Source organism: Dendrobates tinctorius, unplaced genomic scaffold, assembly GCF_039654945.1.
Source record: "Dendrobates tinctorius isolate UK_male_01 unplaced genomic scaffold, ASM3965494v1 ptg000103l, whole genome shotgun sequence".
NCBI lineage: Eukaryota > Metazoa > Chordata > Amphibia > Anura > Dendrobatidae > Dendrobates > Dendrobates tinctorius.
The window spans coordinates 12,794,504-12,938,682 of record NW_027361771.1 but is presented as its reverse complement, the minus strand read 5'-3'; the positions used below and the strand labels follow the sequence as shown (position 1 = coordinate 12,938,682).

The 144,179-nt window shown below is 42.6% G+C and overlaps 1 protein-coding gene across 1 annotated transcript; it reads left to right on the top strand.

The window, feature by feature from the left end:
* Positions 1 to 29,671: 29,671 nt before the first annotated feature.
* Positions 29,672 to 141,427, top strand: CARD14 (caspase recruitment domain family member 14). Its single transcript, XM_073588093.1, has 22 exons — positions 29,672 to 29,914; positions 40,714 to 40,903; positions 41,073 to 41,304; positions 45,240 to 45,377; positions 52,408 to 52,733; positions 60,871 to 61,023; positions 71,017 to 71,130; positions 77,012 to 77,137; positions 77,349 to 77,501; positions 78,681 to 78,815; positions 83,279 to 83,376; positions 89,462 to 89,541; positions 94,542 to 94,605; positions 98,842 to 99,028; positions 101,838 to 101,964; positions 107,128 to 107,365; positions 127,228 to 127,291; positions 131,282 to 131,372; positions 136,314 to 136,481; positions 137,722 to 137,843; positions 137,939 to 138,054; positions 139,656 to 141,427. Exons 3-22 carry the CDS (start codon positions 41,094 to 41,096, stop codon positions 139,861 to 139,863), a joined length of 2,919 nt encoding a protein of 972 aa, XP_073444194.1. The 5' UTR covers positions 29,672 to 29,914; positions 40,714 to 40,903; positions 41,073 to 41,093; the 3' UTR covers positions 139,864 to 141,427.
* The last annotated feature ends 2,752 nt before the right edge of the window (positions 141,428 to 144,179 follow it).

The following is a 144,179-nucleotide window of genomic DNA, read 5'->3' as shown; positions in this document are numbered from 1 at the left end:
CTTGAGGGAGAATTCCCTGTATGTCAAAGGATCGAAATGCCTTTTTGGAGTACAGAGGATTTCATTTTTGGGATTTATTTTGTCTCCGTCAACTATTGAAATGGACCCGGCCAAGGTACAGGCCATTTATGATTGGGTTCAGCCCACTTCTTTGAAGGCCCTCCAGAAGTTTTTGGGTTTTGCTAATTTTTATCGGAAATTTATAGCAACATTTTCTAGTATTGCCAAGCCATTGACTGATCTGACTAAGAAGGGTGCTGATGTGTTGAATTGGTCTCCGGAGGCTGTTGCTTCCTTTCAGGAGCTGAAGCGAAGATTTACCTCCGCCCCGGTTTTGCGGCAACCTGATGTCTCACTCCCGTTCCAGGTAGAGGTGGATGCTTCTGAGATTGGTGCAGGAGCTGTTTTGTCCCAAAAGGATCCTGTAACATCTAAAATGAATCCCTGTGCTTTCTTTTCCCGAAAGTTCTCTCCATCTGAACGTAACTATGATGTGGGGAATCGGGAACTGTTGGCCATGAAATGGGCATTTGAGGAGGGGAGACATTGGTTGGAGGGAGCTAAACATCAAGTTGTGGTCCTCACTGACCACAAGAATTTGATTTACCTAGAATCGGCTAAACGCTTGAACCCTAGACAGGCTAGGTGGGCCTTGTTTTTTACACGTTTTGATTTTGTGGTCTCTTTTCTTCCTGGAACTAAGAATGTCAAGGCAGACGCCTTCTCTAGGAGCTTCTTTGCTGATTCTCCTGTGGTGACCAAGCCTGCTACCATCTTAGGCGAAGGGGTAGTTCTTTCTGCCATCTCGCCCGATTTGAGACTAGCTCTGCAAGAGTTCCAGGAGGACAAACCTGAGCGTTGTCCCAGTGGAAAGTTGTATGTTCCTGACCAGTGGAAGAAGAGAGTGATTTCTGAAGTTCATTGCTCTGCATTGGCTGGTCATCCAGGTATTTTTGGTACTAGAGATCTGGTGAGTCGCTCTTTTTGGTGGCCCACCTTGTCTCATGATGTCAGGAATTTTGTGCAGTCCTGTGGGACTTGCTCCCGGTCTAAATCTTGTTCTCGCTCTAGTGGGTTGTTGATGCCTTTGCCGGTCCCCAGTTTAAGATTGGTGATATGGTGTGGTTATCATCAAAAAATATTGCTATGAAGGTGGCTTCTCCTAAGTTTAAGCCTAGATTTATTGGACCTTACAAGATTTTGGAGATTATTAATCCGGTCTCTTTTCGTTTGGCTCTTCCTGTCACATTTAAAATCCATAATGTGTTCCATAAGTCCTTGTTGAAGAGGTTTGTTGAACCAGTTGTTCCTGGGGTGGCACCTCTGGACCCTGTATTGGTTGACGGTAACATGGAATATGAGGTAGAGAAAATACTGGATTCCCGTCTGGCTAGACAGAGACTCCAGTATTTGGTTAAGTGGAAGGGTTATGGTCAGGAGGATAATTCCTGGGTCTCTGCCTCTGATATTCATGCCAAAAGATTGGTGCGTGCCTTTCATCGGGCTCACCCTGATCGCCCTGGTGGCGTGGTTGAGGGTTCGGTGACCCCTCCTCAAGGGGGAGGTACTGTTGTGAGTTCATTTTCCCCTTCGTCACTGAGGTCTGGTGAACTCCCTATTCTGGTAAAGGAAGGTAATGAGCCTGATTATCAGGCACCTGAGCCTAATCATGATGACTGGCTGAGTGGAGTCACGGACTGGATATAAGGCTGCCGACGCCCTTCTGCCCTGCGGGTGATTTCTCTGTGGACTTCTAGGAGACCAGTCTGATTCCTGCTCCTCTAAAGCTAAGTTTTCTGCTTTGCCTTTTAGCATTTGTGTTTTGCTTTTGTTTGCCTTGCTTTTCTGGATTCTGCCATTCCCTTCTGGGGTGAGCTAAATCTCATTTTGCCGGTTGCTCTGTCTTCAGAATATTCCTGAGTACTGACATAGTCTTTTTGAAGCCTAGCGTCTTCAGGGCCTTTTTCACTGTCAGTCTGTTGGCTCTTATTTTCATAGGGTTTTTCACGGATTGCAGACAGCAGCCTTCCTGTCCTTTCCTATCTAGTTAGCTTGGGCCCCGTCTTTGCTCAGTCTATCTTTCTGTCTGTGTTGTGTTCTTTCTTCTTGCTTCACCGTCATTATATGTGGGGGGCTGCCTTTTGCTTTGGGGTCTGCTCTGGGGCAGTTTAGTTTTCCCTTTCTGTCTTTAGGCTATTTAGTCCTCCGGCTGTGATCGAGGGGTCTAGGGCATCGTAGGAACCCCCCACGGCTACTGCTAGTTGTGTTGATAGGTTCAGGGGTCTGCAAGCCGATAGCTGCCAACCTCTCTGGTTTTCTGGACTTAGCTAGCATTTCTGTTTTTGCCTCCTACGGTGACTCTATCATAACAGAATACATAATGGGGATATCAACCCCATAGGTAACTCATAATAAGAAACCATTGCACTGATCATCAATTTGATATTATATATACATAATAGACAGATATCAAAAATGTCTTAAATAGCATATTACAAACAGGAAGCAATATATTATAATACATACAAAATAAACAAAATATATCCAGAATATCACTAGATGGCATATTGCAAGAAAGGGGGGGGAGGGGAAGCATATTATAATAAATATAGAGCAGACAAGACATCAAAACATTGTTAGATGACATCTTAGAAAAAAGACACATTATTTTGAAGATACAACTATGACCCCTATGCAGCACACATATTTCACCTGTAATTAAACAGATAAGGCCTGCGTGCTAAGACAGAGTGGTACTAACAACTCATAATATAAAAGAGACTGATAGAAATACGCAAACCCCATCAGCCCCATAGGTTCCTACTAGAGGGACCATTACGAAAGGCAAGTCCTTCACATAGGTTGAGAGGATAGTATAAATGGTCTCTAAATATACATGTCTTCTGTATGATCCGTATTCCAAGAACATCCATAAGAACATTCAGAGATCTTCCACCCCAAGGAAAACAGAGGCAAGAAAATCACACCCAACAGGTCCAATAAGCGTGAGACATATATCTAAAAATAAAGAAACAATACAAGTTAAAAAATTAAAAACAATAACAGCTCTGCAGCACAAATGTCCACCGCAACATTGCCCCACAGAGGGAAAAGATGTCACAAAAATGGAACATACGACAAGTTTTCATTCAACCCATGTGGGTAAACCGTATTAAGGGCCCAAATCCACCGGGTCTCTTTCTGGGCAAGGCGTTGAGAAGTTCACACCCCTTTTTCATGTTTTATAATGATGGATCCGTATTTGTCCATTATTCTAACAGCATATGTACACGGATATTCATTTATACGATGCTGTTTTATACAGTTGCTGTAATATTATAGCAATATAGTAACATAGTTAGTAAGGCCGAAAAAATACATTTTTCCATCCAGTTCAGCCTATAAAATTCTGTAAGAATAAATCCCCAGATCTACATCCTTCTAAAGAACCTAACAATAACTGTAAGATACAATATTGTTACGCTCCAGGAAGACATCCAGGCCTCTCTTGAACCCTTCGACTGAGTTCGCCATCACCACCTCCTCAGGCAAGTAATTCCAGATTCTCACTGCCCTAACTGTAAAGAATCCTCTTCTATGTTGGTGGAAAAACCTTTTCTCCTCCAGACGCAGAGAATGCCCCCTTGTGACCGTCACCTTCCTTGGTATAAACAGATCCTCGGAGAGATATTTGTAGAGTCCCCTTATATACTTATACATGGTTATTAGATCGCCCCTCAGTCGTCTTTTTTCTAGACTAAATAATCCTAATTTTGCTAATCTCTTTGGGTATTGTAGTTCCCCCATCCCCTTTATTAATTTTGCTGCCCTCCTTTGTACCCGCTCTAGTTCCATTATATCCTTCCTGAGCACCGGTGCCCAAAACTGTACACAGTACTCCATGTGCGGTCTAACCAGAGATTTGTACAGAGGCAGTATAATGCTCTCATCACGTGTATCCAGACCTCTTTTAATGCACCCCATTATCCTGTTTGCCTTGGCAGCCGCTGCCTGGCACTGGCTGCTCCAGGTAAGTTTATCATTAACTAGGATCCCCAAGTCCTTCTCCAGGTCAGATTTACCCAGTGGTTTACCGTTCAGTGTGTAATGGTGATATTGATTCCTTCTTCCCATGTGAATAACCTTACATTTATCATTGTTAAACCACATCTGCCACCTTTCGGCCCAAGTTCCCAACTTATCCAGATCCATCTGTAGCAGAATACTATCTTCTCTTGTATTGACTGCTTTACATAGTTTTGTATCATCTGCAAATATCAATATTATACTGTGTAAACTTTCAACCAGATCCTAATTAAATATGTTGAAGAGAATAGGTCCCAACACCGACCCCTGTGGTACCCCACTGGCCACAGCGACCCAGTTAGAGAATATACCATTTATAACCACCCTCTGCTTTCTATCACTAAGCCAATTACTTACCGTATTTTTCGGACCATAAGACGCACTTTTTTCCCCAAAAATTTTTGGGGAAAGTGAGGGGGGCGTCTTATGGTCGCAATGCACGGTACCTGGTGCGCTGGTGGCAGCGGGCGAGGCTCTGCGGTGCGGTGGTGGCAGCGGGCGGCGCTCTGCGGTGCGGTGGTGGCAGCGGGCTGTGCTCCGGTGCAGGGGCGGCTGCTCCGCCGGCATTTCTTCGCAGCCCGGAGGCCCCCCGCACACCCCTTGCTGGGCGCCGCCATGTTGCGGTGGCCTCCGGGAGCATGGACGCCGGCAAGATGGCCGCTGGTCCGGGGACGGCGCATGCGCAGCTTCAGACCTCGTGCCGAGATCTCGGGAGACGAGATCTCGTTGCCGAGATTTGAATCTCGCCCCCCGATATCTCGGCACGAGATCTGAAGCTGCACATGTGCCGTCCCCGGACCGGCGGCCATCTTGCCAGCGTCCATGCTCCCGGAGGCCACCGCAACATGGCGGTGCACAGCAAGGGGTGTGCGGGGGGGCCTCCGGGCTGCGAAGAAACGCCGGCGGAGCCGCCACCCCTGCACCGGAGCACAGCCCGCTGCCACCACCGCAGAGCCCACCTGTCCCTGCCACAGCTGCCCCTACCCACCTGCCCCTGCCACACCTGCCCCTGCCACACCTGCCCCAGCACAGCAGCCCCTGCCACAGCAGCCCCTGCCACAGCTGCCCCTGCACAGCCTACCAGCCCCAGCCCCAGTGCAGCTGCTCCAGCACAGAGCTGCCGCCACCGCACGAGCCTGGACCACTGAATGACCCCTGTGACTACTTCTCCACCTGTGCCGGATCCCTTCCCAGGTAAGCGGAATTCGGACTGTAAGACGGACCCCCATTTGACACATTATTATTTTTTTCCCTATTTTCCTTCTGAAAATAGGGGTGCGTCTTATGGTCCGGTGCATCTTATAGTCCGAAAAATACGGTACCCATTTACACACATTTTCCCCTAGACCCAGCATTCTCATTTTGTGTGTCACTGTATCAAACGCTTTGGAAAAATCAAGATATACCACGTCAAATGACTCGCCTTGGTCCAGTCTATAGCTTACCTCTTCATAACAGTTGATTAGATTGGTTTGACAGGAGTGATTCCTCATAAACCCATGCATGCTGATATGGCGTTAAACAGTTATTCTCATTGAGATAATCCAGAACAACATCCCTCAGAAACCCTTCAAATATTTTACCAACATTAGAGGTTAGACTTACTGGCCTATAATTTCCAGGTTCACTTTTAGAGCCCTTTTTGAATATTGGTACCACATTTGCTATGCGCCAGTCCTGTGGAACAGACCCCGTCGCTATAGAGTCTCTAAATATAAGAAATAATGGTTTGTCTATTACATTACTTAGTTCTCTTAGTACTCGTGGGTGTATGCCATCCGGACCCGGAGATTTATCTATTTTAATCTTATTTAGCCGGATTTGCACCTCTTCTTGGGTTAGAATGGTGACCCTTAATATAGGCTTTTCCTGTGTGTAACTGCACTCCTGCTGCAAGGTACCAGTTTGCCAATATATCACTGCTGTTCCTATGCGTGTAACCACACTTTTTTTTGCAACATACCAGTTTCCCTATACATCTTTGCTGTTCCTGTATGTAACTGCAGTCCTCCTGCACGATATTAGTTTGCATCTATCTCTGCTATTCCTGTGTGTATAAATGCACCCCTGCTGCAAGACACAAGTTTGCCTACAGTGTTTGCCAATTATTATGTAATTTTATGATGACTAATTTTATTATTGAACAACTACTATTATTTTGGAATATTTAAGGATGTGAAAAGGTATGTTTTGTCTTTTTTGGGAAAATATCTATTAGTGTATAATTATAGGGAAATTAGTAGTGTGCAGAATTATAATGCAACTACAAGTGCTTCTCACTAAATTAGAATATCATCAAAAAGTTAATTTATTTCAGTTCTTCAATACAAAAAGTGAAACTCATATATTATATAGAGTCATTACAGAGTGATCTATTCCAAGGGTTTATTTCTGTTAATGTTGATGATTATGGCTTACAGCCAATGAAAACCCAAAAATCATTATCTCAGTAAGCTAAAAATACTTTATAACACCAGCTTAAAAAATTATTTTAAAATCTGAACTGTTGGCCTATGGAAATGTATGTTTAGTAAATGCACTCAGTACTTGGTTGGGGTTCCTTTTGCATCAATTACTGCATAAATGCGGCATGGCATGGAGGCATTCAGTTTGTGGCACTGCTGAGGTGTTATGGAAGCCCAGGTTGCTTTGATAGCAGCCTTCAGCTCATCTGCATTGTTGGGTCTGGTGTCTATCATCTTCCTCTTTACAATACCCCATAGATTCTCTATGGAATTAACACTAGGACTACTGGACTCGTGACCCCGCCTAGAACTACTGAAAGGAGTCATTTTGACTCCTTGCTTGTTTTCGTTTATTTTTAGAGTTTCATTTGTGGTTATTTATTAATAATTATATTTTTTGTAATGTATTATTATTGTGAGATCCAACAGTAATGCTTTTGATTGTTTTTTTTCTGCTTTTCTTATTTTTCTACAGAAAATAACAATAATTATAATAGACGTTTTTCAAACATTTTTTTTTATTCAAGTGCACACATATAAACAACAACTGAAGAACAAAAAGCAGAGAAAATGTAGGTGAAGGAGCATAAAAATGAAAATATGGCGCAGAATTCACCTTCTAAACATTTGGTGTTTCGCATTTTAGGCATTGCCTTTGATTTATGGCAGTACATTGCCCACACAAAGACTTACCACAAGTCTTACAATTGCCGACAGATCTATTTTTCTTGCACTTTTCTTTGATCTGGCAAAATTTTGTTTGAACCATCACTTCTGAGCATGTAGAAACTTGGGACGTGGAACCCTTTTCCCTATCTGTGACATAAGGACCACTCAACTCTCTCACAAGCGTTTGCAAAAATGCCTTGCGTGACATTTTTTGGTACAGGTACAGAGCGGAGTTTCATACCTGAAGCTCCGCTCCGAACCCCGGGCTGGAACCGCTGTCTGGGACGGAGCCGTGCTCGCGCGTAAGCAAGCGCTGCTCTGTCCCTGACAGCGGCTCCAGCCCGGGGTTCGGAGCGGAGCTTCAGGCATGAGCGGGCAGGTACGGCCTGTATTGCGGCAAGAATATCCAGATGGCTATTCAGCCAGAATTCTGCTAGTGTGCACAGGCCCTAACTCAGTGTGTGGAAGAACAAATAAATACACATAACTACTTACCTTCTGGATTTGTTCCTTCTGAGTCTTCAGATTCACTTGATATGTTCTGAGGAATGAAATCTTCATCACTGTCAGAATCAAATACATGTTCCTGCAATTCGGATTCGGATTCATCCTCCGGTATGGATTGCAAAGTAGCCAGAATATCCTGAGGCTTTATCAAACGTCTTCTCTCCATATTCCTCACAAATTCCATAATTCTATATAGTTCCCTGCTGAAAAATAGAAATGAAATGAAAACTAAAAGAAATAATAACTGTTCTGCCACCTTCAAAAGTAGGTGGGCTGAATCAGTTGACAGACAGCTAAACTATTTCATAACAATTCATACCTGTATGAGTCTTCAGAGCTCCTATGTCTGCGTCTGTTCTCTTTGTCTCTTCAGCTGAACTGAAAGTAAAGTTACTATCCAGAATACTCTCTCCTGCTAGGAGACAGTTTTAGCCCTTTTACATTTAGCGATGCACCAGCGATCCAACCAGCGATCCGACCCGGTCAGGATCACTGGTGCATCGCTAAATGATCGCTAGTGAGCTTTCATACAGAAAGATCTCACAGCGATGCAGCAGCGACGCAGCGCACGATACTCACCTTTCACACACAGCGATCCTGACGTCCTCCCGCCCGCCTCCACGCGTCGCTGGACGTCACAGCAGGAAGCCCAGCAGGAAGCAGACGACGAGAAATGGAGCCGGACATTCTCGCGCGATCAGCGATGAGCAGCGGGGGAGCCGGTCGCTGGTAAGTATCACACATAGCAATATCACTAGCAATATCGCTATAACGTCACAAAACCAGTGACGTTTTAGCGATATTGCTAGCGATATTGCTTAGTGTAAAACCCCCTTTAGAAAAACACCACCCTTCATTAGCATAAGATAAGAGCCTAGAGTAAACAAGCTATTTTGTTCAGCATTACACAGTAATACAAGCAGGTAAAACACAAGGAAAATGTGAAAAGTTGACATGTAAATTGAACTACATCTATATGAACATCAGGGTTTCCAAATGAAATGCAACAAAATTTACTTTCATCTGAAAACAACACCTTGGAACACTGAGCAACAGTCCAGTTCTTTTTCTCCTTGGCCCAGGTAAGACACTTCTAGCGTTGTCTATTAGTCATGAGTGTCTTGACACAAGGAATGCAACACTTGTAGTCCATGTCCTGGATACGTCTGTGTGTGGTGGCTCTTGAAGCAATGACTCCAGCAGCAGTTTACTATTGTAAATCTTCCCCAAATTTTTGAATGGCCTTTTCTTAACAATCCTTTCAAGGCTGCGGATATCCCGGTTGCTTGTGCACCTTTTTCTACCACACTTTTTCTTTCACTCAACTTGCCATTAATATGCATGGATACAGCACTCTGTGAACAGTCATCTTCTTTAGTAATGATCTTTTGTGGCTTACCCTCCTTGTGGAGTGTGTCAGTGACTGCCTTCTGGACAACTGTCAAGTCAGCAGTCTTCCCCATGATTGTGGAGCATTCTGAAACAGACTAAGGGACCTTTTTAAATGCTTAGGAATCCTTTTAATGTGTTTATATTAATTATTCTAATTTACTGAGATAATGACTTTTGGGTTTTCATTGGCTGTAAGCCATAATCATCAACATTAACAGAAATAAACACTTGAAATAGATCACTCTGTTTGTAATGACTCTATATAATATATCAGTTTCACTTTTTGTATTGAATAACTGAAATAAATTAACTTTTTGATGATATTTAGTGATGAGTGAGCATGCTCGTCACTACTCAGTGCTTGTCCGAGCATCGCAGTGCTCGCGATGCTCGGAGCTCACCAAGTATTTCTGGGATTGCTTGGCGAGGAGCTCGGGTCCCCACCCTGCATGTTTAGTGCTCTTTAGAGCGCCAATGAACATGCAGGGATTGTCTGCCACACACTGTAATGCCACAGCCATGTTGGTTGTGGCAGTCCAGTGATTGGCTGGCAGCACAGCGTCATCAGGTCTATATCAGACCTGGCGCCGCCCTGCTCGCTACAGTCAGCTCCAGAATCACTAAGTGTAGGGAGAGTTGCTGCTGAGCTAGGGAGAGATTTGTTTGGTTCGTAGTTAGTGTGGGGACACCACATATATTACACATATTCATCTCAACTAACAGTCTTTCTGAGGATTAATAGCTGCATAGATATCAGTGCTAATCAGGTAGGCAGTGTATGTGGAGACTGCAGTGCATATAGCAATAGGGTCTGTCTGCTGCTGCCTAACACAGATATTTATAGACTTGGCCCCAGGTATCAGGGGCCAGGAATAATAATTTTTTTATCTTAATCCTGATTATTTGGTTTAAAAGCAATCCAGAGAACACCGCTTTTCTGCTCCATTTGCTTGTTGGCACTGCTGAATACATAAGCAACACTAAAGAAAAATGCTTTCAAAAAATGGCTATTAAGTGAATAAATTTTATTGTTAACAATTGATAAAAAAGAACCACAAAGGTTCATAAAAACATAAAATAATTAATGGGGGTAAACATGATACAGAGAGAAGATGGTGGGTATGGCAAAAAATGGCAAAACATATATTGCATACATAAGGGGGTATAATATTATAACAAAGTGCAAGAGCCCATGCAATATCACATAACATGTATACCTGTGCAAATAAATGCCACTGGGATACAATAAGTCTGCTCAGACAATGGACAAAAACGGAATCCAGCATGGTATGAAGATTATGAGATTAATAAAGGTAAGTAGTGTAAATATACAAATAATAAAGTGCAATGGTTTCAGGGAAGTATCATGATCAGAGCAGATGCAACAACATGAAATAACAAAACATAAATGATTAAACCCACATTGTGTATGCCATAATAATAATTACCTGATAAAAGCCGCAAGCCAGGGACCCACCACACCGGATGTGCGTTTCGCTATGAAAAGCTTCGTGTAGGGGTCACTGCAGAATACAGCCACATCCTTTCCATATGACAGCAGTAACAAAACAGCTATTTTAAACTGGAGTTTTGTCCTCCGCATGGATCACATATCAGTGCAGTCAAAATTGTGCCATTTCAGGCCTCAATTTAAATTTTGTTGCAGTGTCTTAGGCAAGCTATTGACACCAGTTTACCAGATATTTTAAAGTGGGGTTTTCCCTCATACGGACCACATATAAGATCGCTCCAAATTCGGCTATTTGTTTTGAGCGTTGAAAATATTCTACTCCATTTAAAATGGGCAAGGCGCATGGCAAGGGATGGGAAAGTTGACGTGATGGTGCATGCAGAGGCCGAGGCTGTGGGCAAACTGAAATTGTGCCACAACAAACACCCACATCTTCTCGTCCGACCTTCTTGTCTCAATTACTAGGGGACCTCAACAGCACACCACTATTGAACCCAGAGCAGTGTCAAAAGGTTGTTGGTTGGATTGCAGATAATGCTTCCAGTCACTTTGCCATCACCACCACCCAGTCTTCCTCACGGTCAAGTCTGAGTAGCCATGAGTCTGGACTGCATATTCCTCACCCTGGTCCACCTTCCTCCCACCATGCCGAGTGCCCTGAGACAACTGATCCCACACTTGGACACTCCGAAGACCTGTTCACTTTTCCATTTATAGATTCAGGTGTTGTAAATTCGCTTTCTGGCCTACCTCTGGTTACTACTGAAGGTAGTGGAGCTGGTCAAATTGACAGAGGGGTTGCGAGTTCTCTTTCTGGGCTCCCTCTGGTGGTTACTGGAGGTAATGGAGCTGATCTGATTAACAGAGGCTTGCCACCTGATAATGAGGATGACGATTGGAGATCTGGGGTTTCTGACTGGGATTTAAGACAGCCGACTCCCTCTATCCCTGCTGGTGATTTTCTTCCTGCCTCCTGAGGTCTTAGTTTCCAGCTCAGTCCCTGCATGTTCAGCTAAGTGTTCATTTGCTATTCTGTTTACATTTGATCTGGTTTTGTCTATTTCAGTTTTGTGTGGGTCAGCCAGCTCCGGCTGGGGCTGTGCTGAATCACCATCCATATGTTACCGCTTGTGCCAGTTTGTTTTTGTCCCTTATTAGATTGGCCTCTTTTTGCTCTGCTTTCAGAATATACCAGAGTGCTGATATAGTGGGTGAAGTCGTGTGACTTCAGTATTTTTTGCATCAGACGTGTTGGACTGTTTTGCAGGGTTTTTTGCATGATTGCAGACAGTGTCTTTCCTTTCCTGTCTTGTCTAGTCAGTGTGGGCTCCATCGTTTGCTCAGTCTATTTTCCTATCTGCATTTGTGTTTTCATCTTGTCTCACCGACAATATATGCTTGGGGGCTATCTATTCCTTTGGGGTCTGCTCTGGGGCAGTTTAGATTTCCCCTTTCTTGCTTTAGGCTCAGTTAGCTCTCCGGCTGTGCCGAGGTGTCTAGGATCATCGTAGGCACGCTCCATGGCTACTGCTGGTTGTGTGGATAGGATCAGGGGTCTGCAATCCGTTGTTTACCAACCTCTCTGGTCTTCTGTGGCTTAGCTTGGGCTTGCTCTCCTCCTCGGTGACCCAATCATAACAGAATCACCAGTCAAACCGCAGACTCTAGGGTACTCAAAAGAAGGAAAGAATTGTAAAAAAAAAAAAGTGTCAGAATTTTTTTTTATATGTTTTTTTCCTCTTTTTCTCTGGCGCCGTAGGAGGACTTTTTCTTTAATGGAGATTAAGCAATTGTCCGATCGGGTTAAGCAGCTCGCTGCTGAAGTGCGGGGAATTTCTGCCTTTCTCGCGCAATCATCTGCTGTTGAACCAAAAATTCCTACTCCTGATGTGTTTTCTGGGGATCGGTCTAAATTTTTGAATTTTAAGAATAATTGTAAACTATTTCTTGCCTTGAAGCCTAACTCATCGGGGAGCTCTGTGCAGCAGGTTAAAATTGTCATCTCCCTGCTGCGCGGTGATCCTCAGGATTGGGCTTTTTCTCTGACACCTGGAGATCCTATTCTGACTAATGTGGATGCATTTTTTCAAGCCTTGGGGTTGTTGTATGATGAACCTAATGCTATTGATCAAGCTGAGAAAACCTTATTGGCATTGAACCAAGGTCAGGATTCTGCAGAGTTATATTGTCAAAAATTCCGAAAGTGGGTGGTCCTTACTAAATGGAATGCCGATGCCCTAGCAGCTCTCTTTCGGAAGGGTTTGGCAGAAACCATAAAAGATGGTATGGTGGGATTTCCTGTTCTATCTCATTGGCCATTCAAGTTGATCGGCGTTTACGTGAATGCAAAACTACACGAGAGGCGTTGTCGCCTTTTGAACGAACGTCTGAACCCATGCAATGTGATAGAGTTTTGCCTAAGGCGCAACGTCAGGAGTTTAGAAGGCGTAATAAGCTGTGTTTTTTCTGTGAAGACACCTCTCATACTATTTCTGCCTGCCCAAAACGAGAAAAACGTTTTGCTCACACATTTGCCGTGAGCAGTGTACAGCCTAAGTTCCTTTTGGCAATTACTCTGATCTGCTCCTTGTCTACATTTTCCGCTAAGGCTTTTGTAGATTCAGAGCAGCTTTGAATCTGATGGATTTAGACTTTGCTAAACATTGTGGTTTTCCCATGATACCCCTGCGGACTCCTATCCCTTAGAGGGGTATTGATGCTACTCCTTTGGCGGAGAATAAACCCCAGTTTTGGACCCAGGTGATAATGCGGGTTGCCCTGGACCACCAAAAAAAATTGTGAATTTTTGGTGTTACACAATTTGCATGATACTATTGTTCTGGGTTTTCCCTGGTTGCAAACTCATAATCCTGTTTTGGATTGGAAATCTGTGTCTGTGGTGAGTCTTTGCCTCCTCAAAGGAGTTATGACTGTGCAACTGAGTTAATGCCGGGTGTAAATTTCCTAAGGGTTGGCTTTTCAACTTATCGGTACCCGAACATGATGCTATGTGATCTTATATCAAGGAGTCGTTGGAGAAGGGTCATATTAGACCATCCTCTTCACCTTTAGGTGCTGTTTTTTTTGTGGCCAAGAAAGATGGTTCATTAAGGCCTTGTATTGACTATTGTTCCCTTAACAAAATCACTGTTTAAATATCAGTACCCGTTACCCCTGATTTCTGATTTATTTTCCAGTGTTAAAAGTGCCTGTTGGTTTAGCAAGCTTGACCTCAGGGGGCGTATAATCTTATTCGCATCAAGCACGGGGATGAATGGAAGACGGCGTTTAATACTCCGGAGGGACATTTTGAGTACCTGGTGATGGCTTTTGGGCTCAATAATGCCCCTTCTGTCTTCCAATCTTTTATGAACGATATTTTCCGGGACTTTGTGGATAAGATTTTGATCATTTATCTGGATGATATTTTGATCTTTTCCAGTGACTGGGATTCTCATGTGGAACATGTCCGGACTGTGTTCCGGATTTTGAGGGAAAATTCCCTGTATGTTAAGGGATCGAAGTGCCTCTTTGGTGTACAGAGGATTTCATTTTTGGGATTCATTTTGTCCCTGTCGGCTATTGAAATGGACCCGGCCAAGGTACAGGCCATTTATGATTGGGTTCAGCCCACTTCTTTGAAGGCTCTCCAGAAGTTTTTGGGTTTTGCTAATTTCTACCGTAAATTTATAAGTAATTTTTCTGGTATTGTCAAATCACTGACTGATCTGACCAAAAAGGGCGCTGATGTGGTGAATTGGTCTCCAGAGGCAGTCTCGGCACTTAAGCGGAGATTCACTTCTGTTCCGGTTCTAAGGCAACCTGATGTCTCACTCCCATTTCAGGTGGAGGTAGATGCTTCTGAGATTGGTGCAGGAGCAGTTTTGTCCCAAAAAGATCCGGTGACTTCTAAAATGAATCCCTGTGCCTTCCTTTCTCGAAAATTCTCCCCATCTGAATGTAACTATGACGTGGGGAATCGGTGGCCATGAAATGGTCATTTGAAGAGTGGAGACATTGGTTGGAGGGAGCTAGACATCAAGTTGTGGTCCTCACCGACCACAAGAATTTGATTTATCTTGAATCAGCCAAACGCTTGAATCCTAGACAGGCTAGGTGGACCTTGTTTTTCACGCGTTTTAATTTTGTGGTCTCTTTTCTTCCGGGCACTAAGAATATTAAGGCGGACGCCCATTCTAGGAGTTTCTTTGCGGATTCTCTTATTGTGACCGAGCCTACTACCATTCTAAATGAGGGTGTAGTTCTTTCCGCCATCTTACCCGATTTGAGACGTGCCCTGAAGGAATTTCAGGAGGACAAACCTGAACGTTGCCCTATGGGAAAATTGTATGTCCCTGATCAGTGGAGGAAGAGAGTAATGTCTGAAATTCATTGCTCCACATTGGCTGGTCATCCAGGTATTTTTGGTACCAAAGATTTGGTGAGTCAGTCTTTTTGGTGGCCTGCCTTATCTCGTGATGTCAGGAATTTTGTGCAGTCCTGTGGGACTTGCTCTCAGTCCAAACCCCTTTCGTTCTAGTGGGTTGTTGATTCCCCTGCCGGTGCCCAGGAGGCCATGGACCCATATCTCAATGGATTTTATTTACGATCTTCCTGTCTCTCAGGGAATGACTGTTATCTGGGTGATTTGTGATAGATTTTCTAAGATGATCCATTTTGTACCACTCCCAAAGTTGCCATCTTCTTCTGAGTTGGTGCCCTTGTTTTTACAACAGGTGGTTCGGTTGCACAGGATTCCTGAGAACATTGTGTCGGAAAGAGGAGTCCAGTTTGTTTCCAGATTTTGGAGAGCTTTTTGTTCCAAACTGGGAATTCAGTTATCTTTCTCCTCTGCATTTCATCCTCAGACCAATGAGCAGACTGAGAGAACAAACCAGACTTTGGAGTCCTATTTGAGATGTTTTATATCTGCTGATCAGGATGACTGGGTCTCATTTTTGCCCTTGGCCGAATTCGCGCTAAACAATAGAGCTAGTTCTGCCACTTTGATGTTGCCCTTTTTCTGTAACTTTGGGTTTCATCCTCTATTTTCATAGGGCAGGTGGAATCTTCGACCTACCCAAGTGTGGACACTGTAGTAGAGAGAATGCAGCAGATTTGGGACCAAGTGGTGGATAAGTTGTCCCTCTCTCAGGAAAAAGCCTAACGGTTTTCCAACCGGCATAGGACCATTGGTCCCCGGTTTAAAGTGGGTGATATGGTTTGGTTGTCGTCAAAGAATATTCCTATGAAGGTTACGTCTCCAAAGTTCAAGTCAAGATTCATTGGACCTTATAAGATTTTGGAGATCCTTAATCCTGTTTCTTTTCGATTGGCTCTTCCAGTTACGTTTAAGATCCATAAAGTGTTTCATAAATCTCTGTTGAAGAGGTTTGTGGAGCCAGTAGTTCTTATGGCGGCGCCTCCTGACCATGTATTGGTTAAAGTCAATGTGGAATATGAGGTAGAGAAAATATTGGATTCTCGTTTGGCTAGACGGAGACTCCAGTACTTGGTCAAATGGAAGGGTTATGGCCAGGAGGATAATTCTTGGGTCTCTGCTTCTGACATTCATGCTGATAGATTGGTTCTTGCTTTTCACTGGGCCCATCCTGATCGGCCTGGTGGTGTGGATGAGGGTTCGGTGACCCCTCCTCAAGAGGGGGGTACTGTTGTGAATTCGCTTTCTGGCCTACCTCTGGTTACTACTGAAGGTAGTGGAGCTGGTCAAATTGACAGAGGGGTTGCGAGTTCTCTTTCTGGGCTCCCTCTGGTGGTTACTGGAGGTAATGGAGCTGATCTGATTAACAGAGGCTTGCCACCTGATAATGAGGATGACGATTGGAGATCTGGGGTTTCTGACTGGGATTTAAGACAGCCGACTCCCTCTATCCCTGCTGGTGATTTTCTTCCTGCCTCCTGAGGTCTTAGTTTCCAGCTCAGTCCCTGCATGTTCAGCTAAGTGTTCATTTGCTATTCTGTTTACATTTGATCTGGTTTTGTCTATTTCAGTTTTGTGTGGGTCAGCCAGCTCCGGCTGGGGCTGTGCTGAATCACCATCCATATGTTACTGCTTGTGCCAGTTTGTTTTTGTCCCTTATTAGATCGGCCTCTTTTTGCTCTGCTTTCAGAATATACCAGAGTGCTGATATAGTGGGTGAAGTCGTGCGACTTCAGTATTTTTTGCATCAGACGTGTTGGACTTTTTTTTTTGCATGATTGCAGACAGTGTCTTTCCTTTCCTGTCCTGTCTAGTCAGTGTGGGCCCCATCATTTGCTCAGTCTATTTTCCTATCTGGGTTGTGTTTTCATGTTGTCTCACCGACAATATGTTAGGGACGGCGGAACGAACTAAATATAAAATAACGTAAACTGCATTCGCTGCCCGGGGTCCACCGTGCAGAAGGTGTTAACACTACTGCTAGCTGATGGCGGACGTACAATATGGCAGTATAACGCACGCGGGTTGAACGTCACCCAGGTGCGCTGAGCGATCTCTGTTTTACTCACAGAGATGCCTTAGGTGCAAAACACAAAAGGGCTGAGCCTGTTAGCGTCACAGGTCTCAGAGAAGTGCACGCACAGTATATGGTCACAGGAGCTGGGCCCTAGGTAGAGGGTCGGCGTCCGTCTAGACCTACCATGCATGTGGCGTCGCAACTGCGGACGCCAAAAGGAGCTGCAGACTGCAATGCGGTGACAGACACTGCCACTAGTCGACAATGCCCAAGAGGGGGCGCACTGTCGGACGCTAGTACTGTGTAGATGCTTACTGTGGCTATGGCTTGCCACTGGCTGGCGCTGACTCTAAAGCTAAGTCCCTATACACACTTGTAATATCAGAGGGAGGGGATCTTAATGAGTCATTCGCAGGTTCATGCATCCATCATCATTCACACAGTAGCAACTAGAGACTATACTAGCGCATGGCTGAGCGGCCATGTGAACCTTTTATAGCCAGGACCTTCTGGAAGCTTCCAGATCCCTGAGATGGACCAATCAGATCTGGAGAAGGACCTGGACATGTGGCTCCGATCTCCAATGGGAGATCGTCACGTGAGCATGCTCAGTAGAGCTACGGAAGGACTTAGTCTCTGGAGTGATTTGCTGCTGAGCAGCCTGCATTACCATTGCTGACCCAAAGGTGGCAGCAATAGCCAACCCCACAGAGCAGGTCTGGGCAGAGCATCTGGGGAGCCGAGATTGCTGAGCAATGTCCTCTACGGTCGAAAGATAATGGGAGACCGCAAAATATGAGGCTCTGGATTCCTGCTGAACCGCTGCAGGAACCAGACGCCTAACATAATATATGTTTGGGGGCTATCTATTCCTTTGGGGTCTGCTCTGGGGCAGTTTAGATTTCCCCTTTCTTGCTTTAGGCTTAGTTAGCTCTCTGGCTGTGCTGAGGCATCTAGGATCATCATAGGCACGCTCCATGGCTACTGCTAGTTGTGTGGATAGGATCAGGGGTCTGCAATCCGCTTAGTTACCAACCTCTCTGGTTTTCTTTGGCTTAGATTGGGCTTGCTCTCCTCCTCGGTGACCCAATCATAACATTCAGGCCTCTCACCCGGTCCACTTGAAGCGGGGCAAGAGGAGATCACAGCCACGGTCACACGAAGGCAACGATGGGAAAGTGTCACAAGAGGTAGACGATGATGAGACACAATTGCCAGAAAGTCAGGAGGAGGACCAGGGTACGTAAGTGGAGGACAAGGTGGTGGATGATATTTTAACTGACCCAAGCTAGCAGGAGGACTTGCAAAGTGAGGACAGCAGCACACAGGGGAGGGAGGCACAGCACCCCAACAGGCAGGAAGAAGCAGTGTGGTGGCCACAGACAGAAGGCGGGCAACCGTTGCCCGTAACACCAACAGGACGGAAGTTGCCAGTGCAACTGTTAGGTCTTCCCAAGTCTGGTTGTTTTTTAAAGAATCTCCCGATAACCCCAAAAAGGCCATTTGCACCACATGCCAGGCCAGCATCAGCAGAATGATCAGGCACATGGCAGCAAAGCACCCAACTTTGTGGGCCGAACCCCAAGGTCCAGGACCAGTGTCTGCAGGTGATACCACTGCTTCTTCCACTATTGTGCATGCAAGCCATTCCCCTGTCCATGGTGCATGCGAACAAGCCTCCCACCCAGTACCTGTCACTGCACCCACTCAACTAGCACCATCAGCAACTACGCCCACGTCCTTATCCCAACGCATCATTCAGTTGTCCATACCCCAGTCCTTGGAACGACGCAACTGCAAATACTCAGCCAACACTCACAGGCCACACTACTAAATTCACACATTTCTTGACTGCTTGTGCTAGAAATGTTGCCTTTTAGGCTCGTGGAGACGGAAGCTTTCCGCAACCTGATGGTGGCATCCGTCCCTCGGTATTTGGTCCCCAGCCGCCACTATTTCTCCCACAGTGCCATCCCCACATTACACAAGCATGTGTCTGACATTAGCCGTGCCCTCAACAATGCAGTTACTGGGAAAGTCCACCTAACCATGGACTCGTGGACAAGTGCTTGTGGGCAGGTACGGTACATCTCGCTGATGGCAGACTTGGTTAACATAGTGGAAGCCAAGACCCAGTCGGACCTTGGGATGGAATACGTCCTCCCGACACTGAGGATTGCGGGCCCTATGTCAATCAGGGTTGCCCCCACAGTCTACAGCTCCTGCACCTCCTTCTCCTCCTCTTTAGCCTCCATCTCCGAAGTGACCACATCAGTCACAAGCTGGAAGCACTGCAGCACTGCCTCAGCCAAGCGGCAACAAGCTGTGCTGAAGCTAATTTGCTTAAGTGACAAACCGCACAATGCTGAAGAGTTGTGGACAGCTTTGAAAGAGCAGGCAGATCTGTGGCTGACAATGCTGAACCTACAGCCAGGTATGGTCGTGTGTGACAATGGCCGGAACCTGGTGGCGGCTCTGAGGCGAGGCAAGCTCATACACGTACCATGCCTGGCCGACGTGGTTAACCTCGTGGTTCAGCAGTTTCTCAAAAACCTACCCAGAGCTGCTAGATCTGCTTGTCAAAGTACGCCGCCTGTGTGCCCATTTTATAAAGTTAGCTACAGCTTCCGCCGCCCTTGCCGTGCTTCAGCAGCATTTGCAGCTTCTGGCTCACCGACTGTTGTGTAATGTCCACACGCGTTGGAACTCTACACTGCAGGTTTTAGAAAGGATTTGTGAGCAGAAAGGGGCAATTGTTGACTACCAGCATCAACAAGGCCATAGGTATTCAGTTCAGACTCCACACATAAGACCTCAGGAGTGGACATGTATGTCAGACATATGTACCATCCTTCAAAACTTTGAGGACTCCACCAAGATGGTGAGCGGCGATGACGCCATAATTATTGTCACCATCCCGCTTCTCTGTGTTCTAAAACGTTCTCTGCTCAGAATCAAAGAGGATGCATTGGAGCATGATGAGATGGAGCAAGGAACCATTCAGGGTGATTACACACAGCCCAGCCTCATCTCATCCCAATGTGGATTGGGTGACAATGAGGAAGAAGAGGAGGAGGAAAATCAGGATCTACTTTCATGCGCTGTAGCCGGTACTACAAGAACTACTGTCATACCATTTGTTCAGCGCGGATAGTCTGAGGACAGGGTGGAGGAGGAGGAAAGCATGATTAGTCGTCCTCTTGGTGAGGACATGGAAGTCTTGCCTGTTAGCAATCTGGCAAGCATGGCTGAGTTTATGTTATGCTGCCTTTCCCGTAACCCACTCATTCTCAAAATTTTGGGTGACAGTCATTACTGGTTGGTGACACTTCTAGACCCACACTACAAGGAGAACTTTGTATCACTTATTCCAGGAGCAGACAGGTCTACTAAAATGGGGCAGTGCCAAAGGGCCCCTGTTACGGAATTATTACAAAATATTCCCATCTGAAAATGCTGGCGGCAGAGGTCACAGTTCGCTGGACAACCAAGGAGACACAACTCCAATCCAGAAGAGGCAGGGGAACATTGGCAAAGTTCTGGGAGAGTTTTCTTAGACCCTTCCATCGCACTGGCACTGAGGCGCGGGGTACTCTCACAAGGAGTGCAAAGTTTTGGAAGATGCTGTGGGAGTACCTTGCTAACCATATCAACGTCCTCCGTGATTCCTCTGTGCCGTGTAATTATTGGGTATCCAAGCTGGACACGTGGCATGAACTGTCTCTCTACACCTTGGAAGTCCTAAACCATCTCAGACAGATCTCTGTCCAGCCTCGGTTTGAAGACTTCCATTGAAGTAGAACTCACCACCTCTCATGACAGCCTGTTCCACTCATTGCTCATGTTAAAATCGCATTGCAATCGGATGTAAATCGGATGCTAGGCTAGGTGTGAAAAATGATATTGTAGTTGCATGACACCCGTCCATTTTTTCAGTCGTGATATTAAACTTTCTTTCACACGTATGGGTATGAGCCTTAAATCACAGCATGCTGTGATTTTTTTTCTCTGTACGATTTCAGCTGAGAAAAAAAATTGCAGATGAGCTGTAACCCATTGAATAACATTGGTCAGAGTGCTATCTGATTTTTATAAGGATTGCACTCGTCCGTTTTTCTCGCAAATGAGTATGAGCCCTAAGATATACTGATGCACACAGGTCGCAGGCATAAGTAATTTGATTATTGAGACAGTAAGCAAGATTGTTATACCATTTATAGACTAAGTAACCCTCTAGCCCAGGTTCTCATGGGAAATTCCACCAAACTCTACCTTCCCAGGAGTATGTCATGACAACATTTATTTCTCACCCCTTAGCATACTCCCCATAACACATGGTTTCTAAAAATATTGCATATGAGATAAGAAAATATTAGACAAAATATTGGACAAAATATGAAAAATATTAACCCTTCTATATTAGTGTGGAGGTATTAGCTGCTTCTTGTATAATTACCTGTATTATTTAATATTTAATGAAACACAATAAAATAGATTAGCATTTGCAAAAGTGAAATGCTGTCACATCATAATGAGCACCAGGGCTGCCACTAGGAATTTCGGGGCTCCATACTGGTAAAATTTTCGGGGCCCCCTTGAGACTCCGCCCAGGCTCCACCCCAGCTCCGTCTCCACCCCTCAAACTGTCCAAAGTCCCACCGCTCTCTCTTAGAAAAACTCCACTTCTCACCAATCACACATTAACAGTTCCCGTCACCAGATCATACATATAGCCGGCAGCTTTTGTTTTGGCCAAAAGATTTTTTAAGCCGCCACCATAACAGTGTAGACTCTTTTGGCCGAGCTCTACTCTACTGTAACCTATTAAATATTTGTTAAAATATGTGATACAATTTAGGTTTTTTTCTATTTTTCAATTTTTAAAATGACCAATGATATCACATACAAGGGAAAAATACCACCACACCATGTCCAGACCACATAGTGACCTATAATACCACACACAAGGAACAAATACCGCCAGACCATGACCAGACCACATATTACCACCACAGTGACCGAATAATATCACATACAAGGAGCACCGCACCATGACCAGACCACATATTACCACCACAGTGACTGAATACTACAATACTGATCAGTAATAAAAAAAAACACGATACTATCACCATAAGTGCCATTATACACAGGAGATCTGTACTTAGTATGCAGTGTCTGTGTACAGGTAATACAGTGATCAATGACATTATACACAAGGCCTCTATACAGTGCATAGTGTCGGTGTATAGGTGACACACTAACTCACCAGTGACATCTCTAGGTGAAGTCCATCTTTGCTTTTCATCTTTCATCCAGCACAGACTGCCATCACGTCTTCCAGCCAGGGCTCGTCTCTGCAGGAAATAACACAGTTACCTAGAGCTCCGCTTGCAGAACATATTACTTAATTCTCCCAACTTCTATATTACATCCCATGAAGAAAAAAAGGCTACATAGTGTCACTCTACACAGTAACAGGACCGCCCTCCCCCCATTTAAAACAGTATACTCAAAAAATAAAATAAATACATCACTGCAGTAATAATATCCCTTAAACCCTGTGGAAATAATATCCCCCATCCTAGCCCCCGTGTGTCTCATTCCTGGCTTCAGCCATCAGTTCTCCCATCCCGCCATCATAAGTATCCATTCTGCCCCATATGATCTCCCCATCCTGCCCCATCTGTCTCCACCGTATCCATCCTGCCCCATGATCCTGCACGATCTGTCTCCAATCCTGCCCCATCTGTCTCCAATCCTGCCCCCAGTGTCTCCAGTCATGCCCCCATGTCTTTGATCCTGCCCCCTGTGTCTCCAATCATGCCCCATATCTCCAATCATGCCCCGTATCTCATTCTGCCCCTTCCTGTGTCTCACTGTCACATTCTGCCCCCGTGCCTCACATTCTGCCCCCTCCTGTGTCTCACTGTCACATTCTGCCACCGTGTCCATTCAGCCCCCTCCTGTGTCTCACTGTCACATTCTGCCCCTATCGTGTCCAGCATTCTGCCCCATCGTGTCCAGCATTCTGCCCCCATCGTCTCCAGCAATCTGCCCCCATCGTCTCCAGCAATCTGCCCCATCGTGCCCAGCAATCTGCCCCATTGTGTCCAGCATTCTGCCCCCATCGTGTCCAGCAATCTGCCCCATCGTGCCCAGCATTCTGCCCCATCGTGCCCAGCATTCTGCCCCCATCATGACCAGCAATCTGTCCCATCGTGTCCAGCAATCTGCCCCATCGTGCCCAGCATTCTGCCACTATCATGACCAGCAATCTGCCCCATCGTGTCAAGCAATCTGCCCCATCGTTCCCAGCATTCTGCCGCATCATGAACAGCATTCTTCCCCCATCATGTCCAGCAATCTGCCCCATCATGCCCAGCATTCTGCCCCATCGTGCCCAGCATTCTGCCCCATCATCGCCAGCATTCTGCCCCCATCAGGACCAGCAATCTGCCCCATCGTGTCCAGCAATCTGCCCCATCGTGCCCAGTATTCTGCCCCTATCATGACCAGCAATCTGCCCCATCGTGTCAAGCAATCTGAACCATCGTGCCCAGCATTCTGCCCCCATCATGACCAGCAATCTGCCCATCGTGTCCAGCAATCTGCCCCAGTGTTCATCATTCTGCCCCATGTCCAGCAATCTGCCCCAGGTTTCAGCATTCTGCCCCCATGTCTCAGTCTCCCCAGGGCCCCCCCGGATTGCCGCTCTTAAAAATAAAAAAAAAATAGAAAAAAGTTCTCCTTACCTGGCCGCGGTCGAGCGGCGGGCGACGCTCGTGCTCCCTCCACACCGCAGCGCGTCCCAGCCGGCGACTGACAGTGACGTCAGACGCCGGCGAGGTGCGTGCTGCGGCTGACGTCAGCTGCCAGCCTCCTATTGGCTGGCGGCTGTTAACTACTGACGTGCGGGCAGGCGGGTCTGCATTGTCAATAGCATTTAGCTGCGGCAGCGCCGAGGGCCCGGTTTACCTACCGGTAGGGGCCCGGTGACCAGAGGAAACCGGGCCCGATGCGGGCCTCCTCTGCCCACCAGGCCCATGGCAGCCCTGATGAGCACTGCATGTTCCAACACAGCATCACTGTGAACACAAGTGGAAATGTCTGTGCCATCAAACATATAGTGAGATATTTATACATTTGGCATTTATCCTAAATTATTATTTTTTTCCTAGTCATTTTGCAATACTGGTGTAACTGCATTTATTGCAGTCTCCGTGCCTAAGGCAGCACGGGTGATAAATATAGCCTTGTTGACTCATATAATAGGAAACTCCTTCATGACTCTAAATATAGCAATTTCCTTGTACAATGGCTTCAGAAAGTATTAACCCCCTTGGCATTTTTCATGTTTTGCTAAATCACAACCTATATTTTCACAGGTTTTTATAGAGTTTGCATCAGTTCATGTAAAGAACATGCCTACAACTGTGAACAGTTGTTTTTCTTTTTATCGTGAAGCAAACAACAAATAGGGCAAAATAACTGATAGGACCCGTCAGAGAAGTGTCACCTTGCCATGGCTGATGAGCGCACATGAATTGGCCAATTTTTGCGCTTAGAACCTTCGCTTTTCTTGTAAGGGCATCTTGCTGAGGGACAATGCAGTTGGAAGCTGTTATTTCCATTGACACTATACAGTATGTCTTGGCATTCACAGAGTGCTGCTGTGATTTTTTATACATAATTTGCAGTATTAACACTTTTGGATAGATAGATAGATAGATAGATAGATAGATATGGGATAGATAGATAGATAGATAGATAGATAGATAGATAGATAGATAGATAGATAGATAGATAGATAGATAGATATGGGATAGATATATATGGGATAGATAGATAGACAAATGGATAGATAGATTATAGATAGATATGGGATAAATAGATAGATAGATAGATAGATAGATAGATAGATAGATAGATAGATAGATAGATAGATAGATAGAAAAAATGGAAACAGCACAGTACTTAGCTTCGGGTGCACGGCCCCTGGCAGAAAGTCCTATTTTCAGCTACAATTTCAATATTCATTCCAAAAAAAGGCAGCACTCCATAGTAACTTTTTTCAAAGTGGTAGGTGAGTTTTATTCAGCCCACATATCAAGGCAACGTTTCAGCTCAACTGAGCCTTTCTCAAGCAGTGGGTGTTACAAAAAAGTGTCTTTTTATAGACCATATAACAATCTCTCAATTGTTAGGCTGTGTGCCCACGTTGCGTTTTTTAAGAGTTTCCGCAGCGCTTTTAGACGCGCGTTTCTGCTGCGGAAACGCTTAAGAAAAGCATCTAATGTAATAGAATGGAATCCGCACATGTTGTGCTAATGGTGCGTTTTTTTCCGTTGCGAAAACGCTAAGCAGAAAAAAACGCAGCATGTTCATTAATTTTGCGGAAACGCATGCGTTTCCTCATACATTCAATTGTATTGCAAAAATGCATAGGAAAACGCTTAACAAAAGCGCTTCATAAAACGCATGCGTTTTCCTGGGAAGAGGGTGTGCGTTTCCCCTCAGGAATATTCTGCATGAAAAACGCTACGTGGGCACATAGCCTCAATCATTTTACAATACAAGATATTACAATTCAGTGCATACAATTTCTTTCATTATAGTCAATAGGCTCTATATGTGCAACAGTGCAAAAAGTGCTTTGTGCTCAATACAATCTTTATACTTTGCATTAAACTTCATCTTATTAGTGTTTTTGTGATTGCACATTTAGTCACACAGTATTACAGTGTCTGATAATCCCTTTGGTTTACATACCTCCACATGGAGGATGCCATGAACATTGAAAACACTGTATCTGGCGTTCCTGTAGCTCAACTGAGCATGTGCAATCAGTCATCAGCTCTGTCATGTGCAGCCAGCCCATAGAAAAGCATGTGTGGCATTTCCTCTCTCTGCATCACCTCAAAGACGCCATATTGTGTGTGGCAGAAGGTCATATAACACTAGAGTTGAGCTAATAGAACCGCACATGTTCGAATTTCGAACATTTTTATCAAACATTAGCGGTTTTTGTGCGGTTCGATCGATTTCAAACTGGTTGTGCGGTCCGATACTGTTCGAAATCGTGTTCGAAATCGTGTTCGAAATGGGTGTTGTGTTCGAAATGGCTGTTGCGTCGCACTTTCAGTTTCGCCACCACGCCCGACATTGTGTCACCGCGAATAGAACCAATCATCATGAAGCGAGGGAAGGGTGCCGCGGCCATGTTCGTTCCTGGCATTACACTGATTGGCTCAGAGCGACGCGTCATCGGTGGCGTCAGCGCTCGCGTCCTCGATCGCGTCATTGCCCTTATAAAAGACTCGAGAGCGCATTCGCTGGACGCTGTTTTGTGGGAGCTCAGATAGTAGTAGGTGGTTGGAGAGTTAGAGCAAGCAAAGCAGTCAGTTTCACAGACAAGTGGCAGTTAGTAGTCAGTGCAGTGTAGGTAGGGCTAGCTGATCCAGTAGGGCAAGTGCGTTCTGTAGACTGGTCTAGTGTAGGGAGATCTGTGAATACAGTGATTTTTACATAGGGCCAGTTTATAGTTCAGCTGTACTACTGTGAGAAGCTTAGCTCTCATCAACACTGTGCTGAACTATTGTCCCCCTTGTTTCTCGAAGCACTAAAGTCCTTTAAGGCCGAACCCAAAAGCTCTTTTTAGAGCTACAGACGCAAAAGTCCTCTTCAGGGCTAATCTATTGTGTGCACAGGCACATAGTGCGTAGCTGGCCGCTGCATTTCTGACACAAAATGGTCAGAAGGATCCGTAGTGCTGCTCTTGCCCGTGGTGCAAATGCGGGTACAGCGCAGAGTCCAATGCTGCCGTCCAGCAGCGTTAGTCGTGCAGCTGGGGGACGAACTCTCAGTTCGCTTGTGCGTGGCCGTCAGCGTATTAGTCTGGCTGACACCCGCACACAAGAGTCCGTCCTGAAATGGATGACAGCCACACCATCCTCCCAGTCTGTAGCTTCGCAGTCTGCTGCCTCATCTCAGTCTTCTGTATCACAAGAACACCCCTCTGCAGTGGCGCCCCCTGTTTCTGTGGTACGAGAAACAGACTCCATGGAGCTGTTTTCCCACACAGTTCCTACATTTCCTCGTCTACACAACCCATTACCCAGCAGTTTGGGTACAGATGATGATGGTGATCTGCTGAGTGATGCCCAAACCTGGGATTTATTTGAGGAGGTGGCGCAAGTTGTCCCAGGGCCTGCAGCAGAATCCTCACTGCTCAGACCACTCATCATGGACACTGATGATGAGGACGACACTATGATCCCATATGCTGCATCACAGGGCCCCATAAGTGCTCATTCGCCTGTAGTACGTTCGGATGAGTCACTTGAATCTGCTGCGGCTGATGATAACGAGGTTTTGGACCCAACATGGCGTGAAGCCACGGTGTCCCCAAATCAAACCTCTGATGAGGAGGGGCGTGGAGCAGAGGAGACTCTAGCTTCTCCACAGCAGGCTAGTAGTGATCCTCCCATAGACACTACGCCAACAGCAGCACCATTGCCTGTGAGTCCCTGCAGTGAACCCCGAGCTGCATCTTATGGGCGCAACAAATCCTCTTTGGCGTGGGATTTCTTTAGGCTGGCCGACGGGAGTACTGATGTCATATGTAAGCTATGCGGTAATCGCTATAGTCGTGGCACAAACCGCTCGAATCTGACATCAAGTGTCCTGACCCGGCACTTGCAACACAAACACGTTATTGTGTGGCAAAGCCATCTGGAAAAATGCGGACACGCGGTGCCAGCAGCTACCACCTCTACCTCACAGAGACGCGCTATTGGCACTGCTACATCTGTGTCAAGCGCTGCTGTTGGTGCTGCTGGAAATGTGGGCCCGTCCGTCGGTCAGCAGAGTGTGACACTGGCTCCACAGTGTCTGCTGGCAGCGTGTTGTCAGACACCACTCACACGACATCACAGGAAAACCTGCAGACCTCTGTTTCCGAAATGTGGGCACGCAAGTCTCCCTGGCCAAATAGCAACCCTAAGGCCCAGAGTCTGACGTTTGCAATCACTAAGCTGCTGGCTAGTGAAATGCTGCCCTTCAGACTAGTGGAGACGGAGGATTGCCGAGGAGTCTTTTCCCTGACTTGCCCATGCTACCAACTTCCAAGCAGGCATTTCTTTTCGAAAACTGCAATGCCAGCGCTCCACAGGCACGTAGTGGCCAACATAACAAATGCCCTGCGAAACTCGGTGTGTAAGAAGGTCCACTTTACCACCGATACGTGGACCAGCAAGCACGGGCAGAGGAGATACATCACACTGACGGCACACTGGGTGAACTTAGTGACACACAGTGCCGAACGTGCTGGTGGTGAACCACTTCCAGTTTTGAAAGCCCCAAGACTGGCTGGCCAGACAGCAGTGCACAGCAACTCCACTGCAGAGTCCTCTCCCTTCTCCTCTACAGGCAGCGGCATGCGCAGGCAGGCCATCCTGCATATGCGCTGCTTAGGAGACCGCTCGCACACCGGTGACGAGCTGTGGGCGGCAATATCAGAGGACTTAGAAAATTGGCTCACGCCAAATGATATTGAGCCTGGGAAGGTTGTGTCGGGTAATGGCACAAACCTTTTGGCAGCTTTTCGGAGGGGTGGGCTGACTCATGTGCCCTGCATGGCACATGTGCTAAATCTGGTCGTGCAGAGGTTCTTGAGGAACTATCCGGGTCTGCATGTGCTGCTGGATAAAGTACATAAGCTGTGTGCACATTTCAGGCGCTCGCCCACATCCTGTGCTCGTCACGCTGCACTGCAGCGTTCACTGGGGCTGCCTGTCACTCGCTTAGGGTGGTTTCACATTAGCGCTTTTTAAGCGCACGCACGGCCGGGGGGTAGCTCCGCCCCCGAGCCGGCTCTCTGCCCGGCGTGCCCGCCCCTTGCTTGTAGCGCCGCCTCCTAGCGCACAGCGGCGCCTGCGATCGGCGCACCCTATCTTTAGCATAGGGTGCGCCGATCGTGCGCAGGCCGTGCGCTAGTTGCGCTTTGACCTGCGCTGCGCACTTTTGACGGTGCGCCGTGCGTACCAAAATCAAACTTTTCGGATTTTGGCGCGCACGGCGCACCGTCAAAAGTGCGCAGCGCAGGTCAAAGCGCAACTAGCGCACGGCCTGCGCACGATCGGCGCACCCTATGCTAAAGATAGGGTGCGCCGATCGCAGGCGCCGCTGTGCGCTAGGAGGCGGCGCTACAAGCAAGGGGCGGGCACGCCGGGCAGAGAGCCGGCTCGGGGGCGGAGCTACCCCCGGCCGTGCGTGCGCTTAAAAAGCACTAATGTGAAACCACCCTTACTGTGCGATGTTCCCACCCGGTGGAACTCCACCCTGCACATTCTGCAGCATCTGTGCCAGCAGAGACAGGCTGTAGTGCAGTATGTGGTGGGGCATCGCCTAGGGCAACGCAGTGCAGACACTGGCCATTTCAGCCCTTCGGAGTGGGCACAAATGAAGGACCTGTGTGTGGTGCTCAGCGGCTTTGACACCGCCACTAATATGTTTAGTGCCGATGATGCACTGGTCAGCATCACAGTGCCTGTCCTTCATTTGCTCGAGCACCTACTCCAAAACCTGAGATTTCAGGTGCAGTCACTGCTACCTTCCGATGAGGAGGAGGAGGCTGCACTTACACAGGTGCAGAGTGCACGAGAGGGTAGACAGAGCCCTGCAGACATGGCGGTTTCAGGCCATGTGGTAGAGGAGGGTGAGGCTGAGCCAGCAGTACAACCGTCCGCTGATGTGGAGGAGCTTCAACACAGTGAATTCCTTCAGGGCTGGGTGGACGAAGAAGAAGAGGGTGAGGATCTTCCCCTTCTTCCACCTACAGCAGCACGCACTATAGGCGCACAAGGGTCAGTGTTGCACATGAGTGCATTCATGCTGCATTTTTTTCAACAGGATCCAAGGGTGCAGAGGGTTAAGTCTAACATGCACTACTGGCTGGCCACACTGCTTGATCCGCGCTACGCTTCAAAATTTGCGGAGTTGATTCCAGAGGAAGAAAGGGGTTAACGTATGGCGGATTATAAAGCTGCACTGCTGCGCGACCTAATGGCACGCCACCCTTCTGAGACAGCCCCCGTGCAGCCCTCCTCTGCTCCAATCCCAAACCCTGCATGCAGCCACAGTTCTGCAGGGGAGACTAATTTTGGGAGATTGTTGGGCAATTTTTTGGCACGACCTAATCATGCATCAAGTGGAAGTGGTGCGGAAAATGTAGGCCGCCTACATAACCAAATTCAGGAATACCTAGTCCTGAAGTTTGAGGCATTTCCTGAGGCACCAGAACCATTCCAGTTTTGGTGTGCAAGGCTAACTCAGTGACCAGAGTTAGCGCACTATGCTTTGGAAATGCTGTCATGTCCCGCTGCAAGCGTGCTATCCGAGCGTGTGTTCAGCACGGCAGGGGGCATATTAACAGACAGGCGCATGAAGCTGTCCAAAGAAAGCATTGACTGCCTCACGCTCATAAAAATGAACCGTGGCTGGATCAGTCGCAGCTTCCAAGTTGCAGACGATCCCAATCCTGTCTGAAAAATTTTGATGACTGTTAGGGCTACGAATCCTAATGCAGGTCGGGCCTTTGAGCCTGTAATTCCAGCTGGTGATGTGGCAAGTATGCTGCACCAGACAGCGATTCTGTTGCAGCGCCAGGTGGATCAGCCTGTCTCTATGTGCGCTGTTCAACCCGGTGCAGTTTACCTGCGAATCCTAATGCAGGTCGGGCCTTTGTGCCTGTAATTGCAGCTGGTGATGTGGCAAGTACGCTGCACCAGTGACCTATTCTGTTGCTGCGCCAGGTGGATCAGCCTGTCTCTATGTGCGCTGTTCAACCCGGTGCAGTTTACCTGCGAACCCTAATGCAGGTCGAGCGTTTGTGCCTGTTGTTTCAGCTGGTGATGTGGAAAGTACCCTGTGCCAGCAACCTATTCTGTTGCTGCATGAGGTGGATCAGCCTGTCTCTCAGTGAGCTGTTCACACCGGAGCAGTTTACCTGTGAACCCTAATGCAGGTCGGGCGTTTGTGCCTGTAATTGCTGCTGGTGATGTGGAAAGTATCCTGCACCAGTCAGCGATTTTGTTGCCGCAGCTGGTGGAGCAGCCTTTGCTGTTAAGAGGCTGTTCACACCAGTGCGTTTTCCTCGCGAGAATAAGCAGAAGCACACGCTTCTATTCATAAGTCTTTCCCAGGTTCGGTCTGCGGCTAAGTCCAAAAGTGGGGACTTTGTGTTATTGAGCTGAACACTGGTTTACCTTTTGTGTCCAAAAAGGACTTCTGCTTGGGTTCTTTCAGCCGCGCAAGCATTTAATACGCTGATGGTCGCACAGTGGGCTCCAAGTTTGTAGATAGTTTTTGGAGAGAGAATCCGAGCTAAACGCAGCTTCAGATTCTAAGTCTGAAAGCTGCACCAGATTCTAAGTCCAAAGAAAAAGCTGGGACTTATAGTTTGGAAGACGAACTCGTTTGAGATCAATGGTGGCAAAAAAAAAAATTAACATAAAATATTAGCAAGTGTTCAAAATACTTGGTTATAAAAGCTAAAAAAAAAGCCCTTAACCTAATGGCATTGCTTATTTTCGCAAAAAATTCACTGGTAATTCGTTGTGAAAATATTTGCCATTTGGAAAAAATCTGGGCAAAAAAGCTGCAAATTATAAAAAGTCACTCTATAGCTTTATTGTAATAACAAAGAAACACACAAGGACAATTGTTTCGTAATAACAAAAATAAACATTTATTTTTACATAAATGTGTCCATGGGACACAAAGAGGGGGGCAACAGTCCAGATCATGGCCATGAAGTATGACATGGAGAGAGAGGCCAATGACAACCCAAAACATAAAGGAAAGGATACTGGAGAAGGTCGGGGGGTGCTTCAATCGGCGCCGTCTGCACCGTGGGTCTGAAAAAGGCGGAGCGACTCTTCCTGGACGGAGCGGTAATCGTCCCGGACCCCGTAGAGCTCCATGTGGAGATGGCGGAGCTGGCGAATGACGGCATTGGTCCCGTCAATCACCCCTTCCAAGCGTCTCTCTACCGCCTCCATGCGGTCTTGGAAGGGGTGATTGTCAGCTGTGGGGAAAAAAAATGAAATCAAGATGAGTGAACCTGAGTATAACAAGATGGGTGCCCCGGTTTACTTGCAGACCCTACACCGCCCACCACCCGTCAGTGCCCATTAACTATTGTTGCAGGGTTGAACTGGTGAACAGAAAATGGACACTGAAGGAGCAGGAGGAGCGTAGGGTCTATTAACCCCTTCACTACGAGTGCCATACATGTACTGCGCATATTACGTGGACCATATTACGAGCGCCGAACATGTACGTCACGGTACTACACCGGTCCACGTGCCGGGAACAGCGGCATTCCGGGGCACCCCCCGGCCGGCAGGCACCTCGGCTCGCTTTCCCGGGTGGTTTTGCCGCCCAACCCCCCCTTCCCACACCCTTCAGACTGACTTTAATTAGAATCCTGACTCACTGAAAGAGAAAGGTACACTCTAAAAAATCGTGAGTCTCGGACGACTAATAAAAGTGAAAAGGAGGCGACTGTCATCCAGGATAATCTCGGGAAACAGCTGCGTCCTGCGTTGCGACCCACTCGTCGCCCGCGACTGTTGCCCATGATTATCGCGGCCGAAAGTTGCCCGTGTGATTAGGCTATTTTTCGCATGATTTTGTCGCTTCCAGCCGCACCCGTTGATTTCAAATTGATCGCTAAGCCCCCTAAAACCTTCCTTGGGGGGTATAGTTTACGGGTATATGTGGGGTGTTTCAGTTAACTGCAAAATTGGGGTAACACAGTAAGGGTTTGGTTTTGCTGTTAATGTTAACCCTTGCTGGATTTCAGCTAGAATTGGATTACCATGGAAAATAAAAATAAAAATTTTAAGTTTTAAATTTTGAAATTTCATCTTGCTTTTGCAAAAATTCCTGCGGAAGATCAAAAGGGTTTACAAGGATTTAAAAAGCTGTTTTGAACACCTTGAGGGGTCTAGTTTGAAAAATGGGGTCATTTAGGGGTGGTTTCTGTTATGTTAACCCTTAAAGTAACTTCAGAACTGACTTGGTCCTTTACAAAGTGGGTTTGGGAAATTTGTTAGTAAATGTAAAAAATCGCAGGCGTAACTATAAGACTATAAGCATTATCGCGTTGGCAAAAAATAAAATTTCTTAGTGAAAATGATGCCAATATGAAGTAGACATGTGGGTAATGTTCACTAATCACTATTATTGGGGGTGATCCGTATTTTTGATAAAAGCAGAGAATTTCAAAGATAAAAACCGTGATTTTTTAGCAGAATTGTACCGTATTTTTTTTTATTTCAGAAAGGGAAAATATTTATACTCCTGTTTAGCACTGACTCGAAGTACAATATGTCCCGACGAGCAAACAATCTCTGAATGGCATGGATAGGTGAAAGCGTTCCCGATTTATTAGCTCATGAAGTGACACAGGTCAGATTTTAAAAAAATGGTCTAGTACAATGGGTACAAATAGGCCTAGTGCTGAAGGGGTTAAGTATACCGAAGCACCCTCGTTGATGCTTAAAGGGGTTGGCTCAACACAGCAAGTGTTTGTGGATTGATGTATCTTTCAATTTCAAACATTTTTAAATTGGGATCCTCCAGTGGATTTCATACATGGTCCCAATTGCAACATTCATTGAAAATTAAAGATACATCAATAAACTTGCTGTGTAGAGCCAACCACTTCAAAGGTGTCCTGTCATCTCCCCTACCAGTACCATAGCTTAATGTTATGGCGCAGGAAGGAGGTGACCAGACCCCTTGAAACGTTACCTTTCATATGAGCCAAACCATTTAGTGTGGCTTATGTGACAGGGTGCTTTCTGAAAGAAAAAACATTTAGTTCTCTACTTACCAGGCAAAGGGGGCACAGCTGGCGAGGCTGGGGGGACGACCATCACGCCGTCTTCCTCCTCCTGGACCGCCGGGGACAGGTGCTGTAGATGAATCCACCTCCACCACCTCCTCTGAGACGGCCTCCGGCACGGGTGGGACCGTGGCCGGGGGACCATCATCATGAGGCGATGCTGAAGGGAAAGAAAAAGGTAAATGTCAGCAATTACAAACTGAAATCCGTTCTAGCAACTAAGGGTCGATTCACATCTGCGCAGTGCATTCCGTATTTGGCGTGAAAGACGGTGTAAAAGACGCAGCGTTTAAAAGACGGTTGTTTCCATTGAAGTCTATAGAAAAGGGTATTCACAAAGTGCATTCCGTTTTGCACAGGCAGAATTCCATCTTTGCTTGCTCAACTAAAGACGTTGAGCAAAGACCTTAGGCGCCATTATGCACGCCGCAGATGTGAACCGACCCCGAGTTGTATCTTAAACAACACACAAAATAACAGAAAAAAAGGTACAAACTGGAGTACAGCTCTGTTCACACTTGCACTTTGTTTTGTTTTCGTATGAAATTTTGTTAATTCGAAAAAGGGGTAAAAACAATCTGAAAGAGTTGAGAAAAGGCAAAAATGCACAGTGTGAACAGAGCCTAAGGGCCAGGACACATACAGCGTATTGAAGGGTATACCCGCGACTCCCTGTCCCTCTGTGATTAGTAATCACAGGTAGACACAGGTAGACCGCCGCAAAGCCTCTCCCCTAGGACATTCAGAGGTGGCTGTGATGGTCCAGATCATGGATGAAGTGGACTATGACATGGAGAGGGAGCAGAAGCAGCATCCCAACGACCACTAGGAGAGGTGCGCTCGCGAGTTCAGGCAGGCAGATGCACAGGTCAGGACAGGTATTCGCGGGTGAATACGCTAGCGTATTCAACTCTCAATACGCTGTCTGTGTCCTCGCCCTTAGATAGCGTACTGTTAAAGAAGACATACTTTAAAAAAAAGAAAAATTAAAAAAACTTACGAGGGGTGGACCCCACAGAAGCCTCAGGAGGGGGAAGAGGACGTGATCGCCGACCCTCCTTGCGTCCCCGGTGTTGATCCCTGCAGTGCTCCCTTTGCCTGTGAGTTTCGCCTATAGGAAAAAAATTGTAATTGAGTAAAGCAGAAAATAACAAAAAAACAATATAGATAAGGCGCACCGCGCACTGTAGATTCTAACTGGCAGCACTTGCACCTATGCTTGAACAATGAACAGCATGGATACAGCATAAATATTCCTGCAATGTTGTGCATGTAAATCACTACACCGAAACGCAAAGGGGGAGTGTAATAAATGTGACAAGACGACCTTAAGGGGGTACTCCGGTGGATGCAAGTTATCCCCAATCCCTAGTATAGAGGATAACTTGCTGATCGTTTGGGGGCAATGCCAAGTGCCAGGCAGGAACTCCCAGCAGTCACAGTGTGACCGCTGTGGAGCTCTGCCTCCGGCAGCGCAGCCGCTCAAAGCTCTCCATTGCAGTGAATGGAGCGGCTGCACGCAGGTCTGTCCATGGACGGAGCTGCGTCCATGGACGGAGCTGCGTCCATGGACGGAGCCAGGGCTGTGGAGTCGGTAGTACGCCAAAGCCCCGACTCCGACTCCTCAATTTCCCCTGACTCCGACTCCGACTCCACCAAAATAGGCACCGACTCCACGACTCCGACTCGACAGCCCTGGACTCCCATCATTATATGAGGAATAGAACAGAACTTTACAGGACATTTCATCATTTTCAACATTTCATCATTTTCCAAAATTCTTATGAAAATATATTCAGCACATACTGAATTTTACTACTAACTGTACCAATTTATTATATATTTTGGGAGTCGGAGTCGGTCCATTTTATACAGACTCCGAATGCAACCACTCCGACTCCACAGCCCTGGACGGAGCTGCCAGTACATGGGGCTCAATCAGAGCCACGTTCTGGCGATCGGTGTGGGTCCCAGCAGGGGGGCCCCCACCGATCAGCAAGTTATCCCCTATCCTATGGATAGGGGATAACTTTTAATCACCGGAGTACCCCTTTAAATGCGCACGTAAAGTATTGTTCAGTGTAAAAGTAAGTAATTAATTTATTTTTAATATATCTTACCACTTCGCGGGCCTGGACGTCTCCCGAGTCCTGAGTGACGTCCTCACCCATTTGCTTGTTTTGGTGGGTGGGGCCAAAAAAATTCAATTTTTTTTTTTTTTGGCTCCCAACTTTGGATAAATGGGCTGGTGGTGTACCTCATGATACTGGCCACAAAAAATTGAAAATTTGCTATCCGAAAGTCAAGAATCAAAGCTGAGGTGGAGCAAGGCGGAGTAAGGCGGAGTGAAAAAAAGGTCCAATTTTGAAATTTCAAATTGAATTTCCTAAAATTCATGTGGAAAAACAAAATGGTTTACAAAGCTTTCGTAAACAGTTTTGAGCACCTTGAAGGGTCTACTTTGCGAAATGGGGTCATTTATGGGCGTTTTCTGTTATTAACCCCTAAAAGTGACTTCGGAACTGACTTGGTCCTTTTAAAAGTGGGTTTTGGAAATGTTATTGTAAATTTGAAAAAACACATGTAAAACTATAAACTTTCTCACATCCTGAAACAAAGTTTTAATTCCAAAATGATGTGAATATGAGGTAAACATGCGGGGGATGTTAATCAATAACTATTATGGGGGGGTACCCGTATTTTTGTAAAAAGCAGAGAATTTCAAAGTTAAAAAAAAAAGTAATTTTTGCAAAATTCCAGCGTAATTTTTTTTTCCATACAGAAAGGTATTCACAGTGAGAAACATGACTACATACCTCGCTCCGCTATCTCCCGTCGTATGGTCTCGAGACGATCCCGCTCCTTCAGTTTAAGGTCGCTCCACTTTTTCTGTAGCTGACCCGCGGTGCGTTCGACGCTGAATTTGTGCTGGAGCACCCTTCCGACCTTTCGCAATATCCTCTCCTTGTGGTCATTGGGATGTCGCTGGTGCTCCCTCTCCATGTCATAGTCCAGTTCATCCATGATCTGGACCATCGCAGCCACCTCTTTGTGTCCCAGGGGGAGGCTCTGCTGCGGTGGCTGGAGCTTCTGTGGCAGCTGCTGCTACTGGCCATTGCTGCTGCAAACTCTGCAAGAGCCGAAACGGTCGTTTGCGCTGTCACGTGAGCCCTCGCGAGAACGAGCGTTGGTTTCGCTCTGTACCTGTCTATGCATGACGGAAGTGACCGCATTCGCGCTCGCGTTCACACGCGAATGCACTTGCAGATAAAAGTATATTCGAACAATGTTATATTTGAATTTGAAATGAAATCGAACATTTTCGAATCGAACCGCACTTTTTGCGGTTCGATTCGAAATTAGATTCGAATAGAACATTTTTTTGTTCGCTCATCTCTATATAACACTATTAAGCCTTTATCCACATCCATATTAGGTTTTTAACCAGCATTTTTACATAAACCATATAAGGCCACTACTATATTAATCTTATGACACCATCAGTCACAATATTGCTGCGACTCTTGAAAAAACGCTATTATTTATATATAGGAAAAGTAAAGCTCTAGCCACTATTATAAAAAAACATTGGGGTATACTGGGCAAGTGTTTGTCACATGTTGAGGAACTAACAGTACCACCATTGTTTGCATATAAAAGGAATAAGAATATTGGAGATTTTTTAGTTAGATCTGACATTGGATCTTTGAGGCTATGTGCCCACGGTGCGTGTTAAAACGCACACCAAAAACCGGACTCCTTCCCAGAAAAAACCGCGCGATTTTACCGCGATTTTACCGCGATTTTACCGCGATTTTACCGCGATTATGATCGCGATTTTGCCGCGATTTTCGTGTGCGATATTCAAGCACTTTCCAAGCGATTTGAAGCATCGCTTGGAAAGTGATTGACAGGTTGGTCACACTCGTCAAACATAGTGTTTGACAAGTGTGACCAGGTTTTTACTATTGAGGCCGCCTATGCGGCCTCAATAGTAAAAGATAGAATGTTAAAATGCTAAAAAAAATAAAAAAATTGGTGTATATTTACCTTCCGGCGTCCCGCGCTGAATTCCCGGGCCACAGTGTTCCCAGTAATGCCTTGCGAGACCTGTGATGACGTAGTCTCGCATTGCTATAGCGATCTCGCGAGACCACGTCATCACTGGACCGTGCCGCAAGGCATTACTGGGAACGCTTAGGCCGGGAATGCAGCGCGGGACGCCGGAAGGTAAATATACCCCGATTTTTTTATTTTTTATTCTTTTTTTACAGGGATATGGTACCCAGGGCCTGGAGGACAGTCTCCTCTCCTCCACACCGTGGGTACCAACCGCACATGAGATGCTTAACTTCCCGCATGGTGGGCATAGCCATATGCGGGAAGTAAGCGATTCTCATGCATTCCTATGGGTGCGGAATCGTGGCAATTCTTTGCGATTCCGCACAAAAGAATGATCATGCTGTGATTTTTTCCGCAATGCGATTCCGCCGCGGAAAAAAGCGCAGCATTAGCACAGCATGTGCGGAATGCCATAGGAATGCATGGGGGGCGTTCTGTACACAATTTTTAAACGTTTTCGCTGCATTTTCGTGGCAAAAACGCTTAAAAATCGCTACGTGGGCACACAGCCTAAAAAAGAATTTACAAGTTACACTAACGGGTAACAAGAGAACAGGTTGTTATCCATGTTTGTCATGTGTGAATTGTTGACTTATGTTAAAGGGTTCAACTTTTCAACACCATGAGACCTCTAAAATATATAAGATAAATGAATTTCTAACATGCACTTCTGATCATGTGATATATCTCTTGGAATGCCCCTGTAAGTTGTGGTATGTTGGGGAAACCACGTGGGATTTTAAGACCAGAATAAACCAACATCGGTATACTATTAGAAAGAAGAAACTTGATTTGCCGGTCCCGAAACACTTTGTTGAGTGTAATCATACCGAGAGGGACTTGAGATTTAAAATATTTGATGTGGTCCCTGTACAGAGAAGGGGTGGGGATAGAGAATTCATACTTAAGAAAAAGGAATTGAAGTGGATCTATGAGCTGAATACATTAAGACCGAAAGGGTTAAATGCAGAATTTAAAATACATACTGTTATATAAAACTGTTCCTCTATATGTGTTGTATTGTCGACCTATGGATATATTAGAAATGATTATCCCAGGTTTTAATTCTTTTTTATTCTTTTTTAGATGTATCACTATTCATAAGAGTGTTAAAATTACCCTGGTGAAGATATTACGAACATGGAGGACGAATGGACTTTTGTTAAATAATTTTTTCTGTATGGAAAGCAATTTTTGTAAAGTAATTTTTTTGACTAAAAAGTTTTTGTGAATATTTTCTATATGGGTTCAGTCATGCGGCCAGCTAATTTTACATTAATTTGATGATTGGTGGATTGTTATGACTGCGGGGATAACTGATATATATTGCCCTTTAGCCACTGGGGTGAATCAGGTGGCCTGATGAAGGTCATATGGGGCACGTGAGTGGCTATTTGGATAAACCGGAGGCAACCTGATAAGGGTGTTGTCCGGGGCATCAGGGCAACTGACCTTATAATATTAAATCCCTATATATCAAGGTATAGAAAATTTGCAGCCTTAATGGATTTCCCTATATATAAATAACAGCGTTTTTCCTATATATAAATAATAGCGTTTTTTCAAGAGTCGCAGCAATATTGTGACTGATGGTATCATAAGATTAATATAGTAGTGGCCTTATATGGTTTATGTAAAAACGCTGGTTAAAAACCTAATATGGATGTGGATAAAGGCTTAATAGTGTTATATGACCTTCTGCCACACACAATATGGCGTTTTTGAGGTGATGCAGAGAGAGGAAATGCCACACATGCTTTTCTATTGGCTGGCTGCACATGACAGAGCTGATGACTCATTGCACATGCTCAGTTGAGCTACAGGAACGCCAGATACAGTGTTTTCAATGTTCATGGCATCCTCCATGTGGTGGTATGTAAACCAAAGGGATTATCAGACACTGTAATACTGTGTGACTAAATGTGCAATCACAAAAACACTAATAAGATGAAGTTTAATGCAAAGTATAAAGATTGTATTGAGCACAAAGCACTTTTTGCACTGTTGCACATATAGAGCCTATTGACTATAATGAAAGAAATTGTATGCACTGAATTGTAATATCTTGTATTGTAAAATGATTGACAATTGAGAGATTGTTATATGGTCTATAAAAAGACACTTTTTTGTAACACCCACTGCTTGAGAAAGGCTCAGTTAAGCCGAAACGTTGCCTTGATATGTGGGCTGAATAAAACTCACCTACCACTTTGAAAAAAGTTACCATGGAGTGCTGCCTTATTTTGGATTAATAGATAGATAATAGATAGATAATAGATGGATAAATTGATTACATAGTCAGATATATAGATATGGGATAGATAGATAATAGATATATGATAGATAATAGATGATAGATATGGGATAGGTGGATAGATAGATTATATAGATAGATAGATAATGATAGATATAGAGATAGATAATGATAGATATAGAGATAGATAGATGATAGATATGGGATAGATAGGTATAGATATAGAGATAGATAATAGATATAGAGATAGATAGATAGATTAGATATAGAGATAGATAGAGATAGATATATAGATAGATAATGATAGATAGATGTGATAAATGTGTAATCTAATCCTTTCTAGATGAACTTTGATAATTTTTTTCTTTATTTAGTTAACTGCATGGAAATTCACCAAGCCCTTGAGGTTAAATTCCAGCAATGCACTGCCATCGATAAGAACAAGGGTTAGGCAGAGCAGTTAGTGCTGTAACACTTCCGGCTTTGCTTATTTCCTATCACTTATTGAAGAGTTATTCATCATTGGTGTTTGCTCCGGTACAGAAACACAGCTTTGTTGTGACGGTGAGTCTTACTGTGTGTCAATGACATTATGATGACGTTATTTCTATAGTACATTAATAATTATATTAGTCATAATGAAAAGATTTAATTGAGGCTTAAGAAGCATATGGAAATGGTGTACACTTTAAATCAATTTAAATATTAAGTTTAACTATTTCTGTTGTTTTAGTTACTATAATAAAAAATAACTATGACAACGCAATCACAGACTGACCCTGAGTTAATGGGCCTGGAGGATGAAGAGCTATGGGAAATGATTGAAATGCACAGATGTAAAATTGTACAAAGACTGTCACCTGAACGCCTCACACCATATTTGCGTCAAGCTAGAGTGATAGATGCCATGGATGAAGAGGACATTCTACACTGTGCAAAGTTTTCTACAAGGGCCATGAGAATGGGTGAGTCTTATACGCAAACCTGAAGCACAGTTGTACGCAGTAGCGGTTGGAAAATGTATAATTCTAGACAGCATGGTGGCTCAGTGGTTAGCATTATTGCTGCACTGGGGTCCGGGGTTCAAATCCCACCAAGGACAACATCTGCAAATATGATGGCCCTATAGAAGTAAGCATACTAATAATAAATAGATGTGTAGCGCTGACTTCTGCAGTCACTGCATATTCTCCATAAGTAGATCAAAGTAATATAAGGCTATTGACACACACGCAAAATATTCCAATTGAAACTATTATGAACATCTTTAAGGTTATTATAATCATATGTAGCCAATATAATATCACTTGACTTTGATCAGTACAAACAGTACTTATAATTAAAAAATATTAACATTTCACAGTGAAAAACATCAAAAGGTTTGGCCATGGGGTTCAACATTTGCTAAAACAAATGAGCAGGAGTAAATACAGGAAAAATGTATTTCTAAATAGTTTTGATCACCATCAAAAATTGTGTTCACAGTATTGTACAGGTTGTTCCCATAAAATAGATTTCAAATATAGGTGTATATTATTTACGAGTTTTTGATGTCTGTTTAACCCCTTAACGACCAGAGGTAGTTTTGGTTTTGCATTTTCATTTTTTTGCTCCCCTTCTTCCCAGAGCCATAACTTTTTTTTATTTTTTGGTCAAAATGGCCATGTGAGGGCTTGTTTTTTGAGGGACGAGTGGTAGTTTTAAAATACACCATTGGATTTACCATGTTATGTACTCAAAAATAGGAAAAAAAATTCCAAGTGTGGTGATATTGCAAAAAAAAGTGCAATCCCACACTTGTTTTTTATTTTGCTTTTTACTAGGGTCACTAAATGTTAAAACTGAGCTGCCATTATGATTCTCCAGTTCATTACAAGTTCATAGATACCAAACATGTCTAGGTTCTTTTTTATGTAAGTGGTGAAAAAAATTCCAAACTTTGTTTAAAAAAAAATTGCGCCATTTTCTGATACCCGTAGTGTCTCCATTTTTTTGTGGTCTCGGGCTGGTGAAGGCTTATTTCTTGCACGCCGGACTGACTTTTTTAATGATACCATTTTGATGCAGATACGGTCTTTTGACCTCCCGTTTTTGTAACAGGAGAAATTGGACCCCAAAAGTTGTTTTGCAATTTGTCCTAAGTAGGCTGATACCCTATATGTGGGGGTAAAACACTGTTTGGGCGCATGGCAGAGCTTGGAAGGGAAGGAGCACCATTTGACTTTTTCAACGCAGAATTGGCTGGAATTGAGATCAGACGCCATGTTGCATTTGGAGAGCACCTGATGTGCCCAAACAGTGGAAACCCCCCAATTATAACTCCAACCCTAACCCCAACACACCCCTAACCCTAATCTCAGCCCTAACTCTAGCCCTAACCCTAGCCCTAACCAGAAAATGGAAATAAATACATTTTCTTTTAATTTTATTATTTTTCCCTAACTAAGGGGGTGATAACGGGGGGGTTGATTTACTATTTATGGCGGGTTTTTATGTTTGGCAGCTGTCATACGCTAAAAGACGCTTTTTATTGTAAAAAATAGTTTTTGCATCACCACATATTGAGAGCTATAATTTTTCCATATTTTGACTCACTGAGTCATGTGAGATCTTATTTCTTGCGGGACGAGTTGACATTTTTATTGGTATCATTTTTGGGCGCGTGACATCTTTTGATCGCTTTTTATTCCGATTTTTGGGACGCAGAATGAACAAAAACCAGCGTTTCATGAATTTCTTTTGGGGGGTGCGTTTACACCGTTCCGCCTGCGGTAAAATTGATAAAGTGGTTTTATTCTTCGGGTCAGTACGGTTACAGCGATACCTCATTTATGTCTTTTTTTTATGTTTTGGCGCTTTTATGCAATGAAAACAATTTTATATAACAAATAATTATTTTTGCATCGCTTTATTCTGTGAGCTATAACTTTTTTATTTTTTTGCTGATGATGCTGTATGGTGGCTCGTTTTTTGTGAGACAAGATCACGTTTTCAGCGGTACCATGGATATTTATATGCGTCTTTTTGATCGCGCGTTATTGCACTTTTTGCTCGGCGGCATGATAATAAATCATTATTTTTTGCTTCGTTTTTTATTTTTATTTTTTAAGGGGTTCGCTAAAGGGGTTAACTAATGGGACAGTTTTATAGGGCGGGTTGTTGCGGACGCGGCGATACCAAATATGTGCACTTTTATTGTTTTTTTTTTTTATTTCCAAAAAATGAATTTATTAGGGAATATTTTTTTTTTTTAATTTATTTAGTGATTTTTTTTTTTAAATTATTTTTACACTTTTTTCTTTTTTTTACTTTATTACCTTTTCCCAGGTGGGACATCACTGTCCTGTGTCAGATTGCTGATCTGTCACATCACAGATCACTGTGACAGATCAGCGATCTGTCACAGGCACTGCACAAGGCTTCCTCGTGCCTGCGCTTTGCAGGCACTGAGAAAGCCAGCTCCCTGCAGGCCCCCGAAGGTCCCCGTCGCCATCTTGGATTCGGGGACCTGCAGGGATGGAGCCCCCCGCAGCAGCGCTGCACATTGTGCTGCTGTGGGGGGCTCAGGGAAGCACGGAGGGAGCCCCCTCTCTGCCGATGCTTCCCTTTAACCCCCGGTACACCACGATCGTGTTTGATCGCGGTGTGCAAGGGGTTAACGTGTCGGGGCGGTCCGTGACCTCCCCTGACACATTGTGCCAGGTGTCAGCTGTGATAATCAGCTGACACCCGGCCGCGATCAGCGGCGCTCACCACATGGGCGCCGCTGATCGCTGTGACGTACTATTAAGTCCCAGGGCACATGGACGGGATAGTATGTCACATGGCAGAAAGGGGTTAAAAACATTTTTTTTAAAATTTGGCATGCTTCAATAGTCTCCATGTCAGCTGTTCAAAACAGCTGACATGTGCCGGGAAAGATGTGGGCTCACTGCCGAAGCCCATATCAAAGGGAAGGGAGTCCAACATCGGCGTAAATTTATGCCCGATGTCGGAAAGGGATTAAAAATGTTTCAAACAAAAATGTATTTATTGTATTTGCTTTGTACCAATTTTTTTTAATATCTTAGAGGGAACTTTCAGTAAGATCAACCCTCTGAAGTCTATTTATTAAAAAGTTGAATAAAAAGATATATATGATATCTTATTCCAGAAAAATCCACATTTTTCTTAAAGGGAACCTGACAGCAGATGCATGTTGCCCAATCCACAGATTACAGCAGCTGCTGTAATCTAATCCTTTCTAGATGTACTTTGCTCATTATTTTATTTATTTTACTGTATGGGTTGGTCTCTGTTCTCCTTGCTTGATGCTTTCTCTGCTTTGCAATGCACACTGACAGTGTGCTCTCTTGCCGGTTTGTCACTTCTCTGTAGACCGGATGAGGGAGCACAATGTCAGTGCACATTCAAAGAAATAAAGGAGAGGGAGCTCATACTGAGTATGCATCAGAATTGACAACTGGCACATTCTCAGTAGAGCAGTGACTAGTGCAGCCCCTAGAAAAGACATCAGTGATAACACTTTATTTCAAGGTGGTGACAGCAGCTTAAGCAGTGATTGCAGTGCCAGCCCCCTGATGATATCCTATTTACCTTTTTACTATTTTGTATCTTCCTCAGGGTGAACATAATCCAATTTTGTATTTTTGTTTTCTAAAGATATGTTAACAGTGTGCTTTTTCCTTGTATATTTGATTGAGTTTCTATCAGAGAATTTCCAAAGTAGATGTAAAATGCCTTGTGTTGCTGTAATTTAGCGAGATCATGGCAACAACAAAAAAAAAAAAACACAAATCCATAGTGTGAACAAACAGCAAAAGTTTTTCAGTTTTATAATTTTCAGATTAAAAACAAATGTTTATGTCCCGCTATGACCTAAGCTTTCCATTTTATGTAGGGCACCTACTGGATGTACTTCATACACGAGGAAAGAATGGAGCTATTGCTTTCTTGGAGAGTTTAATGCTGCTGAATCCCAGATTTTATACCCTCATTACTGGGAAAGAAGCAAACAAAGATCCGAATAGTTTTACAAGTAAGAAATATTTGTTTTTATTATATTTGAGTTCAGTCTTATTTTATTTTTTTTTTTTCAAATAATTTTTATTAATTTTTCATAAGGGAAGGAAGGGTGAACAAAAAAGAAAAGGGAATAATATAAAACTTAGAGAACTGTTTTATAATAGATGCTTTGCAAAACATGTCATACAATTTACTTCGTAAACATTAAACATTTTACTGTTGTATTTATCTTAATAGTATTAAACTAAAGAATAAACTAACCTAACACTACTACCAATCCAGACTTAAAGCTTAACCTGAGTCGCATTCCTGTAGGAACCATAAGCAGCTTATTGTAACTACAAAAATTTTGAGTTCCACCGAGCCCACTTTGTGTGGTATTTATTCAAAGAGTTGCTATTAAAAGCAAATCTTTCTTCTGTAGAGCTATGGAAACGAAATGTGTCTAGAATATCTGAGAAGGAAGGGATATCTGATTTTTTCCAAAAAAATGCTAATGAATTTTTTATAGTTAGAAAGATGTTAATCATTATATATTTGGTTGAAGGATTGATACTCTCCAGATCTAAAGAGAGAAGTACCATCTGCGGGGTTACAGTAATTTCACTATCATGTAAAGTATTAATATGGATTTTGACTTCCTTCCAGAGGATTTTTAGTTTTGGACAGCTCCAAAAGATATGATATAAATTGCCAGGGTTTCCACATCCTCTCCAACATTGGGATGAGATCTCCTGATTAATATGGGATAGCCGTATAGGCGTATAGTACCATCTATTCATTACTTTATAAAAGGACTCCTGCAAGGCCATAGAAATAGTAGACTTATAGGTATGCCTAATGGCGTACTCCCATTGTTCTGGTTGAACTATAATATTTAAATCAAGCTCCCATTTGTGCATATAATTGTTTTTTGAAAAGGATGTATCTTTGTTAAAATGTGAGTAGATATTTTTAATACTCCATTTAAACTGATGATTAATATTAACTAGTAATGAAGAGACAATTTCCAGATTCTTAGCCCTGCTGAGTAACAGCTTTTTTATATTCTCTTTTACCGTGAAAAAAGAATATATTTCTGACGAGGGCAGATGATATTTGGATTTAAGCTCACTAAAAGTACTAAACTCTTTCCCATCCCATAAGTCTCCAACTTTTTTTATGCGTACCTCATCCCAGGTATCTGGTATTGAGAAATTGTAAATCTGGGCCAAGAAGGAGAGAGGGAGTCTTCTAATCATATCCTCCTTATTCTCTTTCCTATGTAGCTTAGTCAGAATGTTCCAGGCCGAGAATATGGCCTGGAGGATTGGATGGTGGTGCTCCTTCTGCCGAGATTCCAATAAGTAACTGAAAAGAAGTTTTGGAATGGAATTATAATTTATTTGGGCTCTTTCTATATCCAGCCATGCCGGATGCGAACTCTCTTTGAACCAATCCTGACTGAGTTTGATGAGTGTCGCTTGGTAGTATGACCAGATATTGGGCAAAGCGAGTCCGCCATGTCTCTTTGTTTTGTATAAAATATCCGCTGCAATCCTTGCCTTTTTATTTTTCCATACAAAGAGCTGAATTAAAGTCTGAATTTTTGTTATAAACGAGACATGTATGTTTAAAGGGATAGTTCTAAATAAATAAAGAATTTTTGGTAAGATGAAGACCTTTACCACTAAAATTTTTCCTAGTAGGGTCAGGTCGTGAGTTTTGAATCTATGGAAATCTTTGGAAATAGTTTTAATAAGGTTATCTATATTGGTGGGGATAATGGATTTAAGTTTAGTGGTAATAGTGATACCCAAATAAGTAATTCCCTTTTCTTCCCATACAAAATTGGATTGCTTTTTGATTTTTTCAATTACCGTGTTATTTAGATTGAAGGGTAGAATTTTTGATTTCTCTGCATTGATCTTAAAGTAAGAAACTTTTGAGAATCGGTCTAGGACCTGGGTCAAAGCTTTTATTGAGTTTATTGGATCTGAGATTGAAATGATAAGGTCATCAGCAAAAAGTGTTATCTTATGCTGACATTGCTGTGTTTTGATGCCAGATATAGAATTATGACTCCTAATTTTTTCAGCCAGGGGCTCAACCGCACGGGCAAATAGTAAGGGTGATAAAGGACAGCCCTGCCTAGTGCCATTTGAGATGTGGAATTGCGTAGAGAGATGGTTGTTAATATAAATTCTTGCATTCGGTTGAGAATACAGGGAAAAGATTGAGGAGATAGATTTATTATCAAAGCCAAAATTAAATAAAGAAGTTTTTAGATACTGCCAATTCAGTCTATCGAATGCTTTTTCTGCATCTAGACTTACGAGCATAGAGGGGATGTTTGATGTCTTTATCAGATTAAGCAAATTTATAATTCTTCGCGTCCCATCTGAGGCCTGCCTGCCCGAAATGAAGCCAATTTGGTCTTTTCTAACAAGGTAAGGCATGATATTTTTTAGACGCTCTGCAAGGACTTTGGCATATAACTTAATATCACCATTTATTAGAGATATGGGTCTGAAATTTTGGACTTTTTCCATGTCTCCAGTATCTTTTGGTATCATTATTATAGATGCTTCCAACATGTCTGCAGGGAATGCTCCTAAATTCGAGGCATGGTCGAAAAGGGTTTTCAAATGAGGTGAAATAATATCTGAGAATATTTTAAAATATTCGTTTATAAACCCATCTGGGCCGGGAGACTTCAGTGATTTAAGTTTGGTTATAGTGCCTGCTATTTCTTTCACACTGAAAGGTGAATTTAATAGCTCTAAATCTGAGGGAGTTATCTGTGGAAGGTTTAGATCAGAGAAGAAAGAGTCTATGGCAGCTTGATCTGGGCTAGGCATTGCAGAGTCAGACTTTAGACTATAGAGCTTGCTAAAATATTCTGCAAATACATCTGCAATGTCCGAAGGATGGTGTTTAAGATCTCCTGAGGAAGATCTAATTTTCTCTATTCTCCTATGTATGCGTTCTTGCTTTAGTTTGTTAAGCATGCATCTAGTTGGCTTATTCGTGGACGTATAAGCATTAGATTTGGATGCCCGAATAATTGAGTCATACTCTGTTAAGAGTTCCGCCCTAAGTTCCTGCCTTAGCTTCATCAGTTCTAAGTGAATGGCATGAGATGGATAGTCAGATTTATTTTGTTGATCCTCTTTTATTTTTATTTGAGATTGCAGGTTGGAAATTTTTTCCCTTCTTTTTTTTTATGCCTAGCTGAAAGTTGCATTAAGCAACCTCTAATGACCGCTTTGTGCGCTTTCCATAGTATAAATGGGTCAACATCTGATGAGGAGTTTTCAAGGAAGTAGTTATCAATAGTATTCCTAATTATCTCTCTATATTCTAGGATTTTTAGCAATGTCAGGTTGGTTTTCCAAAGAAATGTATTTTTTATCAGGGGACCTAGAATAAATTCCCCCATAACTGGGGAGTGGTCAGAGAATGATTTGTTTAGTATTTCAAGCTTTTTGAATTGAGGTAATGAGAAAATATTAGTTAAGAAGAGATCAATTCTGGACGATGTTTTATGCACATCTGAATAATGTGTAAATTCTCGTGAGGTTGAATTGAGACATCTAAAGACATCGAAAAGTTCATTTTGGGTGATCCAGTTATTTAGAGTTGGAGCCAAATGACGTACGGTAGACGAGGAATCCATATTTCCATTTGGCACTATATTGAAATCCCCTACTATTAGTAGCTCTCCCCTCTTGGCGGCTTCTATTTTTTTAATAAGTTTATTAAAGAAGGGAAATTGTCTCTTACTTGGAGCATACACATTGACTATTGTACATATTTTACAATTTAGGCTGCAAATCAGGATGTGGAATCTACCCTGAGGATCAATCTCCTCACTGATCAGTTGGAATGGGATATCTTTGCTTAGAATTGTGATAACTCCTGCCCTTTTTTTGTCATTAAGTGATTTGTACATGTGGGGGTAGTTTTTGTGTTGGAAGTAAGGGTGGCCATCCCTGGCTAACTTGACCTCCTGGAGGCAAATAATATCAGCCTGTGTTTGTTTTATCTCTTTCCAAGTGGCAAAACGTTTGTACGGGCTATTTAAGCCTCTAACGTTGTATGATAGAATTTTTACTTTCATATTTGCTGCCTACGTTCCTACAAGTTATAAATTACAGTCTGGATGTGAACAATCAAAGAAGAATATCAAAGACTTTCTTAACTAAGCCTAAACCTGCTCAGTAATATTTCTAACAAAACTTTGTTCAACTCGAGTAGAGCTCTCCTGAGGGATCACACCTCCAGTGAGACCTCTCTCTAGTTTGGGGGAACAAACAAGAATTGTGGCAAAGATCCCGCCCAGTCACCCCAACACTATACATAATAAGACCAAAGGAATGTAGACCATACCTACAAAGAGATTAAGGCATAGTGTTCATCCCTTATCTTTGTGGGCTAGTTCTTCTTGGAGGTAGTGTACAAAGTCTAAACCCTCTTCTATTGTAAAGAGAGGGATATTTTTTCCCTTGTGCCAAATCAGCAATTTAGTCGGGAATCCCCATCTATAGGGAGTTCCCAGATCTCTAAGTTTGGACGTTACTTCTCCAAAAGCCTTTCTAGCCTCCATTGTGGCTTTTGAGAAATCCGAGTAAATTTTGAGGTTGTTATATGGAGGTGGGAAGGACCCCTTTTCTCTAATGGATTTCAAGATTAGTTCTTTCGTTTGGAAAAAATGTAAGCGCAAGATAGTATCTCGCGGTTTGTCAGCGGCGATGCCTCGTGGACGCGGCAGCCTGTGGATCCTGTCTATAGTGAGCTGTAGCTCAGATAGGGAAGGAGCTGTTTTTTTAAAAAGGGACTTGGCATAATCTGCAAGGTCATTCTGCAAGACCTTTTCAGGGATTCCCCTGATCTTAATATTGTTTCTTCTGCTCCTATCTTCTAAGTCAGTTATTTTTGATCTCAGGGATAGGAGCTCCATTTTTAATTCCAAATTTTCTTTTGCCAGGAATTCTGATTTATTTTCCACTTTTATTATTCTTGCCTCATTGCTTTCAAACCTCTGTGTGAAGCTCCTACATACGTCTTGTAGGGAGTCTTTGTTCGCCTCAAAGCCGAGTCTAATAGACTCGGTCAGGGCTTTGCAGAAATTAGCTATGAATCCCTCAGTAGCTACCTTGTTCGATGTCAAAAACTTATCAAAATTGATTGGTAAAAATGAAGGATCTGCCAAGTCAGTAGACTCCGGGCACCCCCTTTTTGGTTGTGGTTTAGTAGGACTATGGTTGGGGGAGCAACTATGCGACGCACAGGTTGAACCCGTTGCTCGAGGGCTGCCTCCCAAAGCTGCCTCCTCTGGTCCTATCCTTTTATATGACTTAGAGCTGTCCATCTCCTCCTCCAAAGATATCTGCCCCCCTACATTAATATCTATAGAGCTTGCGTTTTGTGGGGGACCATGTGTCTCATTTTGAGATTTTGGGTCCAGAGGTCTTTGGTTCAGCCCTTTTTGTATTACTTTACTGTAAGATGTCATATATACATTTTTTTTGAGGGCGTTAGAGGTCATATTTCCTTTTTTTATAGGAGATCTGGACCTAAAGGAGTTAATAGATTTTAAAGAATCTGATGTTGGACCTGTATTATTGGGACCCCTGAATTTTGAAGCCCTAGCAGTGGAGGAGTCCCTCTTTTTTGTGGATTTAACTCTATTGGCCCCAGTTTCCATTTACAGGGCTCCTGTCGCAGGTTCACAGTATGAGCTATTTTATAGGGTCTTCCTTCTGAAAGCAATTTAGCAAGTCACAGTCCTAGAAATCTTATAGTTCCAACAGTACATTAAACCCCACATATAATTCCTAGGAACTCAATGGTTTTCTTCAGAATAAATGTTTTGACCACTGCGGGAGGGGATTATTACTTATTTCGCTTATTAGGAGAAAGCAATCCTACAATAAGTAAGTTAGTCACTGTATATGTAAAAAGGCACTATATAAGTACTATAATAACAGTTCAGTTCGAAGAAATTAGAAGGACTTCAATGTTATCCTTCTGCAACAGATGGCAGTGTTGTAAATAATATCTTTCTCTATTTAACTGCTTGATCTATTAAGCACATATATGTAAATATGCCAGGGACGATGAGGAGTTCATAGAATATATGAATTCAACACAGTATGGCTGTGTTATACTAGTTATCTCAGTCCAGTTATATCGCTGACCTCTGGCTCGCGCTGAATCAGGCTGATTTCTGCCTCCCAAATCAGTTCCTATGTATCTCCTAACCTACCTCAGGGTCACCAGTTTTAATTGTATGGTTTATCAATCACTGCCTGACCCTAGGTTTAACAATAGAAGTGTACTCTGAAGCAGCCAAGCTGTTTCACCTTCTGTTTATTTACAGGGGATTAATGTCAGTCTCTCAGTTATGCCTCTGCTGCTGCCACTCACAGCCTCTCTGGTCCTTCTTATTCAGCAGGTGTCACCGCCATTTTCCTGCCTTATGTCTGGTCTCTGGCTTCTCCTTTTGTCTTGCCGTGCTCAGTGTCTCCAGAGCACTGCTTTCTTCCACAGGTCCCTCCGTCCTTTCTTTACCACAGACCCGACTCACAGCCGCTTCCTGGATCTTGTTGCTTCGTCGCCACTGCGTGTGAGGTAATTCTGCGTGTGAGGTAATTCCCTGTCAGCTGGTGAGCAGTCTTTTCCCGCCGCTTCTTTTCTCTCACCACTGCCAACTTCAGGGGTCTGTAACTCTATAAATTGCTCCTCAAATTCTCTGGAAATGGAGGTAGATGGTTCTCAGGGGTATGTGAATATTTTTTTCAGGTACTCTGGGTTAAAGGTCTTCTGTTGCACCGTGAAGGTCGCTTTATTAGGATGACTGTACAGGAGCCCAGCGCTCAAGCTGCCACCATCTTCAGCGCTCAAGCCACGCCCCCCTTCAGTCTTATTTTTAAAGTCATATGCATTTTTGCAATTACTGCTCAAAATCACCACTGAATGCTGTAATGTTGGGCATGTTGCATATATGTTTTCTTACAAAAATCACGATTAACTTGTTAATAAATGTCTTTTATCTGCAGGATTTATCGACAGCAGCCAGTTAAGTATTTTTCTCATGAACACGCTAAATAGTCTGCAGGAGGAATTGATGCAGGAGAAACAAGTCAAAGGGACATTGGTCCACCATTTACACAAAATGCGAGAAAAGCAACAACAGTTAAAGGAAGAAGGAGAAAGTATGCGAAGTATGGAGCATGAAAATCAGCGACTTCGCAGAGAGATGGATGCCCAGAGTCAAATGATAAGCAAGTTGAAAGATGAGCAGTATGAGCTATCCATGCGCTACTCCCATGCATTACAGGAGAAGGACAATGTACAGAACAGGAATAGTGAACTGCAGGATCAGGTTAGCATTTTATTTGCCATTTCAAAAACGTAGATCATCCATCCTGAAATACTGCTATCTGATATTGTATATGTATGCTTCTTTTTGAAGGAACCCGTTTAAAGGGAATATGTCAGGTCATATAACGCTATTAACCTCCAGATATTGGGTTGATCTGCAGGGTAATGGTTTTGGAAAGGTGCCCAGCCGCTGTACTAAAAGTGCAACACTCATAAGAAAGTGCATAAGTGCAGAGCTGGCTGTCAGTCAAAGTGTCTGGGCATGGGTACAGCTGCCTCTCTCAGTGCTGCTGCGCCGGTATGCCTGTATAACTGAAAGCCAGCGGCTCTAGGAAGGAAAAAAGTTAATTTTCTCCATGAGTGCCACACTTATGTACTGCAGCCAGTCTCCTTCCTAACATTATTAACCTGCAGATTAAAACTATATCTGCAGGTTAATAGCATTATACATAGTGAGAGGCTCCCTTTAAGAAGTAAAGGTCAAGACAAAAAGAAAGATGAGGAAAAAAAAAAGAAAATTTATGCTGTACTGAAGATGAATTAGTAACTACATATAGATAATAACTAGGGATGAGCGAGCACGAGCACTAAAATGCTAGTACGCGAATATAATGGGAGTCAATGAGAAATCAAAGCATTTTTCCCGCAGACCCTACAACTAGGTCTGGGCAGCAGTGAAAATGTTGAAATGGCTGGAAAAAGTAATGAATGGAAGAAGAACAGCATGAGGAAGCATCTCTGACTCCCAGATCGCTGCTGAGAACAATGGTGGCACACTTTTACTCCACTTCAAGGACCGAGAATAAAACTTTCCAAACCCACGAGAAATTGGAGTTTACAGGAAAAAAAGATGTTAAGAAACATTATTTCCCGTATAATGACTTGTATATAAGGCAAAATTTTAAATGGATTTAAAAAAGATAATAATTTAAGTAAACCAAAGTTGAAATCTTTATTAAAAAATTTGAAATGTTAGTGTAATTTATTGAGGAAGCATGAACTGCCAAAAATTTATGGTAGAGGGACTCGGATACACCCTGTATTAGACATAAAGCAGGGCCTCATATACATTCTGTTCGAATTGTCATGTTGTAGTACTCCTAGACTCATAAAGGCTATTAACTAAGTGCAAAGGCTGCCAAAAAGTAGAAGCAGGGTCATCCATACACGCATTTTCTTTATCTGTTATTACCCCCCTGGTGTTACTCAAAAACCGGCTCAAACAAGACACCTCCAAGGCTTACAGGAACAGCTCATGCCAGGTGTCCAGTTTTGAGACCCAATAGTTAAAGGTCCACGAGGAATTAGGGAGTACATTGGTTTTGTCGGCCAGGTATTGCTTGACCATCTTTAAACACTTTTCACTCCTTGTCAAAAATACCTGGCCATCAGTGCCTTGATGCTGGAAAGGTGTCATGAAATTGGCCTAGTCCTTTGACAGTGTAACCTTGCCTCTGCTGTACCTGGTGTGTGCCTCCCTTGCCTCTCCTCCTTGATTGGGCAAGGAAGAGTGCCCCCTGCTGCTAGTTTTGTCTGATGGGAAATTTTCCACAATGACCTTCTAGTATAGCACCAATTTAGTTGACCGCTACATCTCAGGAAGTTGAGATGCAAGTTTCTCCTTGTAGTGTGAGTCTATCACAGTGAACAACCAGTACTGTTTTTTGCCAAGATGAACACAATGCGAGGGTCATGGGAAAGGCAGCAGTACATAAAGTCGGCCATATGTGCCAAGCTCCCTACAGCCAACACTTCCCTATCTCCACCATGATGACAACTCTCCATCTCTTCCTCCTCCCTCTCTTACTCCTCATTCCCCTCCTCAATCCATCCATGTATGAGAGACGGGACGAAGCTTGTGTGAGTACTAGCCTCTGTTGCGCTAGCAACCCGTTCCTGCTCCTGTGACACCCCAGAGTCCGGTTGTCACAGTGACATTGCCTCCCTCTAAGAGGTGAAGTCATGCTTGGAGGCAGAAAGGGACTCCCATGCCAGGTAACAGAGATTAAAAATCACAATTCTTGCTGCAGGTCAGAAAAGGGAGCTGCCTTATAAATTCTGGCCAGCAGAGGGGGTTGGTGAGTCAGCTAGAAGTCAGCTGAGGGAGTTGTCATGGAAACAAAACAGCTATCAGCTGTGAGGAGAAATGACAACAGTTAAACGTGAGGACGTGAGGTAATGGGATCTTTCTGGAAGATCCTGTCAGATAAAGACAGGCAGCTGATCTGTGAAGAGGGAAAAGACAAGAGCAGAGACTGAGAGACTCTGGGGAAGCTAAAATACTGCATATAGCAGACCCCTGAGTGAAGCGCTAATGGAAGAAAAGGGACATCAGAGTCCTAGGCTGACAGGAGCTGTACGCCCTGATAGCCAGATCTGAAAGTACAGGGAATTGTAAATTCCTGTGCGACGTTGATCACCTGAGGGCACGGCAGCGGATAAGGAGCCCGGGGCCGACAGTGAAGAGAACGGTACCCGTGGAGTAGGCTCACGCTGAGAGCCGTACAGGTTAGTGAAACCATCACGAATAGAGGGTCGCAGCATAGTTATATACAGCGGAGACCCACACACAAAGCGCACAAAGGAAGGTCCTAAATCCCCACCTGGCAAGGTGGATCCCCTGAATGCTTCCAGGCGAGCCAGACTCATTCCATCACCTGTATGTGGTACTCCGGACTGCAACCTATTACCAGTAAAAGGTAAAGAAACTGCACCTCTCTGTGTCTTACTCTCATTTTTCTGCACCCCAATGTTTACAGCCATTTTTACTATTTATTTAACATCTTTGCCCTGGGACTACAGCCCTACCTGTGGAGGGCTACAACAGCATAGCTGCGCCCAACATCCATCCCAGAGGAACAACACCACAGCACTGGTCACCTCTGACCAGAACACCACAGGTGGCGTCACGTATTTCACCATCTATAAACATTATCTTTATTTTTACCACATAAATACCACACAACTTTCCCCTATTTTTATTACTGGACGCCTCTGGGCCACGGACCGGGTCGCCGTCGCCATGACACCGTCCCCCGTTGAAGTCTACGGGCCCGGTACCGAGTACCCCCAGGCCCCGTGGGGCACTCCACTCCTCCTCAGCCTCCAACTCCTCATTGTTATACTTAATCCATGCTGAGCAGATGAAGTGAGGCTGGGTGGGGTAGTATCTCCCTTTCTCATGTCTTCCTCCACCTCATCCTGGTCCGTATGTAAACCTTCATGTTTAATTGTGAGCAGCAACTGTTTAAGTAGGCATAGAAATGGGATCATTGCACTGATTATGGCATCATTACGATTCACCATCTGTGGAGTCCTCAAAGTCTTGGAGAACTGCACAAACATCAGACATCCATGCCCACTCTTCAGTTGTTATGTGCAGAGGCTGACCAGAATACCAACGGGCATGTTGGATCTGGTATTTCACTGGTATTTGCCTCTGCTGCTCACAAAGCCTTGTCAGCATGTGCAGTATGAAGTTACAGCATGTGGGCACCTCGAATAACAGTCAGTGAACTGGCACTTGCATGTGCTGCTGCAGCACTGCCAGAGCTGTAGACTTGCGGAATTGGGCGCTGACGTGACGTACTTTGACCAGAAGCTCTAGCAAATCTAGGTAGGTTCTAAGAAACCACTGAACCACCAAGTTGAGCATGTGGGCCAAGCATGGTACATGTGTGACCTTGCCAAACTTCACAGCCACCACCAGGTTACAGCCATTATCTCTCATGACGATGCCTTGTTGGAGGTTGATTGGTGAGGTCTGTTATTCCTTTCAATAACTCTGCGGTGGTGTGCGGTTTGTCTCTTAGACTCTGCAACCTAAAATGTTATATTCCTCAAAATGGTACAGATAAAAATTTAGATTCAATCCTCAAAAAATTATTCCCATCTCAGGTCCATCATCTGTTAGCAGAAACATCGGGAGGTTTCATGTTACTGGTAACACAAGAGATATAGAAGAGCAAAGCAACATGACCCCCCCCCCCAACTCACTCCTACCCCTCCTAAAAAAAAGATCCAACTAAATGTGCACTGTCTGTGCCAAACTGTTTTAAACAGTCTTACTAAAACTTAGGCTAGTAATGTCTACAAATTGCGGATGAGACTTTCTCTGTGTGATTGTCCTCATATCGAGCGAGCGGAGGAGCTGCCTTCTATTTATATGTTACAGCAGTTATAATAGGTCGGTGTGCTTTCTGTGTGCAGTTCATAGCACACACAGACAGCACACTTATGTAAAAAACAATCATTTCAATGACCCCTAAACCACAGTTAGCACCTCATGTATGTCATTGCTGTAGAGGGGATAACCCACTGAATGAACCTGATGAACAAGCTGGTCACAACTCACAAGGTATTTATCACTCATCTGGCATATTTGCAATTTTCAGTCTGCAATACCAATTGCATGCTTATTTCTGTAAACCATCTAAGGAGTTAAACTAGTGACTACATCTGTACATGTGTGGAGTTTCTGACATTTTGGAACCTCAGGGGCTTTATAAATGTGATGGCATCTACAATCTTTTATACCAGGTAGTGGCGACAGTGTGCGCAAGAGACACCGTCATGATGATTCAGCAGTGTGCAGTCACATAGATCAACTGCAGACTTTTGTCCCCTGGACAACCACTTTAAGTCTTATGACAGTGTGACAATGGCATTTTAAAGCCATAGGATAGTCTTCATGTGTTATGACAGGACGCTCTGAGCATACGATCAGTGTTGGGGCAAGAGCAGTTGACAATATAGATTGGCAAAATGCTGCTGACTGACAGTTGTTTCCCCTGGAAGCATTCCTGACTGACCGTAAATTCTTGGCTAACCCGTAGGAGACATCTAGCATGCAAAGGAAAGAAAAAAAGATTAATTTTGTATACTTTATTTTAAATTGAGATGTTTGTACAGGTTGCTAGCACTGTAATGTGATTACCAAGTTACAGTTCTCACTACAGAGATAGATCTAAATTTTCCAGGACCTGGTGAAAATATTGCGTTTGGCACCTCCTCCTATCCACAACTTTAGGGTTTGCTTACACTAGCGTATAGTGTATAGGAGAGGGGGGTGATTTTTTTTTTCACTTGTCATCTGTGTGCAGTCCATATACAATCTGTTTTTTTACTAAGCAACTATGAATCTTTTACAGGACCATTTTCAGTTTCCTATGTTACAGAATTGTAATGTAGCTGTAAAAATCGCATGCCATACTGATGGTTCATGTAGCATGCCATTTTGTTCTCACACTGTCCAATTTTGGAGTGAAATCACAGCATACTGCGTTTTTTTTCGTGCCAATTAGAGCTGAGAAAAAATACGTAGATCTGCACTGACTCATTGGATAACATTGGTCCTACTGCAATACGAATTTCTATCGTATTGCACTCATCCGATTTGCATGCAAGAAGGAACAAACCCTAAAGGGAATCTGTTTGAAGGATCAGCCCTCCGTCTATATGGTCACTCACATCATAGGAAGCTGAATAATATGTCTAACATCATGTCCTCACTATATCTGAAACTGAACCTGTCAAAGACTGAACTCCTTGTGTTTCCTCCCTCCATTAATGCATCTATGCCTGACATTGCCATTTCTGTGTGTGGTTCCACTATAACTCCCCAGCAACAGGCCCGCTGTCTTGGCGTCATACTTGACTCTGAGCTTTCCTTTGCCCCCCACATCCGCTCACTGGCTCGCTCTTGTTATTTGCACCTCAAAAACATTTCTAGAATTCGACCTTTTCTTACTTTTGACTTTGCAAAAACTCTTAGGCTGTGTGCACACAATGCGTTTTTTTAAGCGTTTCCGCAGCGTTTGAGCCGGCTCAGACGCTGCAGAAACGCTTAAAAGATGCATCCAATTAATTAGCATGCGTTTTTGGCTTTCTGTGCCAATGCATGCGTTTTTAACCGCTCAGGAATCGCTTAGCGGCTAAAAACGCAGCATGCTCATTAATTTCCGCATTGCTGAGCATTTTTAGCCATCCCCAATGATCCCAGAAATCGCGTGTCAAAAAACGCGTCAAAATCGCGTCAAAAATCTCGGAAAAAGACGCGCGATTTCTGGAAAGGGGATCCTTTTCCTGAACGTTTAAAAACGCTAGCGTGTGCACATAGCCTTACTGTTTCTCTTATTCATTCTCGTCTCGACTGTTGTAACTCTCTTCTAATCGGTCTCCTTCTTACCAAACTCTCCCCCCTCCAATCTGTCTTGAATGCTTCAGCCAGGATCATATTCCTTGCCAATCGTTACACCGATGCCTCTACCTTGTGCCAGTCATTACACTGGCTACCCATCCACTCCAGAATCCAGTACAAACTTATTACCCTCACCCACAAAGCACTCTTTGGCTCAGCACCACCCTACATCTCCTCCCTCGTTTCGGTCTACCACCCTATCCGTGCCCTCCATTCTGCTGACGACCTGAGGTTAGCATCCTCAGTAATCAGAACCTCCCACTCCCATCTCCAAGACTATGCACGTGCTGCGCCAATTCTTTGGAATGCACTTCCCAGTTCAATACGATTAGTCCCCAATCCCTACAATTTTAAGCGTGCCCTGAAAAAGCATTTATTCAGACTGGCCTACCGCTTCAACACATTAATCTAACTATCGCTGTGTGGCACAGTCAAAAGTTTTACCATAACCAGGTTTCCCACATCATGTTCCCACATGCTTTATGCATCTATTAGCTCTTGTGTCTGTACTGTTACACACTTAACATTTATGGCTGGTCCGAACAATGAAGGCAACTGTTACCACCCACCTTTCGTGTCTCCCTTTTTTCCTCATAGACTGTAAGCTTGCGAGCAGGGCCCTCATTCCTCTTGGTATCTGTTATGATCTACGTGATTATTGTTTGCTGTAATATCTATCATCTGTACAAATCCCCTCCGAAATGTAAAGTGCTGCGGAATATGTCGGCGCTATAGAAATAAAATGTATTATTACCTTGATACCTAAAACCTGATGTCTTATTCCAGAGAAATCCTCATTTTTCTTATATGTAAATGAGCTGTTATCTGCATGAAAATCTGCCTCTAAAGATTATTTTAAATAAAAGTGGGCATTAGCAGTGTGATGTGTAATGCCCATTCTCTCCCGTCCTGATCTCCCTGCAGAGCTGTGTGTGATTACGGTAGATCTTACACATCTGCAGGTTCTTCTCAGCACTTCAGCTTCCATCTCACAGGCAGCAGTGTTGTAATACGGCAGAGCTGTAGTTGCTAATATGTTTGTTATAAGACAATGTTCAGTTCTGGTGTACTGTGTTAGTTACATTAAATCAAAACTCATTGATCCATATGTACCCTGTGCTGATAGCTTAGCAAATAATCCCAATCTGTAACACTACATACTCTGCTCAGACAGAAGTGACCAGAAATGCACAAGAGAATGAATAGAATAAAATAAAGATAACAAGTTTATTAACTATTCAAGAATAAACATACAGTAGTAACAAGATTAAAACAAATGCCTCAAATGTGAGGGACGCTATTGGCTGGGGGCATCAACTAAACACATTACCTATCGTATCAATGCCAATTAACAATGTTTAAGTAATCAGTGCAGCATATTTTATTTAAATAACTATTTAAAATTGGAGGCATTATAAAGTGCAAGTGCTTAAATAAAGGATTAGTGATGGTGACAATTATTTGCTCAGTGCATGCAGATACACCAAGGCATCAATGAATGATGTCTAGGGACTCTGCTGTATGCTAAGATAGCATGTCACCATAGCAGACCAGGCTAAGGCAATATGTCAGAATATTATGCTGCTACACATCATATGAACAAAGAGGAAAACTGCCCATGGCCATTACCTTGTGTGTATGTGGTGTCCATGCCACGTTCCTCTACCCCGATGCGTGTTTCGTCCTCACTTCATCAGGGTGTGCGGGGTGTTGTTTTAATCTTGTTATTACTGTATGTTAATTCTTGAATAATTAATAAAATTTTATTTTTATTTTCTTCTATTGTGCATTTCTGGCCACTTCTCTCTGAGCAGAGAATGTAATGAGACAGATGGGGATTCAATGAATTAGTTACAGATATCACGCTAGTAACTGATGTACTATAGTTCCCTATATCTGTATATGAATAGTAAATCTAGTATTAAATATTTTTCTTTAGTTCTATTCTATGAAAGAGGAGCTACATAGAGTGAGAATGGAGCTACAAGTAGCCCAAAGCTGGACAACCCGAGACCAGTGTGAAGAAGAGTTGCAAGTTCTTCAAAAAGAAAACAAGACACTAAAAGAGAATTTGGAAAGACAGACTAGATTGGTGAGAAACTAATTACATGTTCTGTACATTTGAATTGTACTTGTATACAATAATGCTTTGATCCCGGTAGTTTAACCTGTTATATGTCATTGTCAATAGGAACTGACATGTAAGGTGTTTGACAGGTAATCAGGGTTTGCTAACAGGTTATGGTAGAGCAGATCTAACTCCAGCTTAAACGTTTCTGGTATTCAGTTTACGGCCGGTGACAATGAGAAATACACAACAATCTCCAAACCTTTTCTGACTGTTCATTGAGAGCTTCCGCATACCGTGCATACATTAAGGGGCAGTTCATACATGAATGAGATAGCAGAATTCATGGCTACATTGTCAGTTGTTTGTTCCAGTGTTCTAGAATGCTGTCACACCCCATGAAATTTGGCAGGCCGGAAGGCGTTAACCCTTTTTTACTTACTTATATTCCCCTCTTTTTCTTCCTGGCTGTCAAATAACCCTGCCCCATCCAAATGGATAACGTGAGCCAACCTTCACCATTAATCATAGGTATCAACAAACAAATTTTTCCATGTCTTAACTTGGGATTCCACCACAAATCCAGTTGGTAACTTTTCACGGATTGGTTCAACTGCAACTTTGACATCTATTGGTAAAACATGGTTGAGATGCTGCTACAGTGTTGGTCAGCAAGTCATGAGGGAAAAAAAAGGATAGAAGAGTTTTCATTCTTCACTGGAATGGAATTAAACTTATTGCAACCTGTATAGTTAATCCTGTAGCCAGCACGTGTACTTCCCATTGTAAATATTCCTTAATACCAACCATCTAGACCCTTAAGCATGCTAGTTGTATACAGCCAGGATAGCCAACTTAGACATTCATATATATTATGCTTTACTTGCATAAGCCCAGGATGGGTCAATATAGTGGCAGAAAACTGACAATATTATTTGCACATTTATACTTCTAAAAAGCCTGCAAATTGTCTCTTCAGAGAGTAATTTGCATATTTAATTTCCCAGAGGAGTATGCATGGCCTAGTCTCCTAACTCTGACATGCCAGGCTTGGCTTGTCACTGTGAACAAGGAGAAATGTTACCCTTTAGACAACTTGTGAACCAGAGAGTTATCATCCTTACTCTTCAAGAGTCAATGGGTATCCACTGATTTCCGATAGGTCAATCCCACTGCAGTTCCCCGAGTTGGTCTTTACTTTCAGTATCAAAAAAACTATATCAGGCTATGTGCACACGTGTGCAGAAAATTTCTGCATGAAAACAGGACTCCCTCCCAGAAAATGCACATTTTTTTCTTCGAGTTTTCCGCGCGTTTTCTGAGCGGTTTGGGGGCAAAAAATGCACGTTTTTAATGCGTTTTTTTCCGGAGTGGTTCCAGCCTCATAGAAAATAGCTAGAAATGCGGAATTTTCCATGAAATTAATGAGCATGCTGCGTTTTTTTCCGTGATGCGTTTTTTTTGCGGAAAAAACGCATCAATATGCACAAAAAGTGCGGAATTCATTAAAATCAATGGGATGCTGCTTTTAAGCATTTTTTAAGTGTTTTATTTGGTAAAACTGCAAAAAAAGTGAAAAAAACGCGTACGTGTGCACACACCCTCATAGTCCTGAATTCAATTTATCTCAATCATTCACTCTCTCAAAAAAATCCTCTTCCTTGAAAAGAAATAAAATAATGTTCTTCATTTAAATGCATATTACTATTTAAAAATGAAAAATATAAGGATGATTACATTACAAATACTTACACCACATACACATGGCATAGAAAAAAATGAAAAATAATTTGCTGTTTTTAACCCAACTACTCCACCTGCCAAGAAATGTTATTAAGTATAGCCAATAATTGGTGTGTCCGCAAAATGGTGCTAATAAAAACTACATAAGTCCTAATTGCACTAATGTGATAAAACATTAAAAACTTTAATTTTTAATGTTTATCCTGCAGGATATAAAAATAAATAAAGAAAAATGAGAATTAGCTTTATTTTTCTTCTTTTACTCCAAAAAACGACTTTTCAAAAAACCCTTCCATTGGCCATGCATCTTATGTTTGGGTAAAAATGGGCTTCCTTAGTTTTTTGGGTCCCATAACAGCTTGTTACGACTGCTGCCTTGGTAGTTATAACCGATAGTACGGTATATTAGCAGATTTATTAACAACTACAGTATATCAGTTACAGTACTATTTCTCGTGATTTTCTTAGTTTTGCTTGCTTGTGCTGCTTTCTTTATTATTGCACACTTTAGTCAATTTAATCACCTTTTTAAAGATTTTATTGAAAGGGCTCTATGCGTTGTTAGTAGTGTTGAGCTTTCCGATACCGCAAGTATCGGGTATCGGCCGATATTTGCCGTATCGGAATTCCGATACCGAGTACCGATACTTTTTTTCGTATCGGATACCGGAATCGGAAGTCCAAAATGCAATGAGCCACAAAAGTGGCTCTGATTGGCTGCCGAAATGACGTCATCATGATGCGCTGTCTGTGCGCATCATGATGCGCAGTCAGTTCGGGCCTTCGGGGGGGCTGTGCCGACTGTCCGGGGGTCTGTACCGGCCTGCCGGTGGTCTGTGCAGGCTCCGGGGGTCTGTGCCGGCCTGCCGGGGGGCTGTGCCGGCCTGCCGGTGGTCTGTGCAGGCTCCGGTGGTCTGTGCCGGCCTGCCGGGGGGCTGTGCCGGCCTGCCGGTGGTCTGTGCAGGCTCCGGGGGTCTGTGCAGGCATCGTCCGATGGGACTACAAGTCCCATCGGGCGATGCCTGCTACCATGACAGTGATTGACACATTAGCCAATGATGGGACAGTAGTAGTCCCATCATCCGGCTAATGTGTTGAATGTAAAAAAAAAAAAAAAATTACATGCTACATACATGCAACATACATACAACATGCATACTACATATATACTACATGTAACATACATACTACATATATACTACATGCAACATGCATACTACATACATGCTACATACTACATGCATGCTACATACATGCTACATACTACATACATGCTACATACATACTACATATATACTACATGCATGCAACATACATACTACATATATACTACATGCATGCAACATATACTGTATACTACATGCATGCAACATACATACTACATGTAACATACATACTACATATATACTACATGTAATATACATACTACATACATGCTACATACTACATGCATGCTACATACTACATGCATGCTACATACTACATACATGCTACATACATACTACATACATACTACATATATACTACATGCATGCAACATACATACAACATATATACTACATGCATGCAACATGCATACTACATACACTCACTGGCCACTTTATTAGGTACACCATGCTAGTAACGGGTTGGACCCCCTTTTGCCTTCAGAACTGCCTCAATTCTTCGTGGCAGAGATTCAACAAGGTGCTGGAAGCATTCCTCAGAGATTTTGGACCATATTGACATGATGGCATCACACAGTTGGCGCAGATTTGTCGGCTGCACATCCCTGATGCGAATCTCCCGTTCCACCACATCCCAAAGATGCTCTATTGGATTGAGATCTGGTGACTGAGGAGGCCATTTGAGTACAGTGAACTCATTGTCATGTTCAAGAAACCAATCTGAGATGATTCGAGCTTTATGACATGGCGCATTATCCTGCTGAAAGTAGCCATCAGATGTTGGGTACATTGTGGTCATAAAGGGATGGACATGGTCAGCAACAATACTCAGGTAGGCTGTGGCGTTGCAACGATGCTCAATTGGTACCAAGGGGCCCAAAGAGTGCCAAGAAAAAATTCCCCACACCATGACACCACCACCACCAGCCTGAACCGTTGATACAAGGCAGGATGGATCCATGCTTTCATGTTGTTTACGCCAAATTCTGACCCTACCATCCGAATGTCGCAGCAGAAATCGAGACTCATCAGACCAGGCAACGTTTTTCCAATCTTCTACTGTCCAATTTCGATGAGCTTGTGCAAATTGTAGCCTCAGTTTCCTGTTCTTAGCTGAGAGGAGTGGTACCCAGTGTGGTCTTCTGCTGCTGTAGCCCATCTGCCTCAAAGTTCGACGCACTGTGCGTTCAGAGATGCTCTTCTGCCTACCTTGGTTGTAACGGGTGGCAATTTGAGTCACTGTTGCCTTTCTATCAGCTCGAACCAGTCTGCCCATTCTCCTCTGACCTCTGGCATCAACAAGGCATTTCCGGCCACAGAACTGCCGCTCACTGGATTTTTTTTCTTTTTCGGACCATTCTCTGTAAACCCTAGAGATGGTTGTGCGTGAAAATCCCAGTAGATCAGCAGTTTCTGAAATACTCAGACCAGCCCTTCTGGCATCAACAATCATGCCACGTTCAAAGGCACTCAAATCACCTTTCTTCCCCATACTGATGCTCGGTTTGAACTGCAGGAGATTGTCTTGACCATGACTACATGCCTAAATGCACTGAGTTGCCGCCATGTGATTGGCTGATTAGAAATTAAGTCTTAACACACAGTTGGACAGGTGTACCTAATAAAGTGGCCAGTGAGTGTATATACTATATATACTACATGTAACATACATACTACATATATACTACATGCTACATACATGCAACATACACACTACATGCTACATACATGCAACATACATAATACATACATGCTACATACATACACACTACATGCTACATACATGCAACATACATACTACATACATGCTACATACATGCAACATACATACTACATACATACTACATACATACCACATGCATGCAACATGCATACTGCATATATACTACATGCATGCAACATACATATATACTACATACAATACATACATATAGACATACAGTACATATAACATAGAGTACATACTTACCGTCACTTGTCACTTTGATCCCCGAAGCCATTGTCACCTGAGGGATAAATATCAAAATAAAAAAACACCAATATACTTACCCCGATCCGCAGAAGTCCACGAGGGTCCCACGTCCATCTTGCGTGGAGAACAGCAGCATCAGCTGATGCTACCGTTCTCTACCAGCTCCAGGAATACAATGACAGAAGGTAGGTATCCTTCCGCACTGTATTCCTCCACCACTTTAAAAAAAAAAAGTCCCTAGTCTCACTTTATGCCATTGCTGCGTGGGAAATTCCCACGCAGCAATGGCATAAAGTGAGACTAGGGACTTTTTTTTTTTAAAGTGGTGGAGGAATACAGTGCGGAAGGATACCTACCTTCCGTCATTGTATTCCTGGAGCTGGTAGAGAATGGTAGCATCAGCTGATGCTGCTGTTCTCCACGCAAGATGGACGTGGGACCCTCGTGGACTTCTGCGGATCGGGGTAAGTATATTGGTGTTTTTTTATTTTGATATTTATCCCTCAGGTGACAATGGCTTCGGGGATCAAAGTGACAAGTGACGGTAAGTATGTACTCTATGTTATATGTACTGTATGTCTATATGTATGTATTGTATGTAGTATATATGTATGTTGCATGCATGTAGTATATATGTAGTATGCATGTTGCATGCATGTGGTATGTATGTAGTATGTATGTTGCATGTATGTAGCATGTAGTGTGTATGTTGCATGTATGTAGCATGTAGTATATATGTAGTATGTATGTTACATGTAGTATATATAGTATATATGTAGTATGCATGTTGCATGCATGTAGTATATATGTATTATGTATGTAGTATGTATGTAGCATGTATGTAGTATGTAGCATGTATGTAGCATGTATGTAGTATGTAGCATGCATGTAGTATGTAGCATGCATGTAGTATGTATGTTACATGTAGTATATATGTAGTATGTATGTTGCATGCATGTAGTATATATGTAGTATGTATGTTGCATGCATGTAGTATATATGTAGTATGTATGTTACATGTAGTATATATGTAGTATGCATGTTGCATGCATGTAGTATATATGTAGTATGTATGTTGCATGCATGTAGTATATATGTAGTATGTATGTAGTATGTAGCATGTATGTAGCATGCATGTATGTAGTATGCATGTTGCATGTAGTATATATGTAGTATGTATGTAGTATGTAGCATGTATGTAGCATGCATGTATGTAGTATGCATGTTGCATATAGTATGTATGTTACATGTAGTATATATGTAGTATGCATGTTGCATGCATGTAGTATATATGTAGTATGTATGTTGCATGCATGTAGTATATATGTAGTATGTATGTAGCATGCATGTATGTAGTATGCATGTTGCATGTAGTATATATGTAGTATGTATGTAGTATGTAGCATGTATGTAGCATGCATGCATGTAGTATATATGTAGTATGTATGTAGTATGTAGCATGCATGTATGTAGTATGCATGTTGCATGTAGTATATATGTAGTATGTATGTAGTATGTAGCATGTATGTAGCATGCATGTATGTAGTATGCATGTTGCGTGTAGTATATATGTAGTATGTATGTTACATGTAGTATATATGTAGTATGCATGTTGCATGCATGTAGTATGCATGTTGCATGCATGTAGTATATATGTAGTATGCATGTTGCATGCATGTAGTATATATGTAGTATGTATGTTGCATGCATGTAGTATATATGTAGCATGTATGTAGCATGTATGTAGTATGTATGTTACATGTAGTATATATGTAGTATGCATGTTGTATGTATGTAGCATGTATGTAGTATGCATGTTGCATGTAGTATATATGTAGTATGTATGTAGTATGTAGCATGCATGTATGTAGTATGCATGTTGCATGTAGTATATATGTAGTATGTATGTAGTATGTAGCATGTATGTAGCATGCATGTATGTAGTATGCATTTGCGTGTAGTATATATGTAGTATGTATGTTACATGTAGTATATATGTAGTATGCATGTTGCATGCATGTAGTATATATGTAGTATGCATGTTGCATGCATGTAGTATATATGTAGTATGTATGTTGCATGCATGTAGTATATATGTAGCATGTATGTAGCATGTATGTAGCATGCATGTAGTATGTAGCATGTATGTAGTATGCATGTTGCGTGTAGTATGTATGTAGTATGCATGTTGCGTGTAGTATATATGTAGTATGTATGTTACATGTAGTATATATGTAGTATGCATGTTGTATGTATGTAGCATGTATGTAGTATGCATGTTGCATGTAGTATGTATGTTACATGTAGTATATATGTAGTATGCATGTTGTATGTATGTAGCATGTATGTAGCATGTAATTTTTTTTTTTTTTACATTCAACACATTAGCCGGATGATGGGACTACTACTGTCCCATCATTGGCTAATGTGTCAAGCACTGTCATGGTAGCAGGCATCGCCCGATGGGACTTGTAGTCCCATCGGACGATGCCTGCACAGACCCCCGGAGCCTGCACAGACCACCGGCAGGCCGGCACAGCCCCCCGGCAGGCCGGCACAGACCACCGGAGCCTGCACAGCCCCCCGGCAGGCCGGCACAGCCCCCCGGCAGGCCGGCACAGACCACCGGCAGGCCGGCACAGACCACCGGAGCCTGCACAGACCCCCTGGCAAGCCGGCACAGCCCCCCGAAAGGCCCGTACAGACCCCAGAGAGGCTGTACAAGGCAAAAATAGGGTTTTTCTTATTCCGATACCGGAAGTCCCATAGACTTGAATGGGACTTCCGGTATCGGAATCGGCGATACCAATACTTTTTTTTAAGATCGGCCGATCCATTCCGATCCGATATTTTCAAGTATCGGCTGGTATCGCTCAACTCTAGTTGTTAGTTATTCCCTATGAAATGTATACCTAACTGATTGCTGTTGTTTGGATGGCTATAAAATTCCCCTTGAACTCAAGAATGGGCTCCATTTGAATTAAGCTATGTTCACATGTCCAGTAATCATCAGAATGGATCCAGCAGTAATCCATTAACAACTTTTTTTGTCCAGCTGAAAAAAACTAATTTCAACTGGATCCATTTTTTACATTGAAATCTAAGGGAATTGGATTAGTTAAGTAGCCATCCATTTTTCGTTCATTTGAAGAGGATACGTTTTTTGCCTGGATCAGTTTCAGTTTGAACAAAACTGATGACTATTTAACTGATCAGTCTCCCATAGACTTCAATGTTAAAAAAATGGATCCAGTTGAAAAGTTTTTCTTGGACAAACAAGTTGTTAACAGATTGCTGCTGGATCCGTTCTACCTGATTACTGGACATGTGAACGTAGCGTTATAAATCATCTGCATCTCCAACCCATTCTTTATGGGATTGCCGGTGATAGCCAAGAACAAACTTGAAAAGAAATTTGGAAAAAAAAAAATAAAATTCTGATGCAGAACCACCGATTATTTACATTTACAAAGTACATCATCTTTAGTCTTCCTTCATCCTGGCTTTAGCCTCAGGCTCTTCACATTCAGGTGTAAGGCCTGCCAGGCACATTAAATGGCTGCTGGATGAAAGATGGTTCAGCCAATAGCTCAACCAGCAGCATTCTTATCTGTTTCTCCCATACACAGGAGAGCTCATGCATCCGAGTGCTCCTGTGCTCTCCATGATTTTGTAGACGGCTTATTTCTGGGAGACAATACGATCATCAATCTGAAATTGGGCATGCTAATGAAATCTTTTAGCCTAATTTTGCTGAGATAATATTGTTTGACCTCTAGTCTACTCAACACAATCCCCACAAATTGTATCTAATTATGACAGAAGAGCAAATTGATTTGATGGAAATAAAATTTGTGTTGGATTGTTGGGAATTTGGTAAAATCTGGAGAATCTGAACAATTTGTGATTCTCTTAGCTCTGACTGACAAAAATGGCTGCATCCATCTTACACATTGCAGAATATTTCATCAGCCGGAGAAAGCTCACATGACCAGGAGCACAGCCGGGCGGGCTTCCCCATTGTGCCTAGCAGTGATCACATAGTATAGCAAAACCTATTTATTGCTTTATTTTCCTCTGCTAGTTTGCTCCTGTTGATATGAGTTAGGGTATGTGCATGTAACAGGGTTTACCAGGGGAGGGTAGTCAGTGCCAGGTTCTTAAAGGCACAGTACATGAATAGAGTCCACTAAGCCGACTGTCAGCGAGCACTTCCCTGGTCCCTAGCACATAGACAGTTGGGACCAACACAACCTTCCTCACGACGTACCTTGTTCTTGATCCAGCCGCAGTAGTCTGGGCAAAATAGAGGCAGAAGAGGCAACTGTTGTCCAACGGGGAAAACAACTTGTTTAATGTAACAGGATATAAAGAATAAAGTACATCATTGGAGTCCTGATCTTTCCCTGATGCTGGCTACATCCGTACCCACAATGGCTGCAGAAGCGGGAGATCACAAAAATCCACATGCTGTAATCTGAGTGCCTGAGACTCCTTCAGCATGGGGCCCTCCTGAAGTCCTGGAGACCCGTGGTACAGTCCTTTAGTCCTTACTTCGTAGTCCTTCAGAATCCAGGGCAACAGTTCTCTCCTGACCGTAGGCCTGGCAGTGCCCTGGGTCATATACATATATATACATCTGCCCTGTTCAACTTTCTTTCCATATGTTCTGGCTTTTGTAACTTATTAGCGTTCCAGTCATCAAAAGCTGTGAAGCAGCTAAAGTGACCAGTCTATTATTTTGGCGGCTCAAAAAAGACGTGTAAGTAAGGGAAAACACAATCGCCGTTTTCCTGTAATGTCTTCTGCATCAAAAACAATGTGGGTATGCTGGTGTCTAAAAGACATTGTGTGCATATACCCTAAAGGTAAGTCGATAAATACTGTTTTTCTTACGTTTTTGCTCTGATTAAAAAAACTAGCCAAAAATGTTACTATAAACATGCATTCAGCCGTGTACAAAAGGCATAAAAGGTAGAACATTTTACACATATGGTTAAAAATACCACACAAAAGATGTCATTACTTAAGTATTTTTTGAAAACATAAGTTCTGGTGTAGAAGTGATGAGGTTCATTAACATGAGAATGCTTTTTTTCTAAATTCCTTTTTTCTTTGCTGATATTTTGCATTAAGGTGGATGCACAAAATCCGTCTTCAAGTGAGACATTACCAGATTCAGAAGTGTTAATGGCTCAGCTAAGGACTGCCCGAAAGAAAATTGCCACTGGTGAGGCATCTGAAAAGCTGGTATGTATATTTATTTTTTCATGCTTTAATACAACTTTCCAGCCCAGAAAATAATTTTATCTAATATATACACATGGAAAACACGTAAATAACTGATTCACATTGTCAAAATTTGAATTATTTAGCAATTTAGCAAGATTCTTAATAGGAAGTCTTTGAGCCTCTGGACAAGACTGGCAACGTTTTAGTTTCTCGTGAGGATGAAGGCAGCAAGACCATGATTTTGTCCAGGTTTTGTGTGGAAGAACAAGGATGCTTTAAAGGGTACATGTCATGACGATTTTACTAATGAAACAAGTGGAATGGCTGTATATTTCATAAAACAGCAATAAAATATATTTTTTTAAGTAATTTGATGTGCTATTGCTGAAAAATCAAGCTTTGACACCAGAAACAAATTAACCTGGGAGTACATTGGGATCATATCAACATAAATTCATTTTAATGGGTTACTCCATATACTATATACAAGATTTATCACTGGGAAATGGAGAGATCCATGTCTGCACAGCATCCTCTCTACTGACAGCAGTACCCTTTTTTGAGATAGATGCAGAATACAGCAGTGGTGCCTACAGCTACTGTACACTCCTCAACATTGAAATGGCAACACCAAGAAGAAAAAGTCATGAATGTACTAAAAACACAGGATCGGTAGACATGTTACTGATATGCAAATGATGAAAAATTGGATGTAAAAGTTTCAGAATCAATTATGAGAGCCACGCACAGAAACAGCCACACTTACAAGCCTTGGCTGCTCTCACTGAGGTCATTAATGGTTGTCTGAGGAATGTTCTGCCTCACTAAATGTATTTGGTTGCACAAATCATCAAGATCCGCTGCTGGCAGCTCCCTTTCCAATTGCCAACCAATGACGTCTCAGATGTGGTCGATGAGAGACAACTCCGAAGACAATACAGGCCATGGTAGCACATTTAGGCCACGCAGGCTACTTAGGGTGGCATTCACACTTGAGACTGAATAAATCGAGATTTGTTGCAAACTTTGTTTCCATTTGTTCATTATATGTATTTCATTAGCATTACTACTGATCCTAAAATTTTCAAAATGCCACATCATTTTCCTTGTTAGTGTTGCAATTTCAATTTTGAGGAGCATACATTTCTGCGATATTCATTAGCTTTGCCGTAAATGTAGGAGATGGGACAATCCTATTGCTTCTTCAGTTCTTCAAACACTGTATAACTGAGCATTAAAAAAGATTTTGGTTGTGCAACTAGCCTGAAAACTACTGTCATTTAACAAATGTATGTAGCCCTATGTTATTGGTAGACTCATGCACTTTGACATCAGTAGTGGAGATACTTGCCTACTAGTGATGAGCGAGCATGCTCGTTACTCGAGGTTTGCGAGCATGCTCGGGTGTTCTCCGAGTAGTTTGGGCGTGCTCTGAGTTTTAGTTTCTAAATACATGTGGAGATTGCCTAACAAATAGGCAGTCTCCACATGTATTAAGGCTGTCTAGCAGCCGCAAATCATGCAGCTGCGGCGACACAAACTAAATCTCCGAGCACGCCCAAAATACTAGGAGAACACCACAGCATGCTCAGAAATCTCGAATAACGAGCACACTCGCTCAACACTATTGCCTACATATTCTGGGGTATCAGCATTTTCACTGAAACTAATTTTATGCTCTTGGGCTGCACGTGCTAATAAGGGCATAACTAAATGCTTGTAGATGACCTAGCAGTCAACAGAACACTACCGTTCAAAATTTTGGGGTCACCCAGACAATTTTGTGTTCTCCTTGAAAACTCATTCTTTTATTAATCAAATGAGTTGCCAAATGAATTTAAAATCTAGTCCAGACATTGACAAGGTTCGAAAAAAAGATTTTTATTTGAAATAATAATTTTCTCCTTCAAACTTTGCTTTCATCAAAGAATGCTCCTTTGCAGGTATTACAGCACTGCAGACCTTTGGCATTCTAGCAGTTAATTTGCTGAGGTAATCAGGAGAAATTTCACCCCATGCTTCCAGAAGCCTCTCCCACAAGTTGGTTTGGCTTGATGGGCACTTTTGTGTACCATACGGTCCAGCACCTCCCACAACAGCTCAATGGGGTTGAGATCTGGTGACTGCACTGGTCACTCCATTACAGATTGAATACCAGCTGCCTGCTTCTTCCCTAAATAGTTCTTGCATAATTCAAAGACCCTTTTACCTTGTACAAATCTTCCACTTTACCAGCACCAAAGCAACCCCAGACCATCACATTACCTCCACCATGCTTGACAGATGGCATCAGGCACTGTTCCAGCATCTTTTCAGTTGTTCTCTGTCTCACAAATGTTCTTCTGTGTAATCCAAACACCTCAAACTTGGATTTGTCTGTCCATAGCACTTTTTTCCAATCTTCCTCTGTCCAATGTCTGTGTTCTTTTGCCCATATTAATCTTTTCCTTTTATTAGCCAGTCTCAGATATGGCTTTTTCTTTGCCACTCTACCCTGAAGGTCAGCATCCCAATGTTGCCTCTTCACTGTAGACGTTGACACTGGCGTTTTGCGTGTACTATTTAATGAAGCTGCCAGTTGAGGACCTGTGAGGCGTCAATTTCTCAAACTACAGACTCTAATGTACTTGTCTTGTTGCTCGGTTGTGCAACGGGGCCTCCCACTTCTCTTTCTACTCTGGTTTGAGCTTGTTTGTGCTCTCCTCTGAAGGGAGTAGTACACACCGTTGTAGGAAATCTTCAGTTTCTTGGCAATTTCTCACATGGAACAGCCTTCATTTCTAAGAACAAGAATAGACAGTTGAGTTTCACATGAAAGTTCTTTTTTTCTGGCCATTTTGAGAGTTTAATGGAACCAACAAATGTAATGCTCCAGATTATCAACTATCTTAAAGGAAGATCAGATTTATAGCTTCTCTAATCAGCCAAACTGTTTTCAGCTGTGCTAACATACTTGCACAAGGGTATTCTAACCATCCATTAGCCTTCTTACACAGTTAGCAAACACAAAGTAGCATAAGAACACTGGAGTGATGGTTGTTGGAAATGGGCCTCTATACACCTGTGAACATATTGCATTACAAACCAGACATTTGCAGCTAGAATAGTCATTTATCACATTAACAATGTATAGAGTGTATTTCTGAATCATTTAATGTTAGCTTCATTGGAAAAAACTGTGCTTTTCTTTCAAAAATAAGGAAAGTGACCCTAAACTTTTGAACGGTAGTGTATATATACTGCTCAAAAAAATAAAGGGAACACTTAAACAACAGAGTATAACTCTGTGTAAATCAAACTGTCCACTTAGGAAGCAACACTGATTGACAATCAATTTCACATGTTGTTGTGCAAATGGAATAGACAACAGATGGAAATTATTGGCAATTATCAACACACACTCAGTACCAATGCGTTCTGGCTGATGTTTTGGTCACTTTTGAATGTTGGTTCTCCTTTCACACTCGTGGTAGCATGAGACGGACTCTACAACCCACACAAGTGGCTCAGGTAGTGCAGCTCATCCAGGATGGCACATCAGTGTGAGCTGTGGAATGAAGGTTTGCTTTGTCTGTCAGCGTAGTGTCCAGAGGCTGGAGGCACTACCAGGAGACAGGCCGTACACCAGGAGACATAGAGGGGGCTGTAGGAGGGCAACAACCCAGCAGCAGGACCGCTACCTCAGCCTTTGTGCAAGGAAGAACAGGAGGAGAACTGCCACAGCCCTGCAAAATGACCTCCAGCAGGCCACAAATGTGCATGTGTCTGCACAAACGGTTAGAAACCGACTCCATGAGGATGGTCTGAGTGCCCAACATCCACAGAAGGGGTTGTGCTCACAGCCCAACACCGTGCAGGGCGATTGGCATTTGCCAGAACACAGTGTTTGAACACCATGCAGGATGATTGGCATTTGCCAGAGCACAGTGTTTGGCAGATTTGACATTGACATCATGTGCTCTTCACAGATGAGAGCAGGTTCACACTGAGCACTTGTGATAGACAAGACAGAGTCTGGAGACACCGCAGAGAATGTTCTGCTGCCTGCAATATCCTCCAGCATGACTGGTTTGGCAGTAGGTCAGTAATGGTGTGAGGAGGCACCACAGCCCTCCATGTGCTAGCCAGAGGTACCCTGGTTGCATTAGGTACCAGGATGAGATCCTCAGACCCATTTTGAAACCACATGCAGGTGCACTGGGCTCTGGGTTCTTTCTGATGCATGACAATGCTAAACCTCATGCGGCTGAAGTTTGTCAGCAGTTCCTGCATGATGAATGCATTGATGCTATGCACTGGCCTGCCCTTTCCCCAGACCTGAATCCAATTGATCACATCTGGGATATCATGACTCGTTCCATCCACCAACGCCACTGTGCACCACAGACTGTCAAGGAGTTGTCTGTTTCTTTAATCCAGGTCTGAGAGGAGATCCCTCAGGAGAACATCTTCTACCTCATCAGGACCATGCCCAGGCATTGAAAGGAGGTCGTACAGGCATGTGGAGGCCACACACACTACTGAGCATCATTTCCTTGTCTTGAGGCATTTCCACTGAAGTTGGATCACCCTGTAATTTGATTTTCCACTTTGATTTTGAGTATCATTCCAAATCCAGACCTCCATGGAATATTAATTTTGATTTACATTGCTCATTTTTATGTTTTATCATTTTCAATGCATTCCACTATGCAATGAATAAAGATTTAAAACTGGAATATTTCATTCAGTGACCTCTAGGATGTGGTATTTTAGTGTTCCCTTTCTTTTTTTGAGCAGTGTATATATTGTGGTGTAGTGACCACTGTGTCCGCTAGGGGGCGCTGTGTGGGTGTCCCAGGAGAGAGGATGAGTGGCAGGATGCTGAATGATCGTTATGTATCCCAAGGTAGGTGGCCTTGGGATGGAAGCTTGAATATGTGTGTTGATCAGCAGAGGTACTGCTGAGCTTTTGCTACACTGTGTCAGGGAGAGCTTTCCAGGTAGCTGGTGAGACGGGCAGGACCAGCTACCTACAAATCCACCCAGGGGTGTGTGTTTAAAAACGCCTATAGTAAAGACTATGTGAGTGAGCTTGTAGGACCTGTGATGAGGTCATAGCCATGTGATCCAGTGGGCGTGGCTACGGACCATATAAGGTGGCCAGGGTAGGTCAAATGAGTGAATGCTTGGACCCGGTTGGTCCATATGGAAGGTCTCGCCTGGTTGACGTGCTGAGTGCACGTGGAGACGCTGTGAGTAATGGCTGCAAGTGTCTGACAGTTCCCAGGGAGAGGGAATGAAAGTCTGAAGTATGAAGCAGCTATGATGTAACCTGGCCATGGGGTGAGCTAACTGTGGTTATGCGAGAGCCTGCATACTGGACATTGTATAACCTGTGTGACCACAGGGTTAACAGAGTGGAGCTCTGTCATGGACGCTATGCTGTTTAATATGAACTTTCTGTTGCATATGGCTTTGGTTTATATTGCATAATAAACCGAATGGACTGAGTTTATGTTGAGAAACCTGTGCCGGACCTGGTTTTCTGCAGCAAAGCGAGTGTCCCCAACACGTATAACAAGCGCTACCTTACAATATACTGTGTATATATATAACATCTGTTCTGAAGGTCACATGGAACTATGGAACTAACCAAATTGCATTTTAAGATGTGCGTTCCCATTCAAATCTCCATAATTTGGTTAGTATTTTTCATCACCATACAGTATAAGCAGTGGGTGTACTTGCGGTACTTTTTCACATAATTACATATGATAACTCTACAAGAAAATTTGTTATCCATCTTGGTCCTAGATCATGACAGTGAATTTTTCTCAGTACGACGAGAGAAGTGCTATAAGACTACTAACGGTTTGCATTGTCCAAGTGATAATATCATGAAAATTGCATTTTTTAGTGGAAAGAAGAAAAAGAGACAATGCTGCAAAACTATCGACATTTACAGGACAATAATGATATTTTGAAGAAAAAAACTGAAGCATTCCATGATCAAGTGTCTGAACTCCAGAAGGAGCGTGACCAGGTACCACGATATAAAAAAGATCTACTTTTCTAAATTATCTGACCTTTAAATTTAAAAAAAACAGCAGAAAAAAATAGTACCATTTACATTTTAAAAAGTTTGTACATACCGGTAATTTTCTTATTAACTTTGGATCTACTTTGAAGCAACTGCTAATCTGGCTAGTTTGGTTCTATGGTAAACTTCTTTTTGCACTCTATTTCATTTGCAGGCATACAGAGCTAGAGACATGGTTCAAGCTGAGATTTCACAATTTTTGAATGAGAAGGATTCACTAAGAGAACAAGTTATGCATCTTACCGAATCTAATTCGGAACTCAAACAGGAGATTCGAAGTTTGGAGGCAACTCTACAGATATGGATGGTAAGATGAGATTTGGTCATGCAAACTTGTAAGCAGGTCAGTTTTTTATGCGTGGCCCTTTGATTCCAATCACTAAATCCCATATGAGAGTAGCACAGTGACTGAGACAGACAGGGTTACATTTAAACAGGATTACCCAAGGTGAGGCAGGCAATCGTAACGGTTGCACTTTCATGAGAAGAATTCAGTAAACAGTTTAAGAACAAAACAAACAAAAAGGATGAGTGGAGACATGACACGTATAAACATAAAAGGGCAAACTTAGCATTACTCAGTAGTTTATGGAAGTTTGGGACATATATCAGACCACAGGTATCAAATCGTTGTGTTACTTACCTCCAGTGACTGACCTTCTAAAATTTTTTTATGGCCAGCTCCTTTTGTACTAGTCCACATCAGATTACTCTTTTAACCCAGCGTTACACAATAGTTTATGGAAGTTGGGGAGATATAATGGACCACAGGTATTGAGTTGTAGGGTTACTTACCTCCAGCCGCCAACATTGTTATCTTCTCATATGGCTGGTTTCCTTTGTATTAGTATAGCTTGAAAGGATTTTAAAACGTAACCTTTATTAGGTATATATTAAAAGGCAAAAATACAGAATACACAAAACACAAGTAAGTGCAAAAGGGAACCTTGTGTAAATAAAGTGCCCTATAACCAATGGACAGTGGGGTAAAGGATACCTATTGCCTCACAGTTATTGAGTCCAAAATATAGCAATAGGACTCTTATCTTATCCACTGTACAGGAGTGATTCTTGTATTGTATTATAAGGGGATTGGTAATGACACCCAAATAAAATAAATGAGATAATTTGGACATTTAAAAATGCATTTCCCCAATCAATACTAGATAAGAGGTCTATTGCTATATTTTGGACTCAACAACTGTGAGGCCATAGGTATCATTTACCCCACTTTGTTGCCTGATGCTGGTAGTAGAGTTAACTTTGGTATTCTCTGGTGAATATTTGTGTGTCACAACAATATTTGACTCTTGAGATCTATGTACATGGGTTCAAGTAGGGCCCATTTATTTGTGTATATATATAGGCATCGACGTGTTTATAGAGTTAAACTAAATTCTGGACTTTATACAGCTTGCTGTGCATTAAGCAGTTAAATTATAAGATTTAGCTTAAATATTTCTTACTCTCTGCTTTTCACTGACAGATGAGGAAAGACTACGAAGAATCCGCAGAGCAAATATACAGCTGTCAGAAGTTTAAACATCAAAGGCTTGTGCGTATGGATGCAATTTGTCCTTCTGATGATGGTGACAAGGGGTCCTATTGCAGCACATCTGAGGTTTGTTAAATCATTTTGCAATGTAGTTAATGTTTAATTTACCATACATTATCTTTTCAACAGATTAAAGTTTGCGGCAGTATGCAATTCATATCATGAATAACATTGAGATGCTATTCGGCAGCAGAATAACTTCCCTAGTGAATAATCAATGCCATTTTCTCAACAATCATATAAATTGTTACTCCTAATCATCATGTTCATCATGTGTGCCATAGAATGTCAGCTCTTGACAATTCATTAAAACGTAGGGGAAAGTATCCAAAAGTGCCTGTCCTGCTGCTCTACAATGTGAGCTGGACTACAGAGAGAAGAATGGGGAATGTATTGTTTCTTTTTCTAGACTATTAATTTGTTTGGCAAGAGTTATCTCCTGCTAAATATGGGTCATGCATAATATATCTGTCTGTGTGTACTAGTATTAGTTCCATATTAGTCAGAGCCTGATGAAGAGACCTGAGTAGTCTCAAAAGCTTGCAATGTGTTACCATCTTTTCAGTTAGCCATTATAGGGTATCAACCACTGAGGACTCTCAATTCTGAATATTTTTCTACTAGTATTAGTGCATTAATATTCATCCCCTTTGAACAATAACGTGACAGTCAGAGCGTAATATAGAAATAATCTTAATAATAAGACCAGTCACCGCAATAACTTTGCAGCTTACTTATATAATTCCTTTCAGTGCTCACCATTAAATTGACTACTGGCTGTGAAAGCCATATATTGACTGTGTCCATAGGTATGTGAGAGGTGCCAGGGCTGTAGTCGTGGCCCGCAATGATAGCTGCTTAGGCACACCCTGGCCACCCGCCACATACACACAACGTCCCTCTGACTCACTTGACTGGCCCTCAGGCTCCTCCCTGAGACGGAGGGGGTTCCTTGCTTCGGTTACTTGACAGACAAGCAGAGTCCAGGTCCAACTTCAAGCAGTTAACTTTACTCAACACTTGACACAGCTCGTCCAGTTAACATACAGATACAGCACACAGTTCCTTACACAGTTTGAGATTCTCTGTCTCTGAGCTGTCCCTTGCCTCCATAGGAACGCTGCCGGGTCACACCATACTTCCCAGCACTGCAGCTATCCGTCTGACCAGCTTTAGGAGTTCCCAGTCCGTTTCTCCCCAGATACTCAGGCGTCTGCCTATGTAGCCGATGGTCTTCATGACGTAGCTGTTCTGCATTCCTTCTCTTCCGGTGTTTCACTACTCTTAAGCCCTGGATGAGCTGGGCTCCGTGATTAACGTTATGGGGTCCACCCGATCTGTCCGGACTCTCAGGCCCTACTGACTAAAATGCTGGGAACTTGCTGGCTTACCCACGGTTGGCCCCTCCTATGTTAACTATTTACTCTACCCTGTATACTAATGTGTCCCCATCTAGTGTACTTACTTACATACTGCACTTTCCCTGCTAATCATACATTATACATATATACAATACGCTACCCAATATTATACATATAACAGACATTACAACGCCAACATGAGAAAGGGGAGTGGAGCATCATGTAATCTTGGTACACCCCTTAGGGTATGTTTGCATGGTCCGGATTACATCAGGATTAGCTGCGGATTGAATGCTGCATACAGCCGCAGCGTCCAGATGTTACAGCATAGTGGAGGGGATTTTAAGAAATCCCGTCTCCTCTATGTGTACTAAAATGCGGGTGACACACCCACGAATCCGGACATGTAGCGCATCTTTATAGAACGCAGCATGTCTATTTATCTTGCGGAGACGAACGTCTCCTCAAGATAAATAATGCAGTCTATGGATATGATGCGGTGATTCCGCATGTGTTCAATGAACACTTGCGGAATCATCGTGCGTAGAAAAGGGGGTGGCGCTTTGGGCGGAGCGGGCTTTACACTGCGTCCAAAGTGCTGTACTACATAGGATGTCCAGGACATCAAAAATCCTGCTTATTCCTTCACCTAATCATGCACTCTCATGGATTAAAATGGCAGGGCATCATCCCAGAAAATCAATTATAGAACCTCTAAACTTGTCTGAGCAGTTAATAGGGGATGGTGGAATAAGTGTGCGTCTGAGCAATCAACAGTCACAGATGGAAACACATGAGAAAGATGTTCTGCAGCCTGTAGTACTAGTAGATATTTTCCTTTGCTACCTTAGGGACCCAGCATGTTAACCATTTGTACGTCACATGTTATTTTAACCCCTTGGAAACTTGGGCTTAAGCTGAATTTATGAAACCTCTGTGAAAAGACACATACACGGCTTATGATAAATTGTCACATAAAGAAAGATCAACTAGTGCCTTATAAAAATGAATATTAAATATGCACAATTATTAATATACCATGGGAAGCACCTAATAATACATTATAGGCATATAGCTTGAATTACTCATAGCTTAAAATGGCCAAATAAATTAAGCTCCCATGAGAATTAGCTGGAATTAACCGTATGCTCACTCTCTATCTTCATTGTAATAAAGACCGCAGGTTATTCTTATTGCTCTAAATTGAAAAGAAGCTAAACTGCATACAAAATTTATAGACATTGCTTAAAAAGCATATGTGAATCATGAATAGCATAACCCGCGATCAAACTAGTCTCACAAAATAGCTTACATAAATGAAATATGCCGCGTGTCCTATTCCCCGACGTGCGTTTCGTCCTCTTCCTCAGGGGGCGTGTGTCAAAAACAGGAAAAAGCGGGTCTTTCAAACCATCAAACACCAATCAAATATTAGGCTAAAAAAGCCAAGTCAATCACAGATGATCATCCACCACGTCATAAAGCCGCTGCCTTTGCAAACTACTCATCATCCCCGGTCAAAGAAATGGAAGCTACATCGTAACCATAGTAATGATCACGTGTTAGTCTACCATTCCCTATATCGCCGGAGATTATCATGCAGCAAGCTAAAAGAACGGGCGCGCTCCTTGGAGATCATAATGTGAAGACAAAACCAATTCTGTGCAACAGCAAAATACCAATAGTGAATTAGTGCATATTCATGTGCAAAAACCGCATAAAGTGAACTAATATTTTGCCAATATTTTTTATACAATATAAAAATTTTTTTTATACTTTTACAATTATTAACCACACAAATTAATTAAAATATATGTAAAGTGCATATGTACTTTACATATATTTTAAATAATTTGTGTGGTTAATAATTGTAAAAGTATAAAAAAAAAATTTATATTGTATAAAAAATATTGGCAAAATATTAGTTCACTTTATGCGGTTTTTGCACATGAATATGCACTAATTCACTATTGGTATTTTGCTGTTGCACAGAATTGATTTTGTCTTCACATTATGATCTCCAAGGAGCGCGCCCGTTCTTTTAGCTTGCTGTATGACTCTGATAATCTCCGGCGATATAGGGAATGGTAGACTAACACGTGATCATTACTATGGTACGATGTAGCTTCCATTTCTTTGACCGGGGATGATGAGTAATTTGCAAAGGCAGCGGCTTTATGATGTGGTGCGCCACTGAGTGGATGATCATCTGTGATTGACTTGGCTTTTTTAGCCTAATATTTGATTGGTGCTTGATGGTTTGAAAGACCCGCTTTTTCTTGTTTTTGACACACGCCCCCTGAGGAAGAGGACAAAACGCGCGTCGGGGAATAGGACACGCGGCATATTTCATCTATGTAAGCTATTTTATGAGACTAGTTTGATCGCAGGTTATGCTAGTCATGATTCACATATGCTTTTTAAGCAGTGTCTATAAATTTTGTATGCAGTTTAGCTTCTTTTTCAATTTAGAGCAATAAGAATAACCTGCGGTCTTTATTACAATGAAGATAGAGAGTGAGCATATGGTTAATTCCAGCTAATTCTCATGGGAGCTTAATTTATTTGGCCATTTTAAGCTATGAGTAATTCAAGCTATATGCCTATAATGTATTATTAGGTGTTTCCCATGGTATATTAATAATTGTGCATATTTAATATTCATTTTTATAAGGCACTAGTTGATCTTTCTTTCTTCATGTGACAATTTATCATAAGCCGTGTATGTGTCTTTTCACAGAGGTTTCATCAGTTTTTTGTTTTAATGTGTTTTCAATAAAAATATATGTTTTATTATGAATTTGTATAGTGCTATTTCTGTTCCTGGATAATTCACACTATCGGTGGGACAGATGGGCTTTAGTATTGAATGTTGGCACGTCTAAATTATTTGTTGAATCTTGTTTTTTGATTTAATTTAAGCTGAATTTAGACTGAACAATATATTCTAAGATATGAAAGTATCAAGAATCTTCTAGCAAGAGTGTACATTTGTTATAAGATTGAAAAATGTGTTACTAATCAATCAGTGTGGGGTATTATCATTCAGGTGCATCAGTTAAATATGATAAATCTGTATAAATATAGTGCAAGGCTAGCAACAGCAAATTCCATTTTGACTTTCACTTGGTTATATCATCTAAGCTTCTTTTTATCATTCTATTGTAGTCTTGGCAGGACCTAGGTTGTCAGACAAGCAGTGACATCGGTGGCCGTATTTCTTGCAGTACCCTTCATGATGATTATCTTAATGATCTTTCTAAAAGGTTAGTGGTTCAAACACTTGTAAAAGCAGATTTCACATCTACAGATGTTACCATTTTTACCATATCAACATTAGGATGTAATTAATGCAATGAGTGATAAAAAAAGAAAAAGAATCTACCATAATAATTGTTGTCTGATATGTAGAGTGAGGCAGCGCACCCAGTGAAATGAACCTTTTATTTACCTATGGGACGTTTCAGCTCCAATGAACTTGTTTCATGATGCAGTTAGTTACTTTTGAGAATGATTGTTAACATTTTGGCTCACTGAAGACAGTTCAGAAGGGAGAGGTCCCTGCTGGTGCCATGACTTACATCCATGCACAGAACAGTAGAAAGTGGGAAGACAAAGATCTCCTAGTGAACCCCAGTGATCCTGAAAAAGGGGCCCTGGATCCTGAGGATGTAGATCTAAAGAACCTTGTCTTGAGTGGAGTACAGATGTGTATGATCTGCCTCTGCTCTATTCATTGTCTATGGGACTGATGGAAATAGTCCAGTGCTGCATTCAACTTTCTTCGGGAGTCCCACAGACAATGGATAGAGTGAAACTTGAAGAGACTGCCGATCCATTCATAAGGGATTCTACACCCATCCTTGGGATACTGAGCCCCTTTCTTGGGATCGATGGGCATCTCAGTGGTGGAATTCCTAGTATTCAGTAAGTTATTTTATGAATAAGGGACAACTTTCAATTCTAGGAATACCCCTTTAAAAACTCTGCACACCTACAGTGGCATGTAAAAGTTTGGGCACCCCTGGTCAATATTACTGATATTGTGAACATTAAGCAATTGAAGATGAAATTCTATCTATTATCTCAAATTGGCCTAAAGTTAAAGATGACACATTTCCTTTGTATTTTAGACTAAAAATATTTATATATATTTTCTTTTTGGACTGACACAAAAGTTTGGACACCGTGCATGGTTTGTACATAGTAGCATCCTCTTTTGCAAGTATCACAGCTCGTAAATGCTTTTTGTAGCCAGCCAAGAGTCTTTCAGTTCTTGTTTGAGGAATTTTCATCCATTCTCCCTTTTAATATTCTTTCAGTTCTGTGAGATTTCTGGGTCATCTTGCATGCACTGCTATTTGAGGTCTAGCCACAGATTTTCAATGAAGGTCAGGGGACTGTGAGGGCCATTGTAAAACCTTCACCTTGCGCCTTTTGAGGTAGTCTATTGTGGGTTTTGATGTACGTTTAGGATCATTATCCATTTGTAGAAGCCATCCTCTTTTCAACTTCAGCTTTTTTACAGATGGTGCTAAGTTTGCATCAAGAATTTGATGAAATTTATTTGAATCCATTCTTCCATCTACCCATGAAATGGTCCCTGTGTCAATGTATGCAGCACCACCCTAAAGCATGATTGTTCCACCCCCATGCTTAATGGTTGGCGAGATGTTCTTTTCCTGAAATTCTGCACCCTTTTTTCTCTACATATACCTTTGATCATTGTGGCCAAAGTGTTCTATTTTAAACTCATTGATCCACAGGACTTGTTTCCAAAATACATCAGGCTTGTTTAGATGTTCTTTTGCATACATATGACATTGAATTTTATGGTGAGGAAGCAGGAGAGGTTTTTTTCTGATTACTATTCCATGAAGGCCATTTTTGTGCAGGTGTCTTGGAAAAGTAGAGCAATGTACCACAACTTCAACTGCTAAATCTTTTTGAAGATCATTTGCAGTCAAGCGGGAGTTCTGATTTGACTCTCTAGAAATCCTACAAGCAGCTCTCACAGAAATTTTGCGTGATCTTCCTGTAGTTTATTGGCACAAGGTTAGAGGAGGCTGGGTTTTTATAAAGCTGTGAAATTTTCATCACCTTTCCTAATGATGATAGTGAACAAGCCATAATCCTAACAGGTTAATTAAGGTCTGAAACCTTGGTCAGAGTTGTCTGAGCAAACAAATCTCCCATGTGCCCAAACTTTTGCATCATCCCATTTTCTATTTGTAATTTTTAAAATGTAAAAAATGACACTGTATACAGTTGTGGCCAAAAGTATTGACACCCCTGCAATTCTGTCAGATAATACTCAGTTTCTTCCTGGAAATGATTGCAAACACAAATTCTTTGGTATTATTATCTTCATTTAATTTGTCTTAAATGAAAAAACACAAAGGAGAATGAGGCAAAAAGCAAAACATTGATCATTTCACACAAAACTCCAAAAATGGGCCAGACAAAAGTATTGGCACCCTCAGCCTAATACTTGGTTGCACAACCTTTAGCCAAAATAACTGCGACCAACCGCTTCCGGTAACCATCAATGAGTTTCTTACAATGCTCTGCTGGAATTTTAGACCATTTTTCTTTGGCAAACTGCTCCAGGTCCCTGATATTGGAAGGGTGCCTTCTCCAAACTGCCATTTTTAGATCTCTCCACAGGTGTTCTATGGGATTCAGGTCTGGACTCATTGCTGGCCACCTTAGAAGTCTCCAGTGCTTTCTCTCAAACCATTTTCTAGTGCTTTTTGAAGTGTGTTTTGGGTCATTGTCCTGCTGGAAGACCCATGACCTCTGAGGGAGACCCAGCTTTCTCACACTGGGCCCTACATTATGCTGCAAAATTTGTTGGTAGTCTTCAGACTTCATAATGCCATGCACACGGTCAAGCAGTCCAGTGCCAGAGGCAGCAAAGCAACCCCAAAACATCAGAGAACCTCCGCCATGTTTGACTGTAGGGACCGTGTTCTTTTCTTTGAATGCCTCTTTTTTTCTCCTGTAAACTCTATGTTGATGCCTTTGCCCAAAAAGCTCTAATTTTGTCTCATCTGACCAGAGTACATTCTTCCAAAATGTTTTAGGCTTTTTCAGGTTAGTTTTGGCAATCTCCAGCCTGGCTTTTTTATGTCTCGGGGTAAGAAGTGGGGTCTTCCTGGGTCTCCTACCATACGGTCCCTTTTCATTCAGATGCTGACGGATAGTACGGGTTGACCCTGTTGTACCCTCGGACTGCAGGGCAGCTTGAATTTGTTTGAATGTTAGTCGAGGTTCTTTATCCAACATCCGCACAATCTTGCGTTGAAATCTCGTCAATTTTTCTTTTACGTCCACATCTAGGGAGGTTAGCCACAGTGCCATGGGCTTTAAACTTCTTGATGACACTGCGCACTGTAGACAAAGGAACATTCAGGTCTTTGGAGATGGACTTGTAGCCTTGAGATTGCTCATGCTTCCTCACAATTTGGTTTCTCAAGTCCTCAGACAGTTCTTTGGTCTTCTTTCTTTTCTCCATGCTCAATGTGGTACACACAAGGACACAGGACAGAGGTTGAGTCAACTTTAATCCATGTCAACTGGCTGCAAGTGTGATTTAGTTATTGCCAACACCTGTTAGGTGCCACAGGTAAGTTACAGGTGCTGTTAATTACACAAATTAGAGAAGCATCACATGATTTTTCGAACAGTGCCAATACTTTTGTCCACCCTCTTTTTTATGTTTGGTGTGGAATTATATTCAATTTGGCTTTAGGACAATTCTTTTTGTGTTTTTTCATTTAGGACAAATTAAATGAAGATAATGATACCAAAGAATTTGTGTTTGCAATCATTTTCAGGAAGAAATTGAGTATTATCTGACAGAATTGCAGGGGTGTCAATACTTTTGGCCACAACTGTGTGTGTATGTATATATATATATATATATATATATATATATATATATATATATATATATATATATATATATATATATATATATATATACACATATATATATATTTGCCTCAAATACAAAGGAAATGTGTCATCTTTGACTTTAGCCCTTTTAGAGATTATTTCACCTTCAACTTGCTTAACTGTTCACAATAACAATAATTTTGACGAGGAGTGCCCAAACTTTTACATGTCACTGTACGTGTGTTAATACAGCCTCAATACAGCTAGTTATAAGTTGGAATTCCACACATGGGCTTTCAAATACATAAATCTTCTGTTCACTGTGTCTCTTTAAGCAAAAAAATGCCGCAGCCACATATTACATTTAAGTGTCTATAGTGAAATATAAAATACATTGCATGCAAAGCAATTTAATTTGTAGTGTTTCTTGGGTTTGGGTATGGCTTTTGCGGCTTATTTTGGGAAAGCAAAAATAAAGTATTACTGAAAGTAAATACTAAATTAAGCACAACTGCTTTTACTTGCAATAGTATGTTTCTGTATCAGGGAGACATGAGTTTGTAAATTATCTACAGTAGATTCTAAGGCTGCATTCACACATTGCAGCCATGGTGTATATTATTCAAAGAGTCCTAACTTTTTTTTTATTTTTCCGTCGTCATACCCATAAGGCCAGTTTCACACGCCAGTGGCTCCAGTACGTATAGTGACAGTTTCCTCACATACCGGAGACACTGACACACGTAGACACATTAACATGAATGAATGAATTAACATGTCAGCGTGTTTTCACGGACACATGGTCCGTGTGCAAAAGACGGAGACATGTCAGTGTTTGTGGGAGCGCACGGTCCGCAAAACATGCTCAACACGGCACGCGGAGAACAGTTCACACTGTTCTCAGTGTTCACAGACGGCCACCGGGGAAGAAGCAATACAGTAAGCACTGTTCCCCTGTGGCTGGTGCTGAACGCCGTTATCATTCTTCTCTCCTGCTCTGCTGGCAACAGCGAGCAGGAGAGAGAATGAATGAAAACCCGACGTGGGGTCCGCCTCTGTTTGTGAACCAACCCGGAAAAGCTCACAGCTGGGGGCTGCTATTCTCAGGCTGGTAAGGGGCCATTGATCTTGTCCCCCCCAGCCTAAAAACAGCAGCCCGCAGCTGCCCAGAAAAGGCGCATATATTAGATATGCCTATTCTGGAGCTTTGTCAGATTCTTCAAACTTGCTCTGTAACAGTGGCAAGTGGTGTCATAAGGGGTTAATGTCACCCTTTGTAAGGTGACATTAAGCCCAGATTAGTAATGGAGAGGTGTCAATAAGACACCTCTCCATTACTAATCCTAGAGTTATTCAAGGGTTAAATAAACACACACACAATAAGAAAAAAGTATTTTAATGAAAGAATACACTACACACAGTGTTTAAAGCTTTATTTTACTCCTAATTCCATATCGATGCCATTGTTCTGTAAAAAAATTATAAAATAATAAACCAACAATATCCATACCTGTCCAGCGATCAGTCAAGTCCCATGGCGTAAATAAATCTCGGGGGGGTTAATCAGTTTACAGCCGGAGCGCTGCTAATGCGACCGCTCCGACTGTAAACTACTGGGGAATGAATGAGAAGCAGCGCGCACAGGCTCTGTGACATCACCGCTTGTTACTGAGCATGCGCCGGCTGCTACCGTCAGATTTTTTGGTAACTTTTTGCTTCATATATCTATTGATTGCTTTTTGCTGGAATTTATTGGGTGAGGAGCATCAATCAAAACCTGTAATTCCCGCATTTCTTTTTATTGGGAGGGTTTTGGAGGGTGAAATAATTTTATATTTTGATAGATCAGACTTTTGAGGATGTAACAAATACAAAATTATTTCTAGTTTGTTAATTTCTTTTTCTGAATGATTATTTTTTTTACTATTTTAAATCCAATTTGGACTTTGCAGTATACTGAATTGTACAATCTCTTATAAAGTCCAGTCACGGGTCAAAACAGATGGTGCAAAAGCAGCCTTCAGTTTAATGCCTACCACGGCAGTCGAATGGCAGCCCAACAACTTGCTTTGGTTGCTGCTGTTAGCAGCCGTTACCCGCAATGTATGGAGTTGGCTCAGTGCCATAACGCACTCCATACACTTACACCCAACATGTACCGTATATGTAGGACATATTTCGGGAAGGCGTTAAAGTTTACATATGATTATAATTACAATTAAAATTAATTGCACAAGCAACAGACAAATCTATTAATATTTGGAAGACTGGTCAAAAGTCCCTACTAATAAAAGTTGGTTGCAAGGATGGACCTATTCAGCTCCACGTATCATAGTGTGCAAGTAACTTTTATTAAGTGGAATTGTTAAAACTAAACTAATTACGATTAGAATGTCAAGCAAATACCACATAAGAATTGTTGCTGTTCTTCATTTCTTCCACTTACAACAGTTGTTCCAATGAACTTCCTGATCTTCTTGAGACAGAAAGAACAGTGGTAGACTTTGAATATGAAACAGAGTACAAGAAAGGTAAACTGGATTGAAAATTTAAAGCAGTTAATTCACATTGGGCTATGAGTTGGTCACAAAAATACTCACTCACAATATCATGACTTGGTACCAGTAGTCAAGTGTGTATTTACAGCCGGGATTCTATCTCAAGTTGCACCAATAATGTGGACTAAATAACAAATCCACTTATTTTAGACATTTTTTTAAATTTACAGGTTTGAATGTTTGTTGGATAGAGCTTTAGCTAAGATTGCCTTTTCCCAAGATCAGGATTCAATGTGGAAATCCACTTCACATAACATCACACACCTACAGCTTTTCTTAAGTTGTCTCAATCTGTTTTTTTTAATTTGTAGCAGTGTTAATCCAAAATTCCACAAAAAATAAATATATAAATTGTTTTCTGATTAGACATTTTTGAGAAACTGTTGATTTAAAATAAAACCTTTGACGGTTCTGTGAACACACCCCAATATATTATCAATTTCAAGAGTGCTGCATCCATCTGTGAGACTTTTGCCAATTTTTGATTTTTCAGAGTAGGCTAAATATCTTTTTTGGCGCATTTTACCTAATGGAAAAAAGATGCTTAATAATGCTGCAAACCTTGATAAATGGTGTTTATGTCCTTAGGCCTCACCCTCCCTCATTACACAAATACACATCACATGATCTGCTTTATCCAATAAGCACCCAAGTATATACAGCTTGAAATTTGAAAATAATTTATAAAAATGATGATATGGTCAAAATACTCACTTGCCTAATAATTGTGCACACAGTGTACGTAATACGGGTTTGCGCTATACATAGACACATATAGACCATATGTGTCTATGTATAGCGCAAACCCGTATTATGTACACTGTGTGCACAATTATTAGGCAAGTGAGTATTTTGACCATATCATCATTTTTATGCATTATTTTCAAATTTCAAGCTGTATATACTTGGGTGCTTATTGGATAAAGCAGATCATGTGATGTGTATTTGTGTAATGAGGGAGGGTGAGGCCTAAGGATATAAATCTCTCCTGACAGAATATACCAAAATTATTATTTTAAAAGCTAATCATATTTCAATATACATTTTTGGTTTTGTGAACCAGAAGGAAAGGTTCAGAAAGACACATGTACACGTACTCATTACACACACATATGTATACAAAATATACACATTTATACACATTATATACTTGTGCATATTACATAAACATATTTATATACTGTATATACATACATTGTATATAAATAAATTTACATATATAGTACATTGCGAAAGTATTCGGCTCCCTGGAACTTTTCCATCTTTTCCCACATATCATGCTTCAAACATATAGATACCAAATGTAAATTTTTGGTGAAACATCAACAAGTGGAACACAATTGTGAAGTTAAATGAAATTTATTGGTTATTTTAAATTTTTGTGGAAATTCAAAAACTGAAAAGTGGGGAGTGCAATATTATTCGGCCCCTTTACTTTCAGTGCAGCAAACTCACTCCAGAAGTTCTTTGTGGATCTCTAAGGGTGTGTGCACACGCTGTGGATTCTGCTGCGGATCCGTAGCGCTTCTGGCCCTGCGGGTCTGCAGCAGAATCTGCTGCATTGTACAGTGCCATTTTACTCTATGTAAAATGGAAACCGCTGTGCACATGCTGCGGAATTTTCCGCACGGTTTTGCTGCGGTTTCAAATCCGCAGAAAAAAATGACATGTCACTTCTTTTCAGCGGATTCCGCTGTGGTTTACCATCTCCTCCATTGTAGAGGTGATAAACCGCAGGGCAAAACCGCAGCCTAATCCGCAGGTCTTTTGACCTGAAATTTACCTGCAGATTTTACAAAATCCGCAGTGAGAAATCCGTAGCACCTAAAAACTACGTGTGCACATACCCTAAATGATCCAATGTTGTCCTAAATGACTAATGATGATAAATATAATCCACCTGTGTGTAATCAAGTCTCTGTATAAATGCACCTGCTCTGTGATAGTCTAAGGGTTCTGTTTGAAGCACAGAGAGCATCATGAAGACCAAGGAACACAACAGGCAGGTCCGTGATACTGTTGTGGAGAAGTTTAAAGCTGGATTTGGATACAACATGATTTCCAAAACTTTAAACATCCCAAGGATCACTGTGCAAGCGATCATATTGAAATGCAAATCTACTGTACCAAGACCCGGACGTCCCTCTAAACTTTCATCTCAAACAAGGAGAAGACTGATCAGAGATGCAGCCAAGAGGCCCATGATCACTCTGGATGAACTGCAGAGATCTACAGCTGAGGTGGGACAGTCTGTCCATAGGACAACAATCAGTCGTACACTGCACAAATCTGGCCTTTTATGGAAGAGTGGCAAGAAGAAATCCATTTCTCAAAGATATCCATAAAAAGTGTCGTTTAAAGTTTGCAACAAGCCACCTGGGAGACACACAAAACATGTGGAAGATGGTGCTCTGGTCAGATGAAACCAAAATGGAACTTTTTGGCAACAATACCAAACAATATGTTTGGCATAAAGGCAACACAGCTCATCACCCTGAACACACCATCCCCACTGTCAAACATGGTGGTGGCAGCATCATGGTTTGGGCCTGATTTCCTTCAGCAGGGACAGGGAAAATGGGTACAATTGATGGGAAGATGGATGGAGCCAAATACAGGACCATTCTTGAAGAAAACCTGTTGGAGTTGGCAAAAGACCTGAGACTAGGACAGAGATTTGTCTTCCAACAAGACAATGATCCCAAACATAAACCAAAATCTACAATGGAATGGTTCACAAATAAACGTATCCAGGTGTTAGAATGGCCAAGTCAAAGTCCAGACCTGAATCCAATCGAGAATCTGTGGAAAGAGATGAAAACTGCTGTTCACAAACGATCTCCATCAAACCTCACTGAGCTCGAGCTGTTTGCCAAGGAAGAATGGGCAAGAATTTCAGTCTCTTGATGTACAAAACTGATAGAGACATACCCCAAGTGACTGCAGCAGTAATCACAACAAAAGGTGGCGCAACAAAGTATTAAGTTAAAGGGGCCGAATAATATTGCACGCCCCACTTTTCAGTTTTTGAATTTCCACAAAAATGTAAAATAACAAATAAATTTCGTTCAACTTCACAATTGTGTTCCACTTGTTGATTCTTCACCAAAAATTTACATTTGGTATCTTTAGGTTTGAAGCATGCTATGTGGGAAAAGGTTCAAAAGTTCCAGGGAGCCGAATACTTTCGCAAGGCACTGTATGTGTGTGTTTATACATATACACACCACTAAATATTGAAATAGATTGCAGCACCAAGCAGGAATTATGAAAATCACAGGATCTTTAGACATATTACAGAAATGCAAATTATGAAGAAATGTAAACAACATTTCTGAAATATCACGATTTACAATACCATAGTATAAACTCTAGGTGCAAAAATACATGTACAGATTATCAAGATCCACTGTTGTCAGCTCCTTTTGCAATTATTGACCAATGGCATATCAGATGTACTCAATGGGAGACAACTCTGGAGATACTGCCTGACATGGTATCACATTTAGACTGCACACACAGTAGCATGGGTAACATACAACCTGGTGATGTCATTTTCAAAAATGGCTACTGGGACACTTTGGAAAAATTACCATACCATTAGTTCCATGACTAAGTCAATGTTATGTTGAGCTGTTAGTGCATCTGGAATGAAAATGAAAAGGGTCCAGCTACCGCACATTATGCTACCCCACACGATAATCCTGGAGGGAGGACCAATAAGTTATACCCTTTTGAAGGCCTTTCCACGGCATTGCCCATATGGTCTCCAAACTAACCTCGTATTACATCCAAGACAAATGCGGGACTCATTGCTAAAAAAGATAGACCTCCACTGCCATCTTGCTTTGCACCAAGGTAGCCTTTGAGAGCAGTGGTGTGAGGTCAAAGAAGATACTTTAATGAGGGAATGCCACACTGGTCCTATTCCTGGGATAATGGTTCGGGGTGGCATAATGTATGGCAGCCTCTAGTCTTCATTCTAGGTACACTAACAGCTTGGCGTTACATTGATTTGGTTATGGAATGGGTGGAACAGTCATTTCTCCAGAGTATCTCATGAGCCGTTTTTCAGCATGACAACACAGGCCGCATGTTGCTCATGCTACTTTGAGCAGCCTGCATGGCCTAAATGTGTCACCATGGCCTGTGGTATTTCCAGACTTATCTACCGTTGAGCACACCTAGGACGTCATTTGTCAACTATTGCAACTTGTATCTTGCTGATTTTAAAGCCCAAGTGCATTAAATGTGGCAGAACATTCCTCAGACAACAATTAATAATCTTACTGATAGCAGCCAAGTTGTGTAAGTGCGCGCATTTCTGTGTGTGGCGGTCATAACAGATACTGATTAAATCTATTTATTTATTTTACTCACTTGTATGGCGCCATTAATTCCACAGTGCTTTACAGACATTATCACCACTGTCCCCATTGGAGTTCACTAAATTCCCTATTAGAATGTCTTTGTAGTGAGGGAGGAAAACGGAGAACCTAGAGGAATCTTACCCAAACAGGGAGGAGAACCTTCAAACTTCTTACAGATGTTGTCCTTGTTGGGAAATGGACAGTGTTAACCACTGAGCCACCGTGCTTCCCTAAATCAAGATGTTTTGAAAATTTTGTTTCCATTTTTTCAGCATTTGATCCTGTAATTTCAGCAATTCATATACACACACATATACAGTACTTATGTCTTAGATTCTTCTTGATCAGCAGGATAATGTAAATGCTCCCTACCATGCTCATTTATATTGATAGTGGCATTAACCTACAAAGCCAAACTAGATTGTTAATTGTTTTCAGAAATGATGGGCGAGAAGAATCTTTCACATATTACAACTTTTATTTCATTGTTCATACGTTGACTATGTAGCTCGGCTGCTCCAGTACAAAGTACAAACCTTAATTCAATTAGTACGCTGTAACTTGATGCAGAAATAGCACAATAATCGTTATCTTTTATTGTAGGTCTCGAACTATTTTCACACTTGAATATAAGTAATAGAAGTTTGGATCTTGGTTACCTTGAAAGGTTTGTAAACTTTTTATATTCGTGGCTATCTTGCACTTTACATAATAATTATGGCAGTCATGGAGAACCTAAACTTTGGGACAGATGGACTAATTAGATTTAATTTTCCAAACTATACAGTGATTAATAATGCCATGCAGTTACTAAACAAAGTTGGTTTTACATCCTGTAGGAACAAATCTAAAACAAAGAGGCAAAGTAGGAAGTTTCCCTAACATAATAATAAAGTTCAACACCAATTAAAATGAACTTAATATATACTGTAAAATGAATTAGCAAAGGTCACAACAGTAACTCTGTAATATGTTTTACCTATTGTGCAGCATTTGTCCCACATCCTACTTGCAGTTCTCTGATCATTGGGGTTCCGACACTCTGAACCCCCACCATTCAGCTTTTACCGATGGCGGCCTGTAGTTTTCAGATACTGCTGGAACACAGCAGCTCAGCTACAACTATTGTGGTTGCATACTACAGATCTAACCCCTATTAATTTGAATAAGGGATCTGCAGTACCCAGCTGTTGCCACTGTAGAAATGACAGAGCTGTTGAGTTACAGTAGCATCCAAGAACTTTGCTCCTCCACTGGCACTGGTAACCGCTGATCGGCGGGGTTTTCAGATGTCACACCACCACCAATCCTAAGGCTAGGCAATCAATAAAAAAAGAATGGCTAATCCTTTAATGAACTTTATTTTTTCCCCACTAGAGGACTTCACAATACAATTACGAATGCTTATGTAATACTCAGTATACCAAAGCATTATTCCCTACCTAGACGCCACTGCCACAGACAGTATTGACTGATCTAAAAGTTTAACCACACGGTATCTGAGTTATCATCAGTCCTAGCTGTTGTAGCACCGTGTTAGCTCTACATTACTGCCAGTGCGCATTGTCATAGTATGTCTGGGTATCTTTTATCACTAGGTATTTCATACTATTATTGAATACTAACAACTAATCTTTATCCAAACATTATCTAAATGGATAAATAATTCCATTCAGCATAAAAAATCTATAATATTTCGAGTAAATCTAAAAAACTTGGTTTGGAAATCATGATGAAAACTGCACCTTCCCAGCATATGTTAAATTCCATGCCAGTTGTGATATGTTAGAATCAATTGCTACAATGTTCAATCATTTAAAAAAGGAGGGATTCCTGAGCTGTTACAGTTGAAAAAAAAAGACTAGTAGAAACTGTCACGGCGATAACTCACATGCCTCCTCAGTGCCGCCTTACTCACTGTTGTCACCGCGTGGCTTCTCCTCCTGTCAGGCCATCTCAGTGAATTTGCCTTTTGCCTTTTCCTCAACACTGCTGCATCCACAAGTGGTCTCCATTTAGTTTTAGGGAGGCATGGCCCATCTGTGCAAGAATTTAACCCTGCTGTGTCCTGCAGAGATTAGGTTCCTAGGCCTATCCCATGCCAGTGATGCGCCCCAGAGGCCGTGGGATACTCGGCGCCGGGCCCATTAACTTCAATGGGAAACGTCACAGTGGCAGTGACTCGGTCCATGGCCTCAGGCGGTCATGTTAAAGGGGAGTATTGATTAGGGATAAAGTTTATGTAGTGATTCATGATGTCAGTTGGAGTGTTCGTCTGTAGTATAGCCGGCACTGCAGATGATCCCTGGGGGAGTAAATGGTGATGGCAGTGCAGATGTTAAACCCTCTCCAACCAGGGCCGACTCCCAGAGATTGTGATGGAAGTAGAAGGCATGGAGTAATAAGGCAGGAGACAAAAGTCACTTTATCACTTACTGTAGTTCAGGTGCAGTTCAGAGGAGATATTACAACTCTCACCAGGTTACAATCTGCTCTGGAGAATGGGAGTTATCCTTCCTCTGCCGTGACTCATTGTAAGCTTCCTGCTATTCTAATCCCATCAGGGACCAAGGCTTCCCAGAGTTCGAACTTCTAGTATAGCCTCTACTCACTGTGTGCATTTCTCCACTGGCAGCTTGCAGCTTGGATCCTTTGTGAAGCTCACGTTCCATCTTGTACAATCCTCACTGATCCTTGTTTGCTGCTGTAATCCCAGGGAAAACACTGCGCTGTTGGTTGTATAAACTCACACAGTCTCTCAGCTTACCATCCTGCTCTGAAAGCATGGATGGCCTAGGGGCTGATTCCCTGATGCTTCTTATTAGCTTTACTCCTGGAGGACCACATGTCATCATGGCTCCCAAGAGCGTTCTTCCTCCTTCATCACTGAACAACAACTCGGCCCCTCCCCCTCCCAGTTAGGGTATGTCTGCAAAGCTCTAAGCTTCAGACATGGGTGGGAGTGAGGTAAATTGTGTGTGTGTTATGGTCTCTAGCAGAGAAAGCATAACTCCCATTGCTCGCAAAACACATACAAAACAGTACATATTTAACCCTTTTGTGGCAATAAAGAAGCAGGGCGCCACACCAGCAGGGTCTATATTAGACAGCTTCTCCCACCACTCTCTGCCTGAACTTTTTTTCCTAGCCTGCAAGCATGTTGTTTATACATTTCTTCATATTCTGTCTCCTGATATCGACCTGGCCTTTTTACCTGCTCTGTTTGACGTCTTCATACCTGACTCTGACTTTGTACTGTGACCGCACGCTGCCTGCTGACCATAGACCATCTGACAACTCCTCTATCTTGACCTCTTGTACCTCGTACCCATGCCTATGACCCTCCGGTCAGCTGCTGCAGTCTCGGGGACTTCCCTAGAGTGGTACATGGTGTCTACCACCAGCCCAGCCTATCCTCACCATCAGAGGCCCTAGTGAAGACCCGGTAGACACTTATTTGTTAACATATAGTCCCTCAAAATAATCTTTTTTTTTTTATTAATGATTTAAAAAAAACACCAAAAACCGAGTGTAACAAACACTTAGAAATAATGAATCTATCAGATACAGAAATATCTAAAATCAGACCATGGATAATTCCACATAACACAGTTACTACTATAATAATATCCATATATGATACCAGCCTGTAAATACCTACAGAGTCCCTTACTAATATCCTAGACTGATTCTACCTAACTGAGGAGATTGGCACCCTAAAAGGTACGAGATGTGCTGCCCTCACTCATCAGTGGCTGCCCCTGTCTAAACTGGCTGTCCCTGTTATACACAGGTGGGAATAGACAGGTGCATAAATAGAGATAAAAATAATATAAAAAATGTATGGAGTGTGACAAACGATAAAGGCGTAATAGCCTAAGAAGAGAGTACTTAGATGATTATGGCAATAATAGTACCTCTCTAATAGGGAGATAATAATGCCTCCCTTGTAGGTGTTTATATATTTCTCTGATAGATTGATTATTGTTAAGTGATTGTTGCCCTGGGTTTCAGGTGTTTTTTTAGGACTTGTCAATAATAAAGATTATTTTAAGGGACTATATGTTCACACACAACGTTTATTTCCTTGTTGTAAAACGAAAAAAGTGGTTTGGTACCATGTTAGCCAGTAGAAAAAAATATATATAAAGTGCTCTCACTTTATATATATTTTTTTCCTTGTTGTATAAATCTATTTCCAAAAACCAGTAGACACTTAGCCACATCCATCCAGGGTAAGCCCAGCCAGTGGCGCAGTGTGTCCATACCCACTAGCATTACAGAATCAATTGGCATCTTCAAGATTTGCAACAAATCTGAGAATTCTTCTTTAAAGTATAAGATTTATAAAGAATCACTCATCTCTAATTCCACTATAGGTTTGTATACTTTTTTCTGCAAATAATTATATAGAATACTCCAGATGTGTTACTGAAATTTGGTGGTTTATATATACTTTTTTATGTACACTATTTTAAAGATATTTTTAAGTTATTATTTATTCATCAGGCTGTAGATCTGAAGCCCCTGTCACTCCAGCTCTATTCCCTGCTAAGCGCAGCATTCCCCTGCTTGACTGATGGCATCTTTGCCTGAAGTCACAAGCAGTATATAGGCGATCAGTCAAGCATAAAGATCCAGTACTTGGCAGGGAATAGAGCTGGAGTGACAGAGACTTCCGATCTAGAAATAGTTCTTCATCCTCATTTGTATATAAATTCTAACGCTGATTTCTCCGTAAAGGAGGGACGGGCTAGCTATGTAAAAGTGTTGCTGGATTTGTCTTTTGAAAAAGCTCATATAAATAGTTTGGGATGTGAATTCCTGCTGGCCTATTCCATTTATTGTAAGAATATTTGTACTTATCTATATAACAGCTATGGTGTTCTGCTCTTACATGCAGCCCTGTACGGAGGCGGTACGCGCAGAGAATGTCCAGTCGAGTGACAACAATTGCTTTTCAGGGAGATGACCTGCTAAAACAAATAAGTATAATTGGAGGAAACAGAACAGGAATCTTTATCCATCAAGTTACCCGGAAGTCAGCAGCTGATGAAATGTCACTAATACCAGGAGTCCAGATCATGGCGGTACGTTACATTATTTACTGTGGGGCAATGGAAATTAGCTTTCGAAAAAATTGTGTAGCTTAATGGATGGCATAATAAAATAGCTAACTGAGCAGATGCTTTATACCATTGCCACCCTGGTTACACCTCACTTTGCAACGTTTCTAAATGTTTTCTAATATACTATAGTAAAAAAAAGCTATTATATGCTAAAATTTCTTAGTAGTGTAAATAATATGATTAGGGAGCACTTACACAGATTGTAACACAGCAACATTGAGCTCAGATGTTAAGGTACTGTCACACTTAGCGATGTACCAGCGATCCCGACCAGCGATATGACGCAGTCAGGATCGCTGGTACATCGCTAAGTGGTCGCTAGTGAGCTGCCACACAGGCAGATCTCACCAGCAACATCGCAGGGGTCGGGGGTCGCTACTTACCTGTCAGACGAGGCGATCCTGCATCCTCCCGCACGGCTCCACGCGTCGCTCGTCTCTCCACAGGAAGCCCAACAGGAAGCTGACGACGAGAAACAGTCCTGGATGTTCTCGCGCGATCAGCGATAAGGAGCGGGTTGTAGGTAAATATCAGACATAGCGATGTCGCTAGCAATATCGCTATAACGTCACAAGTTATAGCGATATTGCTATCGATATCGCTTAGTGTGACAGTACCTTTAGCTGTAATTTGTTTTTTCCAATCTTATCCACATCTCAGAAAAACCAGATCACACTCTGATCAAACTCTGATTGAACTCTGATCAGAGAGTGATTAGCATAATTGGATTGATTCCCTCGGATGAGAGAAAAAACGGTGCTGTGGCCCTACCTTTTTATCAGGTCATATTCTACTATTGTTATAAGATCTTTACATTTTTATTTTTCCTACCCTTAAAGGGTTTGTCCGGTCCAAATCAATATGTCTGCAGTCACTCTGTGTCTAGTGGGTGTGACCTTGCTCCATACATTTGTATTAAGCAAGGCCGCGCCTCGACTAGTGACACGGCCGTCCAGGGGGTATGGCCGGCTAGAGGGCGCAGCCTCATACAAGCGTATGGAGCGAGGCCACACCCACTGTCTGGGAGTATGTATAACCCATACATACCCTCCGGCCCCGGTTCAGAAATTCGCGAATCCATGGAGTCACACAGAGTAACTGCAGACTTTTTGACAGCCCCTTTAAAGTCATGTCATATACAAATGAGTTAAAATGATCTTTTACCATATGCCTACTGTATGTTGCCATTATTTACTTATTTTCAGCCATTTTTTGTGGAAAGGAGGGATGGGAGGTAAGAGTTTGTAAGATGCTATAATGTTATGACCAATTTTTAAAATTTTCAAAAAATTCAGAGATCGCTGTTACCAGAATGATAATTTTCACCGAAATCCACCATCTTTTTGCAATATGCCAATTTATATTATCATACTTAATGAAACAGCAGTAGAAAGTATTTGGAAATGTCTTAAGGATTAAGAGAAGCAAGGGTTAGGAAGGACATGATGTACCTACAACCCCTGGAATTGCGTGGTTTTATGTTAAAATCTCCGCCACTTGCTCCTCCAAAAGGTAGGTATATATAAAAAACACCAATGAAATATTAGGCCAGTTTCACATTAGCGTTTTTTAGCACTGCACTTCGTGCACAATAGAAACGCATGCAAAAAACGCATCATGCGTTTTGCATGCGATTGCATTTTTTAATGCTCATGCGTTTTAACCAGTTTGTAGCCATGTTAACTCTTAAAACGCGTGCAATTTCAAACGCAGGCGTGCGCATGTCCATGCGCATGCCTGCGTTCCCATAGACTGTAATGTGTTTTTTTCGCGCATTCCGTGCGCATGCATTTTTTTTACACCGTTGGACGGACCCAAAAATGCAACAGGTTGCGTCGGGCGTGCCAAGGCGAACGCTACAAAAAATGCATGCGCACTAAAACACATACGTGCGCGTGCAAACGCTAGACCATGCACCCGCCATGTTAACCATAGGGACGCATGGCGCATGCGCATAGACGCGCACAATGCGCTAAGCTAAAAAACGCTAATGTGAAACCAGCCTTATATTGTCAAAACCTACCTGTTGTTTACCTTCCATTTCAAATCCATCCACTTTTAGCCTTCTAGTCATATCAGCAATCTGGCATGTATAAGCTAAAAGTTAATGGGCCAAGTCCTGTGTACTAATATTACATCAACTCATTAAAGGAAATCTGTCGCTGGGTACTCGCTACCTAATCTAATAGAAGCAAAATGTAGAAGAAGAGACTTTAATTCAAGAGATATCTCAATTACTGGGCTGCTTGCTGTAGCTTTGACGAATCACGGTTGTATCAATAGCATATTATCACTGTAGGACTAGTAAATTTGCTGCCATGTAGTTCTCCATATTTAAAAGCTCTGTATAACTCCGCCCCACCACTGATTGGCAGCTTTCTGCCTACGTACAGTGTATAATCAGTGATGTGGGCGGGGTTATACAAAGCTCAGTATTCAGAGTTACCTGCTGCTAGATCTGAGCAGATAAAATAGTATTTAATTAAAACTGATTATACCAGGAAAGTAATTTATCGCTGGAATCAGGGTCTCTGCCCCTACATCATGCTGCTCTCAGGGTAGGAAAAACCTAGTGAGAAAATATTCCCCTTAAGAAAATATAACCAGTGCCATATAGGGATGCTAATAAGCAGGTTGCCAAATCAATAGCTAAATTGTCAAAGAAAGCAATGTCGACTATAATATAGGAAGAGTTAATTACCGTATACGTATTTTATAATATATTTAATATTGCTTTCTAACTTTTAATTTGTATCATTTTGAAATACAGGTAGATTTTGATGTTATGAATCCTGCTTATAAGGTAGACCTAGAAGGCATGACCTTTGAAGATGCCCACTGCACCCTCAATAGGGTAAATGGTTTTTGCAGCCTTTCCGTCCGATGCAACATGGATGGTAAGAGGACGGGTTTAGTATTGTAGATTATATTGGAGCATTGGAAATACACTTTCACACATAGCATTTAATTTTACATCATGTTCTGACCTATAGTCAGATAGTACAGTTTGCACTCCAGTTTTAGAGTATACGGCAAATAGACTGTGATGATATTGTTATCCATAAGCATGGTAAAAGACGAATACACTGGTGTTCCAGATGAGATATAGGCAACAATGAATGCAGTTTCCCCTATTTAGTAAACTTAGGAATAATTTACAATAGTTGTAGACAAATACACCTTTATACAATGCTATTCTTCTCTAAAAGCAAATCGACCCCGCAGCTCAATTATGTGTGCCCCACCTAAGATTAAGGCTACTTTCAGACTAGCGTTACAGGAGGCAGCGCAGGGCCGCCGCTAAGCCCCGCCCCCAGCCGCGCCTCCTCCGGTCAGCTCCTCCTCTGATCGCATGACACTGCATGCGATCAGCGTACCCTATATTTAGTGTTGGTACACTGGTCGTACGCTGGCACTCTTTTGCCGGCGCTTGTGCCCTTTTAGTGCTGCGTCGAGCGCACAAAAATGCAACAGAGTGCATTTTTGTGCGCTCGGCGCAAAAGCACACATGCAGCGTCATGCGATCAGAGGAGGTGGGGCTTAGCGGCGGCCCTGCGCTGCGCCCTGTAACGCTAGTCTGAAAGTAGCCTTAGCTCAAACAGTTATCTTCACAGGACGAAAAAGTTGTGTAGACGCAGCTTTTCAATCCAGCTTAAAAAAACTGATTACAACTGGATCTGTTTTTTACCATTAAAGTCTATGGAAAACGGATCCATTAAATAGCCATCCTTTTTTCTTCTATTTGAAATAATTTAATTTTGTGCAAAATGATGACTTCAGTATGAACTGTAAAGTAATCATCCATTCAAAACTGATCCAGAAAACCAAAAAACGGATCCATTTCAAATAGAAGTAAAACAAATTGCTATTTAAAAAATCAATTTTCCATAGACTTCAGTGTTAAAAAAAAAAAAAACGGATCCAGCTTCAATGAGTTTTTTTTAAGCCGGACAAAAAAAGTTGTGTCTGCAGCACTCTTTTGTCCTGCGAAGATAACTTATTGCTGATGGATGGGTTTCAAACAGATGGTTACTGGACATGTGAATTTAGGCTTACAGAGTGATTCCCATCTTTAGAAGTTATCCCCTATCCATAATCATAGAATCGTAGAGTTGGAAGGGACCTCCTGGGCCATCTGGTCCAACCCCCTGCTCAAAGCAGGATTCGCTAAATCATCCCAGTCAGATGTCTGTCCAGCCTCTGTTTGGAGACTTCCATTGAAGGAGAACTCACCACTTCTCGTGGCAGCCTGTTCCACTCATTGATCACTCTAACTGTCAAAAAGTTTTTTCTAATATCTAATCTGTGTCTCCTCCCATTCAGTTTCATCCCATTGCTTCTAGTCTTTCCTTGTGCAAATGAGAATAAAGTTGATCCTTCTACAATGTGACAGCCCTTTAGATATTTGTAGACAGCTATTAAGTCTCCTCTCAGTCTTCTCTTTTGCAAACTAAACATTCCCAAATCCTGCAACCTTTCCTCATAAGACAGGGTTTGCAGACCGGTCACCATTCTGGTCGCTCTTTTCTGAACTTGCTCCAGTTTGTTGATGTCTTTTTTAAAATGTGGTGCCCAAAACTGGACACAATATTCCAGATGAGGTCTGACCAAAGAGGAGTAGAGGGAAATAATGACTTCACGTGATCTAGACTGTATGCTTCTGTTAATACATCCTAGTATTGCATTTGCCTTTTTTGCTGCTGCATCACACTGTTGACTCATATTCAGTCTGTGATCTATTAGTATACCCAAGTCTTTTTCACATGTGCTGACACTTAGCCCTATTCCTCCTATTCTATATATGCTTTTTTCATTTTTATTGCCCAGATGTAGTACTTTGCATTTCTCCCTGTTAAAAACCATTCTGTTAGTTGCTGCCCACTTCTCCAGTTTATTTAAATCTTTTTGAATCCTCTCTCTCTCTTCTCTAGTATTAGCTATCCCTCCTAGCTTTGTGTCATCAGCAAATTTAATCAGTTTACCCTCAATTCCTTCATCTAAATCGTTGATAAAGATGTTGAACAATACAGGGCCCAGGACAGAGCCCTGTGGTACCTCACTTGAGACATTCTTCCAACTGGATGTGCAGCCATTTACGACCACTCTTTGGGTCCGATCACTAAGCCAGTTATGAATCCACCTAACAGTTGCCTTGTCCATTCCATACTTAGTCATTTTTTCAATAAGGATTGTATGAGAGACTTTGTCAAATGCTTTGCTGAAGTCAAGATATACTATATCTACAGCATTTCCTTGATCCACCCAATCAGTGATACCGTCATAGAAGGAAATTAAGTTAGTCTGACATGACTTATTAGTTACAAACCCATGCTGACTCTGTTTAATCACTTCATTCTTATCCATGTATTGACATACATGTTGTTTAATAATTTGTTCAAAGATCTTTCCTGGTATAGAAGTCAGACTCACCGGCCTATAGTTGCCTGGGTCCACCTTCTTCCCCTTTTTGAAGATAGGAACAACATTTGCTCTTCTCCAGTCTTCTGGCACTTCTCCTGTTCTCCAAGAATTTTCAAAGATTATGGAGAGGGGTTCAAAAATTTCTTCTGCTATCTCCTTCAGTACTCTGGGGTGTAATTCATCTGGACCTGGAGACTTGAATTCATTTAGGTTAGCTAAGTGTTTCCTCACTATCTTTCTGTTTATAGATATCCTGGATTCTTCTATTCCCTTAATAGGACAGTGAATAACAGTTGATGTTACATTTCCTTTCTGAGAGAAAACAGATGCAAAATAGGAATTTAAAAGTTCAGCCTTCTCAACATCCTGTCTTACCATTTCATCATTTTCATCCTGTAAAAATCCTATAGCACCTTTGACTTTTCTTTTACTTTTGACATATCCCCAAAATCCTTTATTATTGCTTTTGACATCTCTTGCAAGCCTCAATTCATTTTCAGCTTTAGATAATCTGATTTGTGCCCTGCAGGTTCTGCAGACAGCATTATATTCTTCTTTAGATATGCCTCCCTCTTTCCATTTTATAAACATTTTTTTCTTCCTTTTTAGCATGTGCTTAAGTTCTGTGTTCATCCATCCTGGTTTCCTTAAATGCTTCCTATTCTTCCCTCTTTTCGGAATTGTTAACAACTGCCCTTTGAGAAATTCATTTTTCAAGATTTCCCATCCCTCCTGGACATTTTTGTCTTTTAGGATATCCAGCCATTGGATCCCTCCAATTCTCTTTCTGAATCCCTTAAAATCTGCCTTTCTGAAATCTAACCTTGACGTCTGAGTCTTCACAGGTCTTCCGCCTTTAGTTATCCAAAATTCTAAAATAGCATGGTCGCTACCTCCTAGGGTCCCAGCCACTTTTACCTCCTCAACCATTTCCTCCCTATTTATAAGGATTAGATCCAAGGTAGCAGTTCCCCTTGCCATTAGATAGCTGATAACTTGCCTTTGTCAGACATCCATTGATTAGCAAGTGATGATCTATCCTACAAATTGCTGGTAATTTCTAAAGCTGGAAATAAATCCTAAGACTTAGAATTTCCACTTTGCCGTACACGTGGCATTGCTTTTAGGGAAGAACTCCTCCTTAATACAGAGCCCTACTTGGGCACCAGCAGTGCTTCAATTGCCAATAGCTCTCTGTTGGGACACAAGCTGAACACCATACAGAGATATCCACCTAACAAGAAAAAACTAGACATATCCTAATTTATACCTTAAAATAAAATAAAATAAAAAAAAATATATATATATACACTCACTGGCCACTTTATTAGGTACACCATGCTAGTAAGGGGTTGGACCCCCTTTTGCCTTCAGAACTGCCTCAATTCTTCGTGGCAGAGATTCAACAAGGTGCTGGAAGCATTCCTCAGAGATTTTGGACCATATTGACATGATGGCATCACACAGTTGGCGCAGATTTGTCGGCTGCACATCCCTGATGCGAATCTCCCGTTCCACCACATCCCAAAGATGCTCTATTGGATTGAGATCTGGTGACTGAGGAGGCCATTTGAGTACAGTAAACTCATTGTCATGTTCAAGAAACCAATCTGAGATGATTCGAGCTTTATGACATGGCGCATTATCCTGCTGAAAGTAGCCATCAGATGTTGGGTACATTGTGGTCATAAAGGGATGGACATGGTCAGCAACAATACTCAGGTAGGCTGTGGCATTGCAACGATGCTCAATTGGTACCAAGGGGCCCAAAGAGTGCCCAGAAAAAATTCCCCACACCATGACACCACCACCACCAGCCTGAACCGTTGATACAAGGCAGGATGGATCCATGCTTTCATGTTGTTTACGCCAAATTCTGACCCTACCATCCGAATGTCGCAGCAGAAATCGAGACTCATCAGACCAGGCAACGTTTTTCCAATCTTCTACTGTCCAATTTCGATGAGCTTGTGCAAATTTTAGCCTCAGTTTCCTGTTCTTAGCTGAGAGGAGTGGTACCCAGTGTGGTCTTCTGCTGCTGTAGCCCATCTGCCTCAAAGTTCGATGCACTGTGCTTTCAGAGATGCTCTTCTGCCTACCTTGGTTGTAACGGGTGGCAATTTGAGTCACTGTTGCCTTTCTATCAGCTCGAACCAGTCTGCCCATTCTCCTCTGACCTCTGGCATCAACATGGCATTTCCGGCCACAGAACTGCCGCTCACTGGATTTTTTTTCTTTTTCGGACCATTCTCTGTAAACCCTAGAGATGGTTGTGCGTGAAAATCCCAGTAGATCAGCAGTTTCTGAAATTCTCAGACCAGCCCTTCTGGCACCAACAATCATGCCACGTTCAAAGGCACTCAAATCACCTTTCTTCCCCATACTGATGCTCGGTTTGAACTGCAGGAGATTGTCTTGACCATGTCTACATGCCTAAATGCACTGAGTTGCCGCCATGTGATTGGCTGATTAGAAATTAAGTCTTAACACACAGTTGGACAGGTGTACCTAATAAAGTGGCCAGTGAGTGTATATATATATATATATATATATATATATATATATATATATATATATATATATATATATATATATATATATATATATATATATATATAGCTCTTTTTTTCTGATTTCAGATTATCGAAAGCTGTTGAATAACATAGAGAATGGCTTATTAACCTCTGGCGACTCATTTTATGTCCATGTAAACCTTTCAATGCCTGCTCGTGTTGACGGTGGCCTGCAAGTAAAATGTGGAGAAATTTTACACATCACAGATACCATGTACAAAAATCGTTGCCAGTGGTTTGCTCACAGAGTCAATGCTTACAATATGAAGGATGGAGAATCGGGGATTATTCCCAACTATCGCCAGTAAGTATACCCAGTTTTTTTTTTCTTCATAAGAGAGATTATAACATTTGGGGGGAAAAAATTATTTTTCATTTTATATTAAATTATTGTGATAGCTCACCTGCTGAAGTGGATTCGCGAAGCAGGAGGTCTGCTTGAGAAGCTTGAACCATAGAAGTTGGTTTAGCAAAATACAGCTGAGTTGTATAAGCCAGATGGCACGTGGAACAGCATAGCTGGATTAGCAAGTTAGCACCGGATCGGTATGAAACAGCGGCGCTGAATATGCTGGACAGCACATAGAATTGTAGTGCTGTGTGCTGGTTGGCATGTGGAACAATGGAGCTGGAAATCTGGATGGCACGTGGTAAAGAGGAACTGGATATGCAGTTAGTTACTTAGAATCATAAAATGGTAGAGTTGGAAGGGACCTCCTGGGTCATCTGGTCCAACCACCTGCTCATAGCAGGATTCACTAAATCATCTCAGACAGATGTCTGTCCAGCCTCTGTTTGAAGACTGCCATTGAAGGAGAACTCACCACCTCTCGTGGCAGCCTGTTCCACTCATTGACCATCCCAACTGTCAAAAAGTTTTTTCTAATGTCTAATCTGTGTCTCCTCCCATTCAGTTTCATCCCATTGTTTCTAGTCTTTCCTTGTGCAAATGAGAATAAAAATGATCCTTCTACAATGTGACAGCCCTTCAGATATTTTCTAGAACGCTATTAAGTCTCCTCACAGTCTTCTTTTTTGCAAGCTAAACATTCCCAAATCCTGTAACTGTTCCTCATAGGACATGGTTTGCAGACCGGTCACCATTCTGGTCGCTCTACTCTGAACTTGCTCCAGTTTGTTGATGTCTTTTTTAAAATGTGGTCCCAAAACTGGACACAGTATTCCAGATGTGGTCTGACCAGAGAGGAGTAGAGGGCAGTAATGGCTTCATGTGATCTAGACTGTATGCTTCTGTTAATGTATCCCAGAATTGCATTTGCCTTTTTTGCTGCTGCATCACACTGTTGACTCATGTTCAGTTTATGATCTATTAGTATACCCAAGTCTTTTTCACATGTGCTGTTGCTTAGCCCTATTCCTCCCATTCTGTATATGCTTTTATTCATTTTTATAGCCCAGATGTAGTACTTTGTATTTTTCCCTGTTAAAAACCATTCTGTTAGTTGCTGCCCACTGCTCCAGTTCATTTATATCTTTTTGAATCCTCTCTCTCTTCTCTAGTATTAGCTATCCCTCCTAGCTGTTAGGCGTCAGATTCCTGCAGCTGCACAGCAGAAATCCAGAGCCATACATCCAGCGGTCTCCTATTCCTTTCCAACCGCTCAGGGACCTGCACAGCAATCTCGGTGATCCAGGCGCCCTGCTCAGACCAGTTCTCTGGGTCTGGATGTTGCTGCCTCCTCTGGACCAGCAATGGTAGCACAACCTGCTTTGCAGGAAACCACTCCAGAGGCTAAGTCCTCTCGCCGCGCTACTGGGCATGCCCACGAGACGATCTCCCAGTGGATATCGGGGGTCACATGCTCAGGTCCTTGTCCTGATCTGATTGGCCCATCCCAGAGGCCTGGATGGTCCCGGAAGCGCATGGCTATAAAAGGCCCGCATGGCCGCTCGCCCATGTGCTAGTATAGACATTACTTGCTAGTGTGTGAATGGTGACGGATGTATGATTCTGGTGACTGACTCATTTGAAACCCCTACCCTTGGCTATTACGCATGTGGATAGGGAATTAGAGGATAGTCAGCGCCAGTCAGTGGCAAGCCATACGCCACTGTGCCTACCGCACTGCTACACTAGCGTCCGATGGTGTCATGCCTCACGGCACTATCGTACAGCACTTAGCAGCACTTACTGGCGTCCGCGGTAGCGACGCCGCACACACGGTAGGTCAAGACGAACACCGACCTCTGCCTTGGGCCGTGTCCCGTGACCATATACCGTGTATGCATGCCAGCTGAGACCTGTGAAGCTAACAGGCTCGGCGTTTATGCTTTATTGATACTAAAGCACCTCTGTGAGTTTAACAGAGTCCGCTCTGCGCACCTCGGGTGACGTTTAACCTGAGCGCAGTATACCACCATATAGCGAGTCCGCCATTACTCAGCAGCGGTTGTTACACCTACTGCACAGTGGACCCCGGGCGGCGAACGCACTTCCTATTTATATTTAGTGCGTTCCACCGTCCCTAACACTAGCTTTGTGTCACCAGCAAATTTAATTAGTTTACCCTCCATTCCTTCATCTAAATCATTGATAAAGATGTTGAACAATGCAGGGCCTAGGACAGAACCCTGTGGTACCCCACTTGAGACATTCTTCCAACTGGATGTGCAGCCATTTACGACCACTCTTTGGGTCCTATCACTAAGCCAGTTATGAATCCACCTAAGAGTTGTCTTGTCCATCCCATACATACATAAGGATGGTGTGAGATACTTTGTCAAATGCTTTGCTGAAGTCAAGATATACTATATCTACAGCATTTCCATGATCCACCCAGTCAGTGATTCTGTCATAGAAGGAAATTAAGTTAGTCTGACATGACTTATTAGTTACAAACCCATGCTGACTCTGATTAATCACTTCATTCTTATCCATGTATTGACATACATGTTGTTTAATAATTTGTTCAAAGATCTTTCCTGGTATAGAAGTCAGACTCACCGGCCTATAGTTGCCTGGGTCCACCTTCTTCCCCTTTTTGAAGATAGGAACAACATTTGCTCTTCTCCAGTCTTCTGGCACTTCTCCTGTTCTCCAAGAATTTTCAAAGATTATGGAGAGGGGTTCAAAAATTTCTTCTGCTATCTCCTTCAGTACTCTGGGGTGTAATTCATCTGGACCTGGAGACTTGAATTCATTTAGGTTAGCTAAGTGTTTCCTCACTATCTTTCTGTTTATAGATATCCTGGATTCTTCTATTCCCTTAATAGGACAGTGAATAACAGTTGATGTTACATTTCCTTTCTGAGAGAAAACAGATGCAAAATAGGAATTTAAAAGTTCAGCCTTCTCAACATCCTGTCTTACCATTTCATCATTTTCATCCTGTAAAAATCCTATAGCACCTTTGACTTTTCTTTTACTTTTGACATATCCCCAAAATCCTTTATTATTGCTTTTGACATCTCTTGCAAGCCTCAATTCATTTTCAGCTTTAGATAATCTGATTTGTGCCCTGCAGGTTCTGCAGACAGCATTATATTCTTCTTTAGATATGCCTCCCTCTTTCCATTTTATAAACATTTTTTTCTTCCTTTTTAGCATGTGCTTAAGTTCTGTGTTCATCCATCCTGGTTTCCTTAAATGCTTCCTATTCTTCCCTCTTTTCGGAATTGTTAACAACTGCCCTTTGAGAAATTCATTTTTCAAGATTTCCCATCCCTCCTGGACATTTTTGTCTTTTAGGATATCCAGCCATTGGATCCCTCCAATTCTCTTTCTGAATCCCTTAAAATCTGCCTTTCTGAAATCTAACCTTGACGTCTGAGTCTTCACAGGTCTTCCGCCTTTAGTTATCCAAAATTCTAAAATAGCATGGTCGCTACCTCCTAGGGTCCCAGCCACTTTTACCTCCTCAACCATTTCCTCCCTATTTATAAGGATTAGATCCAAGGTAGCAGTTCCCCTTGCCATTAGATAGCTGATAACTTGCCTTTGTCAGACATCCATTGATTAGCAAGTGATGATCTATCCTACAAATTGCTGGTAATTTCTAAAGCTGGAAATAAATCCTAAGACTTAGAATTTCCACTTTGCCGTACACGTGGCATTGCTTTTAGGGAAGAACTCCTCCTTAATACAGAGCCCTACTTGGGCACCAGCAGTGCTTCAATTGCCAATAGCTCTCTGTTGGGACACAAGCTGAACACCATACAGAGATATCCACCTAACAAGAAAAAACTAGACATATCCTAATTTATACCTTAAAATAAAATAAAATAAAAAAAAATATATATATATACACTCACTGGCCACTTTATTAGGTACACCATGCTAGTAAGGGGTTGGACCCCCTTTTGCCTTCAGAACTGCCTCAATTCTTCGTGGCAGAGATTCAACAAGGTGCTGGAAGCATTCCTCAGAGATTTTGGACCATATTGACATGATGGCATCACACAGTTGGCGCAGATTTGTCGGCTGCACATCCCTGATGCGAATCTCCCGTTCCACCACATCCCAAAGATGCTCTATTGGATTGAGATCTGGTGACTGAGGAGGCCATTTGAGTACAGTAAACTCATTGTCATGTTCAAGAAACCAATCTGAGATGATTCGAGCTTTATGACATGGCGCATTATCCTGCTGAAAGTAGCCATCAGATGTTGGGTACATTGTGGTCATAAAGGGATGGACATGGTCAGCAACAATACTCAGGTAGGCTGTGGCATTGCAACGATGCTCAATTGGTACCAAGGGGCCCAAAGAGTGCCCAGAAAAAATTCCCCACACCATGACACCACCACCACCAGCCTGAACCGTTGATACAAGGCAGGATGGATCCATGCTTTCATGTTGTTTACGCCAAATTCTGACCCTACCATCCGAATGTCGCAGCAGAAATCGAGACTCATCAGACCAGGCAACGTTTTTCCAATCTTCTACTGTCCAATTTCGATGAGCTTGTGCAAATTTTAGCCTCAGTTTCCTGTTCTTAGCTGAGAGGAGTGGTACCCAGTGTGGTCTTCTGCTGCTGTAGCCCATCTGCCTCAAAGTTCGATGCACTGTGCTTTCAGAGATGCTCTTCTGCCTACCTTGGTTGTAACGGGTGGCAATTTGAGTCACTGTTGCCTTTCTATCAGCTCGAACCAGTCTGCCCATTCTCCTCTGACCTCTGGCATCAACATGGCATTTCCGGCCACAGAACTGCCGCTCACTGGATTTTTTTTCTTTTTCGGACCATTCTCTGTAAACCCTAGAGATGGTTGTGCGTGAAAATCCCAGTAGATCAGCAGTTTCTGAAATTCTCAGACCAGCCCTTCTGGCACCAACAATCATGCCACGTTCAAAGGCACTCAAATCACCTTTCTTCCCCATACTGATGCTCGGTTTGAACTGCAGGAGATTGTCTTGACCATGTCTACATGCCTAAATGCACTGAGTTGCCGCCATGTGATTGGCTGATTAGAAATTAAGTCTTAACACACAGTTGGACAGGTGTACCTAATAAAGTGGCCAGTGAGTGTATATATATATATATATATATATATATATATATATATATATATATATATATATATATATATATATATATATAGCTCTTTTTTTCTGATTTCAGATTATCGAAAGCTGTTGAATAACATAGAGAATGGCTTATTAACCTCTGGCGACTCATTTTATGTCCATGTAAACCTTTCAATGCCTGCTCGTGTTGACGGTGGCCTGCAAGTAAAATGTGGAGAAATTTTACACATCACAGATACCATGTACAAAAATCGTTGCCAGTGGTTTGCTCACAGAGTCAATGCTTACAATATGAAGGATGGAGAATCGGGGATTATTCCCAACTATCGCCAGTAAGTATACCCAGTTTTTTTTTTCTTCATAAGAGAGATTATAACATTTGGGGGGAAAAAATTATTTTTCATTTTATATTAAATTATTGTGATAGCTCACCTGCTGAAGTGGATTCGCGAAGCAGGAGGTCTGCTTGAGAAGCTTGAACCATAGAAGTTGGTTTAGCAAAATACAGCTGAGTTGTATAAGCCAGATGGCACGTGGAACAGCATAGCTGGATTAGCAAGTTAGCACCGGATCGGTATGAAACAGCGGCGCTGAATATGCTGGACAGCACATAGAATTGTAGTGCTGTGTGCTGGTTGGCATGTGGAACAATGGAGCTGGAAATCTGGATGGCACGTGGTAAAGAGGAACTGGATATGCAGTTAGTTACTTAGAATCATAAAATGGTAGAGTTGGAAGGGACCTCCTGGGTCATCTGGTCCAACCACCTGCTCATAGCAGGATTCACTAAATCATCTCAGACAGATGTCTGTCCAGCCTCTGTTTGAAGACTGCCATTGAAGGAGAACTCACCACCTCTCGTGGCAGCCTGTTCCACTCATTGACCATCCCAACTGTCAAAAAGTTTTTTCTAATGTCTAATCTGTGTCTCCTCCCATTCAGTTTCATCCCATTGTTTCTAGTCTTTCCTTGTGCAAATGAGAATAAAAATGATCCTTCTACAATGTGACAGCCCTTCAGATATTTTCTAGAACGCTATTAAGTCTCCTCACAGTCTTCTTTTTTGCAAGCTAAACATTCCCAAATCCTGTAACTGTTCCTCATAGGACATGGTTTGCAGACCGGTCACCATTCTGGTCGCTCTACTCTGAACTTGCTCCAGTTTGTTGATGTCTTTTTTAAAATGTGGTCCCAAAACTGGACACAGTATTCCAGATGTGGTCTGACCAGAGAGGAGTAGAGGGCAGTAATGGCTTCATGTGATCTAGACTGTATGCTTCTGTTAATGTATCCCAGAATTGCATTTGCCTTTTTTGCTGCTGCATCACACTGTTGACTCATGTTCAGTTTATGATCTATTAGTATACCCAAGTCTTTTTCACATGTGCTGTTGCTTAGCCCTATTCCTCCCATTCTGTATATGCTTTTATTCATTTTTATAGCCCAGATGTAGTACTTTGTATTTTTCCCTGTTAAAAACCATTCTGTTAGTTGCTGCCCACTGCTCCAGTTCATTTATATCTTTTTGAATCCTCTCTCTCTTCTCTAGTATTAGCTATCCCTCCTAGCTGTTAGGCGTCAGATTCCTGCAGCTGCACAGCAGAAATCCAGAGCCATACATCCAGCGGTCTCCTATTCCTTTCCAACCGCTCAGGGACCTGCACAGCAATCTCGGTGATCCAGGCGCCCTGCTCAGACCAGTTCTCTGGGTCTGGATGTTGCTGCCTCCTCTGGACCAGCAATGGTAGCACAACCTGCTTTGCAGGAAACCACTCCAGAGGCTAAGTCCTCTCGCCGCGCTACTGGGCATGCCCACGAGACGATCTCCCAGTGGATATCGGGGGTCACATGCTCAGGTCCTTGTCCTGATCTGATTGGCCCATCCCAGAGGCCTGGATGGTCCCGGAAGCGCATGGCTATAAAAGGCCCGCATGGCCGCTCGCCCATGTGCTAGTATAGACATTACTTGCTAGTGTGTGAATGGTGACGGATGTATGATTCTGGTGACTGACTCATTTGAAACCCCTACCCTTGGCTATTACGCATGTGGATAGGGAATTAGAGGATAGTCAGCGCCAGTCAGTGGCAAGCCATACGCCACTGTGCCTACCGCACTGCTACACTAGCGTCCGATGGTGTCATGCCTCACGGCACTATCGTACAGCACTTAGCAGCACTTACTGGCGTCCGCGGTAGCGACGCCGCACACACGGTAGGTCAAGACGAACACCGACCTCTGCCTTGGGCCGTGTCCCGTGACCATATACCGTGTATGCATGCCAGCTGAGACCTGTGAAGCTAACAGGCTCGGCGTTTATGCTTTATTGATACTAAAGCACCTCTGTGAGTTTAACAGAGTCCGCTCTGCGCACCTCGGGTGACGTTTAACCTGAGCGCAGTATACCACCATATAGCGAGTCCGCCATTACTCAGCAGCGGTTGTTACACCTACTGCACAGTGGACCCCGGGCGGCGAACGCACTTCCTATTTATATTTAGTGCGTTCCACCGTCCCTAACACTAGCTTTGTGTCACCAGCAAATTTAATTAGTTTACCCTCCATTCCTTCATCTAAATCATTGATAAAGATGTTGAACAATGCAGGGCCTAGGACAGAACCCTGTGGTACCCCACTTGAGACATTCTTCCAACTGGATGTGCAGCCATTTACGACCACTCTTTGGGTCCTATCACTAAGCCAGTTATGAATCCACCTAAGAGTTGTCTTGTCCATCCCATACATACATAAGGATGGTGTGAGATACTTTGTCAAATGCTTTGCTGAAGTCAAGATATACTATATCTACAGCATTTCCATGATCCACCCAGTCAGTGATTCTGTCATAGAAGGAAATTAAGTTAGTCTGACATGACTTATTAGTTACAAACCCATGCTGACTCTGATTAATCACTTCATTCTTATCCAGGTACTTACATACATGTTGTTTAATGATTTGTTCAAAGATCTTTCCTGGTATAGAAGTCAGGCTCACCGGAATATAGTTCCCTGGGTCCACCTTTTTGAAGATAGGAACAACATCTGCTCTTCTCCAATCTTCTGGGACTTTTCCTATTCTCCAAGAATTTTCAAAGATTATGGAGAGTGGTTCAAAAATTTCTTCTGCTATCTTCTTCAGTACTCTAGGGTGTAATTCATCTGGACCTGGAGACTTGAATTCATTTATGTTAGCTAAGTGTTTCCTCACTATCTTTCTGTTTATAGATATCCTGGATTCTTCTATCCCTTTAATAGGACAGTGAAGATCAGTTGATGTTACATTTACTTTCTGAGAGAAAACTGATGCAAAATAGGAATTTAAAAGTTCGGCCTTCTTAACATCCTTTCTCACCATTTCATCATTTTCATCCTGTAAAAATCTTATAGCATCTTTGACTTTTCTTTTACTTTTGACATATTCCCAAAATCCTTTTTTATTGCTTTTGACATCTCTTACAAGCCTTAATTCATTGTTAGCTTTAGTAATCTGATTCGTGCCCTGCAGGTTTTGGTAATGCAGATTCAAGTATGCAGATTGGAAACTTGCAACAACAGAGCTGAGTATGCAGGCAGGCACCTTGCTATAGCAGAAACAAGTGTGGAAACTAGCACTTTCAAACAGCAGAGCTGTATATGACAGAAAGACACCATGATACAGAACTGAGTTTGGAGAATAGTAAAACTGTGTCGAAAGGCACAATTTTGAGAATGTGTACCAGACAATCTATATGGCGAAGCTGGGCTAATGAAGTCAGTAGGAGTCCTGGCTAGCATTCACTGAATTACCTGAATACTTAAGTGGCATGCAGCTGCCTGATCTTGACTTAAAAGGTGAGTAACATTAGAGATGTGCGCCATGTTACCAAAGTAACGCAACATACCCAAGAGCAAAGAAAACCGATGGCTGTGAAAGGAAAACATGGAGCCTGGCTCAAGCCAGGACAGTTGAGTAACATTATGTATGGGGGATTCCAACTCTTCCACAACAAATGATGTTGGGGAAGAAAGATCAGTCAACCTCCAGAGGTGTCTAGCAGTGGCTTTCCCTCTCCCTATTGAGAATATACTGAAAGGTTCCCTTTAATAAAATCACAAGAGACAAGTGGGTGGTTCTGAGCCCGCAAGTGCTTAGACTCACATCTGTAAACTCTGTCCCACACTCCCACCTTCATCTCGAGTCCATCACACTCTTCAACACTGAAATCTTGTGTTGTGCTAGCCTTGCTCTGGGCAATATTATTTGTGGAATACTGCCCACCCTTGTGCTTTATACATGGAAATTGGCCAAATGCGAAGAGCAAGAAGAGTATGGCACGGAAAGGAAAGGAAAGGAATAAAAGTGTATTCATAGGAGAGAGCTTTTTACACAGAGGAGTGTGTATCTTATTTTCTCCACAGCAGCATCAGATGAAAGCAGTATTCTATGAAAAGAGGAGAGAATGGCAACATCACGGCTTGTGTAGAATTAATCCAGGTGTTTAATTCCTCCATCATGAAAAAGCTGCAACATTTTGACACTTGCAGGGTTCTCTCTCAACTATACAGTATACCATGTAGCATCTAGTAGGAGGTATGGCTAACAAAGCTATACATACTTTTTGTTATACCTTAATTTTAAAATGTGAGCTTATTTGTTCTCTCTGTTAAAGTCTTAACATCTACACAATAGTTCAAAAGAAAAAAAAAACATTATGGGGCTGATTCATCAAGCAGTTTTTGCCACTATTAAAAACTTAATTTCCCCCTGAGTGCCTACTTAAAACAAATAATATCCCCTTAAGAGTCTACTTAAAACATATAATGTTCCCCTGAGTGCCTAAATAAAACACACACTGTCCCCCTAAGTGTCCCCTCAAAAGGTAATAATGTAATCTTTCACAAAAAATAAGTTTTCAGACATATATTCCAAGAGGCTGAGTTCTCTTGTGCCCTGCATGCAGAGCAGGCCAACAAAGGTGGTGCAATGTAAGTGTTGACTTATAGGCCAGAGGCCTACACCAACCTGCAGCCTACAAGGTGGAGAGTGGTGGGGAAGGGAGCCTATGGCTCCAAGCTCTACCACAGGATCTAACAATATCAGTGTGATTAAGTCTTGTTCATTTTCATGGCTAGTATTGCCACTGTAACATTCTCTCTTTTTATATATTGAAATTTTGTGATTTTGGACTGCTAAGAAATTTCTGTGCTGAACAAACACCCCTGTGGTCCCCCTGCTGCGCCACTTGTTAAAGAGGACTTTCTACTTCCACTTCCATCCTTTAGGTAATGGATCTGTACAGCACATTAATTCTATTTCTCTGTTCCTTAAACTCATTCAGACGTCTAATTTTTCCACATATGAGAAAAATGGATTGATTATTCTAATCTACTCAGAGTGTATGTCATCTGAGTTTCTCATGGGTGGAGAAATGTCAAAAAAAAATATTTTCTCTACCTTCATGGACCCTTTGACTTGCATTGCTGCTTTTGATCTGACCCTTGGATCAAAATTGGACGTGTCTCAGTAGTTTTCTGCAGACCTCTTGGTCCTCGAAAAATCACAGACATACAGGTGCTTCCCACAAAATTAGAATATTATCAAAAAGTTAATTTATTTCAATTCTTCAATACAAAAAGTGAAACTCATATATTATACAGAGCCACTACACACACACAGTGATCTATTTCAAGTGTTTATTTCTGTTAATGTTGATGATTATGGCTTACAGCCAATGAAAATGCAAACGTCATTATCTCAGTAAATTAGAATACTTTATAACACCAGCTTCAAAAAATGGCTTTAAAATCCGAAATGTTGGCCTACTGAAATGTATGTTCAGTAAATGCACTTGGGTCACCCCTCACACCCAGGGCAGCGGGGTACTCAGTACCGGGCCGGTGCCAGGGGGAATGCGTGTCACAGCAGCGGTGACCCGGTCCGTGGCCCTGGGCGCCCAATATCAATGGTGGTGATGTTAATGATGTTAGAGTTTATTAGAATAGTTCGTGACGCCACCCGTGGTGTTTGGCAAGTAAGGTGTTGAGCCAACGCTGCATACAGATCCGCTGGGACTGATGGTGTGGTGCAGCAGATATGGTGTAGCTCCCAACAGGTGGAGCTGTAGTCCCAGGGCAGTGTAGGTGCAATGGATGAGGAGAGGCGCAGAATGGTATGGATGCTGGTACCCAGGTGTAGTGGTGCGGGAATAACTGGAGGACACCAGAATATGCGGTTCCAAAGCTTTACTCACTGTTTGCAGTTCACACAACTGCCTGCCTCCGTACTGTGTTCTCCAGGTCAGGGCCTCAGCCAACCTCCAGGCAGGATAGGATTCTCCCTTCCACACTCCGCCAACGTGTACCTTACTGAACGACTCCTCCAATGCGCCTTTAGGTGCGAAGCACTCCAGTACTTAGTTACCCTGGAATGCCTCTCTCTAGGTGTTCCTAGTCTTTACTTGTATGACAGACAGCTGTAGCCTGCTTCGGGGACTCCTCACTGCGTCCCGGCTCTCTATTCAGCTACTTGTGTCCCAAGTCTATGATGGGAGCAAGGCGTTAGCGGCTCACTACTCCTCCAGTGTCTATTGCCGGACATAAAGATCCAATCAACCTCGGGGACCGGGCCCCGGCCTTTGCGCTCTCTGGACTGGAAGGGTTCTCTCTCTTTCTCAACCTGCTACCCACCGTCCTTCTATTCTCCTTCGTTCCGATCTGTTCTATCTCTCTTATGGAAGGTTAGGTTATCAATCTTATCAGTCTCTTTCTTTGTCTTTCCCGTGCCAGCAGCCCAGATCACTGGGACCTGCTGCAGCACGTCCTTCAGACACCCATCTTCTCTCTTCTCTCTCCTCTAACCAACTAACCCCTAACTCTCACTCTTCCCTCTCTTTTGTATCATCTCACTCCACCCGCCTCCCAGCACATCTCGTGTTACGAAGCAGGGTTCCACGAGGGATGCTCTGCTAACCCCCAGCCTGAAGCTGTTAGGTGGCCCCACTGAACTATCCTGTGTGTGGAATGCAGGTGTGGAGCGTGGTCAGGAGTTCCCACCTTCCCTGGATGGTGGGGCACTACACCTTTAGGAGAAGGTGCAGTACCTCTGTGGCGACTGAAGCCTCAGGGGCGCCACATACCCCCCGTTAAACACAGCATGTCCGCGGGCTGCAAGACAACAAAAGTACAATACAGGAACACACAAAATTTTAAATGCTGTTTAACAATACTTATCTAATCTTACTAATGTAGGAGGCACATTTCTTAAACATTACAAACATGCTAACTTACTATCTTAGTATCAAAATTTTACTTACGTGCAATTCTCAATTCAAACTGCTATTCTCAACACATTTTCGATCACTTATTCTCTTTTTCTTTCTCTCTTTCTACTGGACGCAAGACACTGACCATCTACTCTTGGCCTGTCACCTGTCACTTTCAATTCTTCAGTCTTTATTCAATTCTCACATCCTATCTCAAAAATTTCTAATTCTCTGTATCAAACATGCTATAAAAGACATTTACTTTTCATAAGACACAACATTATCAAATACGTTATCATAAAACATTCAAAATTCTTGTAAGGTGCTGAACACTGCTCCCAGCCGGGATTTCTTGCAGTGTCCCTTGAGGTAGACCTCATTCTTAGAAAAGTGTCCATTCAACAACATCATCTTCGCAAAGTGTCTCTATATAGAACTTGACATTTTCTTCGCAAAGTGTCTTTATATGTAAAACCAAGAAAGGGCACCTAAAGAGGTGCAAACTATTTACAATAAAAGTTTTGGATCAATCAGCGTCTATGATCTCCACAGTTCCATTTCAAAAACAACGCTGCCAATCAAAAACTGGGCAACATGATGAACAAAAAGACAAAGGCACAACTGGTGGAAACAAAACCCTCCTGGGTAACGAGATTTGGAAAAGTATTTTTTTTCTACTGGTGATCCCCTCCTGGGGTTCTGGAAGCTGAACTGGAACTGTTACCAGATGTGGTATCTTCACCCTGTGGCAAATGGAACCCATGATGTACCTCAACGCCCATCAACTGCTCTTCCACAATAGATGACTCCGTTGCTCTGGTACGGGGTCTAGCTCCTAGGGCTTCTACATCCTGGCAGCGCTGACAAGCAACTACTTGGGGATTTGGCAGTGAAGGAATCCCGAAATCACCATCCGAAAACGATCCAGATCCCCTTCTGGTCTGTAGATGTCGAATCGGGCACGCCGGCTCCAACCGTACCCCCACCAGCATGGTCCTCCGTTTCATCAACCCATTAGGAAGACCGGCATATATACCTGGGAGTTCCTGGTGGTGCGACCTCTGCTCCGATGCAGGCGTGGTGGTAGCAGGCGCTGCCTGGTGAGAGGCCAGGGATGGCGCTGGAGCCCATGGCAGCTCTGGTTCCGCGGGAGTCGCCAGCGAGACCTGCGCAGCCGCACCAGGTCCGGGCAGGAACTTCTCTCCCTCTGTCCCGGCTCCCTCGGCTGCATACAACTCCTCTGGTATCAGTGGCAAAGAGGGGACAGTATACACTGCCGATGGCATGGCAGCGGCTCCAAGCTCCGCCAAGTCCGCTAGGAAAAGATCCGGTGTAGTAGCGGTGGGTACCGGTGTCGCGGGTACGGCAGGTGTAGGCCCCTCCTGGGCGCGCTGCCAGCTCAGTCTCCCCAAGGCCTCCTGCCTCAGCCGCAGCCGGGTGGTCAGCATGACTATTTCTTCTTCCAAATGCCGACAGTTCATCTCGCGGATCGGGTTGGAGCCGTCAGCCATGGTGCCGGGGGTTTGCACTTCCCCGCGCTCCGCAGGCCTCCTTCCCTCACTCTCCAAAATGGCGTTCTGGCGTTCTTCTTGTTCCGCCCTTCTGCTCGCCACTGGCTTCTCCTGCCCCTCCCTCCGGGGGCGGCGTCTTCTTCCAGCGCCTCCATACCAAGCCAGTAGACGAACCCCTCGGGGGGTGGGCCACGCATCAGTCGCATAGTAATTCAGGCAGGGACGGCCCAAACTCTTCGCGGTCTTTTCTTAGGACCTCCCATCACTTCGCGCCCTTCTTCTCCGCGCCAGCGGCCATTTCTAATGTCCATTTTACAGTCTATTAAATTTGGTCTTCTGCACATTTTCAAAAGTTGTAAATCCAAGGCACACAGAACCCGATGGCATCGGGTCTCGTCATCCTGTTCGTGACGCCAAAATTGGGTCGCCCCTCACACCCAGGGCAGCGGGGTACTCGGTACCGGGCCGGTGCCAGGGGGAATGCGGGTCACAGCAGCGGTGACCCGGTCCGTGGCCCTGGGCGCCCAATATCAATGGCGGTGATGTTAATGATGTTAGAGTTTATTAGAATAGTTCATGATGCCACCCATGGTGTTTGGCAAGTAAGGTGTTGAGCCAACGCTGCATACAGATCCGCTGGGACTGATGGTGTGGTGCAGCAGAGATGGTGTAGCTCCCAACAGGTGGAGCTGTAGTCCCAGGGCAGTGTAGGTGCAATGGATGAGGAGAGGCGCAGAATGGTATGGATGCTGGTACCCAGGTGTAGTGGTGCGGGAATAACTGGAGGACACCAGAGTATGCGGTTCCAAAGCTTTACTCACTGTTTGCAGTTCACACAACTGCCTTCCTCCGTACTGTGTTCTCCAGGTCAGGGCCTCAGCCAACCTCTAGGCAGGATAGGATTCTCCCTTCCACACTCCACCAACATGTACCTTACTGAACGACTCCTCCAATGCGCCTTTAGGTGCGAAGCACTCCAGTACTTAGTTACCCTGGAATGCCTCTCTCTAGGTGTTCCTAGTCTTTACTTGCATGACAGACAGCTGTAGCCTGCTTCGAGGACTCCTCACTGCGTCCCGGCTCTCTATTCAGTTGCTGTTGTGTCCCAAGTCTATGATGGGAGCAAGGCGTTAGCGGCTCACTACTCCTCCAGTGTCTGTTGCCGGACATAAAGATCCAATCAACCTCGGGGACCGGGCCCCGGCCTTTGCGCTCTCTGGACTGGAAGGGTTCTCTCTCTTTCTCAACCTGCTTCCCACCGTCCTTCTATTCTCCTTCGTTCCGATCTGTTCTATCTCTCTTATGGAAGGTTAGGTTATCAATCTTATCAGTCTCTTTCTCTGTCCTTCCCGTGCCAGCAGCCCAGATCACTGGGACCTGCTGCAGCACGTCCTTCAGACACCCATCTTCTCTCTTCTCTCTCCTCTAACCAACTAACCCCTAACTCTCACTCTTCCCTCTCTTTTGTATCATCTCACTCCACCCGCCTCCCAGCACATCTCATGTTACGAAGCAGGGTTCCACGAGGGATGCTCTGCTAACCCCCAGCCTGAAGCTGTTAGGTGGCCCCACTGAACTATCCTGTGTGTGGAATGCAGGTGTGGAGCGTGGTCAGGAGTTCCCACCTTACCTGGATGGTTGGGCACTACACCTTAGGAGAAGGTGCAGTACCTCTGTGGCGACTGAAGCCTTAGGGGCGCCACACACTCAATACTTGGTCGGGGCTCCTTTTGCATTAATTACTGCGTCAATGTAGCGTGGTATGGAGGTGATCAGCTTGTGGCACTGCTGAGGTGTTATGGAAGCCAAGGTTGCTTTGATTCAGATAGCGTGGAGTCGGTCAAGAAATAGGAGCACTAGCCGTGCGTTATTTAAAAAATGCAGCTCCAGCCTGGTACCTCATGAGAGGAAGCGGTGACAGTTCTGGGTTGTATCCTGGTCACAAATGGAGCGCAAGGAAGGGAGAGGGTGAATTAATATCTTCTTTTTATTAGTGCATGATCCAATTAATAGTAATAGTTCAGTATTAAAATAGTCCCAACATTCAAGTCCAACGTTGGTTAGTAATTAGTCACAGGGGTTAGTTCTGGAGTCAACGTCTTTCTTTTTCTGTCCTCAATCAGTAGGGTTAGTTCATTAGTGCATCTCATAAATCGGGAGACAAAAAGAGAGAAGCCACACAAATTGAACAGTACCCAATATAAGGGAATATCAGTTTTTCCTTTTAATCAACTAACCTCTAAAGGTTATGCATATGCATAACAATTTTTAAAGCAGGGATAAGTCAATGAGGTGCACTTCAGCGGGCTTCAGTAGTGGGTGATGTAGCAGAGCTCCAGTCTCAATGACATCAAACGTGCAGAAAGGAAAGGAGAAAAAAAAGAGGGACACAAGTGCCCTCATTGAGCAGTACCCTTAATATTTGCTCTTTTTATGAAAATAAGCCAACTACTAACCTTGGGTGGTTATGCAACATGCATAACACGGAATTCAGCGCCTGGAGGATATTACCAAAGTGGTTCACCTCCAAAATCCATGGGGTCCAGTTAGAGCAGCGGAGACAGGCATTCACTTAGCTTGGCTGGGTGGTCCGTAGATCCAGAGGATGAGTGCGGGTTAGCTTCAGAGCCGGCGATAACGCCAGCTAACGTGGGACCAAAGGAATGTATTACCACGTGATCGCAGGACCTGCGAGTCACGTGATCGGAAGGTCCTTTCAGATCTCCAATGAGATGAGGCCGCGGGGATGATCCAGGGGAGAGGCAGCAGTCAATTGTACCGCTAGTCCATGGTTTAAGCAGGTAACAGCAATTTAGGTAAACACCAGCCGGCGTGAAGGTAGAGACGAGTTCCCAGGCACAAACGGGTAACACGTGACCGCAGGACCTGCGGATCACGTGACCAGAAGGTCCTTGTAGTGCTAAGGAAAGACAGTTCACCTGCGGCTCCTGCAGTCAGCCTCCAAGGAGGAAAGGGGTAATTCAGATAGCGTGGAGATGGTCAAGAAATAGGAGCACTAGCCGTGCGTTATTTAAAAAATGCAGCTCCGAGAGAGCTTAATAAGGAGGGAAAGTTTTTGGATCTTCAAATTAGGTACACTAGCACCAGAAAGGTTAAACTTAACGATTGAGAAACCCATTTGATAGTCATTGTGTATTTTATCTGCTATGTTATTTTAGTATATTTTTATCTTTATTTTTAATGATTCCAGTAATATTGATTGTTTATTGTATCTGATATATATTTTTTTAATTTTTTACCTTGTTTTTCTTGATACAACATGTTTTAATTATCATGACCTATTAATCACCTGTCTCTCCCCCCATTGGTCAATACCCCTTTAAATACCTGCCCCCTCATGTGATCTGTGTACTGCCACCTGAGGAGGACAGATGATTCTGTTGAAACGTGTTGTGGATCATACACTAATAAAAAGAAGATTTTAATTCACCCTCTCCCTTCCTTGCGCTCCGTTTGTGACCAGGATACAACCCAGAAAAGGTTGGTTTGATAGCAGCCTTCAGCTCATCTGCATTGTTGGGTCTGGTGTCTCTCATCTTCCTCTTGACAATACCACATAGTGTCACGGTCACGTGTGTCTGGACGCAGCGAGTACCGCAAGGCGAACCCATATGACACACGTGACCCTGGATACACCGCCTCCAGTTGGGCGAATTTAAATAAGACGCGCAGCTGGATACACCGCCTCCAACTGGCGAATTTAGATATTACACGTATATATACAAAAGTCTGGAAACCCCGCCTCCAGTAAGGTGAATTTAAATAATAAAGGGAAACCTGTGTAACAATAACAATGGAGGGCCCTGCGATAGGGAAACGGGGAAATGGAGACCTCCTGCACTCCCCTGAGTCAGTGTCTCTACACTCCTATCGTTCCCTATGCCGGTTCCGCACCGGGCGACGCACAGGAGACCTCAAAACCCTGACTCGCCCTGCACCTAAACCCTCACTAGGGAATTGGTTGGTGCGGAAACTAATCCCACCACTGCACTAAACACACATAAGGGAAAATGACAATACAGGGGGACACCACTTAGCTTTGCTCTGTTGCTTATGCTCCTCGCAACAGAGCCCACCACCTGCGTGCATCTTCTCCTTCAACAGGATCCATCACCATAACCGGATCTATCACCATAGTGCAGCTTTGGAGCAGAGTCCACCACCAGTTGCAGCTGCCCAGTAAACAGAGTCCCAAAGATGAGTCCAGCTTCTGCCAAAAAGTCCAGCATGCTTGAGTCCAACTTTTCTGCCAATAAGTCCAGTATGCTTGAGTTCAGTTTTCAGCAACCAAGTCCAGCATGCTGAGTGCAACTCTCACCATAGTCGTCATTCCACCAAGCCATGCAAGCACTTCCTGCTGACACCATAAACTGCGACTCCACTACACCATGCCAGCCCTTCTTGCAGACCCCATCGTTGGACTCCACCAATCCATGCCAGCACTCCTTGCAGACTCCATAGCTGCCACTCGTCCCCTCTGGCTGGGCTGCTCAGGACTCTTGTTCAGCTCCATCTTTCACCCAGGCGTACTTGAAAATGAAGACCTATCACCAACAATGATTGAACACACCTGACACTCTTTTATAGAGCCTCACACCTGATTTGTAATTACATGCACATTAAACCAAAGAACTAAAGTGCGATACCACTCACCACCACTGGGGCAACTTAGAATGAACGACACCATGTGTAATAATTCTAATTGCCACCAGGGGCAATCACACCACACTTTGGCACACAGCCAAAGGAAAAAAGTTCAATTGTGCATTTAAACTGTCAGAACCAACCAGGATCATGACACATAGATTCTCAATAGGGTTATACTGTTGTTTTTAAACCAGGTATTGCTACTTTTGGCAGTGTGGACCGGTGCCAAGTCCTGCTGGAAAATGAAATTTCCATCTCCAAAAAGCTTATCAGCTGAGGGAAGCATGAAGTGCTCTGAAATTTCCTGGTAGATGACTGCGCTGACTTTGGTCTTGATAAAACACAGTGCACCTTTATCTAACACACTTTTTCCTTCCACTCAACTTTCCAATAATATGCTTGGATACAGCACTTTATGAACAGCCAGCTTCTCTAGCAATGACCTTTTGTGGCTTACCCTCCTTGTGGAGTGTGTCAATGACTGCCTTCTGGACATCTGTCAAGTCAGCAGTCTTCCCCATGATTGTGGAGCCTACTGAAACAGACTAAGGGACCTTTTTAAATGATTAGGAAGCCTTTGCTGGTGTTTTTTGTTAATTATTCTAATTTACTGAGATAATGACTTTTGGGTTTTCATTGGCTGTAAGCCATAATCATCAACATTAGCAGAAATAAACACTTGAAATAGATCACTCTGTTTGTAATGACTCTATATAATATATCAGTTTCACTTTTTGTATTGAAAAACTAAAATAAATTAACTTTTTGATGATATTCTATTTTTTTGAGAAGCACCTGTATGAATAGCCCCTTAGACTATCACAGGTACAAGTACTATCTGTGAAAATCATGATAGCACTCGTATTCAAAAAATCGGACATCAGAATGAGCCTTTGGGGTGGAGCCTTAGATAGATTCCAGATGTTCTGCGGGATACAAGTATCCTTGTGTTCCTAACCTCAATAAATGGATAAATCAGAAGTAATTCTTAGGTTATCAATTAACAACTACTGATAATGGGTTCTGCGTTTAACCAAGAGAAGCCATGGTGATCTGTATGGGCTACTGAAGAATTGTGGGGAGACAGAGATAATAGAAAGTCTGCATAGTAAGAAACAAAAACAAGTCTTCAAGCCCTGTGCGCCAAACGTACTAGAGGGTCCCTTCTAAGTTCTAAACTTTGAACTGTTAAATTTTGTTTTAACAATAAAGTTTCCCTAAATGTTGCTTGTTTAATTGATTAACTGCGTTCTTATATTCCAGAGCTCAGCAGCAATTGATAACATCTATACAGCGCATGACTTGGCAAAATGGGATGCCACGCATGGTGAGTAGAAAAAAGAATGACAAGTAATAGCATGGGTTACAGAGTATTTATGCAGAGCACTAGTGATGAGCGAGTATACTCGTTGCTCGGGTGGTCTCCGAGTATTTTGGCGTGCTCGGAGATTTAGTTTTCCTCGTCTCAACTGCATGATTTGCGACTGCTAGACAGCCTGAATACATGTGTGGAATGCCTGTTTGTTAGGGAATCCCCACATGTATTCAGTCTGTCCAGCAGCCGCAAATCATGTAGCTGAGACAAGGAAAACTAAATCTCCGAACACTCCAAAATACTCGGAGATCACCACACTCCAAAATACTCGGAGATCACCCGAGCATGCTCGGGGAGACCCGAGCAACAATACTAATCGCCCATCACTACAGAGCACACTTTATACGTATATTATATGTATGTAACCCTTGTCACATGTACAGCACCCTGGAATTAATGGTGCTTTAAAAATAGGTAATAATAATAATTAGTACTGCTTGAATACACCCATAGGACTTGTTCACACTGGATGTATTTGCAGCAGATCTTTGTAATATCCAGATGCTAAATCCACTTTATATTACATTATTTCACCTTAAAGACTCCGTACTTTATCAGGATATATTAAAATATATCTTTTATTAGTTCATAAAAAGTATACAAAGGTGAACTAAAACAAAACCACCACCATCAAATGTATGTAATGTAGACAACACATACAAGTGCTTCTCACTAAATTAGAATATCATCAAAAAGTTAATTTATTTCAGTTCTTTAACGCAAAAAATACAAAATACACAATATATTTGGCATAGCTGAGTTCATAAATTTCCAATATAAAAATATAAAATAAATTATTCTGATTGGTAAATGGCATAATGAAATAAAACATCAAAATGTCACAAATACGTTATTTTTGACCACCACAGCATTGCAATAAAATGCAATAATAGGCAATCAAAACAACGTATGTTTCCCAAAATGGTATCGGTAAAAATATCAGCTCAGGGCACATAAAATAAGCCCTCACACAGCCCATATCCTGAAAAAAGAAAATGCCACGGGTCATGGAAATTTTTTTTCATACAAATTTCCGATTTTTTTTTTTTTTTTTTCACTCCTTAAATAAGAAAAACCTATGCATGTTTGCTATCTGTGAACTCGCAATGACCTGGGGAATAATCTTAATGGCAAATCAGTTTTACCATATAGTTAACATAAATAATAATAATAAGAAAAACTATTTTGGAATCGCAATTTCACTGCACTTGGAATTTTTTTCCTGTGTTCCAGTATATGGTAAAAATTTTTAATTTTACTATGGTAAAATTAATGGTGTCATTCAAAAGTACAACTATCTCGCAGAAAATAAGCCCTCAATAAGCCATAGCCTTAGTGACGGAAACCTAAAAAGGTTAAGACTTTTTGAAAAAGGGAAGGAATAAAATAAAATGAAAAAAAAACAGAAGATGGCTCAGGGTGGCGAGGTTAAGGGCTCATGCAAACATCCACTTTGTTCATGTACCAGAAAAATGATTCTAGTTTCTTCAGTGATTTTGCTCAGAGTTTTATCACATTTTCATCTGATGAAACAGATATTTGGATCCTAACAGATAGTCCTGAGTAAATTCCACAACCTAAAGAGACATGGGAACTAGCGGCTGACAACTTACAGATACCCTATCCGATAGAAACAGCAGCCTGGTGCTTACAATATTTTCATGAAATTTTTACACTGAAAAGAATGAGCAGTGCTGTTCTCAATCAAACACTGGAATGAAATACTTAATAGAATGTGTTTTGCGCAGCAATTAAATAATTCTCCTTTAGAATAACTCTGAATGTGTGTGCATCCAAACTTCCTTTCATTCCTTGTTCCTTTCCACCTCTCCTTGCTTGAAATTCCTAACTCAGACCCTTCTAGTGGTCCAGGAAAGCTGCACTGCATTGGTTACATGTACATGACTTTTCTTCTAGCAGGGCAATGCTGTAAAAATGATTTAAACAACCATTTTTATTGTATACTCTGTATGTACAGTGATACACAGGATGGTTGATGACAACTGTGCGGTACACCAAAAAGTGGATAGGAGTATTTAGTAGATCAGCTATGGCAACTCATGATGAGAAACTGTGGAGTAGCTGGCGGACCGCTCCATCTCAACTACTTTTGAAAAGATCGGTGCAAAGGAACGCGCTGATGTAAATAATGGAAGCTTTGCAATGCAAAGAGAGACATTCTACAGTGGCCTGCCATGTATGACCGTACCAGCCTGTCTGCCCTGAGACTGCTTATGACAAGATACAGTGGTCTATACAGGAAAGAACTGTGGTAGATGTGCAAAGTGGAATTATGTTAAGTCATATGACAAGGCTCATTAAAGGGTCAATCTTGACTTTTAGGCTTGCTACTTCCAATAGGCAGCATTAGAGATCTAGTTATATTCTGCTTTGAAAAAACAATTTGCATATTTAATTATCCAGGGGAACAGTGCATGGCCTATAGGTCTCCTCACTCTGACATGCCAGGCCTGGCTTGTCACTCTCGACAAGAAGAAATATTACCCCTTAGATTCCTGTTCTGAGACCAAAATTTGAAATTCGACCTGTATGCATAATAGTATTGTTTCTCCAACTGCAAAGACCTGTGACATGGATTGACCAGTTCTACTTGGCCTAAAGGCCCCGTCTCACTAAGCGACTTACCAGCGATCCCGACACCGATATCAAGGTGTCAGGATCGCTAGTAAGTCGCTATGTGATCGCTGGTGAGCTGTCACACAGACAGCTTCACCAGCGATCAGCACAGCGATGCCGAGCGCCTGGCATCGCTGGCCATCCTGTAAAAAATAGAATCAAAATAAAAAATATAGTTATTCTCACCTTCCGACGTCCCGTTCAGCCATCCCGCCTCTCTCCACGCTCCGGTCCCAGTGATCCTTTGCATGAATCACCGCGAGATGTCACGGTCTCGCGGGATAACAAAGTCTCGCGGTCATTCGTGCAAAGGATCACTGGGACCGGAGTGTGGAGAGAGGCAGGATGGCTGAACGGGACGTCGGAAGGTGAGAATAACTATATTTTTTATTTTTTTTATTATTTTTTACACCTGATCGCTGGTCTCCCGCTGTCACACACAGCGATGCGTGCTGGCCAGCGGGAGACCAGCGACCAAAGAAATGTCCAGAGGTTTCTTGCAGCGATCAGCGATACCGGCAGGGGGGCCGCTCGCTGATCGCTGTCACACACAGCGATCTCGCTGGTGACATCGCTGTTACGTCACAAAAGTTGTGACTCAGCAGCGATCTCGCTACCGAGATTGCTTAGTGAGACGGGGCCTTAACACAGCGAGTAAACTGCTGCCTGAATCTTCTGAATCTTGAGTTTCTAATGGCTTGAGACAACAAGACTTGTGCCAACACTGTTTTGTAACCATTAACCTTGTGTAGTCATGGAGAAATTGTAACCGCTATGATTGCCTGCCTCAACCTGCGATAACCAGTTTCAAGTTAATCTTGCTGTGTCTGGGTTTGTCACTGCGCCATCCTCAACCTGGGAGCAAAGTTTGGGGTCAAAGGACTACACTACACCTTTCTTTTTGACCACTTACAGATAGTTTTATGTGTGAAAATATATTTGAAAGTAAAAATAACAAAAGCTCTGATTGGCGATATCCCGAGTATTAACATTCAAAAGACATACATTTAAGTATAACAATTATCTTAATCTTATAGTCTTTCGAGATCATTTGTCTTTCCTCTTGTCATGGTCCCAAACTTCTCATGGTCCCAATATTTATACAAAACTCAGAAGAATCACTATTGTAGTTGTAAAAATCAATACATCTTTTGCTTCTAGTTTATGATATAAGTGTGATAAATGTGTGACATGACATTATATTTAAATATGAATTAAACTATTTACTTCTCTTTACTTCTTTTTTCTTAAATGGCCTTACTTTTTCTTTAATTTCTTCTTTGATATATCTTTTTATTTCCCCAGCCTAAAAAGCATGTTCGCATCATCAGCACAGATCGTTGTAGTTCTCACTTACTCTGGACATCTCTAAACTGTGGCACGTGTAGATGTGAAGGTATAGTTAATGATTGTGTTTTTATAGTCTCCAGTTACCATTATTTGCATAGTGAAACTGTGGAGTTATGGTTTTTGTATTTACTTTACTATACATAGCACTGTTATCGTACTGAAACACAAAAATAACTAAAGAACTGACTAAATATCATTGTACATGAGACACAGAAGCTGGATTCGCCTTTGTTTAGCTAGTGTGTTCACAGAGGTGACAAAGTAAAAAACGTCACAGTGAAAACACAAGATGAACAAAGGCTGAACCCTACAACCCTACATGATTGAAAAGAGCTGTGGCTTTTCTTTTTTTTTCTTATGTAAGGTAAAGCATAGGTGGCTCTTACTTTTTTCTTTTCATTTGTTTCCATTTTTATGCTTTCACTAAATAGTTTGGATTTGTTTACTTGGAGTTTTTTAAAGTTAGAAAAAAAATCGCTTTCTAGTGTTTCGACTGTGAATTTTAAGGTCGCACTGACATGTGTTCTTGCAGACTAGACCCAAGCAATAAGGTTGTAGCATTAGAAATGGATATTTAATTTGCCCCATACAATGAGGGTTGCATTGTTAGAAACAGAAAATATTCACATCTGTGGTGGACCCTAGAGGACTCTGGATTGAGCTATAATTTTGCTAAAGGGTTATTCCTGTCTCAAAGTGGCTGCTTGTAGGTCCCGGTCACCAGAGGTGGCATTATAAAATCAGCCAAGCAAAGCCACACTAAGCTTTTTGCATAAGACCAAAGAGATGCATGGGACTTATGAGAGTAATAATGTCACATGTCCATCAGGACCTACTCCTGCGACATCTGCTCTTATTGCCAGGTGGCGCCATATTCATTTTGCGGGTTGCGTTGGTGATAGAAGAGACGCTGGAACCAGAAACTCTAGATGGCAGCGGCTCTGTCTAGCCACTTAGATTTGTGTGTCTGGGACCTGTAGTGCCGTCCAATCTGGCAGTATGGGTTTGTGTGTTATCCAGATGTAGTTATCAGCTCCCTGCGCCAGCCGATTTGAGAGCATCACATCCTACTTTAGCTTCCAGTTTACTGCTGGAAGCTGTCAGAAGTAGTCTAGTGCTTTTCTAGTTCAGTCCTGCTGTTAGTTCCTTGTTGTTTCGTTGCTACTTGTATTGAACTTGGCTTGTTTTCTATTCTTATGAATCCTGATTTTGTCCTTTTACGCGACATCCTACGCATCTCCGGACAGCAGTCCTCCTGTAGGCAGCAATCCACTGGATACTGTTATAAGTCTAGATCCCTGTTTAGGAGATAAATGGTGTCGAGTTTCTCTACAATCTGCCAGCTGGAGTGGCTTGTGCCAAGTCTGTCCTAGGTAGACCCTTTGAGCACGTGGCCTCAGACAGACATTACAAATACTAAAAGCGCAGCTCACTTTGCAATGCTGTTTCTGTAACACTCTTTCAATTTCATGGGCTATACACAAACAGAGCAGTTCAACTGCACTTGGCCGTTTTCATAAACTTTCCCCTGGTAGTTGAACACTAGAATCATTTATTTCCATCCCTGCCATGAAGTGCAGAAAGAGAATAATCCTTTTAAAAAAAAATAAAGGGTTACCATAATCCTTATCATACCCCTAGTGCTGTCAGCTTGCAGAATTCATTCGGATCTATATGTCCCAGTTCTCTGTAAGAATATAGTGGATAGTTAAGTCAAACAGAGTGATCTATTCCAAGTGTTTATTTCTGTTAATGTTAATGATTATGGCTTACAGCCAATGAAAACCCAAAAGTCAATATCTCAGTAAATTAGAATACTTTATAACACCAGCTTGAAAAAATGGCTTTAAAATCCAAAATGTTGGCCTACTGAAATGTATGTTCAGTAAATGCATTCAATACTTGGTCTGGGATCCTTTTACATCAATTACTGCATAATGTGGTGTGGCATGGAGGCAATCAGCGTGTGTCACTGCTGAGGTGTTATGGAAGCCCAGGTTGCGTTGATAGCAGCCTTCAGCTCGTCTGCATTGTTGGGTCTGGTGTCTCTCATCTTCCTCTTGACAATGCCCCATAGATTCTCTATAGGGTTAAGGTCAGGTGGGTTTGCTGGCCAATCAAGCACAGTGATACTGCTGTTTTTAAACTAGGTATTGGTACTTTTGGCAGTGTGGACAGGTGCCAAGTCCTGCTGGAGAATGAAATTTCTATCTCCAAAAAGCTTATCGGCAGAGGGAAGCATGAAGTGCTCTAAAATTTCCTGGTAGATGGCTGCGCTGACTTTGGTCTTGATAAAACACAGTGGACCTACACCATCAGATGACATGGCTCCCCAAACCATTCACTCTTCCTCCAGACTCTGGGACCTTGATTTTCAAATGAAGAAATGCAAAATTTACTTTCATCTGAAAACAATACCTTGGACCACTGATCATCTGTCCAGTTATTTTTCTCCTTGGCCCAGATAAGATGCTTCTGCCGTTTTCTATTGGTCATGAGTGGCTTGACACAAGGAATGCGACACTTGTAGCCCATGTCCTGGATACACTTTTTCTACAACTTTTTCCTTCCACTCAACTTTCCATTAATATGCTTGGATACAGAACTCTGTGAACTGCCAGCTTCTTTAGCAATGACCTTTTGTGGCTTACCCTCCTTGTGGAGTTTGTCAATGACTGCCTTCTGGACATCTGACAAGTCATCAGTCTTCCACGATTGTGGAGCCTACTGAAACAAACTAAGGGACCTTTCTAAATGATTAGGAAGCCTTTGCTGGTGTTTTTGTTAATTATTCTAATTTACTGAGATAATGACTTTTGGGTTTTCATTGGCTGTAAGCCATAATCATCAACATTAACAGAAATAAACACTTGAAATAGATCACTCTGTTTGTAATGACTCTATATAATATATGAGTTTGTAATGAAAAACTGAAATAAATTAACTTTTTTATGATATTCTAATTTTGTGAGAAGCAACTGTATAAGTTCAGTGGCAGACTATGTCACTCCTATGTCACTGATTTTATATATGATGAGCTCATTGGGATGAAAATGAGCAGAAACACTCTCTCCTCTGATAAAACTGGTAGGGAAATGTGTTACACCAAAAAGCAACAGCTGTGAGCCCATATTGTTTTGTTTGTGTACTAACAAACTCAAAAATTATACATGCTGGACTGCTGAACAGGTTATTCCAGGAGGCCTTAATACATTTTTGTAGTGAAGCATTTTTGTTCTGCACACATCCATACTTCAGTTTCCTAGAAGCCATCACATAATACTAATATAAAGTGGGGAAAAAATATTTAGTTAGCCATCAATTGTGCAAGTTCTCCCACTTAAAAAGATGAGAGAGGCCTGTAAGTGGCATCATAGATAGACCACAACTATGAGAGTCAAAATGAGAAAACAAATCCAGAAAATCACCTTGTCTGATTTGCAAAGATTTATTTTGCAAATTATGTTGGAAAATAAGTATTTGGTTATTAACAAAAGTTCATCTGAATATTTTGTTATATATCCTTTGTTGGCAATGACAGAGATCAAACATTTTTTGTAAGTCTTCACAAGGTTGGCACACACTGTTGGTGGTATGTTGGTCCATTACTCCATGCAGATCTCCTCTAGAGCAGTGATGTTTTGGGCCTGTCGCTGGGCAACACAGACTTTCAAATCCCTCCAAAGATTTTCTATGGGGTTAAGATTTGGAGACTGGTTAGGCCACTCCAGGACCTTCATATGCTTCTTACGTACCCACTCCTTCATTGCCCTGGCGGTGTGCTTGGGATCATTATCATGTTGAAAGACCCATCGATGTTTCATCTTCAATGCCCTTGCTGATTGAAGGAGGTTTGCACTCAAAATCTCACCATACATGGCCCCAATCATTCTTTCATGTATCCTCGGATCAGTCATCCTGGTCCCTTTGCAGAGAAATAGCCCCAAAGCATGATGTTGCCACCCCCATGCTTCAGAGTAGGTATGGTGCTCTTTGGATGCAACTCAGCATTCTGTCTCCTCCAAACACGACTAGTTTTGTTTCTACCAAACAGTTCTACTTTGGTTTCATCAGACCATATGGCATTCTCCCAATACTCGTCTGGATAATCCAAATGCTCTCTAGCAAACTTCAGACAGGCCTGGACGTGTACTGGCTTAAGCAGGGGAACACGTCTGGCACTGCAGGATCTGAGTCCCTGGCGGCGTAGTGTGTTACTGATGGTAGCCTTTGTTACGGTGGTCTCAGCTCTATGCAGGTCATTCAATAGGTCCCCCTGTGTGATTCTAGAATTTTTGCTCACTGTTCTTGTGATCAATTTAACCCCATGGGGTGAGATCTTGTGTGGAGCCCCAGATCGAGGGAGATTATTAGTGGTCTTGTATGACTTCCATTTTCTTATTATTGCTCCCACAGTTGATTTCATCACTCCAAGCTGCTTGCCTATTGCAGATTCAGTCTTCCCAGCCTGGTGCAAGGCTACAATTATGCTTCTGGTGTCCTTCAACAGCTCTTTGGTCTTCACCATAGTGGAGTTTGGAGTGTGACTGTTTGAGGTTGTGGACAGGTATCTTTTATACTGATAACAAGTTCAGACAGGTGCCATTACTACAGGTAATGAGTGGAGGACACAGGAGCCTCTTAAGAAGTTACAGGTCTGTAAAAGCCAGAAATCTTGCATGTTTTTAGGTGACCAAATACTTATTCTGCACCATAATCTGAAAAATAAATCTTGCCAAATCAGACAAGGTGATTTTCTGGATTTGTTTTCTCATTTTGAATCCCATAGTTGTGGTCTACCTATGATGTCAGTTACAGGCCTCTCTCATCTCTTAAGTGGGAGAACTTGCACAATTGGTGGCTCACTAAATACTTTTTTTCACCACTGTACAGTATAAAGAACTAGCATTGTAAAAATCCTGATTGGTTTTCTAGATACATTATATATGTTAATAAAATATATGAAACATTTGTTTTCTTCATTTAGAACCAAGTTCTTCACTTGGAAGAAGCTGCTTAACACTAATGCCATACACTCTGGTAACTCACTACAAGATTGGAGTTCCTCGTCCTGTCCTTTTGGTCCCCTCAATTCTTGGAAGAATCTTGAGTGACAAACTATGTGCCAATAAAGACTTCATGAAGTGTGACACTGGTATATTATACTTATTCTCAATAACACTGCAATAAGCATTTCATTGAGCTTCTCCCATTTTAGATCACCGTAGGTTATATTAGAGTTCCTCTCTGTACTTACACACACGCTTCATGTTACACATGAACTGTATGTTACGCTGTTACACATACACACATGGCATGTTCATATACAGCATGTTGCACATACACTGCCTAGGTTAAACATAATGCACATTCCACACAAATACTCAAACTGCTTGTTCCAAGCATACAAACAGTATTCCATACACACACACACACACACACACACACTGCATGTTATACAGTCACACAGTAAGTTGTACTCACACAGCACTAACGCAGACTGCATATTTCACGCCCGCACGCTCACATACATTTGTAGATTTCATACATCTTCCTCTTTAATTCCTACAGTCTCTCCTCATCATCAGTGTCTACTTACTTCTCAAGGTGAAGGTCATTTGATCACATGACCATGATGTTACCAATGTTACTACTCCACTTATAAGATTTGAAACTGTACTGATATGCAGGACTGACATTATCAGTGCAGTCTCTGGCTTGTAATGGCTGGGGGCTCTTTTGAGGATTGGGATCCTGGGCAATTGCCCAGTGTGTCTCCCCTTCCCCAATGCATGCCCTGCTCAAAGGACTATAGAAGCTGTTCGATTCAGGACAGAAGACCTTTGGCCGCTCCTGAAATCAGAGTCCAAATACGAACTGTGAAAAACGGACATACAAATGCAGCCTAAAGACTAGTTCAGAAAAGGCAGAAGAACAAATCTGCACAGTTTCATTATCCCACTTGAAGGTTTTTTGCATACTGCTTTGTAAGAGTTGCAGTAAAATCAAACAGAAATAAACATTTCAATGCTTCTGTATGAAATATGCATACAGAGCTACTTCGCCACATATTTCCGCATTAGTATATTGTTTTCATTTCCCCAGATCTGACCTAAAGGTCAGGCACCTTTTGGCTGCATAGAATGTCTTAAATTTCCAATTTTTCCACACCATATTGTAGATACAGTACAAGCAACAGTATGGCCCCACAAGCTGTTATGGGTGTTGTAGTACAGCTCTGTACACATTAGAGTAAATTAACTACTAAATGGGATACAGGGATTTATTGATTCTTGTTGCTCAGACTGAAAAAATGTTGATACATATCATGAGACTTAAAATATAATCATACAGAAGCACTAAATGTACATTTTTACAATTTCACATTATTTCAGAGTGCTTGACAGATGCTGAATATGCAGCAAGATACCAGCGTGGAGACATCATCGGTGAAAAGGAGGGGGAAAGCATACGCTGCTATTATACTAGGCAGAATGTTGAAGCAGTAGCCCAACAGGTGAGCTAATCGCTGCTATTATATTTATCAATAGAAAATAATGTTGCCCAGAACAGGTGTCCTGATATATTTGTATACTTTTCTTTATAATGCAGAATGCACACTGCCTTTTGGAGCTTGGACTCTCCTGTCTATCCTCTCTAATTCGCGTGGGAATATATCCGATCATATTACATATCCCACTAAATGAAAAGAGTATTAAGAAATTAAAGTGAGTATCTTTTGTTGCATTTCATGAGTACAGTTTGGAATTATATTGTTATGAACTTTTAAGTAGGCAGATGAATGACAAATTTGTTTTTACACCATGTCACGTTATTAAACTGGACTGTTTGAATCAGATCCTGGAAACGTTAAAGGGGATTCTCAAGATATTAAAGGGAATCTGTATGCAGGTGTTTGCTATGTAAACTGAAAGTAGCATGCTGTAGAGGCAGAGACCCTGATTCCAATGATGTATCAGTTACTAGACTGTGTGTTGTCGCAATAAAATCATTGTTTTATCAACAGGAGATTATCACCAAAGGACTAGCGGCCTCGTGCCTTCTAGTCAACTATGTGTAAACCCACCTTCTCTACTGATTAGTACTTAGAATAGTTCCCACAAGTGGTATGGCAGGGGTTAATAAGGGCTTAGCATTTAGAGTACTGCTAGATCTGCACCAGACAAAACTGTGATTGTATCAAAATGACAGCGTGCAGTTAATGATGCATAGCTGGAATCAGAGTCCTTGTCACTAAGGATCATGCTCTCATATTACATAGCAAAAGAATGGTGACAGATTCCCTTTAGTTTGCTTTAAATAGCATGAAAATAAGCATGTTTTCAATTGTTGGATTCTCCCAGAGCAAGTCTCTTCATTCCAGCTCTCACTGTCCAGAGCTGTATGCTTGTTCAAATTCTCTGGCCTTTCCATGCGTGAATACAGTGATGACAGTGTAGACCTCAGAACAAATCAGTGATAGCTGAAGGTGCTGATCTTTATCCTTCTAATAATACTAAAGTTCTGCTGCTCACCCGAACTGTCACTCAAGGAGAAGTGCCCACCCCTCCATAAACCAGGAAGGAGACTGTTCAGAGACACCATAGCGCTAAGTTGCTCAAGAGACAACTTGAGAATACTCCTTTAAAACCCCCAAAAATATTAAACTAAAGTCGGATTACCCCACGAATTTTGGTGGATCGTCTGACAGTCTAATGTGTATAACTGCCACCCAACTTTGCCCCAATAGATGATGTCATGGAAGAGAAGGATCGGCACTTTGGATTTTTTTTTGAAGCAGCGTAAACTGACCTGCAGTGCGTTTTTTACATTTGCAAAATGTCAATTTCTCATGCATGTACCGTGAGTTTTATGTGCAGATTTTCTCCATGGAATTGCATTAGATGCAGAAAATCTGATAGTTAAAGACACATACACTTTTTTAATCCATTATCTCTGTGGAAACACACTAAAAATCTTGTAAATTTACATGACCGTTTTGTTAAAGTCAAGGAAGTATAAAAACAAAGCAGCTCTATTTAAAACATGACATGCCATAGACAAAAAAATTCAGGTTTAAAAAATTAATAAAAACTCATGTTGAAAAAACGCACTCAGAAATGCAATGAAACAAATCGAATTTGGCTAATAGTGGCAGAAATGCTGCAGAAAATCTGCATCATCAAATATTCACCAAATACTCATCTAGGGAACTTAGCCCAAGGTTTGGGCAACACAGCAACTTGTGGCCGTGTGACATAAGATTGTAATATACATATTATGTGTGTATAAGTTGTATAATTTTGACAGTTCTCTCTGCATTCTTTAGAAAAACACGGCAATGGTGGGGAAAGTGTGAAGATCTGCTTCTGGAGTGCGCTCAAAGGGAGGAGGCCGAGCTGGATTCTCTACCTTGTTTGTACAGGACTGTGTATCCTGATAGCTGGAGTGACACAGACTCTCTTCTGAGCACAGTAAAAGATGCAATTTTGGATGAACAGAAGAGAACTATTTGGTTGGAAAATCAGCCATGCTAACCTTGAAAAAAAAACTACTTTTTTTTTTAACATATACTAGTTCACCATCTACTTTGCACTGCGGATATTATCATGAAATCTTGACCCGAAAATCTGTGTAGATTATTTTTAACAATTTTAAATTTGAAAACTCCCAACAAATATAGTGTGTGGACTTGGCTTAAAAGTCTGTAACAGGTGATGTCCAGATCAGTAATCCACCATCACATTATGAACTCTGGAATTGAAAAACTCAGCGCAGAAACATACCATACCCTTCATTATACTTCTAACAAACAGGCAGTCCCCCTGCATGTGTTGCGGCTGTCGAACAGCTGCGAGACATGCAGCAGCTGGGACTCAAACATATTTTTCGAGCACACCGAAGATACTCAATTAGCACCCGAGCATGCTCGGATTATACCTTATCCAAGTACGTTCGCTCATCACTAGTGGCCAAACAATGCAGTCTTGTATCTTTATTGTAAATTTGAGCTGTGGAAACAACTGAGCATCTCTCAATGTCTAGACCTATTTCTAATCCTTACGAATGAGCATCATGGTCATTCCTTTCCATAGGGGCTAGGCACATGTGCCTTGTTCAGACTGTGAAACACACCACAACCGGCGTGATGCCTACACCGCTCATCATGTATGTGTGCCACACTAAATATGGCACTTGCACTCCACCCACTCTCCTCCTGCTCTCATTTTACTTTGTGACGCACACCACACCCATTGTGGGACATCTACCACCATCTACGCCTTCATATAATTTTTCTTCCTTACACTTACTGTAGTTAAGATGACACTTTGCACTTCTAGATGGATAGGAGCGACATAATGAATGATTTATCATCCATACAGAAAAATGTACATATTTATTGAACACAACTTCAGACTTAAAGTGATTTTATTATATTAAGCATGTCATAGTTTATTTTATCTACATGTGAGAAGTTTTTGTGTTATGTTAGGCCTGTTTCACACTTCAGTTTTTTTGTGTCAGTTAAAGTCCGCCAAAATAGCATGCCACCGGACCGTTTTTTTGACAGATCTGGAACCGCAGCCCGGGGAGGGGAGAGAGAGAGAGTTTTTTTTTTCCAGGCACCAGAACAGACTTTAGGGTTAAATTTCAGGCTGAGTGAAGTCTTTCGGGCATGCGCAGTGTGAAGTGCGGATCCTGCCGCCCGAAAAGACGTTACATGCTCCGTTCGGGCATGTCGGCGGACGGCAAAATTTTGGCGGATCCGCAAAAAAACGGATCCAACGGATGGCCATCCATCAAGATCCGCCGGTAATGCAACTCAATGGGAAAAAAACGGATCCGCCAAACAAAATAGCGGATCCGTTTTTTTGCAAAACGGCGGATCTTGACTGATGGACAAAAACTGAAGTGTGAAACAGGCCTTAGATGTTAGTATTATTTTGACCTTGTACATATTTGGAGTTTTTTATCACACTGTTGGGGTATTAATATGTGGCATTTGTGATTAGTTGTAATTATGTCTATTTGGATTTAAAAAGAGGTTTTATATCTTCAAACATGTTATCTGTGTAACAATAAACATCTTAGTTGCTTATACATGCTTGAACACTGAGTCATTGGGAAAAGAGCAGCATCCTGGGGATTTTTTTGTGGCAACAAACACCTTTCTACACTTCTCTCCATTTACTCTGTAGGCCTTTGCAGAATTACTTTCCAATGGTTGTGTCATGATCTCAGTGCGGGTTTGACTCGCACATGTGGGGTTAATGTCTAGAACCAGTGCTGATGACTGGCATTTCTGGGGCTAAAGGTTGTGATCCCAGTGCAGGCTTTCCTGCACACCTGGGGCTTATGATTGTGGCCTCTCCCTGGTTCTGGGAAGGCTTTTTATAGCCTCAGGAAGCTCTTATCCCCGTCAGTTATGCTTTCGCCCTTGGCATAGTGTGGTGACCCCTGAGTGTGTTTGTGCTGTGTTCTTGTTTATCTGATACTCTGTGTACGACTCGGTCTGTTATCTGGATACTGCTTGTTGGATTCTGCTTGGTACCTTCTATGTCTGTTTGGCTTTGACCACTGCCTGTCCCCGACTCTCCGTTCTGTCTCATCTCTGGTACTTTACTGTTTTCTCTGTGTATGACCCGGTTTGTCTGACTTTGAGAATTCCTGTATTAGTGTTCTGCCTATCTCTGACAGCAGGATGCTAAGCCCCGCCCCCTTGCAGTCACATGACCGTAGGTCCTTCACTGCTCGCTGACTTTAGCTTCTCCAGGTCCTGTTTGCCTGAACTATCTGGCTGAGTCTGACCCCGGGCCCCTCTGCAGTGTGGGTGAGTCCTTGCTCAGCGGTAGCTGCACGCCGACCTTAACCGGTTCCCGACCTGTGACACAGCGTATGCGTCATGAAAGTCGGTGCCAATCCAACCTATGACGCATACCCTGTGTCATGAATTCAAAGCCCCCCTGCGGGTCGGGTGACCGGGGTCAATGAAAGGTCACCTGACCCGCAGATACAGGGGGCTTTGTAATTCACCACAGGGGGCGTGGCTTCGCCCCCACGTGGCTACGATCGCTCTGATTGGCTGTTAAAAGTGAAACAGCCAATCAGAGCGATAGTAATATTTCATCAATGAAAATTGATGAAATACTACAATCCAGCCATGGCCGATGCTGCAGTAGCATCGGACATGGCTGGAGACATCGATTCGGCCCCCTGCACCGGCGATCGCCCCCCCGCAACTGAATGACAGCGGCGATCTGCCGCCGCTGTCATCATCTGCTCCCCCTCCCATTCCCTCCGCTCCCCGCCAGCTTCCGATAACCCCCTCACCCACTCTCACCGCCCCCGGCACCTTCTAAGTCCCCCCGTCGCTCCCGGTGTCCGGCGGGTCCGGTTCATGGGCGCCGCCATCTTAGAAAATGGCGGGCGCATGCGCAGTGCGCCCGCCCGAATCTGCCGGCTGCAGATTCCATTATTTCATTTTGATCACTCTCACAGTGATCAAAATGAAATAAAAAGTAAATGAACCCCCGATTATCACCCCCATAGGTAGGCATAACTAATAAAATAAAGAAAATATTTTTATTTTTTTTTTCCATTAGGGTTAGGGTTGGAAAGAGGGTTTGGGTTAGGGTTGGAAAGAGGGTTTGGGTTAGGGTTGGAAAGAGGGTTAGGGTTGGAAAGAGGGTTAGGGTTGGAAAGAGGGTTAGGGTTGGAAAGAGGGTTAGGGTTGGAAAGAGGGTTAGGGTTGGAATTAGGGTTAGAATTAGGGTTAAGGTTGGAATTAGGGTTAGGGTTAGAATTAGGGTTAGGCTTTTGGTTAGTGTTATGGTTAGTGTGGGGGTTAGGGGTTTGTTGGGGTTAGGGTTATAGAATCATAGAATCGTAGAGTTGGAAGGGACCTCCTGGGCCATCTGGTCCAACCCCCTGCTCAAGATAGATAAGGTTGGGATTGGGGTCAGGGATGTGTTGGGGTTAGGACTGTGGTTAGGGATGTGTTGGGGTTAGGGTTGAAGTTAGAATTGTGGGGTTTCCACTGTTTAGGCACATCAGGGGGTCTCCAAACGCAACATGGTACAACCATTGATTCCAGCCAATTTTGCGTTCAAAAAGTCAAACGGTGATCCCTCCCTTCCAAGCCCCGAAGTGTGCCCAAACAGTGGTTTACCCCCACATATGGGGTATCAGCGTACTCAGGAAAAATTGCACAACAACTTTTGGGGACTAATTTCTCCTGTTACCCTTGGGAAAATAAAAAAATTGGGGGCTAAAAAATTATTTTTGTGGAAAAAAAATGTTTTTTTCATTTTCACGTCTCTGCATTATAAACTTCTGTGAAGCACTTGGGGGTTGAAAGTGCTCACCATACATCTACAGAAGTTCCTTGGAAGGTCTAGTTTCCAAAATGGGGTCACTAGTGGGGGGTTTCCACTGTTTAGGCACATCAGGGGCTCTGCAAACGTAATGACGACCGCAGACTATTCCATCAAAGTCTGCATTTCAAAACGTCACTACTTCCATTACGAGCCCTGACGTGTGCCCAAACAATGGTCCCTCCCCACATATTGGGTACCAGCGTACTCAGGACAAACTGGACAACAACTTTTGGGGTCCAATTTCTCCTGTTACCATTGTGAAAATAAAAAATTGCGGGCTAAAAAATCATTTTTTGAGGAAAAAAAAGATTTTTTATTTTCACGGTTCTGCGTTATAAACTTCTGTGAAGCACTTGGGGGTTCAAAGTGCTGCTCACCACACATCTAGATAAATTCCTTGGGTGGTCTAGTTTCCAAAATGGGGTCACTTGTGGGGGGTTTCCACTGTTTAGGCACATCAGAGGCTCTGCAAACGT

Bases quoted from the DNA above. Each gene is read 5' to 3' on its own strand.
- CARD14 (XM_073588093.1), top strand. From the start codon at position 41,094: ATGACAACGCAATCACAGACTGACCCTGAGTTAATGGGCCTGGAGGAT. The intron at 83,377-89,461 runs GTTAGTGGTTCA...CACTTACAACAG, and splicing joins CTTAATGATCTTTCTAAAAG to TTGTTCCAATGAACTTCCTG. The intron at 99,029-101,837 runs GTACGTTACATT...TTTGAAATACAG, and splicing joins CAGGAGTCCAGATCATGGCG to GTAGATTTTGATGTTATGAA.